Genomic DNA, 137,135 nt, shown 5'->3' with positions numbered 1-137,135 from the left:
ACATTTCTGGAAGCAGCTCAGAGAAGTGGGAGCGTCAAGTTCTTAGTGACTTCTCTGGGGGCTTTGGCTTCTGAGTCTTTGGGGAAAATGTATTCAGAACTTCCCACTTGTAGCAATAACATTTAGATCAATCCTTAGTAAAGCTAATTCAGGAGTGAGTTCCCTCCCTAACCTCAGTTATATATATATTTTTAAAGTGTTTAACATTTACTTTGAATTTAAGCATGTCTTTTGGTCAAATGGTAAATTAAATATCACATAAAACTCACCTGGGTACAAGGGTTATTGAGGGGGCAGGAAAGAGAGCTCAGGAATGTATATCTGCTATTTCCTCGAGGCTGTGAAAGGTATAACATCCATGCAAGTAATGCACATCGTCAGGCAGCTGAACTCTATCCTCCAAAAGGAGAACAAGGTTTTCTCGGCTGTTGCTATTCATCAGGGAGGAGGAGTGAAACCTGAGTTTGGGTCCTGAGGCCTATACCACCAGAGCCTGAGAATATGTTTAACGCAGGCCCCATCTAACAGTCTTTTTAATGGATTACTTCATTCACTTGGAGTGATGCCACCTGACTGAGGAATAAAGAAGTGATTATTGTGGTGCCAGTGCACCTGAGCTGGGGCTGTGGTGGGAGGCAACGCGGCCATATGCTAGGCCCCTTGCTTGCTGCAGCCCCACTGGCAGCATGCAGACGTGAGAAGCTGTGAGTGGAGTGAGGTCTGCCTTGCCGGGGGACCTTCTCTGCTGACACCACCAGAAACCCTGAGAGTTTTTATATAGCAGCTTTCTTCCACAAAGGGAAAATGTGTATCTGGATGAGTAGTCAGATCTTCCATGAAAGGAAATGTGTGTGTAATAAAATATTGAAAAATATACGATAGACATATGAACTGTTACAAGAGATTAATAATTGGTATGTTCCTTCGCCATGAGTTTAGATGGTGAAAAATTAAGTGCACGTGGCTTTTCCCTCATGTTTTCCTTCAGGGTGCTAACTAACAGCCCTGGTTTCTCAGAGTGTGAGAGACGATGAGACACACTGTGCTTGTAGGCCCTGTGAAATCCAGCAGCATACCTTGGCTGGCATATAAGCACTGTTAAATATAGTTAGAAATGCCTTATAAAAAAGCTGTGCTGCTTGCAGCCAGGATGGAAATAAACGCACCACAGCAGTGCACACCTCCCTGCTTCAGCCACCCTGCCTGTCAGCACTGCTTGTCGTGCTGCAACCTGGCCTCTGCACAGCACTGGGTTAGCATGCTCAGCTGGCCATGTTTCCATGTTATGGAGCACAGAAACTGCATAAGTGAGACCAGTAATTTAAACTGTATTGTTAGCAACATATTGAAATAATGATTAAGGGACACACACATTTTAATATGGAGTTATAACATTTTTCAATTTTAATAAAAGGCTTCATAATTGAGATATAACGTGAATAGTTTTATTCTAACTGGATACTGAAAATATTGCATTTCTCTTTTTTAATGGGAACTACGGTAGGAGTCTAAGCTTGCAATCAGTATGTAGATACCTGATTACTAGATAGTTAGCTAAAATAATTAATATTGTTCAGGCTGCTGTGTTTTCATCTGCAACATGTCTTCTCTATTTTGAATAATCCCTCTCTACCTAGCTTTTCCTGGTTGGGGGTTAGGAGAAAGTGATTTCAAAATTGTTGCACCCATTATTACTTAAAAAAAAAAAATTAAAAAAAGGGGCAACCTAATAAATTCAGTAAGTGGAGAGGACACAGCTAGTATCCAAGGGTCACAGCACTGGTCTCTAAGCCTTTCTCCAAAGGAGACACATCTTTCCATCTAGCTCTGAGGGCAGAAACAGGCCATCTATCACTTTAAGAAAATGGATAAAAGGAGGAAAGGTGAGAGCCACGTTTTTTAAAGCCAGTATGTTTCTTCTTAAACATTCAAAACATTATGATAGTGAACAAGAAAATAAAGGAAAATAAATAAAATACAATTAATCAGGCCCTCCACAAACAAATTTTAAGTGTTTAATTTAGTTGCTGAGGAAGGAACATTAATATGGGCATGGTCTTTACACACAACCTGTGTCTTTTTTCTTTCAAAGATATAAACAGTGAAGAAAAGGATTTCTTAAAAAGTGATGGGAAATATCTTGGGATTTTTTAGTTTTAGAGGGAAGAGAGTATATGACATTGAGTGTTAGAGAATGCATGATGGCTGTATAAGGGCTGCAGTAAGATGAGGTAGGCTGCTTTGAATTTACAGGGCACTTGCACCATAAATGAAACATGAATACAGGCTAATTAACCTGATTAGAGCTATTGCTTCTACACTGCAATGCAATTGTCTTTACATAACACATTCTGCTTGGGTAACAGTCTTATTATCTGCTGTTGTACTGCTGCCGATAGCTCTGCACTCTCCTTGTTCTGTATTCATGTTGCTGAATTATGGTGCAGTGATGCCATTTCCATCCTGTTAATATATAGCCTACCAACAAAGCAGGGATTAGCAAAACAGCTCCCAAGCAACCATAGCACGTTAAAATAGACATAATCAGTTGGCTAAGCTAAGTGATTTTTAGTGTTCAGTTTTCCTCATTCCTAAAGATGAAGAAGCCTTACTTAAAATATATATAAAAATTAAAAAAGAAGAAGAAAAAAAAATTCCCACCTGTTTCATATTTAACATTAACTCCTTGATTTTTTCTTTCTTTTTTTCAACATATTCAGCATTTGCTATTGTAGCATAGCCTCCAAGATAATGTTTGATATTCTCTCCAGAGACTCTGGACAGTGCCTAATGAATAAGAATGTGTTCTGGGTTGGGCTAAATTGCCATATGCTGATTCTAGTACATTCACAAAGGGATTCTGTTACACTAGCTTGCTTTAAAAGGTGCTTTTTTTATTATTATTTTTTCTCTTTTCTCCCCCACTTCCATTCCTTTAACTAGAAAGAAACCAACAGGCCTAATTCCCTGCTGTTACCCCAGTTTGATGCTGGCACACCACCAATGGAGTGATAGCTGTGGGAATCAGATACAATGTTTGCAAAATGAAAGAGGTAGAAATGCTATTTATATTTTGTATAGCTGTTGGAGTATGCATGGTTTGAAAGATGTTGTTGATCTAGAGTTATAGTATTGCTGTAAATTATTTTTTTAATAAGTTTGTTTTACTTTAATATATGCTGTTAGACCAAATACATGTTTTTGTGCATTTCAAAGAACTTGTCAGTGCGATTGTTCCTGATGTCTAGCCTGGATTTGCCTGTCATTTCCAGAGCAAAGAATGAACGTGAGAAAAAGAGAGGAGGTGTGGAATCAATCTCTGGCTGTCTCAATCTGAAAACCAATTGTTTTTATATAACTTAGCTCTACGAGATTGTTCAAAGGGTTTTAATTTCATTTAAATATAAAAAAACACATTCTGAAGTCTAGTGGTCCACTGTCATTGCTATCATCATTGGCTCATCAGCTGGCATACTGATTAAGCAGCCTCAGGATTTTTCCCCCCCTTTCCGTATATACTATTTCCCAAGTCATTTAGTAGGGTTAAATGTCAGACCACTTGTCATCTGAGATTTGAGTCACGTCATATCTGAGGACTGGTGTTTGCTATGTAATTCTATTGCATTAGAAGATAATTTCTCCAAGTTTATCTTAACCCTAACTTAGACTTCATGGTCACACAGTGATTAGATTCAGTGGCATTGGTCGTGACGGGAAATCAGGTAGCCCTGAAATTTAGCCCTATCATGTCTCCACCTCAGTCAATTGGGGGATGAAATGGTGACTGCATAAATTGGACACTGGATAGCTCTGTGTGCTGCGTTATACATTGTTCGCCTATAGGCTGAGGTACTGCTTGTAATTGCATGCTTGGTTGGAGCTACCACGGCTAATTCAGAAAGAAAAAATACTTGTAGAAAGTTTATTCCAATGTACTCTGACTGTATAAAACATCACAGGGAGGTGAGGAGGACCCAGGCCATCCTGTGTGCCTTAGGGTGGACTCCAGGAAGAAGTTTAACCTGGTTCAGCAAGGACTCAGCAGCAACCCTTTTACAGGAGGTGCTGGGAGCATATGAACTATAGACTTGTTGCCACCTCAGGAAAAAGCCCGTTGTCCTCTGTAATCCTTTGTGAGGATCCTTTTCTGTTCTCTGATGAACAAGACCTTAGTCATTTGTGGGAGAGCCTTAGGAAGAACAAGACTCTCAAGACATTCTGTTTCTTTAGACCAAGACAAATATGTTAGAGGTAGAGAACTTCAGACTCTCCTAAGAAAGGAACTGGGCTTATTATTATATTTTTTTAAAGTGTGGAGTCGTACAAATATATATGAGTCCTCAAAAATGTGACTTATTTTGTGGTTCCACCCAAAATGTGTATCATTCTTTATGAAAAACAAAGGATTTGTTTTCCCCAGAAGCCAATATTCTCAGGTATAACGATTATTTTTTTCTGGTTTTTAGACTTTCACCTTAGCGTTGTATTCCCTTATACTACAAAGCCACGGCAAGAGTATGGATATAGATCGTCACTTTCTAGTGTTAGATTGTCTGGTAAGTTTATGATATCAGGAGGAAGCTTAGTATGAACTTATTCTCAGTACAGAATATACGAGGAGTGTGATACCTCTAGTTTCACAGCACTGGGTCACTGTGACATTAGGTCACATGAGTCAGATAAGATAAGCAGTGTATTATTCCCGAGGAAGAAGCAGATAATGCTCTGCCAGTTCAAACAACAGACATTGACTTTACCCTCAAAAAAAAAAAAAAAGGCAAAATCATGTACCAGTATTTAATCAATGACTTTGACTTCCAAAGATTAAAGGGTCTAACCATATAAAAATAATAACACAGTTTGTTTTTTAAGTTAATGTGAAAGTTAGTTCAGGAATAAATTGAGCACTATATGTTTCATTACTTTGAAGGAAAGTTTCTAAGTTATTATTCACTGTATAGTATGTATTAATCATAATCCTGTTTTCTGTATAAGACAGTTGCAGTTTAAAATACTAAATGGAACACTGATGTTTGTATCTGCTTATTAAGCAAGTGTAGACCCTCAACAGTGCTATGTTTCCACATTGCCTGTGAACATCAGAGGATAAACTAACACTTGAACACACCTTTGGCTAAGACTATGAAGAATTAGTTTCTTTACCCCCAATATAAATAATGAAGGTTGACAAATTCCTACATCCAGGAGAGGTGTGATCTGGATGCAGATCCAGGTCTGCAATTTATAGGTGTCTGGTGCCTTATGCTCTTAAACAATTGCATTTTCACCCTTCTTGCAGAAAATTTCTTACCCATTTGACTGGGCACAATTTTAACTTCTTATGATAAAGACTGCCTTTTGCTGCAGGAAGCATTTAACACAGTCAGAATGCCATGAATGCTGTTCTCCAGCACTGTGTGTGCAGCCTTAATGGGTAACTGCTCAAATTCTATTTTCAAGGCTTTTTAGTCTGAATACAGGCAAAAGTTAAAGGCAGACTCTGGCTGACTACGCTCCCTACCCCACAATGAAGTTTTTCACTCAGTTTAACTGGAGCTCTATCTACTATATACTGACACTAATTTGCTCTTTGAGCAATCTCTGCAACTTTAGTGCAAATATTCAAGGAATTAAATAGTTCTTAATACAAGTAGAATTTGAAAAATCTGCTCTATCGTATGCACCTCTCAGACCATTTTTGAATAGTTCTTTAAGGTTTTATATCAGAAACTGATCAATTTATTAACTGTTTATTTATTTATTTGTGTATTTACTGTAATACCTAAATTCATTTCCTTTGATCATCTCACCATTTAAAGAAAACACTGAGAAGATAATTATTCTCTTGGTGTTTAATTTAATTTTCAAGAAATTCCTGTATGGATCACCAAACAATGTTGGTCTGAAAACTGAAATGGGACATAATTATCCAATTCTTTAATTCTTCAGGGAAGGCAATGGAATAAAGACAGGCAGCTAGATTCCATAGATGTTTCCTACACTTTTTTTCTTGTCGGCTTTTCTTTCTCTTCTGACAATTTATTTTGTGATTCATTCATTCACAGGTTGAGTTTCTTCTGTGATAAACTGATGTAGCTCAGTCAAATTACATGGAATTGGATCAGTTTACCCCAGCTGAGTATCCAACTCAATATTTTTAATTATTTAATGCAGGAATGTGTTGGTTGATGCTACCTTCTTATTTTTCTAGAAGTTTTCTAACAACAACTACATTTCTTTAAATTAGTTATTAGCACCCCATAATTGTTCCGGAGTGCTCATGCTAAAAAACATAGAGCAATGTAGTTGCTACCTCGTACATGCTTCCAACATTCATAATATTTATGCTTTTTTTTTCCCCCAGAATTTTTGGACACTGACACTAATAACAAGGAGTGAAAGAACTAAAAGCAAACAGAAACTAAGTGTCCTCTTTGTTTAAAGACTGATTTAAGACCTTTTCTAGAGATAATAAAACTATTTGGTTTCAGAGTTCTCCAGGTTTTCTGAAGTGAATTTTTCCTTTACCACTTGTAAAGGACTAGTTTACCACTAGTGCACCTAAAAATACATACAGAGTATAAACTTCTAATAAATATATGCATTAAAAATGCATATATATTTTAATTCCTAACGAGTTGTACAAATGTCCTGTACCACTTACACTCTTTGTCAGACCACCACTGGCAAATACTCTCCCGTGCAGATGCCTCTGGCTCCCATCTCACATGCAGTTAAAGCAGAACTGACTATTAACACAACTTAACACAGACTTTTCCATATGTTAAAAAGCTCAAATCTTTTTCTCAGTGAAACTATTACTCATAAATAACAAAAAAAAATAAATAAATAAACAAAAATCTGGTCATGTTTAGGTTCTACAGACAGCTCCTGGGCTTTCTGTAGTAGTAGTGTGCTCAAGCCATTGTTCTAATGGATGATAGTGGTGCCATTGTTGAACCTGGAGTCAAAAGATTGTATCATTTTAGGTAGAAGTGTTGATACTAAATAATTCAGTGTCTTTCTGGAAGGTAGCAGCCCTATAACCTTTCAGGTCTCCTCACCAAGCAATCTACAAAGAAATGTTGCTAGGAGAAGCTATGGAGGAGTGTGGGAACAGCTCATCTTCCAGGCATAAAAGTAACTGCTAGTAACAACAAAGGGAAATTAAAATATGAGATATACAGCCGTAAAAGAAAATATGCTCTACATGAAAGCACATCAGCAGCTCCATCCTTAAATTTCCACTCACCCAACATGTTGGGAAATGTATAGAAAAAGATAAAACAGAGTGACAGCAGTGCATGTACCAAGACTTAGGCAATGTCTGAAGAGAGAGTAACAAATGCTCTGTCTTAATGAAGCACGGAATAGAAACTGATCTTGGAGTACAGTTGAACAGCCAGACCAGTCACCTGGGAAACAAGAAAAAAGGGAAAACAAGCAAGTAGTCTCAAGCCTCACAAAACATTCACAAAATAAAACTACCACATACTTACAAGTTAGTGGCTAATAGTCTCCAAAATTATAGAACTGTCTATGCTAAATGTAGGCATACTACCACAGGTACATAAGCCAACCTTAACATCAAAGAAGATAATTACTGAAACATCACGCACAAAGTACATAGAAAGAATATTAAATAAAAAACATTAAAGGTATTTCTAGAGACATTTTTCCAACTGCAAGGAGCAGTTTAGTGATGGGTTTGAAACAATCTGCCTTTTCATCCTGAAGTTGCAGCAAATGGGAGTTTTTTTTGTCAATTAATGAGTAAATTGCCTCTTCCTCGCAGGAAGGGTGAACCCTGTGGACAGATTTTCAAAATGCACCTGGATTAAGCCCATGGACATCTAGCTGTGAGAAATAAGGTGCCAAAGACAACCACCAAAGGCAAATCAGGGCAGTGTAGGAAGGACAGTCACTGAAGTTGGCCTGAGCTGCCTGCAATGGCATGGTTGCACAAGGGGCAAGGAGAAGACATTCAGCAATGGTATGAAAGGGCAAGTTCTGTGAAGCAGCCACTTTTTCCAAGAGTACTCCCCTCCCCTACCCTGGAAGACAATGGGAGCACACATCACCGAAGAGCAGGAGACACACAGGAAGCTGACAACAGCTTCAGATTGATCTGGAGGGAGGGGGGGAATAGATGCCAGCCTTCCCAGGTAGGGATGCATTCGATTTCTTATCATAGCACTTTGCACACACTGACACTCATTTTGCCGTGGAGCTTTATAAGATCTTTGACCCAAGACAAGTGTTTTTGTCCCACTAATTATGCTTAATTGGAAGTCTATTGTTTTTACAGAGAGACTCTTTGGTCTTCTGAATAAGCAGATGGAAAAAAATATGAGGAAAAAGGGGATTTCAAATGAAACACACAGGTGTTATTTTGTCTGTTTTGTTACTTCAATATTAAGTAGTTTATTTTTGGCTCTCTGTCTTGGGGGAAAAATGTTTTGAATTTACCTTTGTAAACAAAAGAATAGGGAGATATTTTAGACAATTTTAATAAATACACACCAAAAACTGGAAACAAATGAGAATAATTTGAAGCTACACAATAAAAAGAAAAGATAGATATATATAGAAAATTCTATTTTTCCATTTTGAAACCCATTTAAAATTCTTCAGATGAGCAGGCTGGAAAAGGTGTCTACTCTAGTCTCTTATCTGAAGCCAGGAGCAACTGTACAATCAGAAAAAAAGGAACCAAGAATAAACTTTTCTCCCTTTGATCCTTCCCTGGGTCCTTCAGAACAATATAAGAGAGTTTCAGGTATTTTCTTTTTCTTAATCTTGCACTTCTGGAAGACCCCTGAATTTCATATATTCTGCTTTTCCCAGTTGGCTTTTCTCTCTTATCTGGAAAAGTTATTCTAATGTCTCTTACCGTTTTCAGCCTCTCTCTTGCTTTGTGGCATTACAGACACAGTTACTCTGTGTCCCAAACTCAAAGCTGAATGAGAAGCCCACTACAACAATACCCCTCAGATGGTTCCTTGATCTCTCAAACAGCCCATGCTGTAGTTCTCTAAACCTCTCAGTAATTTACATTGCTTCATGGGGACTTAGACTCTACTAACTACGAAGAAGACTGAATAAAACTGAGTACTCCTCTTAGCAGTGCAGAGAGTGGAAAGGGAGCTGCATTTAAGCCATCCTTTAGGTGCTGCTGCCTCCTCCTGTGGTGCCCTGACTATGCCACTGTCACAAAATTAGACTGCAACCTTGTCCTTTCCCACCCCTGCTTTACATACATAAAGGTGTGGGAGGCACTGTCTTCCCAAACCTCTCCCAAAACTGTTCTTGTGTTTATGGTGGGCATTTCTAATAAACAAATAAGATAAAAAAGCACAACAAAAATTGCAGAGTTATTTGTATAAAATGTTCTATCCCTTTGCGTGTATGCTATGCTGATTACCATGTATGTTAATGGCTCCATAGCAAAATGTAAATGTTCGTCACTAGAAATATGCTGTATTGTCCCACAGGGACTCTGAAAGGGAAAAAGCCCAGCTTCACCTCATCATTATAAAATAAGGGATTGAGAGAGAGGGAGAAACCACAAACACATGAGACAGCAGTCCAAGCACCTGATTCCCTTGCAGCAACATTGCTGGCAGCAATTCATGTGCTGTGGTGGGAGGAAGGAGCTCCAAGCAGGGATGTAAAGAAAGAGGAAAGAATGCTGACTTCTGTGCTCCAAGTGCTTCACTCTTACAAATAAATGTTGCTGTTTGTTTGTGAAGTACAAGAGACAACAACACTTAAGGTATATCTGCTTGAAGGAGGTTAACAGGGAAGCTATCTCTCCACATTTCTGTTTCATTCTCTATTTCATTAGGTAAGAACTCTCCAGCAACAGTTTACCTTAACCTCATTAACAGTCTCTGACAACTGCTTTCTCTCCAGCTTCACTTCCCCCAAATGCTCATGATCAAGAAAGACACAGTTCACAGTTTTCTCTTCCTCGATTTTTTTTCCCCTTATGAAAGCCTGCAGTATGTAATGAACGATTGCTGCCAGGAGCACACTGCAAAGTGTCTATGTGACGATTATGTGAGAGGTTCATAGTCTTTCACATTCCATAGTGTAGGAGTGAGCCTTTGGGGCACCTCAAAAAGTTTTAAAACACTTGATTTCATTCAGGGAAGAATCAAAGAGTTTCAGTAGAAGAAATTGTCTTTACACACATAAAAAATGAAGGTTTCTAAAGGGATCTTTTAGTTAGATGACAGAAAACCTGCATTTTGTAATACCGCAGGGGTTCTTTTAATAAGTCACTGAAAAGTTCCATTTGACAAGTTAAACCTTGAATTTTTTTTCATACTTATTATAGCCAAGGAGGTGCTAACCTAATACAATGGGCAAAGGAGTGTTATCACAATACAATAGACCAGACAGAGTTAGTACAATACTGGGCAATAAGGGATCTCACTATAATGAGTGAGAGAAGCAGTGTCTGCAACATAAGAAGCAAGTTTCATAAAAGAGAAAAGAAATGTGTTTGGTTTGTTATTGGTCATTTTATAGCTGCAATTGTAACCCAATGCAAAGACCTCAAGATGCTTAAGAGTCTTCTTTAAAAAGCAGAATGATCATTTCAAAGGTTCACAGGCCAAAAGAGACCATTACATTTTCTGAACCAGGGGCCTCAGTAACACAGGCTATAGATTATTGCAAAATGTTGCTTCAATCAAACCTGATATTGGAGTTATATCAGCAGTGTAAGGCTAGAGCTTAGTTTGGTCTTGTGTGTTGCTCACACTGATGCACTGTGAGGACTATGGAAGTCCTTAATTAACACCAGATCTGAAATCAGTTCTTTCTCTCTACACCTCTGATATCTATTTCCGTGATTTATATATATATATATATATATATATATATATATTCATGGCATTGAAATCATTTTCTCCCATTTATGCTCACTTCCCAGCTCATGTTCAAATTTCAAGGGGCTTTAGATTGGGCATCAAGATAGACCTATTGAAAGTATGAAAGGTGTTTTGCTAGAAGAACATTCTCATCCACCACATCATTCTAAAGCACAACATGGGCAAAGGATGCTCAAAAGAAATTCATACGTTGTGCTATATGTAAATCTGTGCAGTTATTCAGCAAACTAAACTCTGCAAATGTATGTGACCTACTTTTCAGATTGTTTAGCACTTAATAGTATCCCTGCTGCCAATCAAATGGCAACTGCAAATATAATATATGCCCTTGATCTGGGAAGAACAGATCTATGGATAACTTGAATAACACTTGGGAAAGGTATAGGAGAAAACGAGATGGGTACGAGGTTGATTTTACAGTATAGCTGTATGAAGGCTTGGCTGGGGAAAATGTGCTGCTCATTCACTTGATAAGTGGCCAGACTGAAGTATTTGGGGTAGAATGGTGATATGGAGCATAACTGTAACATACAGAGATACAATTTGACTCACTAAGTTATGCATATGATAGGCATCTGAAAGTCCAAGTAGCACCTTTCCTGATTACTAAGAAGGTCTAATACAAAGCTTCATACAAAACAGTGACATGCTTGAAAAATGCCTGTTAGCAGTCATAATATACAAAGCACTAATTTTTCTGATGTAGATATGAAAAAGAGGCAAGCAATGTGTTTTGGAGTTACCTGGTATAGTACAGTTTAAGGAGGAGTGAACTGACTTCCGGATTTGAATTTCTGAACATTTTTAATAGGTTGATATAGAGCAAAAAGTGCATTCTTATTTAACAGAAAAGCTGCTTAGAGGTGTGTAAGCTTGAATTCAAACATGACAAAACACAGCAAAGTTACAAATATCACTAGAATGGAACAAACCTTTTGGCTTCAGTAAGACCCGATTTATAGGTACTAAGAAAAAGAAACAGAAATACTTCAGAGTTCCAATTGCTAAATAGCCTGCAGGAGTCAGAAAACTTGGTTCTGTGGTTGAGGCAATGGATATACCCTGAGAAGAACCGGTTTCAATTTATGGTTCCATGTTGTTCTTGGAGCAAATCACTCAATACAAAATGTGGATAGTATGTCATGCCTATTGGACTATAAAAGTTTTAAGGCAGGGAAAATCTCTCACTAGGTGAAGACTCAGAATCTACTTCAAAGAAATATCTATTTTGACTGAGAGGCTGAGGTATCTCTATATTAGAAATATTGATCAATAACAAAAACAAATACTTCCCAGCCTCCCCTAGTTGCTGGTTCTTAACTCAGATGTAATTGGGAACACAGATCTGCACATAGCTTTTTTTTTGTAAGGTTCGGGGCAGACAACTCTTGCTTGCTGAAGAAGAGGAAGTCTGGAAAAAGAATAATAAAATGAAGCAGAGAGGTAAGAAAATGTAAGAAAAAGGAGGAAATGATGGAAGCAAATGAGCTGGTGAGGATATTCTACTGGTCTGCTGATGAAGAGCAGTTGCTCCTGAAGACCTCCAGTGAGACAAGGGAAGATATTTGGCCAAGTGATGGTTGGAAAAGTTCTGTTGAAGCAGAAGACAAAGTGCTGGCAAAATAGAGGCAGAGGCTCATGTGATTCACACATGCTGCCTGAAAGGCATTTCCTTGTCCACATTTGCAAGCCAGGAACAAAGACTTTTCAGGTCTTTTTTGCTTAGTGTCAGTAAGAACCAGTGCTTATCCCAAACAACTTCCACCTCATAGTCTAGCACTACCTAGAACAGAATTTTGTCAGGTGAAAAATGTTGTTTTCACCTCAAAAATATACCAAATATGGGGATAATGGTTAAGGGGAAAAAATATTATGGAGACAAATATCCACAAATATCCACAATTCATAAACAGGGTACAAAGCATAAGAAACAGCAAGGATGAGATCCTTTTTTTTTTCTTTTTTTTTTTTTTTCCTAGCCAGTACTCCATGCTAAAACTAACCCCTGCTCTGAGTTCTCTTCTTGTGCCTGTATTTGATGCTTCATGCAGCCCTCGCCATCCTACCTTTCTCATCTTTTTCTTTCACAAATCCCTGCATCTGCAACACTGCTGTTCTTTACAGCATCTCTGTCACACAGGATGGGTGCTAATGGTTTCAACAGATGTAGATGCTTTTTGCTTAGAATGGAAAGGGCATAGGTTACAGAAAGAACTGACCCCTCTCTATCAGCCTTGTTCTCTCCCTTCTCTAAGTGACTTTGGGGTGTAATGTGGTGGGAAGACACGTAACAGATGGATAAAGTATGGTGAGAAGTTGTTTTTATCTGCCTCTAATTAAACATGGAGATAGAGAGAGCAGTTTCTGGGCATTAGGAAGAAGGTTTGTTTGGCAGAGGTTTCGAAACTTGGTCACATACTTTTTGCTTAACAGCTTACAAGATAGTGTATTTTAAGACTGAGTAAGTGTTTATGATCTGTACTGAAAAAAAGACTATGGGATGAAGGTTGCTGGTGAAAGCGGTTTCAGATTATGCCTGAAAAGGCTGGCAAGGATGAAGGAGTCACTATTTAGCCTGGCCCTTAACCTTGGAGAGCTGCATGCTGACCACCCTGCTTCTGTTCAGTGGCTCCTCGCAGGACAGAACAATAGGTGCTACCATCTCAACACGGGAATTCAGCACACAGTGATCACTGCACCCCCATGCTTTTGGAGGAGGACAGCAACTTCCTTAAGTTGATACAGACATGCATTTATTGCTAGGGGAATCTAGCTTCCCATTAAGTGCCTCTCAACTCAAATAGCTCCGATTGTTCTGTCTTAAAGATGTGAGACTTTTTTTTTTTTTTGTGAAAGCATGTAGAAAAAGACCTGTACCACCAAAGACAACTTTTCTTGCTTCTTATCCTTTAAATACTTTGCAAAACATTCCTATTTAATAACAGTTATCTTTATGTAGTAGCTGAATCTTTTCATAAGCTAATAGTTGCAAAGCACTGTCTACTTTGCTTAATGATACTATTTTCCCAATATAAAACAGGGCTAATGGGTGTCAAATGTGAAAGCAATATTCCTGCAATTTATCACTTAAGCCTTCTTTCACTTTTTTTGGGGTAAATTGTTGTATTTTTAAAGAGGAATTGATTGCCTTGAGTGAATTCTTTTATTCTTCTACATTAACAATTCATGAATGAAGCCAATATCTGCAACACAGTCTTCAGTTCCTTGTCCCACCAATAACCTCGGCTGTGTCCTGGAGGGTAAACTCACACTGCATCAATCAGCAGTCTTCGTGGTCTGCAGAGTAGCCATATGAACTGTGGCTTACACTATGTTCTTGTTTGCTCCCTTGACTTCTGGCAGTTGGGAACTGCACAAAAATGAATTAACTGTTGTAAAGTTTTGTTTCTGGTATGCTGTGCTTTACATGATTGGAAAGTTACATTACTAGAAAGAACAAAGAATATATATATTTACTTTGTGGTTCAGAACCAAATGCCAATGGTCAAATGATCCTTGTGCACCTTTGGTCTCTGCATTTCCTTTCTCCCTGCCATTGTTAAATGTTGGTCGAGTCCAGTTAAGGTTGAAAAGATTCTGGATGAAGGAGATCTTAGTTAAGGGACATTTTGGACTGCTTAAAACAAAACAACAACACCAAGAAACCACTGAACACTATAAAATTGAACTGGAAAAGGCAAAAAAGCCAGCAGTTTAAGAATACATTTAGATTGCACCTGCAAAAGAGTTCATTCAGTTCTTTCCATGAGTAAAACCAGTGCTTCTATTCCCAAATGAGAAATAAGCACACAACACTAGGCAGGCAGACATCCAAATGCCCATACTTAGTGTAGCTGTGTGCCTACAAAACGCATGTAGAAAATGGAATCCATGTCTGCAGTCTTCAGTACACCTTGTGAAGTAAGAGCTCTTGTGGAGATAAACTAATCAAAATGCATTGTAATGGCTGCCTTTGGCTGGTGGTAAATCTCATGTCTGGCATGTCCCTCTCCTCACTGCTGCTGCCTCCTTTTTTGAAGGTGACCTGTCCTTAGGCACATTTTCCTCTTTTACCAACTTTTCTGGCTCAGTCTCCACAGAAACATGTGTGAAAATTTGTCTTTTTCTTCCCTCCAGCCAAGTTTGTAGTCTCTACGTTGCAGTCCATACCCACACACCCATGTCCTGATTCTGCCCTGGAACTTGGCTGGTTTGCACACCCCAGGCTGTGCTAGAGCAGGCATCATGTAGCAGTAACTCCTTTTGACTTTGTGAACATGTGCGCCTTTACATAAGCAGAAAAACATTACTAGTGTTACCACACAAGAGGACACTCCTAAGATCTGGGGCTGATTTTCCACTCATTTGTCTCAGATTTGTACTAGAACTGTGATTTACTGCAGGTCTTAAAAAAGAGAAACACAAATGTGCGCACACTACCTATACTTGTTCAGACTGTTCTATTTCCCTGTATATGATGCTAACTCTTTTCTTCGGACAATTTTTCTAGTTCAGTTTCATCATGCCACTTGATATGGCTGATTATATCCCTGTATAGCAACAAGAACACTCCTTCCCCCCAAAAAACCTACTGTTTTATGACAACAAAAACTTAATGCCTTTCATTAGAAATAACATTTTTTGTGTGTCTGATACCCAATACAACTAAATGAACTGTTACTTTATTTTCTCATGAAAACAACAAATGAAGAAGCAAATAAGTAGCTTCCCCACCCCCACCCCCATCATTGAAACTATATTTAAGAGAAGCTGCTGTGGCTTCAGTTCTGAAGCATTTGACCTCCTTGGGATAGAGGAGATATAAAAGATGCTTATTTGTTTGCAGACTGTAAGATAACAAGTAGCACAGCTGAAAATGTAAACCTGAGATGACTCTTCTTACAAATGATCTTGGGAGAAGAGGGGAAGGTACAGGAGAAGAACAAAAATGAAAGCGGCAGAGAAAGGAGTGACAGACATGCAGGGTATATGAATAAAGAGCTAAGAAAAGACCCATGGAAATAATTGATTTTTTCTGATTTACCACTGACATTTCTTAAAAATCCCCAAGTAATTTGACATTCACCTGAATCTGATCTTTTTTTTTAAATTATTATTATTTATTATTATTTTTTTTCTCAGAATTATCCACAACTGAAACAAAAATTGCTTAGGGTTAAATAAAAACATTTCATTTTTATATGAGCTGTTTTTTAACTTTGATTTGAGCCATTCTCTGAGACTTTGAAGAATAAAATAAGGACTTGAAAACAAAAGGCTTGATTCACAGTGACTTAGGAAGTCACTTACAAAACTGAGGAAGAAGAAGAACAAGTAATTATGGTGCCTTTCACAAAATGGAGCAGGACCAAAGCCTGACATTTGGAAAACCAATTTCACCTCCACTGAAGCTGTAGCACAGATATTAATTTAGCTCTCCTTTCTTATCCTCATGTCATTTATTCAGACAACCACTAAACAAGATTTTGATTACATGTTCATTATTTAACATGTTACAAAATAACGTCTATAGATCCCAGCTGAGATCAGGGTCTTATGTATGCTAGACAGCATTAAAGAGATGACCTTGCTCCATATGAAGGAGAGAGATCTGCATGCTGTTTATAAGCTGTAGCAAAGACATAGAAAGGCTAAAGGTTTCTCATTTGGCCAAAGCAATCCCTGGAAACCGAGGTCAGAAATCCCAAGTCCAGGTTCAGTTGCTTTTCTGACAAATATTCCACAAGACACTATAAAACTCTCTCCCCTGTCCTTCCATCCCTTTATTCCATAAACTGGTAGTGCTGAGACTCCAGGAAAGCTCTGACCAGATAACCTTGATTGACAAAACATTTTACATGGACAAGGGCAAGGTAAACTTCCCCAGACTAGTCTGTGGTGTCATAAACGTTTGCAGGATTGACTGTTCCCTCCAGAGGCAGCCCCATGCTTCACCGTCCTTGCTGCATACAAATGAAGTCACTCCACAGCACAAGCGAGTGCATATGCTGTGGTGTGACCTCCTGCTTTGTGACATCCATCAGTGAAATGTTCTGTGGTAGCAGCTGCCTGAAAATCATCTGGTACATGAATTTTTACTCTGATTTCACTAAAACCCAATCAATAAGGGCACAGAGCTTTAGTGTTCTCATATACCTGCTCTGCGAATAAGGTAAATGAAATATTTGCGCAGACTTTTGTGATTCGTTTTGAAGCGCCTGACCAGAAATTGGAATGTCAGGAGCTTGAAGGAGGGGGCTACTGACAAGCAGCATCGCATGTGCATGAACTGCAAAATCCTCCCTTCTTCTGTGTATTGCTAGAGCAATCCGAAAATCAATCAAAAAGCAAATGAATGCTAAAAAAAAAAAAAATCTTTAGAGATTCATTTGGCATAAGTTAATATTGTGCTTTGATGCTGGATTCCTAGTGAACATGCATTTCTGATTAAAATAAAGGAGCATTAAAGACAGGTGTTCAAGCATAAGTGTATCCCAGCTATACCCATATTTGCATAGGAACTTGTGAAAAAAATTCTTTGGACAAAATACTTGTAACTATATTATGGGGGAATTCTACTTTTCCTATAAACAGAAAAATGATAAACCAAACTGATTACTTTTTAATTATGGAAAGATTAGATCGAAAATAGAAACAATTTATAGTAACAATTGTTTGCTGTCTCCTCTAATAATAAAATGGGGAAATCAAATGAAAGTGCAAGTAGCAGTTTCAAAAGAAAAGGACACTTTACTGAACATGTCATTAAGCTCTGGGGATCCTTTTCCACCTGTGGGTGGCTATTGAAAATTTACATCACAACAAAAAGCAATTGGAAAGTTTCTGAAACAAATGGCCATTAAGGCTAATACAGAGGTACCACACCTGGATCACATAAGACCCGATGCCTCTGGTGGCAGCAATGTGAAAATATCATATAAGCTGCTTATTTTCTTAAGCTCATTCTTAGGTATTCTCTATTATTTATATTCACAGAAAGGACATGTGGCTTTGTGAGTAATAACAGTAGTGCCTACATTACGCAGAGGAGTTATTGTTCTTAAATATTTTGTTAGTGTTCTTGAAACATTCTTCTGCTAAAAAACAATGCAACAAGATGAAAAAAAATAGTGGTGTACTTAGAAGACAAAACAGTGGCTTGAAGAAAAATCTGGGAAGGGGAGAAGAGATTTTGCAAAAGAGCTCTTGTTCACTTTAAATATCAGTATTATGTTTTGCTTTGCCATGTTGTACATAGGACCAAACACATGAAACAACTAGAAGCAGAGACTAGAGCGTTTTAAATGAGATATTCAGATGTTTACTAAACAGAAACCTATCTAACAGTTGTTATTAACCATTTCCCTCCTCCCAGCTTTTGATTTTCACACAAGTGTGGGTAAAAGATAAAAACACCTGCTCATGGTGATTACTGTTTTAGGCAGGAATAGACATTTAATTAAAACAGTAATTTACTTTCCAGCAACAGAATTATGTGGTAGACTTTGGTGTTCAATAAGAACTTGTTATGTGATCTGAAGCCTTAAAACTGGTTGGTGCCCTGTCTTAAAGTCCTTCATCTTTCCTGCTTTCTTTATTTTTGCTCCTATCTTTTTTCCTAACTGTCCTTTTCCAGCTTTCCACAATTATAAAAGTAAATGATTTCAATATGATGCAAAAGAGTAAACAAACCCTTGCCCTGCAATTGTTCTAGGCACTGTGAAAGAACAAATAATCATTTTGACAGGTAGACAGGAGACAGGTCAAAGTGATCTGCTCAAAGTCTGCCTTCAAGGAAGATCAGCAATGTAAAGCTTTTTTCTCTTTTCTTTTATTCCTCTTTGTTTTCTTTCCTTTAGTTTCCCCCCTAATTTCAGGGTGACCCAACAGCTTTTGCAGATATTGAGCTAAATAATCAGTGTTTTTTTTCATAGCAAAGCCATTTCCTTCCTAAGACAGATATTGCAGAAATGTATTATCTTTGCAGTATTTTTTTAAACATAAAATCCCCCTGATATTGCATAATGATATAAAACACCATTGTCATTATGCATTATATATATAAGACCATAAACATGCTCTTAACAGTAACTTAGAGCAATGGCGTTAAGTACCTTTCTCCAAGACAGAAAGTTTGGACACTTGAGTGGGAGAAGCCCAGTTCACCAGCTATTAATTTATGCTTCTCATTATTTCATGGAGAGCTCCACAGCTTTTGAAACAAGACCCATGCTTTGAAATAATCCAGAGCCCTACAACAGGGAGGGTAGCTAAAAAAAATCATGCAAATATTGCAAAATATTTATATATACTACTAAATATATTGCATATACATCTTTATGCATATCTGTATACACATATGTATACAAATATTAATTTATACCTGTGTTTTTAACCACACATGTATACAGATATGTATACATACTAATTTATATAAAAGAGGTTTATATGTATATATTATGAATAATATATATATTTATTATTCTTCTCAAGTACCTCAGACCTCTTTTTCTGAAACTCCATTCATGTTCTTAATGTTTTCCCTCTCCCCCAGCTATGAAGATTAGGCTTTTCTCCCCTCTCATGGCACCTGGCCCCATGCTGCAATCCCTGCTTTCCGGTAACCAGCCTTTTTTAGCTGGTGTGTGAACTGTGTTATCCTGCTCTGGGGACAAGGGGCAGCTGGGATGCTTGTTCTGGCACTCACGGCCTTGTGTCATTCATGTGGGACTGCTGTAGGAGCCGTGGCCACAGTGTTCTGGAGGTGAGGTGGTGGCCAGAGGTCCTGCTGCTCCCCCAGCTAGGGCTGCCAAGAATGAACTGAGGTGTCAGGGCATACTTGTGGCCCAGTGCTGGCCACAGAAGTGACATGGACAAGGTCTGTTTCTGCCTGTGCAGAGGGGTTCCAGGAGGCATCACCAACCCACTTTAGAGAACCCTGTGTTCTGGTAGCGCCTGACTATACATTTGCTTGTGTTATTATTTCTCATGCTAGCTGGATTAAACTAACAAGGGTAATTCTAGGACAAGCTACAATTACACTTTCTTTATGCTGTGCTGACATGCCCTTTGACTGTTTGATTGCAACTGGCTTTGGATCAGGGCCTGAAGCCAAAGCTGCGTCACTAGCATAACATGCAACACTCTGTGCAGAGCCTCTAAGTATAAGCCATCACCTCTCTGATCTAAAATACACATAATTGCAATAAGCTGGCAGATCCTCCAACATTTCACAGCACATAGAAGAGATTTATTAACACAGATTTTCTGTTTGCAGATAGAGAAATACACAGAAGGCCAAATTCTTAGCTTGCATGAAGCATTGAAGCCCGATGCATGGAGAGGAGATGAACCTCTGGTGTGTGAGCGTGCGTGAGGACACACTGCTTCCATTACCACTTTCATTCTTTGAAGATAAATCTTGGAAGGTGCTGAAAAGCCTGACAAAACGGTTGTGGCTTTACAGTCCAGTCTAGACTGAAACACAGCTCCGAGAAAAAGTGATTTGGGCATTCCATAGTCTGGTGCCTGTAGATAAGTTTAGGTCCTGCCTTTTACATACAGCATGGTGGCAAATTCTTACTAGCAATCCATCCATATGACCGAATTGCAGTTTTGATGTTGTGGAAGAAGTGTAGCTAGGACTAGTTCAGCAGCCAGAGATGTTTGGGGGGTACCTTAGCAGCTCAGCTTTCCATGCAGCACAGGGCTGTCCTGGTCAGAGAGACTCTGCCCTTGGCTCTTCTATACTGTGCAAGCTGGGGACAAGCCAGCTCCAACTCTAACACAGTGGGTCTGTCAGAAGAGTACCACAGCTACCAGTACATCACATATCATCAAAGATACCAGCATCAAAAACAAAAACAAAACCACAAAATAAACAACAACCAAGCAACCCCCCAAATCCATCTCAAAAGCAACTGCTTTTTCAATCTACATAATCTCTTTATCTGTCACGTTTTGTTATGTATCAAGCCATTAATTTCAACAGGGTCAACTTCACTCTCGCAAAAAAAGGGAACTGGACACAATGAGTAGGTTTTGGTTAGGCATGGTACAAAATTTATGGCATTTTTTCCCCACTACCGTTATGCTACAAATGCATTTTATGTGAGTATATCTTGTTAGACAAGCAGGCATTTGCAAAACATTGCAAATGCAACAGAGTATAATGAGTACACTTCCAGTGAGGATATTCTAGTACCCTCCAGGTCTTGATTGGGCAGCTCATTTAAACATCAGGTTAAATCCTGTTTAAGTGAAGTGCCTTATAGAAGTTTTTCAGCAGTGCTCTTAATGGCTGCAAAAAAATGTCAGGAAATGGAACGAAGTCAGTTCTCATTTTCTTTCTCTTTTTCAGCTAACCATCCTAAGAAACACTACTCTCACATTTTTTTTCCTTTCCTTTTTTTTTTTTTTTTTGTTCTCCTGTCAGATGCTTAGATGAATTCTATGTGGACTCAGAGGGAAATATTTATTTCCTTCCCCCACCAAGCATTGCATCCCCCAATGTCACACCACCACCACCGTTTATTTATACGGCGGCACCGTGCTCCAGCCTCACGCTGCCCACTCCGCCTCCCCGTGCACCTCGGGCTCGGGTCTCCAGCCAGCCGCTGCCGCGTCCAGCTGTGTCCAGCTGTGCCCCCTCCAAGGGGTCGCTTCGGCAGCGATCCCACGGCCGGAGCCGCGTCCCCGGCAGGTGGCACTCGGGCTCTGCCGCCGGCCCCCGCAGGCTGCGGGGCACCGGGCTGTCAGGCAAAGGACGGGGCGTTTGCTTGCAAACACCGGTTTCAGCCCTGGGATAGACGTGGACGGGGGCTTTCCGTGCTTAAATCAGCGGCAGCAGCCGGTGTGAGCGCGGCCGTGCTGTCCCGAAATCACGCCTGCCGGGTGCGCAGCAGGGACGGCGGGGGCTGCGAGGTGCAGCCCCCCCTCCCCGGAAAGAACCGGGGCCGATGGCTGAGCATATGTAATATCACAGCAAACCGTCACGGAACCAGAATTTAAAACGTCTTTATTATCCTCACGGGGGAATCTCTGCAACAAGAGGGGAATATATGTGCATACTGTAACTCCTATTAGTGTTAAAGGGAATTATGTGTGTAAATCCCCAAATTCCAGTGTACAAAAGTGAGAGTGTCCCCGTAAGGGCCTGAAATATGCATTTGAATTAAGCCTGACTGTTGGGAAACTCATAATGCTGTGGCTGGTATTATAAATTTATACTTACTAGGACTAAGTTTCACCTGAAACAACAGAGCCTGAAGTGTTATTTGTTCCAGCAAATTATTTTGTTAGATGTGATAATCAGTTCACAGCAGGACTGCAAGAGACTACTCAGATTGTTGACAATTCTGGGTCCCATCCAGCTTCAAGTAGCTTCTGAAGCGGCTCCAAAGGCCGCAGAGGGGGCTCCCAAAGCCAGCACCGTGGGGAGCCGGAGCAGGGCTGCCTGCCTGCAGACACCCCCAGGGCAGCGCACCGCTTTCCTAGGGCAGTGTTACCTGTTCTGCCACGCAGCCCCCTGCCAGCATGGGGGGGGGGGGCGCGGGGGAGGGAGGGGGGAGGGGCTCAAGGGAGGTGCTGCTGTTCCCAGCCCCCTGTATTTTGCCAAGTGGAGGGGATTTTTTTCTTATGAACTATGCGCCAAAGAAAAGACACAGTCTGAGGTGGAGGAGCTGCCGCAAATCTGTTCTCCTTGACTTACTGGGCTACTTTGTAGTTTATTTCAGGAGTTATGTGACCTAAGGGTATGTCTTCCATTAACATCACTTTTCAATTAAGATGATGCTTTTCACAGAAGCTGTTGTCCTGGGTTTCTCATCTCAGTCTCAGATCAGATTCAATCTCAGGACACCCCATTGCCCTGGGGCTGGGAGAAAGGCAAGCCCTGCCCTGCCCCTGGGTGCCAGCAGCTCCACGGGGCAAGCAGTCATGGTGCTGCAGGGGGGATGCCCTCGGGCCTGGGGGCTCCTAATGGGGAAACATGCCCAAAGAAACCACATCTCTAGCCTCAGTCTGTCCTATGTCACCTTCAGCACATTATTATATGCCCCTATACCTTAAGGAACATGAAAGCATAGAAGACGTGGAGAATCAGTGCTACTGGTGCAGCAGCAAGAGTTTCAGGGCCACTGAGTACAGAGACTGCCACAGTGATGGTGGGAAACACCTGCCAAACAGCTCCTCACCCCCTCCCACAGCATCACATTTTCTTCTCCTTCTTGTCTCTTTTCATACCAGTGCCCAGGCTCTCCGTTCTCCTTGTCTAGACCCTTAGAGCAGCCGTGCGTGCCCCTTAATCCTGCACAGTCCCAAGGTTAGGCTGAAGCAGCACATAACACCAGCCTAGCTTCAAATACCATTCACAGAGACAGTGAGCTGCGTTATTCTGAATGAGTCCTTAATCTATTGAGTTCCTTGGAATCGTGCAGTTAATTATTTTAAATCCCTATCTCCTACTCTGAGCCTGGGTGTGACTCCAACAAATTCACTTTCGAGTCCTGTAATGGAACAGAAGTATTTCCAGTCCTCATTAAAAACACCACAAAAGCCACAGCAGCACCTCTGTGTTCTTGGTAATGATTTGTTTCACTGATAGATCAAACGGCCTGTTGACAATGGTTGACTGCAACCGACAACCTCTTCTAATAAGATAAAAAAGTTGAACATTTTATTGATTATAAAGCAAATTGGTTTTTTGTCCCTTTAAATTTTTTATTGGCTACAAAATGGAGGACTTATGCCTTTGAAATTGCAGCTTGCCATGACATTACAATGAATTATAATCCTAACCTATTCATGCTTCCTCAAAGGCCTAACCCATTTGCCTGCCTTGTAAGCATGTTGTAAAATGCCCCACATTTACATATATATTTTTGGGAGGTTTTTATTCAAGAGCTACAGCGGACATGAGAAAGGGAGAGGGATTGAATGCACAAGAGTTCTCAAGTCCCTGGAATTTTAAGAGACTTGCTATATCTCATTACTAGGTAGGAGCTCAAGACAGATGTTTTTGGATAAGGTTCTTATTTTTTCGCTACACAGGAGGTAAAGTTTTTAATCCCTTCTGGCTCCAAAGATCAACGTTCCCGAACATCCTGGGAAACATAGCTCATATTGCCAAAATAAATCTACCATTTTCCAGATCAGTATTTAGGGTCAGATCTTACAGAAGCCTGAGGCACAAAGAGCTCTTTAAATGCCCACGACAAAAATCTGGACCCCAAAATCTTCTCAACATCCTTCTCACAAGACTAGATATTTATCTCCCTGCCTGACCAAGAGCTCTGCTGGTGCCCCTGTGCAGAGCGCAGCCGTTATGTCAGGGTCTGCAGGGATGCAGAGCCCGAGTGATGCTCAAGGCCTCTGCAAAGAGGGAGGCCAGCAAACACCTATGGCCATCAGGTCAGATTGCCTCAAATGCCATTGTGTCAACCTTACTCTCCTAAAATAACTAGAGGGGGATAGAGGGGAGAAGAAAACAGTTGCAAAGAAGAAAGCCAGAGCACTTGACTCTGGCTGCAGAGCTGTGCAGCTGGGACAGGGGAAGGGAGGATTCCCAACTTCTTGTCTTTCATTTCAGTGCTATTTCTGTTCTCTTACTCTTCCTACTCGTCCCTAGTGGCTGGACAATATAAATGCAAACAACAGCAACAGAACCCAATCAACAACAAAAAAGAACCAAAAGGGAAAAACAGCCCTTGCTCTGATATTAAAAGAATGGATGTGGGGCACATCTCCTAGAAACACTGGATCCAGAAATACGATGGCAATTGCCTTTCTGGCAATCACCTCTGTGCTGAAAGGACAGACTATCCTCCTTTTTTGACCTTGCTCTTATGTATGGGAAATGGGTATAAAACATCAGATACCACATCACCCTGAAAAGCATTGCTCTGCACCGAGCATTCCATCCAAATGACCCTTTGTAAGTTCTCATTTTCATTCTCCTTCAGTAAGGGCAAAAGCACACACACACGCTCAGACACACACAGAGTCCACAGCAGGTGACAAAGGAACAACTGAAAACTCAGTTCCCAGCTGCTTTAGGGTGGGCAGTTCACGAGCAGCAGCCTGCAAAGCAGCAAGGGGCCACAAACTGATGCTCCTGGCCTGCAGCAGCCACAGGGCTGTCACCTTCTTGGCCCTGACTTGTGCAGATCTGGGCGCTGGTCACAGCACTTGCCTGGGCTGTCAGTGTGGCTCCAGCGGTATGCAAACTGGACCCGAAATATAGCCCTTCAATGTGGGAGCTGCTTAGTTCCAGTATTTCCAAGAGTTGTTACCAGTGGACTAAACCAGAGGCATTTATATACCTTATTCTTTTCTAAAATTAGTGGCTGAAGTGGTTTAGTAACTCTTGAATGTCAGGGCATTGATTTCAGTGCTAGTGTTTGAGCTTAGGTGTCTGAGGTTTGAAAATTTTGGCCCAAGTACATGGCTTATTAGCAGGTACCAGCCGTTCACTCACAAAGGATCAGCTGAGAGCAGCTTGCAGCGCAGCAGTTCATGCTGTCTGTCCTGCAGGGACTGGAAGCCCTTCAGCTTCCTGTTTGTCAATTGGGTGCTTTTGCCGGTGCTCAAGTCAGTCAAAGGGAAAAAAAAAAAAAAAAATGCAGAGCTTCATAGAAATATGGCATTCTTTCCTAGAGTGGAGGCAAAACAAACAAGTTTGAAGTAAACAGTCTCTACCAGCAGATCTTTTCCCCTTTTATTGCGTGCATTACAATGCCCTTCAGCCAGCAGAAGGCAGAGAAAGTTCTGCCAGGAAAAAGAGTTAGTTGAAAGAGTTTACTTTAAACTTTTGTTTGCTTTGACACACACACACACACACACACACAAACAACAGCCCCTTTCTTCTTTTTCAGTGCTTGATAGAAAGAAAGAAAATGGATTTCTCTTTATCGACTGGTATACGGCTGGCAGAAGTAAAGGTAAGTTTCCTTATGGTCATGCCTTTGTGCTCAAACATGGTTTGGGAGAACATTATAAGAGATAAAGCAGGCCTGTCCTGCTCACCTAGGACATGCAGAGCAGTGGAAAAACAAAACAAAACAATAGACCTACTCAATAAATATCTTTCTTCGAAGTCTCTGTCCTTTTTGTTATAAAGATGGAAGTTGCATTCAGTTTTCATTCACAATTCTGTAAATCTGGAGTTACTGTAAGTCTACTGGAAGAGAGTTCAAAAAGCTCTGTAGTTGGTTAGGACAGAAATTCTGCCTAAAAAGTAAAGCAGCCTCAAAACAAAAAACTATCACCTTTTCTGAAAAATGTTCCCAATTCCAGGCAGTTCTAATGTTTTCTTCTGAAACAGACTCCTTGATCAGAAGTTAATGAAACCATGTCACGTGAAATACACAGAGCACTTTATAAAGCATGTAAGAATAGGGTTGTGTCCTGAAGAGTTTGTAACAGGCAGAACAAGACACAGAAAAAAGAAAGGAAGACAAAAAGAGATTTCTAACAATGTATAAGTGGAGCAAGATAAAACTGAGCAGCAGTTGGATTAGCGCAGCATGAGTTTGTTTTTAAAGTACATCCCTTCTCTGCACTTCTACCCTCGCTGTCTGCCCCACTGCCCTGACCTTGTTCCCCCCCATTTCAGAAAAGCTGTCCCTCCTGGTTTCCCTCTGACCTGCATTCCTCATAGCTGGAATGCTCGATAAAGACATCTGTAAACCCAGCCAGCTTGCCTAAGATCAGGAGATAGGGAGGGTGATGTTAGCATATTAACTGATTGGTATAAAACAAAAGGGGGAAAAAAGTTGTCAGGAAGCTGAGAACTTTTGAACCCATTTAAACAAATAAGTGGTAACAGAGCAGGCTCCTCTGTCACAAGCGCCTACTTTGCAGGAGTCAAGCCAGGGCATGGGTGCTACAACAACCAGATGCAGGGAACATCTGTCAGAGAAACACGAGACCCTGCTGTTCAAAAGGAGGACACGATGGGACTCTGCTGCATGCAGGACATGCAAGGGACAACGCAGCCTCTTTGTGTGCTCCCCTAATGATTATACTTTGAAAGGCCCTGGGCTGGTAAAGAAACTGTGTTATACTAAAAATAATTGCAGTAAGACCTCAAGGTATGCACAGACATTTATCTAGTAATATTAGCTGGCATTCCTGCTTTTGCATCAGCACTGAGAGGGTTAATACCTTCTTCGGGTTGGCCTCCAGAGATTTTGCTCTCTGTGGCTCCAGATGGCTTTCAGAAATCTCTAAAGTTTTGCTGCCCTCATTAGTGACAGATGTGGGAGTTATAATTTGAAATTTAGGTTCACTAAAGTAAAGCATTGTGAAATCCCAGGAACCCGCGGAAGCACTCTTAAATGCACCAGTGGTACAGATCAGAGAAAACATGTTTTAATGTAATGCTGAACAAGAGACTTTATTACCAACAACATCACTTTTCTTTCCCCCCTCCACTTTATCTTGGACTTCCTGTGCAGTTTTCCTGAGAGCCTCCTGCTTTGCTTTTTGCTGCTCTCAAACAGCAACAGCCCCAGGTCCTCACAGCTGTTGGCTCACTGTGGTGGGCACGCTGGTAGCCAGCCTGCAGGGTTCTCTGCCAGGGCCGAGCCCTGCACACCTTCCACCAGCACAGCAGCAGCCTCCTCCTGCCTCCAGAGATGCTCACTTCCTTGCACAGCTGGAGCCAAGCACTAATTCCGTACTGCTATCAGCCAGTTTCAGTAAATTTACTTCAACAAGTACCTGAAATAACCCCAGCCATTGCTTTTGTCACAACGGTGGGCAGATTTTTTCATTGCTTGCATGCAGCACATTTGGGAACCACAGCTTGAGTGTGCTTCCGTTACAAACTCCTTCCCAGTCTTCCTGCTATAGAAAGGGGAGCTCTGAAATGCGGCCACTCTCCTGGAGAGGATGTTTGCTTTGGCAACCAGCCAGTAACACTCATCTGCAGCACCAGACAGGTAAAGCCTCCAAGGTCATCTTGTATTGACACTATACGAGCCCTGGAGAAGATACTATTGCTTCACTGTCATTACATAAAGCCCTTCACCAGCACCTCCTGTACGCAGAACGAGACGCAGTACAACTGTCACTTGCTACATCCTCCGTTAGTGTTGCTTGAACTTTGATCTGAGGGAGGAGGCCTAAAATAACCATGCAACTTGTAATCATTTCTGAATGGGCTAGTAGGTAGTACGTAGCTGAGAGATATAACTCTTTGGTCATTCGAGTAGTTAGGATGACACTGACCACTTGAAAGGACGGCTCACAAAAAAAAAAAAAAAAGGTTTTATATTATTATTGTAGACTATGAATTAGCACAAAGTATATTTCTGATCATCCTTCTCAGTGCACATAGATACATTCTCTGCATGTGCTGAGATGGATGCACCCTTAAGTTGTCAGATCCAGATGAAAGCTATTAATTTATGGCTTACAGAATATGTATTCTACATACACAACTTCTGTATGAAGAAAGTAATAGTTTTAAAAGAGACGAAAATAAAAAAGAATATCACATTCAGGCCGTGTGATAGGATAAGTAAATCCCATAGGCTTCCATGGTTTCATGGAAGCTGAGCAGAACCACAGGATCTTTCCCTCTTCCTCTCTTATTGTAAACTTTTTCCTGCAGTTTCTGCAGGATAATGCCATCCGATTCACTAGCCTGTAACATTTGTAGCCTGGAAGTGTTGCATACAAATAATTAATTAGAAAGGTAGTATATAGAATATCATTGAGGTTTTCTTTAAGATTCAGTTGATGACTTTTCAATTTTGTTTAGCTTCAGGGGAGACATCCTTGCAAACTGTTACCATTTGATGCTTCTCTCATTTTCTCAATAATCCACATTTTTTCCTCCCTCCTTTAAATTGACACTGCCTTCTCTTCCCCCTTATTATTTGCCTTTTATCAAGTTCAGTTGTTCAGACAGGGAAGTGTGTAGTCCTCTAGATGATCATTCTCTGGTATTTATTTTGTTCCAGAATTTACTCTTCCCCACCCCACCTTGGAAAATTTAAATTCTTGAGTTAGGTGACAAAACAAAGGAACGTCTATTTTCCATCAAGCATCACTGAGATTACTTCCTCACTGCAAAGTCAAATGTTCCACTCCAGCCTGCTCAGGTTCAGCTGGGGGCTGGAAACCAACTGCACATGAATTGTGCATCCTGGATTCCCTGTGGAGGTGAGGGGCTGTGGACAGGTATGTAGGTTCTCAGTGGTACCTGCCCCAACCATTTAGAGAGGGTCTGTAGGCACCACTACTTCTGAGAACAAGGAGTTGCACCCTGAGATGTTTTGGAGTTATAATATAAGAATTAAGTGCTGATAATAACAAAGACGAACCAGAGCTGAACATAAGAAGGAAGGTTATCTACCCTTCAGTAGGACATGCACTATAATTTCAGTGAGGATATACTTTGCGTTTCTCTGATTCCATGCAAGACACCTGCTTAAAAGCTATACAAGCTGCCTCCCTTAGCTGGCACATATTCTAAATGGGTTACAGCTGCTACTAATTTCATTTAGGGCCTAGCCCCTCAATGACAGAAGACACAACTTGTGCACAGGAGTTTGATGAGTCCTAGCTGGGTATTTGCACATGGTGTTTCTGCAGCTCTCATATACAGCAAAGAACATATTTGCAGCTTAAGAAGTGTGACCTGATCTTTCATCACTAGCATAAGTGAGCTGATAATAACGTGTGGAAGGTGGGCATTTATAAGCCCACAGAAGAGCTTATAAATGCGAAGAGGGAGAAAACCCCCCACATATATTAAGGAAAATAAGGATGAAATCAATAATGGCTCAGTAGCAAGAACACTAACTTTAAGTTAGTTTAACCATCTTTAAAAAAAATAAAGCTCATAACATCTGTGAATGAGAAACAGATAAACGAATATCACTATTGATAATGAGCAGGGAGCCCAGTGCCTGGGATCATGAGTTTATGCAAATTTGTTATTACTGCAAATTGGCATCCTAAGACCCTGATCATGCAACACTTGCACATATGCTTAACTTTATGCACATGAGCAGTCTCATTAACGCCAGAGACTTAGTCGTGCATAAAACCGAGCAAACGCATGAGCATTTGTAAGGCTGGGATTTAAACACAAGGGATGGAAAACAAATTTACTCTATCATCAACAATTATTTCTGAAACCCAACAGAAGCCAAGGTGGTGCCAGAAGCCTGCTCAGTGTAGAAACAGTCAAAGAGAGAGGAGAGGGATTTAAGGTTGCTACCTTTAACTCAATCCATGAGTCCCAATAATAGGGGGGTCAAACTCAGAAGGAATACATCCCTACCCTGGTTAAAATATACTTGCTTTAGAGGTATTAGCATCAAAGTATTTCCCACAACATTTTACAAGATAAGCTGAATTGCCTCCTGAAAACAACAACAAAAACCCTTTTGTATGAGATTTCTAACTTAGTTATTGTAAAGAAGAACTGGTTATAATCAACTTGGATTTGACTAAATTATTCAGCAGTGTCTCACAAAAATGTTCCAAAATTAATTTAAATAGTATTAGGTTTACATGGATTCAGAGCTGACTGCAGCATTTATATAAATAATTATGATAAATACAAAGGCTTACATTGGAGGCAAGTACCTATTGCACTGCAATGAAGACTAATGGCTAATCTTAGACCTAGTTTTAATTAGAATATCCAGCGATGCTTCAGAAAACAGAAGAACTCCCTTATGTTATGAAACCTGATGAAAATATTCAATTTCCCTGGGAATCCAAAAGAATAAACACAATAAAATTTGAGTACTTACCAGCAAGATGAGAAAAAAACAGAGAACTGTAAAAACAACTTCTATAAAAGCAAAGCTTCTGCCAGGTTTAAAGGGATAGCTCTGGAGAAGGAATGCTGGGAAAAGTGCAACCCTACATTGTGAAGATGTAAAAATAAGGCCTCCACAAAAAATTAAGGTCTTATTATGATAAATAGAATTATTCAGAAATCACATTTATGTTTCATGATAATTTCTGTGCATTTTTTTGGCTTTTCATTTGGTTTTAGATTGCAAAATAGTATATTCTCAGCAGCTTTTTTTATTGATACTTTTTTTTTTTTTCCTTTACTTTCTGTTCTTTTCAGCCAGTAAAATTGCTGCTGTCAATTTTGCTGTGTAAGAGTAAAGTTGACAGAATTACAGTGCTTTGAGTTAGTCACATCTTGTGGCTTGTTCTGAAGCAGCAGTTCCAGGACCTCGGGTACCACGTGTCGCCATGTATCTGACTCCTGGCAAAGTATGGATAGTGCAAGGGCTCTTGGTTCTCTGTATGGTTTTGTTCGGAGGGTTGTCATGGAGATGGAGAGTCTGAAAAAGGCAGCACGGTCTTTCGCTCTGCTGCAGTCTATGTGGACGGGCTGCCCACAGCAATGGCCATGAGAGCTGAGCTGGCACGGAGCCAGGCAACTTGTGAAAATGCTTTAGCACGTTTGCACTTGACATTTTGGTTGTGGTTAAATAGAGTATCGCTGCATTGATGACCAGCTGTTTTCAAGTCTGCATCCATCTTAAAGGCTTAATTTAATATAAAAATAGCTTTGGGGGATGACTTTGGTGAGGTAACATCTTCGCTTCTGTAATCTCACAGCATAGTCACGTTGCGTGTCCTGAATATAAGAAAATAGAGGGAAAAGAATAATACAGGCTGGAGACATATGTTGGCGAGGAGTCCTTCCTCCTCCTCCTGCTAGTTCTTTTACTAATGGAAAGAAAGTTTTAACTTTCATCATGAGTAAAGTTTTCACTTTTTTTTATCTCATCTGTGAAGTTCTAAAAGAACGAGGCAGGACTTCTGTGACTAACAGGCATCTGCCAAGAGTATGGTTCTGAATGGTGCTGTATGGGACTATCATGACAAAGATGCAAAAGTGGCATTATTGGTGAGAAAAGTAAAAGTGTGGAGGTGCAGCAACTGGTGGAACCAGCCCTGTGAATGTTTGCTCATTTTGTCTAATGTCACCATGTGCAACATGGCCTTTTAAGGCTACTCAAAAAGATGCATGAGTTTGCAAATTCCTGTCTTCAAGACACCACCATGTTCTGAGCTGAAGGACTGTGAAAGGAAAGTCTGAAACCAACTTGGACAGTGGTGGTGTTGATGCCTATCTATTTCATCCCAGCAGGTAAAGAGTGCTCCCAGTCTGTGATGACAATTAACTCTTAAATGTTGCAGTTTCTTTGAAATACACTTCTAATTCTTTGAGGAAATGATTATTTCAGAATAGTCATTTTTAATCCAGACATTATTTATTATATTCTGAAGTGCACCTTGAAATGCAACAGTGAGCACAAATTTCTCTTTGATTGGTTTAATGGAAACAATTTCTCTCTTCAGCAAGCACTTGCTTTCACAGTGAAACCTTTACATTTTACTTTTATCTGTCCTGTCAATCACTGGTATTTTTTTTCTTTTGCCCCAACTGGAGGTGTCATATACCTCTCAAAAGAATGCAATCTGAAAAGATGCTGAGCAAAGTCTTTATTTTTCAAACCAGACAACTAGTTACAAGTCAATCTGACAAATAGGTCACAGAAAAACAAACTGTTTTTCCATCAGCTGATGCATGGCACTTGAGCACAAGTTTCCTTAACTTGCCCATTACTAATGCCCAGATGTTATTTTTCCAATTTGATATTTCATATCCTAGACTCATGGAATAATTCAGGATGGAAGGGACCTCAGAAGGTCATCTCATCCACCTTCCAGCTCAAAGCAGAAATCAGGTTGCCTGAGGTTTTATCCAGTCCTAAAAACGTCCCAAGGTTTTAATACAACTGCGCAAGCTCTCCAGACAACTGTTTCCAATGCTTGACTATCCTCACAGTGAAAAAGATTTTCCTGATATCTTGTTGAAACCTCTTTTTTTTTTTTTTCCTTCAGTTTATGTCCATTGTGTCTCCTTTCTGCTAGGGGCTTGTGTTACTAAGGACTGTGACAAATAAACCTTTTTATTTCTCACCAGTATTTCTCTGTGCATTAGGAAGGACAATTACACTATCCTTCAGGCTCAAAGGTGATGAATCTAAACAGCGTTTCTTTGCTCCTTATGTACTGTATTAAAACATGAAAACTCATCTTTGCATGTAAGGAAAACAGAGTTTCAATGAAGATCTGACCCACAGACTGGAGAGCACAGTTTTCCTATAAAAGATGTTCTTTCATTAAAAAGACTATTGTAACCTAAACACTTCATGATATATTTTCTTTCCAAAGAACTTTTTCAATCTCACTGAGCACGCTGAAGTCATTATACTAGGGATGATTCTTTGTCCAGCCAGCTTTACTATAGGTTACTTTTCTGCAGGAGATTAAAAATGATGCATTAGTAGATATCATTCTAAAAATACTCTTTTAAGTAATATATAACTACATTTTTGCAAACCTGGAAGAACATATAGAGCATTGAAGGAAATATAACAAATAATTCAGGATGAATAATATATAACCATGAGAACTTTTCCATTGTATTTATTTAAATCAAAGGAAGTATGTTGAAATGTGAAAGTTAAGCACTTCGGTTTATTCACATATTTCATATTCAAAGGACCAACCAAAATATATATTTTTCTTTTCAGAAAAAGAATTCCTCTTGTGGTTTCCAAAATTTTGACAGAGATATGGAATATACCTAATGAAGCCTGTCATTGTAGTACATACAATGAAAACCTTGTGTATACATATAAAATCCAAACAAACTGACCATTACTAAAAAAAGTTCCCTTTAATATAAATAAAATTCAGAATAGTCCTTTATTTTAACAGATAAAGCAGTGGAATTTATTAACAACTACATATTTACAGTGTCTGACTGGTAAAAATACTGGGCTCCATCTGAGATCCTAGACACTTCCTGAGAAGGCCACATGGGCTAAGGATTGCTCGGCACTTCACATAAGTTATATGCTAAAAGGATGAAATTAAAGCATACTTTTAAAATGAACACAATGGCAAAATCAGAACTGCTGATGTAACATGGTCATGTCCTGATGCAGCAAAACTTGCATCACAAGAAGTTCTCTCTTTGATTTCAGCAGATTTGTGTGTGTTCCTAAGGTTAAACACAGGATAAGCGTTCCAAACTCAGGAGCCTTGGAGGAAGACAACTGTTTGAATCAAAGATGCTACAAATAGAGAAAACTGCTGTAATTACAATTTTACATAATATGGACATACGTGACCTCAAATTTAAATCTGTATTCTTCTCCATGGGTGATTTCTACCTCTTTACTTTTCATTTGATCCTACAAGGTCTGGATTCCAACTATCTCTATTGTGACAAACTTTTGAAAGCATCTCCTTCCCACAGCCTCCCAAATCATAGTGCCAGTTTAGCAGATCTCAGTCTTTTTGGCAATTAAATTAAATTAAAACAAGAACCAGATATTTTTCAAAGTATTCACAAAATAATCTTTCACTTACAGAATGGCTGTTCCACCATTCTTGTATCAGATCTGATCTCATCTCTTTAGATCTAAACACTTCTTTAACAGTTACAAAAATAAAGAAATGATTAATATACAAATATATATTTCAGAGTGATAAGAGAATAATATTTCAAAAAATCCTTTTTTTAATCTACTTTAAATTAAAAGAAATGTTTTCAAAAGTCTGGACTGTAGCAGATCTTTATCTATTGACTCTTCAGTGGAACTCATTCCCTGCCGATGGCCATATAGAACTTAATGTAAGAAGCTAATTACTATGAAAAGACAGTGAGCAAGATTCTGCTACCAAGCGATTCAAAAAATCTGCTGTGCCAGTTAGTTTCTGGTATCTCTTGTTCAAGAACCTCAGATATTTTTTATTATCAGAAACAAAATATAAGTCATGAAAAGTCCTGAGCTCCTTTAGAAATTTGCTTCTTTCCCTGGTCTTCATTAATACATGTTCTGCAATAATCCAGTTTGTTTTGTATACTCTTTGTATACAGCGCAAAATAAATGCTTTGCATGAATGCACATGTATGTACAAAACAAGTCAGTAATTCAGTTAAGTGATATGCCTGTTCACTGGGTCATTTCATACTTTCACAATACCATATTTTCCTGTAATATCTGTAACGACGTCGTCTAGGTTGCTCCCTTTTAACACCATGATGCTCATGCAGGTTTTCCTTCTGTTTATCTTAAGCAGCCAAAACAGCAAGGAACATTTTTGAACAACCTATAATACTCTTCCTGAATCTGAAATAAAAATATAGAATTGGAACATGAAACATTAATAGGTCTAATATATGTTTTAACTAATTGTGCACTGATCCCTTTGCTAGATGTTTTAAGGTGGAGCTATTTTTTTTTTTTTTCCTTCTTCTTCTTTAGGACAGGATACTGAAAAAGGATAATCTCAAAATTGTGTGGGTAATACGAATCCCGCTACTAGCTGCAAAGACTGGAATTGAGCTTTACTGAACCCATTACGTTACTTCATCTGGTTAATGATGAGTTCTACATTTTTAAAAAGCATTTTTCTGTATTTCATATTTAATAAAAAAAAAGGAGAAAATTTGTGTGAAGGCAAGAATCAGACAGTTGTTCTGCCTCTACCAAAGGCAACAGCAATATATTTCCCCTCTTCTCTTTCCACCCCCAACAAGGGCACAAGGAATTCCTGCCTTGCTCTTATAAAATGTTTGCACCACAACTTGGCTTCAAGACTGGACATGTGCCTGCATGGTTATACGTGACTTCTCCACAAGGAAGGGGACACTTACCTTTCTAGACAACACACAAAGAAATATGAAGATGAACATCCCCTGAAACGCATTGAAGATTGTAAACAGATATGCAGTCACCACAGATCCCTGTACGACATGGAGGACACCGAAGATCCAGGTAGCCCCAAGAAGGAACAGGAGAGCAAGAGCACCTCGGGCACAGGACCTGGGGGAACATTGCAGACAACATGCAGGCAAGTGCTGTTTCCCTTCCTTCACTGCTTGGAAAGGGGAATGCTGCCTAGGCGATTGGTTTCAGCTGCAACGGCCTGAGAAGTGCAAATGCATGGGCTGCTCTTTAGGGTGTGCTGTAGTACTGTGCCACGAATAAGCTCACACAATCGCTGCAGAAGAGTAAAAGAGTAAAACTGGAGGGCCTGAAAACACTGGCTTCTTTAATCTTCAGATATGTTTTCTCTGGTGTACTGCAGCACCATATGATTTGATTTAAATCTACTGTTAGTGTAATTCCCCAAGGAAAAACATATGTCTGTTATGAAGCATTCCCCCACTTCTCCTCCCCCCTCTTACCCTCCTCAAAAAATAACCCAGAAAAATGTACAGTATGCTCTTAGGTCAGTACATGTGCATGACATCAAAGGGTTCCCAGGCTGCCTCTCAGGTTCACTGCAGAAGACGGTGCAAGTTGTAAAACTAGACTTTCTTTCTTTCATTCTTTGTCTTTTTAAAAATATTTTTTTTTGTTTTTAGAGCATAAATACTCTCAAATATTTCCTGGGTCAGTGTATTGATACTTTAAAATTATAGGAGCTGATTGGCTATGATTTTTTTTCCAACATGCTGTAGAGCCCTGCTCACAGACTTGAGCAAATTGCAGCATGTTGTCTTGGAAATAAAACCACTGATTACTTTCTTATTCTTTCTCAGCCCAGTCATTGCAGGACTTCCTTTGAACAACAGACATTTTTAGCACTGTTCCTCTGAAAATGAATAATTTTCAACTTCATTAAAACCAGCTCACCACATGAAGCTATGAAGGGTGAGGAATAAGAGAAAGTAATCAATCAAACAATTGCTAAATCCTAACTATAAATCTAGTGCAATGCATTGAAACTGCAGGAGCGTTCCTAAGCAACACAAACACTAAGTTGTTTTCAATGTTCCCTGTAGTACACTTCAGCTTTTCCTGCACAAACGGTTTTCAAGGTCCCTATAAATCAGTTTTAAAGAGAGTGAGTTGATGGAAAAATCATAGCAGCATGCAAAGTAAAAATCCTGGAGAGAAACACCCCTCCACACCCCAACACCACAGAAGCACAATGTCCTACTGTAGATTTTTTTTTTTTTTTTACAAAAAATATGAATGGCCTGATTCTCTTATCACTGGATTTCTACATGCCTTCTTACTTCAAGGCAAATATTTTGGTCCCAATTCAGGCATAAGTTTTGAAATCTGTTTTGACTTTCATAGAGGCTGTAGAAAGTATTTAAGAAAAAAAAAAAAGGAAATTATTACTTTAACCTTTCCATCAGCCTTTACCCTTCAGTTGACATGGGCTACTCATTGTGTTCCTCTAACATCTCCCACAAGCCCAGTGTTACCGCACGAAGCACTGCTCAGAAGGAATAAAGATTGCAAAATCTACCTTTAAATCTATATGAGGGAATAACAGAAAGAGAAAAAAAGTCTCTCTCCCCCCCCCCCCCCCCCCCCCCAAATCTTCCAGAAAATTAAATTGTAATTTTTGAATCCTTACTTTTGTCTCCATCTGTATTTAAACTTACAGAAGGTAGAATTTGTATTAAATGACAAACTTACCTTATATTCTCGTAACAACTAACTTCTGGCTTTAACATTGCAGTGTGTCGAAATACTTTATAAATAATCACTCCGAAAGCCAGCAAATTAACCTGGGGGGAGGAAAGAAAATAACTTTTTTAGTTCAAACCAGGGTGCTTTTGAATTTCAGTAACTGTTACACATTTAAATGAAACAAGTCAGATATAGTTTCTGTGTATATGAAACCTAGAGAATCCAGTGCCAGAAGGGAAAAAAAATCCTTTTCTGATTCACGTCTATTAAAAAAATATGAGCCCTTTAATAAAGATTGATCAAACAGGGCTGTAACTCTATCTTATCTCAACAGTATCACTACCAACAGTCTGCAAATGTTTATTGATTTTATTGGTAAAGCTCTTTGATTTCCTGCTGAGATTTTTTTTTGTAAGTAGAGATGTTTAAGCAAAGAGAAGAAATGAGAAGAAATGAGAAAAAAAGAAAAGAGCCCCCCCCCCCTTCTATTATACTGTGTAGATTTGACAAAATGCATATCTTTTGTTTCTGAATCACATTAATAACATCATATGTTTGGAGGTCTTTTGGGTGTGAAAACTTTTAAGTGGCACAAAAAACTTTGAGGTTTACACACAAAAAAATTAAGAAACTAACTTTGGTTGAAATGTTCTTTGCTCAGTATTCTCTCCTCCATTTTATGTTCGTTTCATTCGTGAATAATATCCGCGTATGTATGTTTATTTTCTGCCTTTATAATGGCATTGTTTTATTTGAGTTTGAAACACAAAAAAGCAACTAAAAGAAGCAGTTTCATAAATGATGCTCAATTATGGTTCTGAACCTTTGCTTGGATAGGCTTCATTGATCATTCACTTAAATTTCTACTGCATTCCTTTAACAATGTGAATGGGTTTGCTCTCTCGCTTAAAAAAAAAAAAAAAAAAAAAAAGAAAACCCTTATTTTGGTTCACAGCATTTAACATGAAAATCTATTTACAATGTTAATAATTGAACCAAATTTTATCTGGATGTCATCCAGAAACTATTTGTAGATCCTTGGTTGTAATCCCTTGGTTGGTTCCTGGGGGTTTACAGCTGTAGACTGAATAGAATTAATACCTTCCCCAACTTGTTTCTTCAGAAAGACTGTGTTGTTTTCCTCCCTCCTTCTTTTTCTTAAAAAAAAAAAAAAAGCGCTTCCAAAATGAAAACAAAAGCCTACTATAGGAGCACAGCATCACTTTAAAAAGAATCACTTTCTTTTGTTAACACTTGTTATGTATGTCCTTAGAACATTTTTGTTATGTCGAGGGGGAGTATCTGATATTAAATTCAGGCTCTGCTTTAATTAGCTGCATGCTCATACTTTAATACGGCATAATGTATTTACAATTTGATAAGACAGGAGATAGAGCTGATTAGCAGTTTAGGGAATTAATCCTTTACTGAATACCTTGTACTTGCACTGATCGTGAGAGCTATTCTGAAGCTCCTTGTATTTAAAATTGTAATCTATAATATCTCCTAAACCAGCAATTTTTCAAAGTTAATTATAAGTCAGTCAGCAGTTGTGGATAATTATATACAGACTTACTTTTTATCTTATATTTGTTGGTGAACAATATATCAAATAACATGGTGCGCACACTATAATCTGTGTAACCCAACTAATGTACTTATTAAAATAATCTGGAAAAGGTAGGGTGAAATGTGATCAAAGTACCACAGGCACAGGGAATACACCCTGCTACTTCTTCAGAAGCTGTCAGCAAGACTGCAGCATGAACCGCACAGCCAGCCTTCCTCCCTGCCGGCCCATCACCGAGATCACTAATGTCAATGAGAGCCTTCCTATTGCTGTTAATAAGCTCTTTATGAAGCTTTGTGGGCCAAAGTCCATTATCCTTTGGCCACAGAAAACAGCTGCAGAACTGGAGAGGTTTTGCTGAGCAAGGATGGGGCTGGCAAGGGGCAGATGTGGGGCCTCGCAGTAGAGGACTCCATTTCTCTTCATCCCAGTGGGGCTCCTTTACACAAATACTATTTACACTGTCTGTTGCACAGGATAATAGGATTTTGCCCTCTGCATTGAAGTAATACCCATTAACTATGATCTTTTCATTCATCAATTCATTCTGATGGGAATAATCTGTACATTTCAGGGGAACGAGAGAGGTTAACACCGGTTCTCGGAGTCAGCTGCCAGAACGCAGTCATGGTGCAATAAGTCTCAGGTAGCCTCGCAGGAGGTAGTGTTACAGGGTAATGAAGGTGAGCTTAACTTCTGAAATACCCACTCATTTCCAAGATTTATTAAAGCCTTAAGTAGGTTTTTGCCCCATTTAGAAGCACTCCATTAATAACAAATATCTGTAGCAAAGTGCATAGGCTGCTTTATACAATGTTCAGTGTCTCAAAACGGTAGCTTTTAGACAACTTTTTTTCTTTTTCTTTGTCTTTTTTTTTTTTCTTTTCTTTTCAACCTAAGTTAGAGCCCGCTGGCACTGCATTTTGTCCTTTGGAGGACCTCAGTTAGGTAACAATAAAGTTGTTTTAACTGTCCTGAAGTGCAAAAAATCCAGCAACACTTATGGGAAAGAATAACATGAAATCATGGGTAAAGCTAGCAGAAAAAAAAAAAAAGTTAATGTTAATAATGTGTCAGCTCTAGTCTTTGGAGAAGACTGGTATTTTAACAGGTATCTGAAGTTCAACATGCTCTGCTTCAGCCTGAGACCCTGCATGCTCTTTACCATGAGCAAACCAGTAACCTCAAAAACTTCACATAGGATGGTTGGACTGAATAGTGCTAAAAGGGAAATGGCCTTCATATAACTGATATCCTCAAAGAGCCATTCAACAGCTGGGCCAGGAAGTCAAAGCACCCCAAATGTCTGACCCAAGATATGATCACTTAAGACATATTGCATTTATATTGAAAAGTGAGCTTCAAGTGAAAATAAATGGAAGTAGATGGCTACAAAGGACATCCAAAATACAAATAGGCCCAAGGAATCCTGGATCTCCAAATTTTCTAGCTGGAACAAAGTGACGACGAGAGACACTGACGCATCTAAAAAAGCCTCCAGCTGCTACTTTTAGCCAAATACCGTGCTTTTTGCTTACTTTGGTTGTAATTGTGCATGTTCACTTTTTGCAGTTAAAGCACAATCTTCAGGTGCCGTTGCCTAAGCCTTCGATGACGTTATAATTGAGGCTGCCTTGAGGTGACAGGCACGGTGAATGGGAATAAAATGGCAGGCCCAGAAGCAGCAAGCTGGAACGTAGCAAAGTGTGCAGGCAGCTGTGACACCAAACTAGGGCAGACATTGCACGGGCCTGGCAAGGGCCAGCCTGGGGACTGCTGCTGCCACAGGCTGGCTTTGGGGAGAAGTTACCTGTATAATGAGCAGAGCCACTCTGCAGCTTTGGGCAAACCCAAAGCATGAAGTGTTGCGGCACAGCCACAGTTTTATCAAGTGAATAACGATGTTACAGCGTGACAGGGCAAATTCTTGTGCCTTTGTTTTCAGAGTTATTACATGGCTGAGCAGTCAGAGAGACTGCTGCATGTCCTGAGAAGGGCTCCTGGGCAAGTGTAATAGGCTAAAAGGGGACTGCAGTGATTCCAAGCCCAGAACTGATTTATTTTTATTTATTTTTTTAACAAACAACCTCAAACTGCTATTGAGTAAACACTGCATCCAGTCCTTATTATTTCACAAACCTCAGACTTTGCCATTACAAGCCCAGTCCTGTGGGGTGCTGAGCATCCTCAGCCCTCCCCCTGCCCCCCTTCCCCCTGAGATATCAGTGGGAATCAGATTTCACTCAGTGCTCAGGTGCACTACAAGACTAATTTTAATAATTAATCTATTCCTTTTTTCTAAGTGGTTAATCAAAGACAAGGGTTGATATAGGAGCAGCCTCCATTCTAAACATCTTGAGGGAATCATTTCTCCTTAAAGACATTTGTAAAGTGTTTTTAGCTTTCTTAAATTCTAGAAATGTTGTGGTACATTTATGAGCAAATTGTAGGAAACTTAAAATATGTTTATGTGAAATAGACATTGAATGGGGCAATTCTTAGGATCCCATGGAATCAGGATTTTGTACATACGGGCAACAACATTTATGTATCTATTTCACCCAGAATAACTTCCAGAGACCCACACATCTGGACAAGCTAGGGCTTCTTGTACGCCTGTGACCATGTTTAAATGGAGGATGGTAAGTAGTCAGTACACCTCTTTTCAGATAACCTTTGTGAGGGATCGTGAAGATTTAAGACTTTGGAGGGACTTCTGGCCCCATTTCACAAATGATAGAACTGTTTAGTGGCAAAATTCTTATTGTCTCCCATGTTGTCAAGACTTTACAGTTCACGGAGAGTGGTAGTCCCAACAGATCTGTAGGCAACAGCGAGCACTGTCATGGGTTTTACTAGCATTCGCATGTACCACGGATGCACACCGTGGTGTAGAGCAGAACAGTTAAATCTTCATGCAGTAGCGTTTTGGGGTTCTGCATGGTTCTGTTCGCATATTCACTACTCTGGTGGTGGTGGGTACCACAAAGCAGGCATGTAAGGAAGAGTGCACAGCTGTCTGAAGTGGTAAAGGTCCTAAGATCTGATCTGACTCACAGCCACAAGTCAGACAGCATCAGTCTGGATAATTTCCTCTTGTAAATAAATTCACAGGACAGAAAAAACAATTGCAAATTCAAAGAAATTTCCCAGTGCTTTCCTAATCGCCTTGTCAACAACAAGGAGGTTTTGCCAAAGGAATTAGTCTGGGCAGCTTTGTTCAATCAATCAGTCACATATATTTTAGGATAGGATGAAAAAATCTGTGATGTTAGCTACCTCTACCCAGAGATAGGATAGCTCTGTACATTTCTTTGCTGATGCCTTCCTGCCTCTGTCTGGATATCACCACAGCTAATTAAACAGAGAACTTCTGCCTAAGCTTCTGTAATGAAGGAAAACTGCTCAACAGTGGGCACGGGTAGAGAAAGATGCTGCTGCTTTGGCTTCTACTCCTAGCAGTTCTGGGACCACCACACTAGAATTTCACCCATCTACAATTTGCAGAAGGAAATAATAGAGTTTTATAGATACCAAAACATAATATTTATTAGGCTCTCTTTCCAAAGATGAGGATCCAGAAAAGCACTGAGAAACAATCTTGTCTATTGTCTGAGCAAATTACAAACTTCCCCGTTGATTACAAACTGTATTTTGCAAACTAAGTAATAATATAAAAATGAGCACATAGGTCCTAAAATGTTAAATGTTCCAAGCTGTTGGAGTTCTGCTAATAGCACATTGCTTAGCAACTGCTATATTTAAAATAGATCCTTAATTCCACTGTTAAATGTACGTATTTTACATACTGGAAGAGTAGCATAATATTCTATCCTCAAATAAATATGATGTTAGTGCTTCACACTGCATGAAACACTTTCTGTGTAGGTACAGAATGATAGTTATTTTTAGTTGAGCACTGAATGATATGAAATACACAAAATTTAATAAAGCATGCAAAACATCTGCCTGCAAATAAAAATATTTGCACTCATGTTGAAGAGTTGTAGTTTCTTTCATAATTAATTACAATTAAATTGTAAGATACTGAGTGAAGTGATATATCATCATTTTGCCCCATCAAGGTAGCTGACAGCTGTCAAGTTTTGCAACAGAGAAATCTTTTTTTCTCTTCCTTCCTCTCTTCTTTTTTTTTTTTTTTTTTTTTTTTTTTTAAAGCAAATCAAAAGAGCACTTGAATGCTCAGAGGGAAATGGTCCATCTTTAATGGAGGTAGCTCACTTAGCACCTGGACATCTTGCAAACTGAGATAGATCTTGATGAGGTATTCAAGAAAATTTTGTCCAACAGTTTTTTGTTGAAAAATGTCAGTTCATCATCAGTAAGATATTTATTGGTTTAGATTACATTTTCACCAGAATAGGCTTTCTGACCAGCATAGCTTTTCTGATTAAAACCAGAAAGGACAGCCACTTCTGAACAATGAAAAATTCCTGTGGACAGGACATTTATCCAGGATGTAGGAGACATGGGCACAATTTTCTGTTGTACTTAATATTCAGACTATAATATGACCCTTCGTTCCTCTAGCCTCTGTACCAGCTATTCACCACTATCGCTCCGTTAGCCCTGCTGGATCCGTTCCATGCCATATAAATAATTAAATATTCACTGGAGCAGGGAGACCTGGATCTCCCTCACCCTGCAGTTTCTCAGCCAGGACTATCTAAAGACAATTCTTGTTTTAATAATGGAGTAATTGTTTAATATGAGACCAAAGAATTGGTAATTTCATGTACAATATTATTGTGTAAAAGATACACTCCAGCCTTTCAAAAGTTATTTAAACACTTTAAACACCAGCCTTTTAAGGCTCTCCAGTGTTACAAAGAAGAGCCAGTATAAGAAAGAGGCAGCTAATTCTAAAGATTCAGATATACTAGTTCTGATTCAGTCTGAGCACTTTACATTCAGACTTCAAAAATGAAGCCCCCAAATCATTCCCTTTTCCTTTCTTAGTCCCTGTCTCAATAATTGATGAAACCATCTATATGCTGATGTCAGATCTCACAAAAAAAAGGATGAGAAAATTTCTCCTGCTGCTCTCTTAGGCATATACTTGAATTTTTTACATATATCATATTGAATTTGTCTCTTTCAAAAAATGTCTGAAGTTCAGAGCAGCTGTATCTGTATCAGTCTTTACAATGACCCTCATTATGAGCGTTTGAATTAATGAGCTTGTGATGGTCTGAATTCTGCTGCAGAGAGCAATACATTTCTGTCTCTCTGTCTGTCTGGCTAATGGCTGGGTAAAATGACAACATTCAGTGGGTCATCGTTATTTCAGTCAGGGGAGAACAGAATTAAGCTATTAACAATACAACAGTTTAAGCTTCAAAATGAAAATGTATGCCATATTAATTGCATAAAATTGGACACAAGCTGGCAGTCAAACAGTCTGGGTTTGTCACCTGACTGATTTATCTCATTATCATGTCCCCAGTGAATATACCTTCTCGAATGCTTTAGGTATACAACAGCAGCCTTATTTGGGAGTAGAAAATGTAACAAAAACATTAATAAAACCCCTCCAGGCTGTATTTTGGGGAAATATTTTCAGCAATGCAGGATTAGATTTTTATGATTCTAAGATTTTAATACTTCCACTTGTTTAAAAGCAAAAACCCAGCTAACTTAGTTTATTTCAAACCCTGTCTCAGGAAATACATAATTTTCACACAGACTTTCTCTTTCTATATGAATACATGAATATTTCAAAATTGTTCTTTTACATACCTCAAGCTGTAGGTTTAGACTCAATTTAATAACTAAGTAGTTTTCCTTATATTTTTAGAACACTTATAGAAAGCTCTAAATAAATAAATAAGTAGATGGGAGTTTATATTTTTCATCAGAGTAAACAGCTTCTCACAGTCTTCTGGATTCAGTACTGTTTCTTATTGGATTGCAAAGCTAAACACATACTGACCTAAATATTTTAATTTAACCTCAGTTCTGCAGCCAAGGGCAGGAGGGATGAGCCAACATAGAACTGTGTCTGACCTTGGCCATAAATGTTAGCCCAAGTAGATCCAGTGGTAGGGCAGGGATCTGTCTTGCTCTCAGTATAATTGTAATTAGATATGCTCTTCTCCTTTTCCAAGAAGCTCTGAGAAGGCGTACTTACTTGGGAGTTGGTAATTACATAAATCAGGCTGTTTGATGCACTCATTACAGGTGCATCAAAGATTCAGACTACATCTTCGACCTCTCCCATGTGTTTTTCTTTTTTTTTTACAAATGTAAACCTGTCTTACACTGTATCTGAAGCCTTATGCAAGAGCACTGCAGAAGCATTTTTTAGAGTTGAAAAGGACTGAAATAGTTGTATTTTATCTTTTAGCACAAGCAGCTCCAGTGAATGGAAGAGCTACCAGAATGGATACAGCAAGAGGAGTGTGACTGAGATATCGGGTCTGACAACAGGCTACTTTTGCCATTTTGGAGCTATGAATAGTGGGCAGAAAGCTGTCCATGCCTTCCACAGCCAACCAGATCCTGCGAAGGAGTTGGCCCTTTGCCTTTTAGAAGTATTTATGATTCTGCTGTGGATATGGTCACAAAATTGCCTTCTGTGGCTTATGGTTGTACTCAAAGCCACAAAAAGCTCTTTCAATGAGCACTTCTCTTCCAAAATGAATATTCACATGAAATTACTACTGTGAATATGAATTTACTTTTCTAAATGTCTGCAAATGATGAACCAAAGGGGCAGTAGAAGAGTGAAAGAAAATGTGATTTGAGTGAGAAAATATGCAGTGTGGATATAGTCAGTATGTAATTATTAAGAAAGTACAGAAAACATCAGTCTGTTAATTATCTATAGCAAATTTTGAGTCCTCTCAATGAAAAATTTAGGGTAAGTGTATGTGTTTATGGTAATTGTACTTATATCAAGGCAACAAAGAATCACTGAAAGCATATTAAGGAACAAAATAATAATAATTAAAAAACAAACAAACGTATGACAGTTCAGACAATTGTGGCATTCTTGTAAAAATTCACTGAGGCTGAAGATACATGGATACATTAAAATAGTGTGATGAGTTTGTTCCTATGTAATGACATAAGAGAAAGCAATTTTCATTTTTTGGACTAATGGTCACAGACTCTTTTTTCAGGTATTTCCAGGGACCTTAGAACAGGGGTTTTAATGATGGTTTTGAAGGTCAAAGGGAAAGAAGGAAAAACCTCTTTCCCCTGAAGGTCCTGGCCTTGCTGAGAAACTGCATCCATTGGTATGGCAGTGTGGAAACTGTGGTTTGGAGACTAAAGCTGATCCTGTCAACAGAACAGGACCAGTACTTTCAGACTCAGTGACTATTTAGCACAGCAGGTATTGCTGTTTGCTGAACAGCATTGCGGTTTGAAATAATTTGTTTCAAGCAAAGTTGCAGACTCAGTCTCTAATGCCACTGTGTAATTAATTATTTCCACTTTATCCACAATGGCATAAGAAATGCAATGGAGACACCTTTAACTGAAGCCACAGAGGGGCTAATGAAAAGGGACTATTATTTTTTCATAAAGAATAATAAAGCCATTGCTAGTCCCAGTAGGAAATTTATTTCCACTAAAAAGGCAGACTGAGGAACAAGAGTAGATATAAAAAGTGTTTAAAATAGCTATTTTCTAAAACTCATACACTAAACAGTACAGAGTATATTTCCTCATCTAGCTAAGAAACATAATGAGGCATTTGTTACAAATAACCCTTAGGAAAAACAAAAAACAAAAAACAGACTATACAGAATTTTCCAAATCATAAATATTCAGTAAAAAGTGTGAGATGGTGGTATGATTTGTTATGATGGAGGCCAGAGGTCAAACAACTTTTTCAATAGTACTCCTTAGAATATCAAGGGTAGTGAACATGACCTGCTTCACTGAGAACAGGAATAATAATGTGAAGAAGCCTAAGGAGACAGTGTATCTGATTACATTTGTGTGGGATGATTGGCTTTGGGGGGCTGTTTTTTTATTTAAAAGGGAGCAATGGACTGTCAGATCATGCTCAACATTGAAGTGTGGGAAAACGTAAAACTTAAACTCTTTGAATATTTACTTCTCTACAAGAAAGATGTTCATTTTGAATGGCCTAGATTAGAGTATTAAGTACATGAAATTTGTGAGTATATGAGAAAATAGCAGAGTAATGGATTTGCCAGGAAATTTTTCTGCATTGATTGCAGCAGTATTACTAATCCTGAATCAACCTAAATGTACAGAACTGAATAAGTATTAGAGCTGTCCAATAAGATTTGATGAATGCACTATTACATTAATTTTACTTTTTTTGTTGTTGTTGAATAAATTATTTGACAAATAATGGTAAAATTAATCAAATAAATTATCTGATGAATATATTTTTTAAGTAATCGACTAGCTCTAATGAATATGCAGGCAGTTCCTTAATGAAAAGCATTACTCTACTGTTAACCTGCTTTCATCACTCATATGTCACTTTTTTATATTTTGCAACTGCAATGTGTATATTTTATTCATTTACCCATTCATTTATACGTGGGAAGTTCAAAACAGTCTGGTTAATCAATCACTGCAATTCTTAGAGTATTTTTGCTTGAAAGTTGATTATTCATTACATTTATTGCATACAGGAATGCTTAATAAAAGGAACCTGGCTTTTCTGAGGACACCTCTCCCAACAAATACTCTTGGCTTGTAAGTTCCAAGTCAAGTTAACAAGAATGCTCTGCAAATTGCAGAGTCCATTTATAAGCCAATTTTGTAGTTTCAAACACTACAATTACCAATTGTTTCAAGAAACTGGAGTTTGAAGTTGAGCCAGACAACTTCAAGGTCCCTGAAAACACACATTAGAGGAGTAAAACAAGGAAGAGCATACAAGAGCAACCCCTTAACTGCACAGTGCTAGGATGTTTAGATAAAAGCCACATACAGGATTATTTGGATGGTGTGCAATTTTGAATGTTCCACCCTCAAAGAACAAGTCTGTATTTTGTCATTACAGAGGTGGTCTCAACAAAAAATACTGATAGATTTGTACTGTTAAATGGCAAATTATACCTGTTAATGTTACATGTCAAACTTCTGAGTCATGGTTCCTCACAAGGGTATGCCAATTTATTGTGGCAGTGATAGTGGGTGGAACAGTCAAGCCTGCACATCTCTGTCAGTACTGCAAAGGTGCAAATCAAGATATCATGTGTCCCTTTGAACTTTTTGCACAAAGCTCAACTAAACAGATTTTGAGAGAATGTTGTCAGAAAGAGGCATATTAAAAGGGTCCTCTACCATTACACACAGAGTAGCAGTGATTCTCTTCCAAATTTTCCTGTTAATGGCTCATAGACTTTGGGTAAGTACAGCATTAATAGTCTTTGTCCAGCCTTTCCAAACAGCATAATTTCTGCCACTGGTTGGACATCTACCATATAGCTGTTCCTCACAGTAGGTATGAATGGAGGTACATATCCAAGGTGTTTGAAAGACAAAGTTCCCACAAATGTCAGCGATGTGGAAGAAAGCCCTTACATGTGTCTGCTCCCACTCAATACAGAGTATGCAGTCATGAGAGGTGGGAAAAGCCTTGCAGAAGGCCTGTACAATGGGAAGGAGTCTGTTTTTGGCTGACATTACACGCTCATCAAAACTGCAGCTGCATTACCCTGCAGAAAAATGGTTATTTCAATTCTAGACACTTCCTATTACAGGGAGATTATTATTGTAAGAGTGTATTACAAAAGAAAAGAAAATGTTCTAGGGATTTTTTTTTCTCTTTCCTACCTTTTATCTCTGGAGCTTATATTTATATTTGCCTCAATCAGGCATAGGTTGTGGTGTGTGTGAGTGTTTGTCCCTTAAAGCTTGTGATAAATTCACTTTTCTATTAAAAAGTTTAAATACTTGTTATAAATAATTTCACCACACTTGTATGCTTTGATCTAATCTACTGCATAGTTTTAGCTAAAATGGTTGTGGTTCTAAAGATTACAAGCATTAGGAGAAAGAAATAAGTTGTGGAAATTATCTTCAGCTTGCAGCTTGCTTTACAAAGGTTTAAGATACCCTTTCTTTGCTAAAGAGCTTCTGACCCACTCTTTTTCATGTACGGTCACCAATCTAATAATAATAATAATTTTTAGATGGGATCAATAAGGCCATTGCTTTACACTTAAGAATTCTAATAGGACCATAATATTAATAAGCAAACACCTTCAGAAGTAGTCTTACTGCTTAGGCAATCAGAGGAGAACTTAGTTTGTACTCCTGATAAACACTTGAGCTCCTTGTGCTTTGCTATTATTACTGCAGATTTAAAGCCCAAGCATGTATTTGAAACAACATGCCTGGAGACAGAAAATCCACTGGTACAGAACCAGTTCTGTTCTTCATCATTTACATGCTGTTTCAACAGCATATTCCAGTATAATCCAAACCACAAATCTCCTGGGGCCCCATTCACAGAAACTAAAAGCACCGTTTGAGTACGTGGGCTTTTGTGCTGACAATGAGTTTAATGTTTTTGTGCAAGAAACAGCTTTGCAGTGAGTGGCTCTCCAGAGTTTTTCTGTCCAAACTCTCCAGGCTATCTTGGAAAACCTGTAGAATCAATGCCATTAGCAGATGAATCTCAGAAATAAAGGTGAGCTTGAAGCTGCCGGAGTTTGTGGTTTTCTACTTGAGGTCCTCTACCTGGTTATCACAGAACAAAAATAACATTCCTTTTCAGAGGAATTAGTCTTAATTAGTCTTTTTTTTTTCTATTTTTTTTTTCTTTTTCCCCTTTAATTAGCTATGGGCAAGTTGGGAATCTTAGAAAGATAGGTATATATAATTAAAAGGACTTCCTGATTGGCACTACCTTGGAAAGAGTTTAGTCTTTGTCACAGTGCCCATGCAGTGCAGTCAACAGGAAGGCTGGACAATGGAAACAGAAATAATGTCACCAGTGCGCATTCCACAGAGCAGACATTTAACACCAACTTTATCATCTAAAGTTAATACCTATTTTCACAAGGTTTTCCATATTTTCCACAGAGAATAACTTGGATTAGCTAGCTCTCTGCCCGATTTGAAAACCTCTCTCTTGCAGATCAGGCTTCTATTTGCAATTGCCCCTTAAAAACAAGTAGTCTAAGCTCCCCCCAGAAAAAACAACCACACAGCAGGCTAAGCAGCTCACTGAAAATGGGGTGTGTTTCCTCCCCAGTGTAGTAGTGCACATGTACATGGTTATGAAGAGAAATAATACTATGAAAACAAGTATTCACAAAATGTTTCCATAACATAGCCAAACATAGAAAAACAATTGAAGGGCTGTTTCCAGTCCAGCTACAGCCCCTTTATGTGGCTTAACTTAGGCAAGGGAACAGGAAAAAAAAGACACCAGTTGTCTGCTATTCTCTTCCATAGGAAGAGTTCATCTGTACATAGGACCTGTATCTACTTCTGTTGCTTCATAAGAGTTGTCTGTAGCCTCAGCGGAAGGCTATGGACTTCAAAGTCCAGCTTGCAGGATGTGCCTCTGCAGCCAGCTAGACTTACCTCAGAGCCAACACAGACCTGCTCTGCCTCTGTACTGTGTACCTAGGGTCCCGTATCAGGCACAGCTCATCTGGAGCTGAAAACAAGGTTGCAGATGTATACATTTTGGCCATTTTTAATGATTTGATAGCATAGCTTTCTTGTACTAACAGTGCAGTTATATGTCAGTGATCATAAATCTTCACCTGAAGGCAGATGAGGTATAGGAAGGAAAGCAACAAGAAAAAATCTCAACAATGCAAGCTGACTTCATGGAAGAAAGAGATAAGGTCCAAAGATGTAAAAGGAAATTGCCAACTTAAACTTAAGAACTGTAAGAATTTTCAGAAAATGCTGGTTTTTCCCCTTATTAAACTGTCAGTGCCATCTGACCCCAGAAGCACAAAGCAGAGGGAGTTTTGCAGCACCTTGCCTCTCTGGAATTCTGCTGTGCTAACCAGCAGGGTGAAGTGGGGAGGCATCACCTTGTGGTTGCATCTGGCAGGTTGCTCCCAGTCTACCCCCAGTCTACAGTAGGAGCTTGGGATGGAATTGGACCAGAGTTATACTTGATACTTTATTCATCTTTGAAACATCTAACGCCCTGAAATAAAACTGTTTTACTATTATCTTGTGTGTGTCGAGCCCTGCCACTTCTTCCTTATACAAATCCTCACATTTATCACCATCAGCTTAAAAAGCAAGGAAGGGTTATTATTGACTTGACCATAGATGCTATAAGGCTTCACCATTGTACCTTCTCCTTCTGTTAGCTCCAGCTATTGCCCAATCACTGTCAACCTAGTCATACAAAATAATGCCCCATTACAGCTGGAATGGTTTGTTAAACTTTATAGCACTTAGAAATGCTCTTGAGGCACCAAAAATGTCTTGATTCAGAATGGAACATATAATACCTGCCAAATTTGCAGGTTTGAAACCACTTCCAATAAGAATTAAAAAAGCCTTCTTCACAGCTGAAATAGGGCTATCAATACTTGACTTGTCTGCCCATGTGAAATAGCGGGTTCTTTTCTCTGACGTCGCAATTTAGTTTAAAATAGCTTTGATGATGACAGGGTACATGCGAGTGATAAAACCATAAAGATGACAGTCTAATCTTACAAAGATGACCGATCACTGATAAGAGATTAAGTCATACAACGTTTGAAAAACCAGATTATCTGTCTGCTAGTACAGTGTCTGTGTATACCTCCTGCCGAGCCATGCTGAGATGCCAATGACATACAAAGATACTACTACTTAAAAATGCTTTTCTCAAACCATTGGATTGAAAAATAAGAAAACAAGTGAGGAAAAAAAAGCTCTGATCTTATATTGAGCTTTTTTTGTCAAACATTTTTTCAGGCTAGTGAAGTATTTAGATGTACAGCATATAAATAATTTAGAGACACTGTAAAAGGGTCTAAATTAGCCAATTCTGCCCTATAATTAGCACTCACAGCTATGCTGGCAATGGGTGGGTGATTATTAAACACCTTTTATTATTGGTTTTATGTACTACAATAAAAAATGAAAATTATACTTACAAGAATTATTAGACATGCTGGTCCTATAAAACTCCATATAAAGTTATTCTTTGTGCTGAGCCAACATCTGAAAAATAAACAGCACAAAACATCTTGAAATGTGCAAGGCTGTTGTGACTATTGCATTCTCATGTATGTTGATTTGAAATCAAAAACAGCAACTTACACTTCTGTGGTGCCATAGTACTTGTATCCCAGTGCAGCAGAGATCCCAACAACCACGGCCGGACTAACGTAGCCAAAGACATAAAAATTCTTGTGCAAGAAACCCTTGTTGTAGATGACTCCCACAACTATAAGGTAGAGGTGAATACCTTCAATGCACATCCATGCAAAAGCAGCTAGAAGGAAATAATGGAGTAATCCAGCAGTAATTGAACAGAAGAGCTAGAAATTCAATCAGAAAAAGCAAGAATCATAATTCTATTAGTATGTCTTTCTTAATACTACAGCATAAGCACAGCAACCTAGCAATGCTCAAGTGGTGGCCCAGCAACACAGATGTAAGGCTGATTGACAAGAACTTGACCTGTACCCTCAAGAACACTTGTTCATTAGTGTTTTCTGTAGCAAATAGTAAAATAAGAGGATAACATTCAACTTTTAAAATGGAAGCATGCCTTCCCAGAAAAACTGTGTAAATAAACTGACAAGGTTGATTCCACGGTTACACCTGAGTAGTCTACATGCTTTGCTGATCTAGATAAAGCTTATTTTTATGATTTTGATAACAACACAAATAGGCTTCACAAGTTTTTTATTTATTTTTATTTTTATTTTTTAATTATTTTTATTTTTATTTTTATTTTTATTTATTTTTTGATAACATGTATAATTAAATTTCTTAAAACTAATCTGAGATGGAAGAATTAACAATTCTACTTGTATGAAAAGTGACAAGGATTCAAGACCTTACATTTAGAAAGCAAAAGTTCCTCAGCCAACAGTGCAATGTTGCAAAGTCTACCTTGGGACTGTAGCTCTGGCCTGGCTTTTAGGGAAAATTATCATCCAGACAGCCACCATCATTGGTTTATACAGCATTTAAACAGATGGGAAAATACCAAATGCATTGAGTCCACAGTCTCGGTTAAAGTGACAAAGTTTAAATGAAACCCATGGAGCAAAGTCAATTTACATCAGCTCAGATGACAGCTCTGCTCCAGATAACAGCAAGCTCAGGTGACTGTTTTATGTTTCCTGTTACTAGACTAAGAAGCCAGTGTCACTAGAATATTCATACTGATACTAGAAGGAACTGGAAGTAGGTGGAAGATGGTATCTCATACTGTATATTTACTTTACAGCACAAAGTCAAGCCACAACAAGTGAAAAATACCCACCTTATTATTGTTCATATTAATTCCAATCAGAAAAATAAGTTCCGCCAGGAAAAGGCTGCAGCAGAGGTTTTTGTGAATTGTAGTTCTAGTGCTTTGAATTTCACTGAAGAACCAGAATGTAAAAATGCACATGGAGAGGCAAATCAGCGAAATAATTATTCCTAGCTGAGTGATTCTTGTAAGAATGTTATAATTTGTAACACCCTGGGGGAAAATTATAATATAATATTTAAAAGAATAGCTTTGTACATTCTTAAGTAAAACCACATTCTATAATACAGATTTTTTTCTTCTTTTTGCACAAAATATTAATCAAAAATATTTGTAGAGCTTCAGTCTAAATGTACACTTTGGATAATCTAATTTTTTTTTTTTTTTTTTTTTTTTGTGAGGCAGATATAACTGTAGGGGAAATTAGTAATAAACTATATATGTTACTGTTCTTGCATTTTCTGATATTTTCTACCAAAACTTTATTAATATCAGTATCTCCTAATATGATTTTAAAATCAGATCATTTTAGTGAACGACAAACACACTGGCAGTAGGACATATATTAATATGACATGAACATTTTCTAATATAAAAGGACTTATCACAACAGTGACTTAGATAAGCAAAATTGAATAACCGTCTTACTGAATTTACAACATGATCAAAACAAGACTCTGAAATAACAATCACTTCAAACAAATGCTATTCCAGATATGTAACATGAATGTTCTCTAAACAAACACAGGCTATTTTAATATTGGATGTGAGTATTTTCTGTACAGAAACACAGTTACATTTATTGCTTGGTATTCGCACAAAAAATCTCTGAAATACATGACTGCTCATCAGCATAAGGATAGCATTCAGCCATCCCGAAATACATCTAAGTATTTTTTTTTTCCTAAATAAAGGACCAGAGATTATCCTCCTCCCATATAAGTACCTGCAAAGGTCTTAAATTTGAACTGAAGACTTAGGATGCTATTTAGCAAGCAGGAAACAGCCTCTATCAGCATGAAATTCACAGCGTGAGAGAACTGTCTCAATACAGTATATTCATGCTAATATTCTGCTTGCAGTCAGTTCTGATAACTTATAAAGCTGCCTCCTGAGGCAGGACCCAAGCTCCTGCAGATCCCCACATACACCTTGGAAATCTATGGGGCCTCTTAATGTAAGACGGTCAGAAACTGAGTAGTCATTCTCACAATTTGTGTTAGTTATGAGTGTCCATGTTTAATGGTCATAAAATTAATTCCTTTTACTGTTGATTATGCTCTTCTGATAATGCTATTGCAAATTCTCAGGAGAGCATTTAAAGGAGTTTATAGATGCCAAGGTTAGACAAATGGGTGGCAAAGTTTTGTGCAAGAGAAACTGTGGACCATATGGTTACTGACCACCAATGAATGCCAGTTAAATCCCAAGGTAGTCTTAAAGTGGGATTTAAAATTAAAAGCAATGCACCAAAAATAAGCACAACAGACTGTGTATTTGGAACAAGATCCTTTGCTGCATCACTGCTCTGTAATACTGCAGAGAGGACATACGGAAATTCAAACACATATGGGAGAATTTTGTTTGCCTTGTGCACAATTGTGTGTTTGTTGAACAACAACAAAAAAATCTAAAGGGGGAAAAGTACATAAATTGCACTGCAATAAAAAATAACAAATGAAGATGGAAGAAAGTATGGGGTAAAACACTAAATTAAAATAGCACTTACAACAGAGCCACCTGAGGACATCAAAACAGCAAAATGAGTCAGATGATTACATTTGCATGAGATATGAGTGGAGTTGGAATGTGTCAGCTCACAGCCTTCTGTAGCCCAGTTGCCATTCATTGTGTCTGCTGAGTAGTTCCAAAATGCACATTTAATATCTTTATCTGCAGTCTGGAACAGAAACAAGATGTTTTACTGACGGCAAAAGGCAGGATATTTCCCATCAAGAGACCTTTCTTACATTACCCAGCACAATTCATTAAAAATTGCATGTTACTATTGGAAGGTTGGGAAACAAAAAGCACATTCAGTAAGGCCTATTCCAAGCAATTAAAATATGGCTCAGAAAGGAAGCATTTTATTCACACAGCTAACATCCCACCAAACATGCAGGCTAATCAGATTACTGAACTCTTCTGGCACTTGCCAAGGTGCTGGAATTTTTACCTACTGAAAACTGTATATATACTACTGCACCTGCTGAACATGGACTAAACCCCAAGGTTACAGCCACATTGCTTGTCCTGTTTGTAGCCCCTTCCAAATGAGCAGTTCAAAAATTGAGACTTATTCTGTGCATTTTACAAAGTAATCTGGGAGCAAGCCAGGGTCATATCACACCTGGTGTATCAGGTGTGATGACAGGGGTGAATAAGATCATTAATATTATTTATTACTGATAGTGCATTCTAACATTAGTCAAAGATCAGGTCCCCACTGTAATAGATGCCGTATAAATATATGCACATTTATAGAAATGTGATCACTGTCTCAAATATTACAAGGGAAGTAACTCATTTAAAAGCTAGGCAATCAAGGTTAACACTTCGTCCTTCTGTCCACCTCCCCGCATAGAGTCACTTTCTCGTTATGTTTGAGATAGGTCTTCATTCCATGTAAGAATATTCTTCACATACAAGTAAAGCAAGCAAAATCTGTGTATACTGGAAGTAAAAATTTCAGTTTTAGAATAATGTATTCAGATTTCAGAAATAGTAAGGGTGCTATACTATTGGTTTTGCCATTACCTCCTAGGTGTAAGATAACCTTTTGAATTATTTTTGAAGCATTTCTTCTTTTTTTTTTTTTTTTTTTTTTCCCAGTATGTATGTTTAATTATCTGATAAAATTTCAGAAAAAAAAAAAAGACCTAAATACTAAATAGTGAGGAACCTGTAATATTCTCTGCTTCAGGCAACTGCATTTTATTCATACTGCAGTCCAGCAAAGATGGTATTGTTCTCCTTGCTTTAGTCTAGTAGAACCTTCCAGCAGTATAGTATTTCATATATTGCACTTCGAATGCCACATTTGAGATTGTCATTTATTTCTCTAATATGATTAAACTCACAAAAGCAAATAACAGAATTATGTCTCAATATATCATACACTGCAGGTATGGTTACATAACACACAACAATTAGCTACTGTTTTGTTTTGAAGTTGATAATAAAAAAAACAAACTTACCTTGGCATACTTTAAGGTAAACGTTATTTTCTCGAGCTCATAGAGCATAGGTGGATTTGAGCTAATTGCAACAGCTATAACTGATGAGCTTACTGTCTGCCTCTGCTCTGAACTATCTTTCGAGGAGCGGTTTTTAGGCGATGAAAGCAAAGAACCAATATTGCTATACCGCAGAAAGACAACTGCAACAGTGCCTATCAATCAAACAGACCATGTTTAGTAGTTTGTGGTTTTTTTTATAGAAGAACAAAATTGAAGACATTAAGGAAACAATAAACAATAGACATTATTACTGCTATTGCATAAAATATGCAAAACAGATGGAATCTTTGTGGAATACTTATAAAAATGTTTTAGAGAATGAAATATAGCTTTCTTTAAAACAATGCAACTGCCATTAGAATTAAAAATGTGTGTTCACGCTGGAAATTCTAATTAGATATATATGCATATATATTTTTTTCTAGAGTAATATATATGCTTGCTGCTGTACAGCAATTGGATGCACACGTGGTATCAGGTCTCATGAACCAAAATGGCTCAGACCTGGGCCCCTCTGAAGCACATGGCTTGCTTTGACTTCCATTACAGTCAAGCTAGAAGATGACACAAGAAAAAAGAAAGCAAAATTATTTTAGGGTGCAATACTGGTCAGAAAAAAAGGCATGCTTCTCTTCCCTGTACCAAGATAAACTTAATTGTAGGTGCTGATAGGTAGTGAGGCTTGGATTATCTGGAAGATTAAGAGTTAAAATATATATATGTGTATATATGTGTATATATATATATTTGGTGTTTATTGGTTTAGGTGCATTCATTCTGAAACTTTTTAAACACGTTCATTTTATTTTAGTGATAGACTATCACGAGCTATAAGCCATTTCTGTAGCACTTTGAGGTCCAAGCCAAGATCTGAGCCTGTTGGTTTTGATACTGGGGAACACATTCTTGTATTAATGAGCTGCTCTCTACATAAAAAAGATGGTCCAATTTTTGGAGTGACACAGGGAGCTGAAGGGGCTGGTCCAAAGTCAGACAGCAGATCCCTGGGTAAGAAAAGGGTAAAATTCAGATCCCTGGTATCAGTATCCAGTTATAAAACTAATGGGTCCTCCCTGTGAGATACTCATTGTGTCACTGGAAATAACAGTAGAAATATCAATATTGAGATAAAAAAGGGGTAGGTGAGATGGTGATAAAAATGCCTTGACTCTGTAATTAACAGGGCTGCATCTCAGTTTTGGTAAACTGCACATTTGGGTATTTACTAGTGGTACAATCTACCCAAGGCATTTATTAACCCCCCAGCTCTCTAATCTTTGTTTCTTACCATTGGGATGAGAGTCCTCTCTCTTTTTTGGGGAGATTTTTACATAATCTCCCCCTGTGTATACATGAGGGTGAATGTGTTTCATGTGGTGTGAATCAAAAGCGAAAACCTTGAGTGCTGCAAAAGAAGAAAAATACTGTACAAATCACAGCTACATTATGGTCTAAGATAATTTACAGTTGGGTTAATAAATGTGCTATTGCGTTGTATAATTACTGTGAATTTTAAGAATATATCACGGTGCCAAACTTTTCAAGAAAAATGCTATTAATATAGCATGTTTGCTTAAACCTCTAGATTTTGTTATTTCCATGCATACATTTTGGTCTCATACTTTTTACTCTTTCCATGAAAAATATAGTCTTTTATTTACCTTGCATTAAATTAGGCACTGGAAAGAATAATGTAGGTTACTTTAGGAAGAACTATTGCTTTATTAAAAATGCATTTCTGAAAGGGACCACAAATCACAATTATAAAAAGCAAAGCATAAAATTCTCTACTGAATAGTAACTTTTGATAAAAGCCAATTTTTGAAACTTATATATTTTATAGTTATCTATCCATGCTACCAAATGCACATTGCACCATGAAATAATGATGTGTCTTGTCAAAAAGCAAGGAAACAAGCATCACCCCTCAGGACAAAGACTACATTAGAGGACATCTAGCTATTTACTTGGTTCATTATAGTGCTGAGTTTCAATCACCCAGGATGGGAACAAAAAAAAGTCAATCAGCTCTTTTTTAAAAAACAAAATTAAATAACAACAAACAAATCTAAAACTTGACTGATGGAGGACTATCACTAAGTTAGACCATCTGCATTGCTTATAGCACAGCACACAAAAGTAATATGAGCTATTCGATAGACCAGCTGTCAGAAAATGTTTGAGAGGACATAAGAAATAATTTTTTGCAGCTAGAGTTTTGAAAAGCTTGTAGTTCAAGAGCTTGCACCATAAAAAGTAATGGAGAGAGAGAGAGAGGTAACATTGTAGTCTTGTTCCAAAATAGATATGTGGGGCATATATGAGCCCCACAGAAAATATATTAATGCTGAGAAACAATAGCAAACAATTTCAGTGTTTGGGACTAATTTGGAAAAGAGCTTATAGAATTTCTTACCTTGGAACAAGATAAGCCAGAAAATGATCAAGAATTTGACATGGAGATTCTTTCCTGTCCTCATCATTATTATTTTTTCTTTTTTTCTTCCTTATGTATTTATTTATTTTTGTCACCTTGGTCTAAGTGCCATCTACGCTACCACCAGAAGTGGCACCTGACTCCTCTCTCCTCTCCACCTTCATGAAACTCAGCTCCATGGTCATGAGAGCCTGTGCCTCCAGCCAGGGTGGAGGAGGAAGAGAAAAGCTCCTGGCACCATTCTGGATCTGCTGCAGTGCAGACCCAGAACTATTCCAAACTTAAGTAATTCTGTTTCTACAGAGTTTATTCCACAGAACAAATCACTCCCTATTTTTTTTTTTTCTGGATCATTGTTGCTAATTTAATTTCAGAAAGGTGAGAGAAGAACAGTTGGCTTGATCTGCCTTAGAACAAAAGGCAGATCTTTCCCTTCAAGTGATTTTATCATATGGCAAACCAGTAAGAGACAGTGAAAGACTGTACTGAATCTAAAATCTGAAATCAGGTCAGATCCAGTTTGGGCACATTCAGAAAAACAAAATTGAATGAGTAACCGTAGGCAAAGAAATTGACAATGTTTTATTAGAGTATGGTTTTCAAAAGTGGATGGTATTAGCCTTACTCTGGATCCTAGGAAAACTGGTAAGATTTGGTGTGAAGAAATTAGCATACAGGGAGAAGGTAGAGAGCAAATTGGTGCAGTTAAGATACTGTAGATATAATATACCCAGTAGATATAATATACCCAAGATATATATATTAAGATATAATATACCCAATTCTTGTCCTCTGAAATTTCTCTTAAAATTAGAAATTTCTTTGAAAACAAGGCCACAAAAGATCTGACTCACATTCTTATTCCAAGTTTATTTACAATACTTTCAATGAACCAAAAAGAGCCAAAAAGCTTTAAAAGAGCAAATCCAGCTTCTGCTGCAGTTTCTCTGAATATAATGTTCAGGATATTTTTGTGCACATAAGATTAATCCATACTTATTACAACAGTGTGACTATAATGAGAGATTGAAAGAGAATCTGAAAGGACAACTTCCCACAGCCTCTCAAGGTTTTTTTCTGGGCTTAAATGTTCAATCTTTGAAAATTATGATACCTATACTGAAAGTCAGGTGTTAGTTATGAAATTCATACAAATTAACACCTGTGTGTTTCACATAACACCATTTCTAATCTTTATAATTGTGCTGAAAAACTCCTCAGTGTAATTCACATCTAAAGTATACCTTAGATTAATTTTCTTTATCTTACCTATGTCACTTGCATTAGCATCTAGCTGTGTTGTCTTTTTGAAGTTTTGTGACATGAGAAGTGTTGCTTGTTCTGCAGTATGCAGCAGCTTAGTCAGGCTCTGTCTTTGGTTGTCTACAGGAAGGGCTTCCCAGACTGTGATTTTGTCTTTTTGTAAAAAATTATTCACAATGTTAATCAAAACCTGTAAATAAAATAATATTTTTAAGTGTAAGAGTCATACACTACTTGTAGAGGAAAGAAAAACACATCTTTAAGGCTTGATCCACTCACATTAATGGTTGTATTACGAAGTGCTTCACTGTCAGGAACTGAGTAATGCATGGTATTCAGCGATGAATAAGATAATGCTTCAACATATGAAATCACATCTACAGGTAACAGTGGTCCCAAAGTATTCTTATTAATTTCTTGCAGCATTTCCAGCGGTGTTTTTAAATGACTAATCTGAAAAATACAGGAACCTACATGTTAATGAAACAGGTAAAGCCTCTGTGTGTGAAAGTAAGCCCTGTGCAAATAACTGATTTCTGCAAATTAAAAATAACAGAAGGCATATAAGATGCTTGTGCATAAAAAGCATCACTATTTAAAGCAAGAGTTTAACAAATTAAAAAAAAAAAGCGAAAAAAAAGAGACATATCTGGTATAACCCTAACAAGCAACTATGGTAAAAAAAGAATTTGTGCTATCATTACACTTTTTTTTTTCTTTTTATCACTACTGCAGCTCAGTTTTATTTAGCATAATGCTCCAAAATGGACTAGTAAATGTTCTGCAAAAATAATTAAATGTCAATGATATGGTAACTCAGTTGACTATTTTCTATTAAAATTTAGCTGAAGAGGTGGGAGCAGATGGGCAGTGTTTGTATGGTTTTTTGGTGTTTTTTTTTTTTTTTTTTTTTCAAATGCAGATCATAAAGCATGGAGTTCAGTGGAACTCTACCGCCTGTTTCACCCTCACCATTTAAAATTTATGAGCTACTAAATGTACTTACATAAAACGGTTAGTTTAAAAAGTAATAGGCTAAAGAGGGTGAGATGTAGATTGAGACTGCAGTTTCCAGTGTCATGGATGAACAAGAAAAGAATTCATACTTCCTGATACTGAAATCTAATGAGAAATTATTGATCCAAAAACACTCTCAACATAGGATTTGCTAAGACCTAGTCTCTGCTACTGAGTAGCTTTTGTGGGTTTTCCTTTGTCTCTGGTTGCATCTGAGTAGAACTAGAACACAGGCTAAAAAATAGGGTAAAATCTGGAACAGTTATTTACATAAAACTGAGGTATTTTGACTTATTGCTTTGATTTGACTTTAGTTGGACCACACATTAAAAAAAGTCTCACTCTAATGATGTGATGTTGGCATTCACCATGTCTTTGCAAGTAAATATTGTACGCATATTAATATGATGTACTATATTGTTGGTTAACACACAAAGCACCTTATGATAACATAGGCAAATAGAAGCTTTTAATTTAATATCTTTCTGAATCTGGTAACTTGGGCAAACAGACTAATATAAAATGCAAACATATACAATTGGTTTTAATTTATTTATGCTTATGTTTCATTTATCATTTTAAATTAGACATTACTATAGTTGTAGACTAATAAATACTACTTTATTTATTTATTTATTTTATTTGCATCAGGAAATCTCAGTTTCTGTTGAAAGAATCTAGAATCCTGAGTCTTTGAGTCTATAAAGTCTGTGCCACTTTACATACTATGCTTTGAGAAGCAAATATACTAGCATACCAGGATGTTATTGTTCTATTTTGTCACTTGTTGACATTGCTTTTGTAACCTATCTTGCTGCCTTTCACTCTGAACAAGCAAATAATTGCACATCAGTACCTGCAGCAATGTGTAACTTCAGAAATTACAGAAAGAGTTGAGTGATTACCACACTTCTGAATTTTTCATGCATCATGACTCACTTTGTTTGAAACTGAACACACAGATTCCCAGCAAGTTATTACCATGATTTGAACATGGAACCCAGTTCAAATAATTTGAAATTATTAAAAAGACTTCTGTAAACATGCTTAAGTTCAATTGTATTCTTCAAGCATTCGTTAAATGTTCCTTAAGAACTATTATAATTGAAATAACAGTTTCAAACAGAAACAATTAAAGGATTTGCAAATTAATCTATAAACCAATGCTACTTACTCCAGCTAAGGTTCTATTAATATGTTCAGATATACAGTCTTTGTATAACTCACACTTGGCCTTTGGATTTTCTGTAAGTTAAAAAGAAATTAATTATATATTGCAGTTTAATTAATATTCAATATATACTCATCGTAAGAACTCGTCTCAGCAACTCCCCAAACCACCAGCATTCTGAATCCATGCACATGCTCTTCTGTCTCAAAATTCAACCACTAAGACTTGGCCTTGGCCACATTTGCTGCTTGTTCAACACTGAAGCAGCACTGGGTTGGAACCTGAGCTTTTGCTTTGCTCTGGTAGAAAGTTTGGCCCCATTCTTTGGGACTTCCACAAATGAGAGAGAGCTCAGTTTTACAGAGGAATACAGGTCTGATGGCTGTGAGGAGATATCCATTATTCCAAATGGATTTCACCACTCTGTTTAGCAAAAATACATTTATAAAATTATTCTATTCTCAGGAAATGTAGATGTGACTGCCTTGCCTCTTTTTTATGTCTCGCTGATTAATCTAACAGAAGATAAAGAGACACTGGTGGGTTTCTCAGAAGATGTAGCTCTATAATAACACATAAACCTTTATAATATCATGTACCTTGGCAGGAAGTGCCATCATTTGGCTTAAACTGCAATTTTCCTGTGGATGGTTGATAACCTTCCTTACAGGAGCAGTTAAACCCTCCATCCACGTTTTCACATTTTGCATGAGCTCCACAGGCAACAGTTCCTTCATTGCTGCACTCATCTACATCTGCAAATATCGTAAGAAATTGAATTTTTTATTAAGTATTTACAGACTAACACCTTGCTGTTTTGTTGATAATAGCCCTGCATACTGCAAGTGGTTTCATAATAAAATTTCATGGAAGAAAAAAAAAAGCAAAAACTAAAAAGGAAAACGTAATGGCAAAACACCTGCCAATTATAATACTTACGGATTAGAAGGATAAATCATAATTGATCATATTTTTATACCACCACATTTATTACTATATAATACTGTATTGTTCATATTTTAAAACCATAAGTTTAAATGTTAATTCTATCATAACAAAATACACGGCATGATGCAAATTATCTGAAATCCATTTTCCAGAGATTAGACTAAATAGATTTGCTCAGCCTTACTATTCAGTTAGTAAAGAGAAAGAAAACAGCAGTCTTTTCTTTTAAGTCACGGCTTTAAAAAGATGCTACAAAAGATCACTCCATACATCTCATTAATCTAAGATTTAAGCTCTGTGCCCTTTAAAGCACTTGCCATTTTTTTTTTTTTTAATTTAATCCACAGTTAAATTGCATATGCCTAAAATGGCTTTTGCCCTTCTAAATAATTTGCTGCTAGGTAGACAGGTTCAGTAACCGTGTGGGGCACTGTCCAAGAGCAAACCTCATGATTTCTGGTAAGGGAATCCACAAATTGATCAGTTTAGGAGGGCTGGGCACTGACTCTCTGGCTGCAGTAGGGATTATTTTGCATTATTTGGTTGGCTGATGACAGAGATCAAATAACTCAATGGATTCACTGGAGAAAGTAAACTGGGAACAACACTATATAATTCTGACGAGTGAAGTAATGGGCTGTGAAATGCTGTGCTGGAAAGGAGAAAAAAGTGAACAGTGTTGGGACAGGTATATCTGACAAAAAGAGTTGAAAAATGAAGTGACAGATGAACAGATTTTAAGGAGCAGACCGGGAGGAAAATAGGCTGAGAACTGAACCAAGGCAAGGTAGAAGTAGAGAGGGGAACAGATGAACCGGAGAAGAAGACAAACCACGTTAAGATCTGGGTTGACAATCAGCTTGGGTAAGACATTGGTGAAAAAAAAAAGGAGAACTGATGAGCTGATTATTGGAGGATAACGGCTACATGAATTGATAGCAGGCCTTTATGCAGCCAGACGGCTTTTAAGATCAAACAAACAGAAGATACAGGGGGCTGGAAATGCACCATTCGCATACAGGAACTATTTTCATACTCTTTTGATACAAGATTGCTAGTGGTTTTCAAAATGGAATAAAACAAAAAGAGCAATAATGTATGTGAAATAAAGTTGCTAGAGAAACAGAAATTTTGGGAGACTAGAAAAATATACTGCATGCCTGTGGATGTATCCAGGGAATGCAGAAAGATGTCTGAAAGGTACCTGGGGGCCATCTGCTTTTTTGGACAACATTTTTGGTAAGTTTGTAAAACATTTCTTACTAATGGCAAGAGAGCCTCCAGAAACAATCAGATTAATTTTTCCCCCCCCTAATATGAGGTAACTGCAAACTATGTTTGAATTTTTAGTGGAATATCCCAACAACTTGTAAGTTCCTGCAACCACACACTTTTTGTTGTTTTGTGCTTAATTTTCCAGCTCCCTGTCTTCTGCTTTTAACCATAAATGTCTCCCTGGGGTTCAAGGAGATGGCCTGAGGTCCCACCTCACTTTCACATCCCTATTTTTCTCACTTAACAGTAGCTCCCCTTTGCACCTGAAACGCTGCATTTTCAACCAGGGGTTCAGAAGCTTCCCTTGAAAAGCCATTGAGATGCCAGCATGGTGCAGCTGGAAGGGCACTGATGATTGAAGCATGGTAGGGCTGGAAGAGCATTTCCCTCCCCAGCAAACCACCTCTGCTCTTCTGGGAGAGTCATGAAGGAATCTGTGCTTGAGTGGGTGGGCATAAGCATGAAGCTTAGAGAATGAGGCTAAATTATTATTATCTGCACTAGGATGATAAGTTGTTTCCATAGTTAATGCCCCCAGCTGCTTATGTTTCTCTTTAAGGAGCTGAGTTTTTTATTATACGAATCTGGACAGTTCCTGTGGCCTCAGTACTCATCATCACAGGGCTAATCATATTATACCTCAATGAATCTGGCAAAAGTGAAGAAAAGGGGGGAAAAATTATGATACAGGCTACCTCATAATTAAATGCTGTCATTTAAAGATAAAGGCTACAGTTCTTGCTCCTGGCATTTAAATAATCTCTCACATCAGTAAATTATAAAGCTCCTTTTGAAACAATTGCCTCTCAGTGCCTTGTTGTATGACTCAGTGTGAAGCAGACAAACTTTGAGTGAAATGAAGTGCCAAGGGTGAAAAACATGACGATACCAGTTTGCATAACAAGAAAACACATCAGCTTTATGTTAAGATTTCTCTGGACTTGTCAGCTACATGAAGGAGGACCAGTTTGTCTTAACAGAATATTCAGTATGTATGTAACACAGTTCTAAAACACCAGCAAATGAAAACAAGCTTTGCTAAAACTTAAAATGACTTCCAAATATACAAATATTTGAATACTTTCCAGATTGCCATTGCTAGGTATCAGGTTTCCATGTGATTTAATATTCCAAGTATTTCAAAATTATAATGATAATTTGCTTTTCATGAGCTTAGTTTGATAAATCATTTATTTGTCATTATTGGGCATTCATACAAATTACCCTTCTTTTTGTAATTGTCACATATTAAGTGTAATGGAGATTTTAATGAGAAAGCAGGATTATCCAAAATAACAGCAGAAACTCAAGCACCAAGGCACATCTCTGGCAACAGGATGGCTATTTAAAGTCGGATAGAGACACCCTGTCGAGTATATGCAAATAGACTTTCTGCAGTTGAGTTGCCCATATGGAATGAGTCCATATCATGCCTATCTAATTTACTATTTCCCAGAGAAAAAATCTTCTGGATGAAAAAATTAAAAGGCAATATGCCTGATCTTGCAAGGTACTAATCAGCTTCATATTCCTTCTAAATCAATGAGATTTTCAGGGGCAGCCAATGATTTGTGACAGTTGCAAGAATGCTGCTTTTAAGTTCCTGCTTTGAAATATTCCGTGCAGTAGCTGTAGGTTTTTGTTTCTTTATATTTTGTAGCTATGCCTTTTTAAACAAATATGCAATTGTTGGATCACACATGGACAACAGCTTGTCAGTGCTTTCAGCAATTCAATTTCACTGGAGCTTTCAGGCTAGGATCTGAAACCATCCTCCTTGATCTACTATGGGAGCAGGACTGGACTGCCAAGGCTTGTGTGAGCAGTCTTCACAGACAACATTCCTGAGCAAAGGTTGAAGAACAGCAGCTTTTTAAACAGAAGAGCATTTGCCATAGCTCTGCAAAAAAACCTGGCCTTTTAGTAAATATTCAAAACAAATCCTGGAGCTGAACTTTGAAGCTTTTATAATAGCTCCGATCAGAAAATATCACCAACACCACTTAGGCTAGGGTGAAAATAGATTTATAACCTTTTATTTTATTTCTGTGCTTTGTCACTCCTCATTTCCTGCAGCAGGCAAGGAAATTCCAATTAAATTAAAAGTACTGAGAACAGTTATTATGTTCAGTCTTGCCAATTACTGGATTGTACCTACATCACTTTGATTCTTCACCAGTCAGTCAAGACAGCTTGATGTCTACATTATACCTTCTGCTTATTAGTAGCTTGCAAGTGACTGAAAAGTCCAATTGCAAAGCACTAGATGTCCCTCCCCATGTCTCCATACTGTGGACGGTAGCAGCATACACAAAGTAGAAATGAAAAAGCCTAAGAACAGCACAGGTAAAAGAAAACTTGGCAGTGTGGCGTAATACCATATCCTATCCGCTGCACAACTCCCCTGTCAAAGAAAAAGATGTGATGGAGAATGGCTGCCTTCCCAGTACTCTCAGAAGAAGCTGATAAAAAGCTGAAGAAAACTAATAGCATGTTCCTGGAAAAGGCAGAGTGGCATGGATGTCACTTTCATTTTAAAGATGGCCATTTTCACATTTTTACTCTGATGACTGAGGTGAAAAAAGTAGGTTTATATTTCACCTTTTTAACTGCAGCTGAACATTCAATAAAATGTGAAGTCTAAGAAAAAACATGGCTTTTACACAGTAAGTAGATTTTAATAGCTCATATTTAGGACAGCAGAAAAATGTCATCTTCAGCAATACCACATATCTGCATTTCTCCCCACCCCTCCCCCACCCCTTCATTTCCTTTCTCCTCTTTTTCCTCTCACTCCTTTCCTACTCTCCAGTTCCTCCTCTATCTACGTCTTTCATTGTCATCTCTTTACCAGTTCTGCCTGATAACATATTGAAATACTGGCTGATGCTCAATGCAAAACCTAATGTTCTGGTGAACTGACACTTCCCAAAATTCTCTTTTGATCCACTACCTTGAGATTATTGTCACTTTGTAGTTGGAAGATTAGTAATAATGACCAAAGAGGAGAGGAATGAACATGTGTATGCACGCAGATTTTGAAATGGACTCACGTAGTGATATACCACAGTTGTACCACTGGGAATTCCAGACAGGTTTGATGTCATTTGTTTATAAACAAATAGATTGTGTAATGGTGTTTTCTCCAAAATTCAACCGCTGTATTTTTAAAGTTACTGCCATATACATTCTATATCACTGTGTGTATATATACATACACACACACATAAATATTAAAAAGAAAACTTAAAGCTTTGCAGAATCTAAAAATACTTGAGTGGGATGGATACCTGGTAGCTTTGTCTTTTTCTTTGTACTGTGTAACTTGTACTGCGGTCAGAATGACAACCTTGGTTTCTGCTTCAGCTGTGTACAGAACAGCCTGAATATGCTACTGTCAGCTGCAAGTCATATCTACTACGTGTAGCAGCAGATCCATTGGGTACAAAATATCTTATTACAGTTTTCCTGACTGATAAAGTGGAAAATTAATTGTAAATCAAAAGGTTGTCTTTAGGACTTACTGCTTGGTAAAGTAATTGGTACACTCTTAATGAGAAAAAGTGCCCACAGGTAATTTTTTATTTCAGTGTGAATTTTGGAAGCTCTCACCTCCTCCCATATGGATTTGCAAAAAACAGAAGAATTGTGGTAAACTAACCCTCAGCAGAGGATAAAAAAAGATCAGCCTGTCCAGTAAAGGAAAAAGGGGGGAAAAAGAAGGAAAAAGCAAGCTAATGGTAAAAAGCTAAAGTGACACAAGAACAGTCAGAGAAATAACTTTGAAGAGAAAACTTCTGAAGCTGAGGAAATGTCATAACTGGTAAAAATCAAAGCGTGGGCCAGAAACCATGAGAATATTTACAGCTCAATGTGCTAACAGTCTCAATCTCAGCTAATTTATGAACGATTCATAGATAGTGGGTAAAGCAGAGCTCTTTTAGATGGATGTGAGCAATGGGCCAGAAATGTTGATTAGATCACTTTCTGGCTTAATATGCAGCCATTCTGCTGATATTAAGAACAGTAAGAAGAAGAGAGGTTGTCAGCACTCCCAGGCTCACAGAAGACATATCTAGAATGAGAGACAGTCAGTATAAAGGTGTAAAGGGCAATAGATTTATTTCCCATTTTCCCATTCCTTGAGGACTGTTGCAACATACAGAGAAAATTACCAGGAGTTTGAAAAAAAAAAAAAAAAAGAGAAATAGTTACAGTTCTTCCATTCAAAGGAAATCCTAAAGAATTGCATAGATGTTCACAAATAACATTTTTCCAGAGAACTTTTCTTCCCCTTTAATCTTGAACATGATCCATCCAACTGCTATAGAAACAGAAGCTGATGGATGGATGGGACAGGAGGTAGGAGTACTACTGACTTTTTTTTACTGCTTTTGGTCAGACTTGAAAAATTACTGAAAATATCCAAACAAATGACCCAAACAAAAAATATTTGGAGCAAGCAGGTCACATGTATAGGGAGTTTTGTTGCTTCAGAATGACTTGAACAGAGAATACTTTGTCACTCTGCTTTGTTTTAAGAATATGACCACCAATCAGTGAAACTATGGCTTAAATGGGTGGGGATTGGGGATTTCTGTGTTACGTTAACTATATATCCATTCTCTAAAACTATGACAAGTGTATTAAAAATATTTCACGTGGAGTCAAGACTGAAGTGTTATTGAAAACAGCGACACCTGTTGTGTTATCAGCGTGCCTGAAAACTGGAATGTTAAATTTGTACCAGTCTAAATTGTGGGAATTTTACATTCAGACTCCAAACTTCATAAATCTGAATGCATTTTGCTAGTTTTCTATAATTAACAGAAGCAATAAGAGAAGAGTGACAATGTAAAGCTAGCTGGTAGACGTTAATAACTTACCCACACAGGAGGTTCCATCATTAGGTACAAAAGTTTGTTGACCATTGCTAGATTTGAAACCAGGTGCACACATGCAGAAATAACTTCCCACAGTGTTTGTGCAATTGGCATGCTCTCCACAAGGCTGAGTAGCATTTTCACATTCATTATCATCTGTCAAGACACAAATTACAGAGAAATATATTTGCATTTACCGATTGAAGAAAACAGCAAAGTAAAAGCTTAATTTGGCCTCCAGTATTTTATTTATATAAGTTTTGAATGCTGAGCTGGCAGTCTTGGTGTTTGTCTGTACAGGTTTCCCGTTGCCAAGGATGTATGCAGGTGTTCAGCAGGTCTTCTCTGCCCTCATCCTGCATGAGCCAACAAATGAGAAAACCGATGGGATACTGAAATGAATGTCTTAATTGGATATTCAGTTGGAATAAAGGATTATTGCAAATGCATATTCTGCCATGGTTGATTTTGATAACATTTTTGGTACCCACATGGTCTTCACAAATCTAGAGGTAGAAAATCACCCTGAGGATGCATCTGGGAATTCAGAATCATAGAAAACAGTTATCAAAAGGATAACAAGAAGTGACCCACTTCACTCCCTAACACTAAAGCAGGATCAATGTAGCTTACTTGACAGTTCATGAAGACCTTCTGTGGTATTTCTCAGCAATCCCAGACAATAAACTTATAAAATTTGTCTTACTGACTTGAGTCTTCAAATATATTGTTTTTTCTTAGTTATCGCAAAGATCTTAACAAATGGATGAGCATGATTCATGGCTTGATCTTTACATCTTCGTGAGTACTGTGTAAATCATCAATTTTGTACATACAGAATTACATGATTTATTTTACAGGGCTAGTCCCAGGTCTGTAATGATACATGAAAAAAGGAGCCATATGCCTGAGTTTTAAGACTACTTACCCTCTGCAGAGTCTCTGCATATACCATCTTTGTGAACATGGGGATCCACTAGCTTGATCAAAGGTCAAATGAAATCATAAAAACATATTTTATACCGTACAGTTGATCTTCTGCAATGACGCAATAAAACTTTTTCCTCTCCAGAATTTTCCAAGGTCTATTAAATAATTTTCAGACGAAACTTGAGAAAATTTCAAAAGCTTTCTCCAGAAACGCTATCTATCAAACTAGGAATAATACTGAAGAGCAATAATGTCATCATTCCAAATAGCCTGCTTCTCCCAAAACACCCCAAAACTCTGAGGCAAGCAAACAAACCAAACTCTCCTAAACAAAAAGACACTGAGTTCTCTATTTTCTGCATCCTGAAAAAGGAAGAGTTAAAGGCTTGCTGAACTCTGCTGGGATTTTGTTCCTGTTCTCAAGCAAAAGGTACTCGTAACATGATGAATGACAGGAAAGAATTCTAACAGGGAGAGAAATAACAATTTACTGCAGAAGAAGAAGGATTAAGGAGCATGACAGGGAGAAGAAATATGACTTCAGAAAAGACACCCAAGGATGAGTTTCAGGAAGGTGCTTCTGCTTCCTGATGGCCAGTGTTCTTATAAGGTGTTTGCAAAGATAGGATACAGATAAGTACAGTGTCATGTAAGTTAGGGAAGTGGTAAGATTAAAGTACATCAAACACTGTAAAGCATTACAGGAATACACTCCTGCAATGTAACTTAGTCTCAACTCCCAGAGTAACCCTGGCACAAGACATTTTTCAGACCCGAAGTCTGACATGATTTTGAATATTATACAGTTGACTCAAATATCAGTTCAGAATGTCAGCATTCCTCAGGAGAATTTGAGTCAACAATATTAAGTGGATTATGTTCATTATAACTAAAATTGAATATAATTTAATGAGAAATCCAAGTATAAAAACACTCTGCCAACACATGCCAACAATATTTATTTTACAGCTTTGATATTCATGAGAATACAGCAGAGAAGGTGTATAATTTGGATCTTAGAGAATGCCAAGGTAAATCCGAATTAGTTTAAGTGAAAGTAAGACAGGGAGAAAAAAAGTGGTACTAATCTAAGTTCAGAAACTGAGCATGGGAATACGACAAGTCCAGTCTGGCATATGATGTTGGGAAGGCATTATAGTTCATTGAGAGCAATATGTGCTGGCTTTGGAAAGCTCTTCGGACAGGAGTCATGGAAGACAAGAAGTGGAAGAACAGTGATCAGTGGCTTCATTCAAAGTAGGGGAACTATAGAGCTGAGGAGATAAAAGCTACAGGATACATGCAAGAACTCTTCTTTTGGATTTGTTTCCTAGGAACTCAAATATAAGAATTAAGGTCCTCAACCCATCACTATTACCTTTTCAGGTGTCCCAAAGAACTTACAGACATCATCAAATGACTCATGCAGTCATCATCAATAAAATCTTTACAATTCTGCCTAATTAACTACTGGATTATTGGTGTTTTTTTTTCCTCCATTATTAATAATATCTGTAAGAATTTTAATGGTGACTAAATTGTCTTAGAAGGCTTACTGAGAGAACCTTAAGGAAAGGTTTCTCTTACTTTCCTAGGAGAAGATGTCTCTTCTACAGCTAACTTAGAAGACTAGCTTGTCTACATGCATGTTATCAGTGCCAAATAGCAGGATACTTGATTAGTCTGTTCCACAAAACAATAATTTGGGGCATTTTATAAATGGTCTTTTTATCCTAAATAGTATATATATAAGAGGTGGGATAGCAAAGGAAATACCAGTCCTACATGTGTACCAGATAAAACAGGATGGATGGAGTCTGCACAAGGTAAAATTTCAGCACCTGTTTACCTGCTTCAGTGGCTTTAAACCATAGAATTGGCAGGATTTAGATTTGAGGAGGAGCTTGATAGTTTATTCTGTAGTACTCTTATTAATGACCGTGGATCACTGTTTCTTGTCATGCTAAGGGATTTATCCGATTTTCATACTAAATATACTCATTGTGGAAGAACAACAATTAGAAATCATACCATGAACTGTCACATTTAGAATATGTAGACAAATGCAATAAGGTATAATTAAGAAATATGGGGATATATCAAGTGACTGAAAATTCTGTCACAGTCAGAAACAGCAGCAATTTTATTCCATTTGCAGAAGTGGAAAACAAGATGCTTAAATAATAGAAAATGAAGTCCAGCACATCTTTACTACGGTATGATTCCCAGACGCCAGCTGTACATACTGTCAAAGATGTGTGGTCTTGTTTATTATCAGATAATTTAAGAAACCTCAAAAACATCTGAGAAGAATAATAATAACTTAAACTTCAAACACAAGAATGGATATTTTAAGGAGTTAAACTCATAAGGAACTTTCTTTTCACTGTTCCAATGGTCTAATGTTATATTGAGCAGACTGTACTGGGGGATAATTTACTGGACCACATCCTGCTTCCATCAAAATTAATGATATAAAAGTCACTGACGTAGGTTGGCCCAGAGTGGTGTTCACTGTGGAAAACTACTGGGTTAATGAGAAAGGCAAGTAAGGGAAAGGTTCTCAAGAGAAACAAGTTTCATATGCAGTTTGACTAGATGTGTTTAAATAATCCGCCTGACTTCACACAAAATATATTACAATGGCAATGATGACCAAATATCTTCCAGTTCTCTATATAGACAAATAGATAGTATCTGTATAGTATCTGTGCCAGCATTCATGGCAGGCAGCTTTGGAGCCCATCACATTGGAAAGCCAGCTCTGCAGCTGCACAATCCTTGACATCAATGCTCCTGGCTCTCCTGCAGGAGCTGGAATTCTCAGAAATCTTAGATCAAAGTTAGACCTACATCTCCCAAGGCATTCTACTAGGGCCTCGGCTACAGGCTGAGCTCTCAGGGCTCTCACTGCACTACTTCTCTGGCAGAGGCCATATTTCTGGTTCCCAATGCAGGGTAATTGGTGCTGGGGCCAAGGTGCTTTGCAGGCTCTAACGTGGATAGCAAGGCCAGAAAGGGAACGTTTCCTGAGGCAGCAGAAGCCTGGCTGTTCCAGGTGAACTCTTGTCATCTTGACATTTCAAATAAATATTTAAATGAATTAAAGACTCCTGACCAGAGCTTGAGTTTGTTTGGCAGCCTGAGTTTTCCTAAAGCCACACCTGAACAAGCATAGGGGTGATTTTCAGAAGTTTAATGAACACTTGATGCTACTAAGGACCATAAACAGCTCATACCAAGGCCATTACAGTATACTATAATACATTCACAACCTGCTCTATTCTGTGCATTCCCCAGGTGACGTAAAAAGAAGCAATTAAAACATCTGCTAATTTTACTCCAATCCAGACCTTTTAGAAACAGGGTCAGAGGCCTTTCGGGGATACCTGTCCATCAAGCATGGGAGTGGCAGCACAGGGCTGGGGACCAGTACTGCACATAGTAGTCTGAAAAGTGGACAGCCCTGGGTAGGAAGGAAACGCAGCTGGAGCAGCTGGGGAATACATTGATTCATTGCATTTGGCTGTTCTCTTTTGACAGCAGCCTCTGCTGCCAAAGCTGCTATGGAGCCCCTGGGGGAAACTAAAACTACCCTTCCCTAGTGTAACCCTCATGGGAAAACAGTACTTGAAGTGCCTCACTTAACCCCTCAAAAGCAAGGAAATGAAAGGCTTCCTGTAAAACAAATTCCAGTGCTACTCACCCTGCTGTGCTTAGCTTGTCTGGAGGTCTCAGAACAGTGGGTGATCTTACATACATTACTTCTGTGCTGCAGGACTGTGTGTCTACAGCCATCACAGCCTGAGTTAAGAACAGTAATACCATTAACAGCCTTGCCTTGCCTTCCTTGTGATGTGTTTCCATTAATGGTAATTTAACACAATTTGTTTATGATTCTCCAAAGATTCAGCATTCAAGTTTGGTCTAAATCAGCATGAAAGAGCAGATGCTTAGAAAAACCACTTGAGACTGCAGAACGGGGCTGGAAATCTCATTTAAATATGAATTGCTTTCATAATGGGCCCGATTCATCTTTGTCCTACACTGGGGCAGGGGACCATGCAGTTACTGAACAGGAAATCTTGCCACTGAAAGCTCCATCTTGCTTGAATTTCGTAGCTCTCTACCTCCTTGTAAGAGCCCTTCACAATGCCTTCTTGGGACATTTGAATAGCTTGCTAGGAGTTTTTGACTGGTTTGAACTTGATGGCTCTGCAGCTAGCTGGACTCCTAGAAGTCCTTGGATCAGCAAACACATTTTCTTTCACATTCTTCACAGGCTATGTGTATGTGCAGAGGTGATTTCAGATAAACAGTTTTTGTGTGTCTGGCTGAACTACAAGTCCTCACAAAAAAATAAAAATAAAAATCCTATGGCCCCATTTTGAGGAATGGGGCAAAACAGTCTAAAAGAAGGAGCAAAGACATGTTCCTACATATCCAAAATACACTTGGGTTGAGTTTTAAAGAAGGGACAAGGTTTGGAAAGGTTAATATATTATTTAAGCTGCTTCCTTCATCTCTTGCTAGTATTTTCAGACATTACAAATTAAACATGAAAAACATTTATTATTGGGTAAGTGCCAGTGATGAGATTGTCACTTGTTTAGCCACACAGAACAACCTGCCTTTTCAATGCTTGTGAAGTATCAAAAAAGAGAAAAAAAAAATAAAAAAAAAGAAAAAGAAAATCTGTAATTTGTGATCACTCATATGTGAAGAACAAGAGGAGGAAAAAAAGTCCTTAGAAGTGCTAGTCATTGACTGGAAACAAAACATATATCCATACAAGCATCTGTAGGATTTTGAGAAAAAAAGGAACAGGGTGCTCAGATTAGTGAAACAGAGGGAAAAGGGGGATAAATAGCTGTTGAGAGGCCCTGTCAAACCTCCTTCCTAGCACTGTCTCCCCTCCTCCTTTGGAGAGCAGGAGTCTCCAGGCATGTGCCTTGCAGACAGCAACAACGTGACCCACCACTCCTCCCATAGGAGACCTCAGAGCTGCAGCGACCAATGGAGATTCAGAGCTGTACTGCTGCAAGTGGGGAGCTTCAGGTTGGGTGTGAAAACCCCAGATTTGTTATTTGGTGTCTGGATGACACCCCTTTCCTGACAAGATCAAGAAGGGAAGGGCTGTGAGTCCTATGAAGATGCACAATTTCTATTACAGGTACACTTTGGAGCTGATCTGGGTCCCCCTGCTGACGTGGTGAGCAGGGTGCTAGGGCACCTGTCAGGGGTATGGGTGCAGAGCACAACCCACGACATCACGGCACAGGCACGAGGTACAAGGAGCAGCCACTCACTCTTCAAGGAAGCACACCATGACCTCCTTGCACATGCAGCACTCCGGTTCGCCTCCTGCCTTCCCTGTGACATCAATTCACCAGCTCAACACTGGGGCTGATGAGCTGATAAAATGCACAGCTAAAGACGAGAAGAGACTGTAGTGAGGGAATGTCAGAGACTGCAAGGAGTCACAGGTAAATGGGACAGCATCCACAATAGGGATGAAGTGCTGGAGTTCTCAGCCTAGTCTGGGATATAAGGAGTGACAACCAGATGAATTCACTGGAAAACAGGATTATAGACACCGAGTAGGATAAAACAATAATCCCATCATCAGTACCAGTCATATGCAGCTCCTTGTTAGCTATACTGTGAACTCAAACAACCCAAGGCTTTCATCCAACAGGATGTGTACAAGTGAGATGTCACTACACAAATCTAAACATTTTGGTCCCAAGCAAAAGATAAGCATGAGGAAAAACAGCTTAGCAAACAGTTTGATAAAGGGGAAATGTTTCCAGGCAGCACTTTTCCAAATTCCAGAGCAAAAAGGGAAGATAATTATCCAGATTCTGAACAACACAGCCAGGAAATGCATCACCACATTACAGCTTACATATGCAAACCACTGTCGTGCCTTTATGGTATGGGTAAAGCAACATGTGAAAAAGGAGGTAAGTTAGAGAGAACACAGCTTGAATGAGGCAGAGGAACATTAAGCACTATCTGATGAGCTTTATCAAACACCCTACAAGCAAGCAGCAAAGGCTTTGATCAGAATCATAGAATCATAGGATATCCTGAGTTGGAAGGGACCCACAAGGATCATTGAGTCCAACTCCTGGCACCGCACAGGTCTACCCAAAAGTTTAGACCATGTGACTAAGTGCACAGTCCAATCGCTTCTTAAGTTCAGACAGGCTTGATGCAGTGACTACTTCACTGGGGAGCCTGTTCCAGTGTGCGACCACCCTCTCGGTGAAGAACCTCTTCCTGACGTCCAGCCTAAACTTCCCCTGCCTCAGCTTAACACCGTTCCTGCAGGTCCTATCACTGGTGATTACAGAGAATAGGTCACCTGCCACTCCACTCCCCCTCGCGAGGAAGCTGTAGACTGCGATAAGGTCCCCCCTCAGCCTCCTCTTCTCCAGGCTGAACAGGCCCAGTGACCTCAGCCGCTCCTCATGTCTTCCCTTCTAGGCCCTTCACCATCTTCGTCGCCCTCCTCTGGACACTCTCCAACAGTTTAATGTCCTTTTTGTACTGTGGTGCCCAGAACTGCACAAAGTACTCGAGGTGAGGCTGCACCAGCGCAGAGTAGAGCGGGACAATCACTTCCCTTGACGGACTAGCAATGCCGTGCTTGATACATCCCAGAATACGGTTGGCCCTCCTAGCTGCCAGGGCACATTGCTGGCTCATATTCAACTTGCTGTCAACCACAACCCCCAGATCCCTCTCGGCGGGGCTGCTCTCCAGCATCTCGTCGCCCAGTCTGTACGTATAGCCAGGGTTGCCCCGTCCCAGGTGCAGGACCTGGCACTTGTTTTTGTTAAACTTCATGTGGTTGGTGATCGCCCGGCTCTCCAATCTGTCCAGATCTCTCTGCAAGGCCTTTCCACCCTCATCTGAGTCCACAACTCCTCCAATTTTGGTGTTGTCGGCAAATTTGCTCAGAACACCTTCTAGTCCTACATCCAAATCATTTATACAAACATTGAAGAGGACTGGCTCTAAAATGGAGCCTTGAGGGACCCCAGTAGTGACCATCCGTCAGCCAGATGTGGCCCCATTTACCACAACCCTTTGAGCCCTGCCCGTCAGCCAATTGCTCACCCATCATATGATGTTTTTGTTAAGTTGTATGCTGGACATTTTGTCCAGTAGGATCCTATGGGAAACCGTGTCAAAAGCTTTGCTAAAGTCCAAAAAGATCACATCAGCTGGTTTCCCTTGATCGACTAGATAGGTGATCTTATCATAAAAGGAAATCAAATTTGTTAGGCAGGACCAAACCCTCATGAACCCATGTTGGCTGGGACCAATGAAATAACACTGTTTTTTGTCAGGACATAGACTTATCCATTACTCACACAGAACTAAAGCCTGGAGTATTTCTGAGGTCTTCCAAAACACCACATGGCAGCAGCAACACTGGGTTTCTGCTGTGCAGGGCTGGAAGTGCCCAGATGTCCACAGAGGGCTGTCACCACTCTGCTCAGGGAGCCCTCCACAGAGCACAAAGTGTAGTTTCAAATACTTAATACCAGTGATACAGTGAGGCATGCAAGTTCACTACCCAGACAGGATGTGGTGGCAGACATGGAAGGGAAAGTATATGGAGCTCTGTAAAGATTTATAGAGGAAATATCCAGATAGGTATGTGCTTAAGGGTACTTTTAATTGGAAATGATGCAAATCACTGATGGTCATTTCATATGGGGGTGGTTTGTATTATAGAGTTGGGAGCCAGAAACTAAAATCCAGTTGCTGAATTCCTCCCTGGAGTGGAGAGATGGCTATTTGAATTAAAGGGTGAGTTCAGGTTCATCTCCACCCAATTCTGAAGAAAGCTGTTTGCCAGCTCACCTGCTCCATCACTCATTCTTGTGGCGGACTTTGAAACAGCAGGGTGGTTTCTGTGCTTATTTGTGAGTGAACAGAACACCACACCCATGTTTTGTTGAAGTGTGAGAGCTCTTTCCATAACCGGGCTTGACCTCAAGCTACCTGATGTCAGAGGAGTGGCTCCCATTAACCTACATCTTTGCTTTTATAGAAGCAGACTCTTGGAGCGAAAACCTGTAAAGAGCAGAAGTAAAGAATGAAAACCACATTGCTCTTCCTATCCTCACCCCACACAGATCTAATTACCAGGACCCAACCTCAACACCCTGGAAGGCATCCTGTGTCAAACCTACTTCTGAAGGATTACACAGAATGTAACTGAGACACATGATCAGTTTCTTGATTTGCCTCCATCAGAAACACTGAATTAAAAAAAGGTGAAGTACAGCTGAATGGGAATATGCTGGATATGCAGTGTGCAGTCAATGTTTTTCCTTGGTGCTACCAACAGAAGGGTTTTAGAAACTTCCCAGTTACTATATTATGTCATTCTCTCTCTCTCTTTTATTTTTTTTTTCTAACTCACTTGTTTTCACTAAAACTCATATTTTAACTGGAAAGTAAAACAGCATATGTACAATCAGAGAATAGTTTTGCTTAAAATAGAGTGAGCAGAACAGCAGTTGCCTACTGACAGGGATTAATCGGTAGATAACTGTGCCCCTGTAGAACTGAATATGCAGCCCAAGAAAAAGTTCTGTTTCAGCACTGAAAATGGAATCAGATTTTATTAAAAATAATAATATCAAACCTATAGCCAGACACTACCTGCATTGTAATTTCTTACAGACTTCCTGTTGCATTTTCCATGGTGTTGATTCTGTGCCAGTATTATGAAAGTAGATGCATCAGAACGTGAGGCTGAAATCTTGATTACGTTGTTTAATACTTTCCATAGTTTATATAAATAAATGCTAAGTTCTGCTGCATACTCATATCCTCACCTATACCACTCTACTGCAGTAGCCACTGCCTAATTACATTCAGGAAAACAAGACTCAAATTTGTTGTTCACTTTGTAATGCAGCTGGCTCTTGATATTTCTAACACTCACTTCTGAAAACTCCAAATGCAGAACTTTTTGAACCAAAATACATAAACTCCCTATGACACATTCTGGTATTGGTCTAAATTCAAACTTTCTTTTGCATTTCACAACAGAAACTTTAAACTGGCATCTTTTGGAAGAAAAAGTTCCCCATTAGCTGCAAAGCAGTTGAACACTATCACGCACCAAATCTTGGCATCCATTGAATTGTATCTAACAGATGCTAAATGCATCTAAAAAGGCAGTATAACCATATTAGCATTACTCTTTCCATATCTAATCCCCAATGACTCTGTGATGGATGTTCCCTGTTGCCAGTTACACACAGGCCATCACTCAGAGGTCTTGATCTCTGGCTTCTTCAACAGCACCCCATCTAAAAAAAATCCAAGTGAAACATAAGGCTGGAAGTCAGGATGAACGCAAGTTCTCATGACTCACGTGGCCAGACTACCTTCCTGGCCTTGGGGAGATAAACTCTGTCAGCTTACATTCACCACTTCAGTAGTATTTTTGGAATGGAAAAGAAAATGTGAACTCTACCAAAAAGGTTTTGCTAAGTCATGGAGTAGCATGATTTAAGAGCTTTAGTAGGAAGTCTTTATTTGGGCAACAAGAACAGATCCATATGTAGAAAGGAAAACTGGGTTCATTGGTGTTTACCTGGAAATCCCACATGCTTTTGAATCTGCCACTTAAAAAAATAGGTGACGTGTGATAAAGTGCAGGTGTGATTCTACCCCGTTATCTTCAGCAAATTTTGTCCTTTGAAAATTATTTTGCTGTAACATATTGGAAACAGTATTAAAAATGCTTCTTGCTTTTAGATCCCTATCACTGTCCACTTTGGATTTAAAAAGCAAAATATAATAAAAGATGTGGTAAAATTGCTTTGAAAGAAAGAAGTAATAGCTCAAATGGTAAGGAAGGTAATAAAACAGTGACTACAAGAAAAGCTATTTTTTTTTCCATTGTGGAACAGTATTCATTGATTTCTGAAACCACAGGCTAATTATGCTCTGAGTGGACAAAGTACTTTACAGAGTCTAGTCTGGGCATCAGAGACATTGAGTTCATGATGTACTTTTGTCAAACCTAAGTTACAGTACTCAAGACAAGAGTAGCTTGATGAAATTTGATTGCTGGTACTATTCAGGAGGTTAGATGACGTGACCTAACATTAGTCTATGAGATGCACAGACCTATATTGCTTTAAGTTAATACCAGTGGTGTATAATTAAAAGAAAATAACCCCTATAGCAGACAATGGCCTCCCTCTTCCTTCCTCTCCACCCTGTATTTTAATAGCCTGTTAAATCTTGTCAAAATTTACATGTGAACTAAGCATCTTCTAAAATGACTCACATACCTTTCATGTGATCTGGTGAAGCTTTTTTTTTTTTTTTTTTTTTTTTTTAATATTATCTCTGTAATTTATCCCATTTAAATGCTCTGCAATTCAATAGCTTCACTACTGGATAATAGACTAATCCATGAGAGGAAATCATTTTAATCTATAACTGAGAAAAAACATTAATTACTGGAAAACATCTAGTCTCCAAACTTGAAGATATCAAATATGGTCTGGCAAGGAGGAGACAATTAGACTGAGGAATTCTACCCAAAGGGAAAACATGCCAACATTACTTCAGCTCGACTAATGACTTCAACAATAACCACTGAAGTATTTCCAGCTACTGTCAATGCTTTAAGCATTTAACTCCATAGTGAAAATGTCTTAACTACTGTCAGTCATATTGTGACAGACTGACCCCAGCAGTTCGTTGTGGATAACAAAAGTCTCTATAAAAACATATAGCTTTCATTTCTTGTCTTCTGATGTCAAATAGAGCTAAATATAATGATGCAAATGGAATTACAGGTTATAAAATGCAGCAGTCAGGTCTGTTGTACTGCTCAGTCTCAAGGGTTTCAGATTTTTGTATACTCACAATCAATTTCCCATCTAATAATCAAATATCTTAGTGAAATTTATTTGAAAAGTATAACACTTCCTTTGCGGAGCAACATCTTCCTAAACTGACTGTTGTAAAGCTTGAATTTCTTCTTTCAGACCTCCTTACCGAACCTTACAGCTTTAGAGTGATGGAGCCTGTGGTCTTCTCATGCCACATAGTCTTAATAGCTCTTTTTGGAGCTTTCTTTCTAATGCTCACAATCCAGAAAATTCAAATGGCATAACGAGTTAATGCACTGAGATCCCTTAATGAGTTTTGACTGTGAGAGGACTATAGGATCCTGACTCAAACTAAAGTGACTTTCCCTTGCTGATTACACCAACAGCTCTGTTTTTCAACAGTTATTATGTACTAGTTTGAAATATTTTATTTATGGTTGACATTGTCTACATAACCTTATTTTCTCTTGAATATATATATACACACAGCAAATAAGGACATTCTTAGACCAAAGATGTGAAACATTTGGCAGGCAAAAATATAGGAGTTCCTTCCATTAAAAGAAAAAGTAAAGAAAAAAGTCCTCAGGTTGGACAGAAGTGGTACTTTTAACAGGCAATAACGTTGAAATGAGGCACAAGACAGAAGTGAAAACACTTCAAGTTTGCCTATCATAATAACACTTCATATGGCAGGTTGTATTATGTGCATTTGCCTGGGAGTATTGGCAGCTGGGAGCGTGTATATGTATCATATAAAAGCTGTGTATCTTTGGTTAACTGGATCCTGTGTACCACACTGGTGAACTAGCAAGTCTTTTGGCTTATGCACCACACAGGAGAGCTGCATGGAGCTCAGAAGTAGGCTGGGTTGCAAGCAGAGATACTGCATTAGTGCTGCTCCCTGTTTAAACACAGTTTTTCATAGCCTGGATGTAGCACTGTGCTGCACAGCAACACGACTTGCTGCTACTTGACCTGGCTTAGCCAGTACTGCGTTGTGTCATTTCAGCAGACTCTGGGAGACAACGTCCCAATTACAAAACACAGAGAAAACACTGCTGCCACTAATTAAAATGAGGGGTATAATTTACATACTAAGAAGACAGAAGCCACAGGAAAAGAGGATTACTGTAACATAGTGAATACAGCAGTGTAAAGCACACAGATCTCTATAGACTACCGCGCTGGGGACCTGTCAGAGAGGGAGGCACCACAGAAAGCCTCACTACCAGTATACTAAAGTGCTACTCATGAGCAAAGTTCTCAGTTGGAAATGGTAATAACTTGCTCCCCCTGCAAATCACTCAAGAATAAAGTACTTATTCTTCATTTATTAAAATAAAGCTTGCAAAGTAAACACCTATATTTAAGTTCAAACACTGATAAACATGTTCATTATCAAATACACTAAGCTTCCAGAAACATTGGGTTAGATGTATGTAGCATGTTCAGTACAGCCTGATAACTGGGCGATTTATTAAATATGCAGAAAAGTACTGTAAATTTCTCTTCCAAGATATGTTGAATAAGAAACTGGTTCAGCAAAAGCAGTAGTAAAGATTGTTTATTTTTAATTCAGGGAAACTATTACATCATGTATCAAATGTTTTGTTCATTAAAAATGTCATTGCCTTTTGTCCTCTGCTTCTGTGTCTGTATGTACCAGCACAGAGAGTTCTATGGGATATCCTTAGTTTTGCTCCAAAAGTCCCAGTTCAGTCAGGATACTGGAGAGCCCAGAACAGTTTGATGGGAAAGATTTTTCTGTGCTCAGATTTGTTGTGAACTTCATATTATAGTAAGCATTAAACATTTCTCTAATTTATTCTGTCAAGTGGGGTAGGTTTACATTCCAAGTGTAAATGCATACTATACACAGAGAAAAGTAGTGTTTAAATGATTTATTTTCACATGGTCAAGCTGTTAAATATCATAATACTGGATTAGAGTTAAATTCTTACTCCAGCTGCCTTGGCTCCAAATCAGGCACTGTAAAGTCAACCTCCAGGACATCCTCTGGAGACCCGCTGAAAGATCTGGGATAGGGGACAGCTGGAGCCAGGGAAAAAAGGCATGTTGGGTATAAGACAGCAGCATACAGCATCAAGGAAAGGATAATATCGTGGTTTGGAAAAGCTATTTTACAGGCTATTGCTCAGAGGAATGCTTTACCAGTCTTCATATGCACCCAGGAATTCAAATAAGGAGAGGGCAACCCTTCCCTCCTGACTGAGGAGGCCTATGTTACATCTGTTAGAGGCAAGTGGCAAAATTACCCTGTGAGTTAAGGCCCAGGGAAGAAGAAAATCATTTTTAAAGCTGGCCCACTTTTAGGCCGAACTGCAAGATAATAATGGTTTTCTTGAGGAGCAATGAACTTTAGAACTTCATTTGGTGCCTGTTTTAGTCAAAGAGTGCACTGTTGTGTTATTTTCTGTTTAAACATACCCTACTCTGACAGGCCACTGAAGCCTTTAAAGACTTCTCATCTTTATTGCAGAAAGTACTTTGATCTTAATACCAGAAAAGGTCAACGCAAGAAATTCAGAATTAGAGCTGTTTACATCCAATATACAATACAAATAAGTGAATGTGGCAAGGACATCCCTGGCAGATTAAACAAGGCCATGTTTTCCTAGTTCTGCTTAAAACATTTATGTTTTTGCCAACCATTGTGCAAGGAATGTCATCATGAAATCTAGTGAAATTCACTTATTGAAGCTCTTTCCCCCTCAAAACTCTTCATCAATCATATCCCAGAAAGGCTCTGTCGTAGGATAATTGCGACTTGGCGTGCCAACAAAGAGCATCCAAACATCCTCAGCTTCCTTATCTATACAATGGGCAGGGATGACAGCCATTTTATTAGCTGAGATATTGTTACCCCCATCAGATAAAATACTGTGTTTTGTTGCTTTGATGTTTTCTGTCACCATAGCAGAGCTGTCTGTTTCAACTGCATGTTTAAAAACGGCTGCAGTGGCAGCTTGTGTTCCTTCACAATAACACTGCCTACAAACATCTTGCAGAAAGAAGCAAACAATGTACTAATTGCACTTTCTCGGAAAGAGATTGGGAAAAGCAAACAGACTTTCTGATGCAGTTATTTCTAGTCAAGACATAATTGTGAAGCCATCTCTCTTGTCTACATTTGCTTCCTCAAGGATAAGAAGATCAGACAGTGAATACCCTGATTGGACAGCCAATTGAGAAGCCACCCCAAAATGATTTCGGCCATCCCAGTTCTCCTGCCTCCACATACAGTATTATTATTTTAATCTACTAAATATTCTGTGGATTAAAATGACATTTTAGCATAACTGCTTATATTTAACACTTCTCTACAATAACTACAACTATTACAGCACTCAGAAATATGTATCTTACTTCCACATGCTTGGCTAGATCATACAGACCTTGAAGACTAACAAAAAACCTGTCATGCAGAGCAATATGCAAACCCATTTAATTTTCTATTTAAATCCTTCCTGACAGAGTAGACTTTTCTTGAATTCCAAAACAGCAAGTCTGTTAACCAAACTCTGAAGGTGGATAAGTCTGCTTGTCGACATCAAGCTTATCTCACTGTTCTATCATTTGGACAATAATTATATAAAGTGCTGTAGACACGATTTAATAATTCAACATTTGCCAGCTGCTACTGAACACTTCCCATCTATACTAAGCACAGGGAAGGGCTGTGGACTCTCCAGTAGACTGCATGATGAATACTGTCCACAACTTTTATCTCAGCAGTGCTCTAGCACACTGATTTCTTCTGAGAGACAATGTTGAGATGGTAATGGAAACAGCACAATTAGAGGTCATCAGCCTAGCAGGACGTCTCATCTCTGGTGGCTGATCAGCAAGAGGTTGCCCCAATGATAAAGGGCAAAATAGGCAAGTATACATTGTGCTGGCAAATACAGGCCTCTCTGATTGTTGAGCTTTGTAATTGTACACATTTTGAAAAACCACAAGGCATTTTGATGGGTGATAAATCCAATAGCTCTGGAAAATGAACAACCCCAACTCCCTCAGCCTGTCTTCACAGGAGAGGTGCTTCAGCCCTTTGATGATCTTTGCGGCCCTCCCCTGGACTCATTCCAACACGTCCATGTCCTTGTTGTGCTGGGGGCCCCAGAGAAAGCAGTACTCCACGTGGAGTCTCATAAGAGCAGAGCAGATGGGGAGAATCACCTCCCACAGTCTGCTGGCCATGCTTCTTTTGATGCAGCCCAGGACACAGCTGACTTTCTGGGCTGCAAGCACACATTGCTGGCTCATGTCGAACTTCTCATCAACCAACACCCCAAGGTCCTTCTCCTCAGGGATGCTCTCAATCCAGTCTTCACCCAGCCTGTATTTCTGCCTGGGATTGCCCTGGCCCAGATACAGGACCTTGTACTTGGCCTTGTTGAACTTCGCAAAGCTCACTGGGCTCATGGGCCCACCTCTCAAGCCTGCCAAGGTCCCTCTGGATAATGTCCCTTCCCTCTACCTCATTGACAGCACCACACAGCTTGGTGCCATCAGCAAACTTGCTGAGCCTGCACTTGGTCTGTCTATGTCGCTGACAAAGATGTTAAACAGTGCCAGTCCTGATACCGACCCCTGAGGAACACCACTCGTTACTGATCTCCACTTGGACATGGAGCTGTTGACCACAACTCAGAGTGTGACCATCCAGCCAATGGAATGTTTTTCCTTTGAGCAAAGGCTCATGTAAATTGTGTAGTTAGGAAGGCACCTGGTTTCTACTATCAAGTAGAACTAGAAGTGAAATTCAAGTCATTGGAAATTTAACCTTGACTACCCTTTAATACCCTGGAAAAATGACACATTGCATGCACTCATTTCTAAGCCCTGTGCTGCTGTTCCCATTATTAAGCACTGGTGATCACCTGGTGGCACCCCAGCCCACAGTCAACAGCCCTTGTTGAAGTGAGTAGTGCACTTCTAAGACCACCAAGACCTTCCCTAAATATATATATATATTTTTCCGCTTTGGAAAAAACTGTCTAATGTAGAACTTAAGGTAAAAATTGTGGTGGTTCAAAGGCTGTAATAGTATATTTTGAGCATAATTGTTATTTTTAAGCATAAATGAGTACCTCAAGGCTACAGTGCTCAGTGCTTTAAAAAAGCCTTCAGTATATGAAGTGAACACTTCTACAATGCTTCTGTTTTCTTCTTGAGGCTTTAACTCCTGAAGTCACATTAACTACATTAATACTCAAACCTCATACAAGAAGAATAAAAGCAAAAGAGAAAACATCTATTAAACTCCTAGCAACAGAGAAAGTCTGTTTTCTTTACCAAAAAAAAAAAAAAAAGTGTTATTTTTGTTTGTTTGTTTCCAGTTCCTTAGTTTTCAGGGTACATGCATATGAGAGAACTGATTCACAGAGACAACACTTGGCAGCAAAGACTCTGCAAATCCAGAGGTACTACAATTTCTCACATAAAGTTCTTTGGCTTTCTAATTTGCTTACGCATCCTGGATACACCACATATCAGACTCTTGAAAGTTAATAAAATATCAAGAATTACATAGCTCAGCTACCTCATTTTGTTAATGTATTTTTAAATCCTTCTCATAAGAATCTAACACGTAATAAACTAATGAAAAGGAGAATAGAGACTGGCAAATACTAACTGTGAAAGTCAAGGGCACAGAATTACTCATTTCATTATCTGTGTATGTTCCCTCAAACTACAGCTGCTGCAACACCTCAGACTTACAGCTCTGACTAACACCTATTGGCAGGCTGAGCTTATTTCTGCCTACCTGCTTGACAGGAAGAAAGTAACTATGTATGGGTCTAGCTTGCTGGCTGAGTTTAGAAATATGGAAGCACTTGCCCTAGTCTATATATATATTTTTTTTTTCTCCTTAAGCCTTCCACTCTTCATTCTGCCTACATCCCAAAGCAGGCTGTCAGTGGAAAACTCAGCTCTGTTTCCACTTCCTTCTCTTTTAATAGCTAGTTCAAGAAAGAGGTAGTAAATTAGCATTTGGAGTATCGGGGCCCAGGAAAATACTGAACTGCAATTGAAATCTGGTGTGTGTCAGGTGTGACGAGTTTGGGGGAAAAAGCAGAAACTTCCACAAACAAACTGTGACTGCCAGAATCACAGCACAGTGATGAAAGGTGCTCTTCAATGAACAGAGTGCTCCTTGGTCATTTCTAAAGGATTATTCAATTATCTAATAATTAAACCTTTCGGTAATGAAATATGTTTTAAAAAGAGGAGGGGAAAAACCAGCAACAAGGACTCTGCTTCAGCAGATGTAAAACTGACACATCTGCCTCCCTTGATACTAGCAAATTGGCTCTTTCAATATGTTTCATTTGTTCTCCTGCCAATTGCTGATCTCTTGTCAATTTACTCTCAAACTTGGAAGAAAGTTAAATGGTTTGATGACATACTGGTTTCTGTATTTTATCTTTGAAATGCAAAATATATATGGCAATGATCTTAGAAATGTTTCACGTCTTTGAAATCTTTGCAATTGTAAGATGTTGGGCTTGATCCCCATCTGGAATATAAGGGCATAACTATAACTAAATTAGGCAGTTTATCCCAGCTGGTGATCTTTTCCATAGTTTTTCTACAGATTAACATGAAACATATTATGTACTTATTTCTAAATATGTAGTGCAAAAGGGATTGACTCCCTATATGCTTTAGGCATGCTTGAAAATACCTATACAAGATGATTGTCTAAAAATGCTTCCTAATAGCTTTAAATACTCAAAATGAAATGATGGAACTGTCATCACAGCAAATCACATGAGGAAAGAAAAATGATAGCAGCATTAACTGCAACAGCCACCTGCTCCGTAAAGGTTATTAAAATGATAGAAACAGTATGTTGGCTATGCCATAGTATGCAGGCTAAAAACCACAGCAGGTCCAATATTCCATGCTACAAGTTATAATTTATATACCTATAATTTAGACTATACTATGATTTATACAACATTGATCAAAATGCAGGCTAGAAAGGACTGGCTACTGACAGGGATACTCATTTAATGCCTTGCTCTGCAGCCACTTCCTTAGTCTCAACTTGACAAAAGGATTTTTGCAAAAGCCTGTGTCAGAGCCTGTGACTCTGACAGCGATAAACTGGGACAGGGTCCTATAAACATAATATACCTAACACACTGATGGGAACCTGCTCTGTACTCAGCACAGCTGCAGCCACTTTTATTCAAAGACAGGAGGAAGAAAAGGAGAAAGAGAAGGAGGCAGTGGCAATGTCTTCTTCATAAGCAGTTTTAGCATGCTGGAGTTTGAAGTAGTTCTAAATAATTCTGCTCTCCCCTTGTCATGAAAAGCACCCCAGTTGCCTATCTACAGGCAGTACCTGAGCAGAAATGCAACCCGTCTTTCCTGATGAAGTTATGCCACTTGGCAAAAGGCAATTCAATCATCCTGAGCCCACGAGCACATTTCTCCAGCCAGGCAGGAAGGATCTTCATGTGGGAGTCTTGATTTCAGGTTCCTGCCCTAGGGAAGCCTAATGTATTTTATCCAAGAATTGTTTAAAGTAAAATAATCTGTCATAGAAATGAATGGAAAGAGGCTCATTTCCAGAGCCAGTACCACTACGGATGGCCAATACAGATGAAAATGCTTACGTTTAGGCATTCTTGACCGAAAACAATGGCTTCCCACTCTTTATGCTAAGTTTACCCATCTGTAAAGCAGACACATTACAGTTTACCTAACTCAGAGAAATGGGATAATACAACTTTGGCAAAAGAAAGGCTCCATCACATTGCTATACTAGACATAAAAAGGTAATATGAATATATGATTTTAAATCAACATTAAGATAGTGTAGACTCTGAGACGTTTCTGATATTGCTTTGGCTGGATAATATAATTCATTTTCTAACAGGTCTCTTGCCGTGCTTGATATTCCACAGAGCCAGCCTGTGTTACAGGAGGTACGTAGCTAATCTGCTGAGAAAAGAAATCATAAACAACACTTTATCCTGCATTATTTTATTCATGAGAGCATTATTCCAGTCGGTGCAATCTTGAAGTATGGGTGATCCTGGGATCATATAGCCATGATGATATAGCCCAAGTTAGTCTATTTTAAACATTCTTTAATTACAGAGGAGGAAGGTGGTTACAAAGTCTTTAGGCTGTCTTACCTGGTTTAAAACTTACTTATCATGTTTGTTCTTTTTTTTTTTTTTTTTTCCCCCCCCACTTCTTTTGCTTTTACAAAGTCGTATAAGGAGAAATCCAATTACGTTATTACCCATACTTTCCTAAGTGAGCAGTCTGAGAAGGATATTAACTTCGTTGGCAGTTAGTTTCCAGGGTGGAAGTGACAACATTTGTCTCTCTGATTGTCCCCAGCACAGGAAGTTAGGCTTTTTGGAGCTCTCAGAGCATATGGCATTCAGCACAGCAAGAAACAGGAATCTCCTGAGTGAGTTCATGTTGTTTGTTTCCAGGAGCTGGACCGAAAATTTCAAAATATGTACAAAGTGTCCGCACACTCCTTACAAGTCAGCCATCACATGTTTTCAGTAGCATTGTTTTCATGGGATAATCGTTAGCCATATATAAAATGAAGCCTGTTATCTCTTTGATGAATGCATTTTAAAATCCAAGGATAAGCATGGGTAAGAGACACAAAGAAGATAGGGAAGATTTGCAGAGCAGTGACAAGATCTGGAAGAACGGAAAACCAGTTTCTTTAAAAGTGGCTTCCTAGGTGTTATCTCCCCATATAATTTAGCTTTACTAATCCATACTAGTGCAGTATATATAAATTTGTACTAAAACTTCATTAGACATCATCCGTACATTTTTTTTTTTTTTAATGTGGGTGGATCCCACGTTGACCTTACTAGATCTTACTAGATCAGATACTGAGAGCTGTCTCCCATGACAGTCCTGGATACTAAGCCACTATTAAATGTCTGTCTTGTCACAGATTTATTCTGTATGTGCTTGAAACTGAACCATGTCACATATTTAGCAGAAAATGTAATCCTTCCACAAAGAGGATTTGATCCTCGGTGTGATCCCACCATTTGCAGGCAAGAACAGCTCTCCGTAAAGCCAGTGCAAAGTCTGCCCATGTATTTCAGACCCCAAACATAGGGTTACAAAAGCAAAGTTCCTGTCCCTAATATTCCACATGGCCTAGATGTCATGAGAAGAGATAGGCTGCAGATACAAAATGCAGAGTGCACAAACAAAATGCCTTCATCTGAATTCATATGGAAGAACTGGGTTATTTTTTAATTGTTTTTCAGAACACCAAGTGGTATGCAATCAAGAAAACAGCATCACAAGAATTACTAGGGAACAGAGCAAGGCATAGCTCTCAGTTTGAAGAGGAACAGACAAAATCACTGAACTAATGACTGATTAGGGATCCTCTGCTAGAGCTGATAGCTCTGGAATTCCCCCATCAACTCAACTCCCAGTTTTGAGAGTCCTTCCGCCTTCCCCTGCTCCTTTCTTCTCTTCAGATCTTCATGGCAATCCCCTCCTCCCTCCTTGCAGCCTTTCTGTCCCTCCTCACTGATGTCTCATCTACAGAGAAGGGAGCAGCTGTAATCTGCTCTCAGACACCCCTCTGGCAATACTCCTCATGTGTGACTCCCCGTTGCTGAAGGGTATGCATTTGGGATATATTGCCCCTTTTCCCTTAAAGTCCTAGCTGTGAATCTCAGCAGTTCCTGAAAGGTTTTAAAGAAAAGGAGAAAGGGAGGTAGTGTGAACCCGCTGATATCTTCTGGTACAATTGTTATCAATCTCCTTTAAAATAATGGAATAAATATTATGAACGTAAAAATCATCTGGAACAACAGGGGAACCATGACCAATAAGTATTTTATATTTTCAAAGAACAGATCATGCCAGACAAATGTAATTGCTTCTCCACCATTTTCTGGGTTAGTATATGGAAGGAACAGAGTGGCTGCAATATATCTGGGCTGTAGCATTTGATACGGTGGCTCACGAAATCTTATTAGAAAAATAATTTATAATGTCTTGGATAAGAGTGCTGTCATGTGCATTGAAAACTGGCTGAAGGAATGTAAACAAAGGATAATGAGTCATGACAAACAGCACTGCACTGAGCTGTGAAGAGGTATCCAGTTGGGTTGCCACAGGAATTGGTGTTAAGCCCAGTTTTATTTTACATATTTATTAATGCTCTGGAAAAAGGGATGAACAGCCTGAGAATTAAATTCACAGACGATGCTAAATTACTAGATGTTGTTAACACCAATCAGGACAGAGATATTATATAGAGGGAAGGCAGAGAGGATGGGAATGGGAAGAGTCAGTGACCAGATTTACTTATACAAATATGCGAGGGAGGGTTTTACATTGCAACTCATAATAACAGGAGACCACAGACAAACCAGACAAAAGTAATTTACATCTGGTCTATCAAAGGCTGGACCAGAGAAATAACAATAAAAACAGCAAACATATAATTATTAGCAAACAAAATTTTTTCACAGGACCTGAAAATGTTGAGACCTGGCTTCCTACCATTTTACATCTTAAGTTTGTTGACTTTGATGGCTAGTGAAATGCAAGCTCAAGGTCACATTTTCTCATTATTCAATCCAAAGAAAAATTATACTGTCATGTGGATTCCTTAGTAAATGTGAATTCACAGTGTAACTTTTCAAATGAGGTTATTTAAAGAAAACTTGTTTGTTTGTTTGTTTGTTTGTCTGATTCAGTGGAAGACAGCAAAGTTCAAGAGTACTGAGGAGAACCACACTTCAATGTCACTCCTGCAGAAAACCTCATCATATCGTCTAAAATAAAGCCTCCAATTAAAGATTTCATTACTCTCTACCTTCCTCCCTGGCTGGTAAGGATTGATGTGGAAAACTGGAGAACCAGCAACCTTTGAGAGTGTTTGTGATTCACACAAGGATGTCTTCAGGTTGTTCCAAGTTATGACATAGGATGACTTCAGCTAGGCACTGAAAACCAAGGCTGGATCCAAGTATGAATCCTGAATGCTTGAAGATCTGATTTCAGGCACTTAGCATGGTACTGTGCAGAGTCTGTCAATGACTGCTGTGAAAGATGAAATGATTCAGTCTTTTGGAACATCTATCACTGCCAGTGGCCACTATGTTTTCATAAAAGTATTTCCAAAGAGACTACTAAGGGAGCAAGGTTAAAAATATCCAGGAGAATTTTAGTTGTAGCAGTATCCAAGTAAATATAAATTTTGGGTTTATACAATGTTATCATTTGCATGACATAAACAGTACTGTGTGGATCCGTTATTTTTGAAGGGGTTGTTACATCTCATAAAATTCTTATGACTGGCAAGGGAATAATCCCTGTGCCTGAATCTTATTTGATGATAACAGGTATAGTTACTTTGAATTTAAAGAATGCCTATCAAAGATACTGAATTATACTAAATTCTATTGAATTATATTTTTCTCTTTTGTCTCACGACTTCAGCACATGTTATCTGTGGAATATTTGTAGAGGCTTTTCCTTCCACCAAAATTTGTACAGAAGATAAACCCAAATTTGCCTAGAAAAGTTATGTTGATTTTGTTTCTGGCAGTGATCTGGCAGCTTCTTTATATCTGTACAGCATTGTGATTATCTAACAAATTCACAATACTTTAATTCTGTACCTACTATTTTCCATAGAGGCAATATCCTCAGTGCTAGTCTGAATGCTCTGAATGTTAAGTGTCTGGCTCTGGCTGAATTCTCCACATTTTCTGTCCATGAACACGTAGCACATGGGCCTTGATTACTACTTTTAAATTGATCTGTGTCTGCTATGAAAATATATTGCTTCATAAAAGTCTTTCAGAGTATCAGCTTCCAAATTAATGATTTTTCTCTCAAGCTCTGACTTTGAGAGCTTACAGTACAGCATTGTGCAGTCCGGCTACTTGAATCAAATTGAAATCCATCCATCTGCAATTCAGATCCAAATTCTTTCAGTGTTGTTGGCACATCTCTAGGTAAAGAGCAGCTGTTGTCCTGTTAAAGTGACTGTAAATAATTCCAACTTCAAGCTCAGAGAGTGAAACTCACCTTACTTCACCGGGGACCACTTAATCCCTGGGATGTTCCTGGGTTCAGTCTTCAGGTGGTGGGAGCTGCTTAACTCTGCTGTCATCAGTAGAGCTGTGCTGCTATATGCCAGGTGAAGACCTGGCCCTAGGAGAGCCAGTGCACAGAAGTGCCTACAAGTACTGGGGCTGCATGCCAGCTCAGCGGCAGAAATGTGTTATTTGCAGAGGGATGCAAGGTCATTGCACTGAGCCAGAAACTCTGACTTATGCTAACGGCACAAGGCATTTGCACCCAGATCCTCCTGGTAAGAAGGTAAAAAAGGTTAGTGTTTCTTTCTTGTTTTCTCGTGCCATGACTAATGGCCATCTCAATTTTTTTTTTTTTGGGGGGTGGGGGGTGGGTTACATGTGTTCTGTAGCCCAAACAGTGCAATACCAGAGAAAGACATGTTTACAGCAGCAATTCAATAAGTGTCTAAAGGAAGAATTTTCAAATGAAAAGAGATGGGCCCTAACCATGAAGGAAGGTGCTTGTTAAAGCAACTATATCAGAACAGTGGATGAATCATGATGTGATAGCACTATTTGAAAGAATGTTTTGAATGGAGCTGTCAGCAAGTATTTTAATAGCAAGTCTTCAATTTCTGCTTTATGGGGTTTTTAACCACCAAAAAAAAACCAACGTAAGTAACAAGGAGGGATTTAGGAATTGTTTAGTGTTTGGCTGTTCAAAGAAAGAAAAAGAGCCCTCCACATGCATTGCAGTTAATGAAAATTGCCATTATGTTTCCCACCCCCCCCCTCCATTTGCTGATGTCATCAACATCACCCTTTCTGCGGGCAACTATAATAAAGTATATCATTGTACTCATCTGTGCTCTTGCCATTGCTTGCTGCAATGAGAACAGAGGCAGCAGGTATTTCAAGAGACTATTTTTACTACAGTGCCAGCAGAAGCAGCAATAGTCCAGCACTTGGGTTTCTGTTGCGGTACACAAAACCAGATATCCGTATTACAGCACAGCCCCATCACTAGTTTGAATACTGAGCTCCAATGTGAATGCTGCTGTCTGCATGGAATTGCCTGGGGGTAATGTGTCATCCTTAGTTTAAAACTTTTTAGAATTTAGATCCTTCTAAGGCCAAATCTTAAGCAATAATTCAAGAGCACTTTACAGCTAATAAAAGCTGCAATAACTTTCTCTGAGAACAGAGAACACAGCCCAGAGACCTTTTAGCACATCCCTCCTCAGCATTTGGTGGTATTAGCATACTACCTGTTTATTCAAGACGATGTACAAAAAGTTCAGTTAACAGTTCTTTTCTTTGCAGCCCACAGCTGTGTAAATATTGTCTCAGCCTCCCCTTTGACATTCATCTAATTCTTAGACCTCACGTGCAAAATGATACAAACTGAGCTCAACAGTGGGTAGCCCACTACTCTGTCCTAGCACAGCTAGGCCATAATATCTAGCTTCTCTCGTGACAGCCGTGGTACTGTGTGATGCATGCCTAAAGTGACCTCATCTTCTAAAGAGAGTTTCACGTAGAAGCTCCTAGATTTTAACCACAGAGCTGAGTATGGTGGAATCAATGTACCACAACTTGCATCACAACTCTAAAAAAGCAGCCAAACTGCAGCTCTGCATCATTTACATTTGTTACCCAGTGTCATTTCTATTTTGATTACCCCAGCTCAAAAGCTGTGTTAAGTTTTAGAAACTTCTACCTACCCCTGCTTTCAAGTCAATACTCTTCTGAAGGCTATTTGCCTTTCCTATTTTCTCTGTGGTTGTTAAAGAGATGAAATTCTTTCTGTATGCACCAGGCATCCCTTGCACAATGGGACAGAAGTATTGACATTTTTACATTGCACAGTGGGTCATATTTATGAATTGATGCATGCTTCATCATATCTCTGAATAATGAAACATTTTGGATAGGTACAAAGGGCCCGAACTGTTCACCTGAGTACTTCCAGCTTCCACTGATCTCCCTTCTGAACTTTCTCCAAGCTGATTTTAAAAAGGCAGAGGTTCCTCAGGATCAATGCTACCCACCAAAATGATTTATTCAAGACAAAAAGTAAGGCAAAGCCTCCACTGTAATATGACTTTCCACCTACCCTTTTTCCATCATCACAAAGAACTAATGCAAGGCTTGAGCAGCTCAGAGCTCCTATTTAGGTCCACAGAGCTTAACTGAACTTCTTTCAGTTCACACCAATATACCTGGTAGCTGAACTGTAGTGGGAAATTTCTCTGGTGTTTTTTAGGACCTCCGAAGTTACAGAGATCAGTGATGAAGATCTTCATGCAATGCAGATATCACTGTGGCACTAGCTCCTGGCTCCCCTGACATTCCCGATGCAAGTGGTGAACCAGGACTGTGCTTCCCTCAGCCCATTTGAACTTTAGGTATACACAAAAATTGTCATTATGTTAGGAGAGCAGTGAGGATCACAGTATAATAAACCTCAGAGCCCATGGACTTTCTCCTAAACTGGGATTGAATAGGAGAAGATAAGGTCAGGGGAATGGACCTGCAGATCCTCTGCAGTGATGGGGCAGGAGAGAAGGAGAAGCAGCAGTCTCCAGGTGGGTGATAAATTCACCTTTTCTCTTAGTCTTCATTTGGTAGCTTTCTGGGAATGAAAACTGAAGTACCTCAGCCTGATTTCACATTCTTTAAAATTGAGATCCAGACGCTCTGCCACAAATAAATACTAAATATATAAACACGCAAGTCACCATCTATGCTTATGTTCTCCCTCAATGTAACTTACGTAGATTGCTGCCTATGTACATAGCTTTCATTACAAATAAAACATAAAAGCCAATGCATATCCTGAAGAGCTATTTTTCTTTATTGCAACACCGTTACATGAAGCCAACTAACATAAACAAAGATTGGACTCGGCTGTTTTTGAACAAATAACCATTTATTGTCAAGGCTTTTCAGGAGCTTTCATTTTCCTTTTTGAAAAACATGATCCTGTGCCAACCTAACAAATATGTAACATTAAGTACTAAGCAAAATAATGGGGCACCCTGCCACACTGCTTTATAGAAAACTCTAGACTGTCACAGTTGTACAAATCTAAGCTAAGACAGAAACCCAGCTAAATAAAGCAGACCTATTAATGCTAGAACTGGCCTTTCGAGCAGGAGGATGCCCAGGAATACCAGTCCAAGGCCAGAGCAGTTCATGTACTGTTCTCACCTCCCCAGTGCTGATACAGCTTGGGGAAGCTTTTCTCTGGACCACCTCATGCACACTGGCAGAGAGCACAGGACAGAGCTGTCTTAGCCCCAGCAAACAGCCACAAGAGTGGTGGTGGGCAGATCCACGGAGCTGTGAATACCTGTCTGCTCGCGCCATCCTCTGCCCCGCACTGGGTGAAGCTCTGTGCCTGGGTGCTCACTGAATGGTTAATGCCACCAGAAGTCTCCATTTTGAAGTTATCTGAATCTCTTAAACCTAGCCTGAAGTAATCACACAACAACCTATATCCATTAGACAATGAACAGAGATTATTCAGCTTCCTTGTAGAACAGCTAAACAGCAGCTTCCTTCCTGCCAGTGCTTATGGTTGTGATTAACTGCACAGTTCAAGGTGAAAGAAGAATACAGTTCCAGGCATATATGGCTTCCTTTAACCTCAGCAAAACACAGTGCCAGATATTTCAATTAGTGTGTACCAAGGTCACAAAATCAATTTCTTATCACCCCAAAACACACATACTGTAAATTTCATTTTCAAGCCATAATCTCTAAATTAAATCTGTACCTAAAAAATATACAGTGCAAAATCACAGTCCTTCAGCACCCTCCTCCTCCTGCAGCCGAGCAACATTTTCACAAACATCACCTGGCTTTGTGCTCTATATTTAGAGCACAATGTTTGGTTAGATTCCAATCTTCTTGGAGAACGTCATTATCTCTTTCTTTGGCAAATAGAGACCCAAAGTGTCAATTACCTTCTTAAACTCTTTTATACATACAGGGTTGAGCAAGGTTTGATATTCTGTCTGCCAACAGCTCAGTCGGCAATTTTTCACAGTCATACACAGAAAAATTGTGCACCAGCATATCATCCTAGATAAATTATACATTTCAAATGAGGTTACAGACAACTTCACCACTCCTGGCCAGTTTATGTTGGAAGGGGGGAAAGCAACAACAATCCTATGGAGAACACTTTTCCATTATTAAACTCTATGATTTATTGAACAGAGACAAATGAGTATGCCAGATTGGTGGGATATTATATGAAATCAATGTAGCTACACAAAGATGACATCATTCTCTCTGAGGTGTGTAATTCTTTATGATACTTTGTTAGGTGACTTACACTAAATTCATAGCCTCAAAGGCAGATGCAGAATCCGATAGGTGTAGTGAGCTCTACCATGTGTTTTTTATTCACATATACATAGATTGGTGTGTATACATTTGTGTACATGTCATATACATGTATGTATATCCAAAAGTTCTGGAAATATCTACCATCCCTTTACTTTGGACCAGCAAGTTAGAAGAATGTATTGTTATTGCTGGTTATTTTTGGATTGTAGCATTGTAGGTGCTAGAGATACAGAAAGTCAGTTATGTCTCTGGTAGGCACAAAGTGAGCAGACTTTGAGATTATAAGTTTTAAGTTCTTTAAATGAATTTTTCCCACATCCTCTAAACATGGCCCATATTGATTGATTCCTTGGACCATAAATCAGGATGAAAAAACTATTTTCTCAAGAAAGGAAGTCACCATTATTTGGCAAGAGTTAAAATGCATTTTGAATTAACAAATAAGAAACTATCCATGTGCAGCTGATCAGCTTGAAAGTTTGGGTACATTTTTGAGAGAGACAACTAACTCTTTTTCTACTACCACATCATGTACACACATTTAAAAAACTTTTTAGATGCAAACAGGACTAATTTAAAAGAGAGACTGGATATGATTAAAGATATAACAAGAGGAAGTTTAGTTTAGTAATCCATTACTATGTTTTAGTCATGCTCAAAGTAGCATTTCAAAAAAAATGTAAACAAAAAACATGGAAAGCTTTTTTTTTTTTTTTTTTTTCTGATCTGTGAATGTTACAAGTCTAACATGGGCTTGGTCCAAGCCTTATTAAAGTCAGGGTCAATTTTAAAAGTGATTATAGTGGGCTCTATCTCTGGCCCAGGAAAACAGTATTTTCTGCCAGTAGGAAGCAGGGCTATCCCTCTGAAGATTTCTCTCTATCTCATAGATCTCCCTCTCTTCATAGATCTCACTCTCTTCAAGTGAAAAACTGTAAGATATTTTTTCATACAAGTGAGCTAACTGGATTTGGCACTTTGAATGCATAAAATGTTTACGGACGTTTTATGGACTCAACCATTTAAAGAGGTAAGACAATTGGAGTAGGACAGCCTCCACTGTGTCTTATTCAGCATGAACATTTTGTTACTTCAAATATCCTGCATTGCTTTCCATCTGACTGATGTTCTTATGCATAGCCAGCCACTGTTGTAACGCCCCCTTCCCTTTCAAACTCCTGATCTACTCTTAAAAGCTTCATATAAAATATACTTTCAATAGTAGCTTGTTACAATAAGCAATTTCAGTTAGTTATAAAAAGTAAAGTCAACTGTACAAATACTGTTTTGATTAACATTTTTAGCAAAGAGTATGGTTATTTTAAGGAAGATAAACATATCTCAGTCCTTTGCAACTGGAAGGCAATCATGCAACTGCTGGTTAGTCCCCAGCAACCTACACACACCATAGCTATCAAACCCTTCCCAAAATCACACAAAAGTGTAACTTCTTGTGCATGAACAGCCAAAAGTCTTACACAAAGAAAGGATCCACAAGACAAGAAGTGCCACCAAAGCTGTAGGTCCCCAAATGGCCAGGAACCTGCTATGCTAACTTAGAGTCACAGAATGACTTAGGTTGGAAAAGACCTCCAAGATCATCAAGTCCAACCATTAACCTAGCAAGTCCAACTGTTCCCAGGCAAGTAGACCATTATGCACAGGGTAGAGAATACAAAATCCTCCAGGCTAATTTGCCCAGGTTTTCCTATTTCATAATCTGCCTACAGGTTTAATAATGAATGTTGAGCAAGATGCCTCAGCTGGGTAACATCGTACAGCCCAGCAGTCAGTCTGTGTGTTTCAGGAAAAGGTGAAAAACATTCAGCTGTGTTATGACCAATGCAGATGTAGATAAGAAGAAAACTTATTGTTTCCCAAAGAGAAACACTGAATGCATGGACTTAATTAAAAATATAATAACTACATATACGACAAACAGGATGTGGCCTCGTAACAGTTCTTGGGACCACCAAAAAAGTCAGACACCTAAACACAGAGTATGAATTCTGAATATGAAGATGACTTCTGCCCTTTCATACAGCCCAAACTCTGGTTTTACCAGGCACCACCCTGAAACTGGAAAAGATATGGCAGAATTTGGATGTAGAACAGCAGAGACTAGAAGACAGAGGGGCAAAAAGGAGAAAGGGTAATGAAAAGTGAGAGACAAGCCCAGAGGCTATGAGGAATGTATAAAAAAGGCTTGGAATCAGAGGTCTGCTTTGCCTTCCGGTGTAGCATATCCCAAGTTTTCCAAGCTGTCACCCACTGTGTTGAGCCCCATTATTTGTGTTTGGCTAAGGCATATTTCTCTCCTGCTGTGTTATGCTAGAGCAGCTGCAATTTGCCTTTTTATAGCTTGTGGTAACTGATAGCAGTGAAATGAATTTAGGAAGTGTGTGGGTTGGATCTTCCGTATCAGTGATTTCAGACTATTTGGTAAACACAGAAGTGACATCCAGTGATGTATGCCTGCTGGTAACAACAGAAAAATCTCTGGTGGACCAGCATTTGGATCAGATCATCAGCTACCGAAAGACGCTTCTGAATATAATGAAATGATTGTATACAGTGTTTTTTACAGGGTCAAATTAATTTGAAAGGTAAAATTTCCAAACTCTATATAGTTTCCATAAAACTATAGACCTATTGAGTGCTATAGAACGGCAATGGTGACACTGGTGAATCAAAACAAATTCAGTGAATACAATAGAAGTTGATTGTGGGACACATTAACATCACCTTAGAGCAAGAAGATAGGAGTCTCACAGGAAAGCTCCTTCTAAGAGCTGGCAAAAGCCAGAGAGTTGGTAGTATGACCCTCACTAAAACAAGAAAATATGTTTATGTTCAGATTTTGAGTAGGATTTCATTTTGATTCAGCTGAGTTTACATAAATTGCTCTGTGTCCTCAGAGGGATTCCATATTTTGATATAAAATACCACTTTTCACTGATGTATTTTTTGCCTCTGGAAAATGATAAATCCTACTGCATTGCACTTCAGAAAGAAAGTCAGCGTCCTGTTACAGTGCAAAGTCGCCCTGATAGCCTAAGTCCCTGCTCACTATTTCCGGAAGAACTGTAACTATTTTACAAGGAAGACTGATTAATTTTTGCAGTATAATTTGCAAGTGACATTTATAAGGGAATATTGTGCAGGGATATCTGGGAGGGATATTTTGTTCAGGCTTTTCCTGCTTGCCTGCCTACCCTCCTGGAACAAACAACACTGCTTCATTTTCCTTCCGTATTTTACAAAGTTAAAGTAAACACTGTGATCACACTGTTTACTTTAATTTCCTGCAGTGTGCCAGCAAAGCAGCAAATTGGCAGTCAGCAATCAAGAAGCAGCCAGTATTGAAACAGCAATGCTGCTTGGGAAAGCATCAGTGATGCCAACCCATTTTCCCCTCTGTTTTAAAAATAAAATATTAGCTTCTTTGAAGTCTTACTTCCACCCCAATCTTCTCTAAAGGATCTGAAATTTTGTTTTTTTCCTTTTTTTTTTTTTTTTTTGAGAAGAAAGCTGGGATTATGAGCAACACGTAATTTATATGGCTGATTTTTCACATAGAGAAATAGATTACAAAAGTGGAAAATATATGCTGTTTGTCTGTACAAAATCCATGGCCTTTTTTTTTTTTTTTTTCCACAAAAAGAAGTTAACTATAAATCAGTCTTATTTGTATATATACATATATATACTTTTTTTTTTTTTTTTTTTTTGCCAAGAGCTTTAGCTATGAAACTTCATTTACATGTATGATAGTGCGAAGCTAAAGCCTCATACATTACATTCAGAGTACACATCTGCCCAAAAAGAGTCCTAAAAAGAAAACAGTTTTCAGAGGCCATTCTCTCTCATTTTATATTACATAAAACAAGAAATATAAATACAAAAGAAGAATGGGATATTATTTCATACCTCAGAGGTGTAAAGCTTGACAAGGTGACTCATTTATCTTTTTCTAGAAGATATTCTACAGAAGGAATTTATGGCTATGCAAGTTATAATTCCAATATATAAAAGAGCCCAGATCCTACAATCAGTTATTCTCCTTACTATGTGCATTCCTGCACATATTCTTAGTGAAGACAATGAGATTATGAAAAGGATTAGCTTTTTGTTAGATTGGCCAAAGCATGCCTTTGGAAAGTCCAAAACATGACCTAATTTAAAGTGGTTAAAATCTTGTGGGAAAGATTGTAAGAGGATAATTATTTTAAAAGCCATGACTTTGACACCAGGAAATTAAATTCATATCTATATGTCTTTATCTATACACAGCAAATCCAATAATCTTGAGCTCTCTACAGTCACTTAGCCAGCTGGCAAAGGGAGCAAAGTAAAAACTAACAAACCCCATTCCTAAGGTATGCTGACATCAGTGATTCATGATTCATCAACAATGGTGCTAGAAAATAAATGTAACAGGGCATTATTGCGTTTTGCAGCACAGTAAACACAAGGGAAAATGTCTAAGTGTATCACATTGAAAAGACAGAGCTAGCAAAGAAATAACTTTTACAAGTATTTAAGAGGTGTTACAAGCAAGTGAAAGTAGAGAAAAAATTGTGAATCCTTTAAATACATTGAGAATGTCTCAATAAATAAAAAGGGACACTTTTCCAGCTATATAAGCTTAATAGAACTAAACTGAAAACAAGTATGTTTTTCTTGTTCAACATTTTTACAAGTAGAAAGAATTTGAGTTGCTGGTTTTAGAAGAAAACCTCAGAACAACCACTGCTGCAGTTTAACTGCCTACCAGGTAAATGCACTGAAGATGGTTCTGCACTATGCAGAATTATTAATGTTGATGACAGTAATTATGATTCTCACAACTCATCTAAATAACAAAAAGGGCAAACACGCAAACATAACGTACCATATATACTCTTTAGAAAATGCCTGTGTTAGCACATAATTGATGATCTCCTTTGAAGGTGAATGGACTATCATTGTAAAAGCCTAAGATTATTAACTGAAGAAAAATGGGTAGCTATCTGTAGAATAGCAGATACACCTGCAGCATTCCCCATACAGAACAGCAAGATCTAATACATCATTAAATGACTGAGGCTTTGCTTTACATTTTCATAGCTTTAAACTGTTTATGATAGGGTTTAGTCTATATTTCTAATCCTTTTTAGAGCCTACCCAATTAAAATTCAGCTTACTTGTTTATGCTATTAGAGGACTACTGCACAATATTAATAACGCACTGTATAATATGCTGCCCTAGAGAAATGTAGGCTCTCTTTCAGGGACAACAGCCATACTTTTCTGATACAAACTTTGCTACTTAGCTTGAGGGTAAGTGACTTTGGTGGTTGTTGAGCTATTTTACCAAAGAAAATGTTGGTCTCCTGACCTGAGGCTTGCTTCAAACCATTGCCACTTAACTGCAAAGCAGCACATACAAATCTAGTAGCCGGTTTGCCTGGACTGATATTGGAAATTTTGATCAAAAGATTAAGTTTCCAAACATTTAGTACTATTTTTAATAAACAATTAGATGATTTACAAGTTTTGTGAGTGACTGACACTTCTATTTCACTGTACTGAATTTTGTTTAAACGACCAATAAGTGTCCTTCTGATTTTTAATGTATATTTCCCCGAGAAAATAAAAGAGAAAATGAAAGTAAGAAAAAGATACTGCATGAGAACAAATAACATGGAAGGCAAGATAAATACATCCTTACATGTGTAGATTTAAGAATGCCATACCTGACATATATAATTTATGGATTTAATAACATCAATGAGGGATAACAGTTATGTTTATTGTAAATTTAGTTAATGATTCATAATCACAACTTTCTAGAAAATTACTGACAATGTGGTGTATACAAGACTGACCTATATTTATGGCAAGTTTAGCGTTATATTAAAGAAATATATTTATTGACTACATGGCACTTGATGCAAAGAAGCAGCTAGGAAAACAGAGTTTGTTCAGACTTAAGAACAGGCAAAGGGGAAATCTTATTGCCATCTACATGTACCTAATGGGGGAGGTCACGGGGTTCATAGAGAAGATGAAGCTAGGCTATTCTTGGAAATTTAGTAAGGGATGAATGCACTTGAGAGCATAAGTTACAACAAGAAAAACTCCAGCTAGATATCGGTAAAAAGTTTTCAAAGTTATGGTAGTCAGCCAGTAGAATAGCCAGCCCAGAGACGTGTGCAATCTTCGTCCTTGGAGACGCTCAAAACTTGTCTGAAGCCCCAAGAAACCCCAAATTGGTCCTGTTCTGAGTGGGAGCTGGACCAGATGACTTCCAGAGGTCTCTTTCAGACTAAATTATTCTACAATTTTTGTGATTCCTTATTGTTTATTATTTTAGACTGCAAAACTTCTGTCTAAGCATTCCAAGCTTATAAAAGGATAGTCAGCTTTCTTATGAGGATGTCTTTGCATTCTAAATTTTCCAATAAGCATGCTTCCAAATATACCATAGTGAATGATCCATAAAAAAACAAACTAAAGGTGGGCAGCTTGTCTCTGCTTATACTAAACTGAAGTGCCCGTTACTGCTTAATTTCCCAAGATGCATGAAACACAAAAACTGACTAAATGGCTGGTTAATATTCATAACTGTTTCTCAGGACACTAAAAACTGACAATATTCATTTAGCAGTGGAAATAAGTATTAGAGCTACACATAATAGAGGACAACTCAAAAATGAAGGAGGGGAAAATATAATTTTCTTTGGATGGAAGACAAACACATCCAGAAGCAGACCCCTCTGCAGGATTTCTGGCACTTTTCCCTTGCTAGCAGCTGAAGTGGAAAAATGAATATTGGCTTCACATGTGGGCATTTCCCCATGGTGCACACACCTCCTCAGTCTTCTAGCATAGCTCAGGAATGGTAGTTTTTTTATCATGATTAGCGGCTGGGAAGAGTGAGCTACCACTGTGTGTGTATGGATGAAATGTGAGGGTTATAAAGTAGCAGTTGTGTCAACCCCAAGCTTTAGAAGTCTGAAGTCACAAGGGCAATTGCTGAAGCTAAATCAGAGAAGATACATCAGCATCTCTATGGAACTGTAATGCACCAAGAATTAAGCTGGAAAACAGGTCATATACAACTGAGATGCATGGTATGCTATATTAAAATAGTAGCTTGAGGCTGAGCTGTAGAATTTCTCAGAAACTGCCAAGACCTTAATTTTTGGCATTGACAGCATGCTAGCATAAGGTGTTGTACCATGAAGTTTAATCCTTGAGTTAATGGGCTCTTGAGTATTCTTTTCAAGCAAGCACATCACAGAAATACATATAGGTAAAATCTGTTTACCATAACAGAAGGTTATGCCATTTCCTGTATATCCTTGGGCACAATAGCAGCCTTGTGTCCCACCCTGAACTTCACAACGTGCATCTTTGTGGCATGTCATGTTGCAGCTTGCAGTAGTGTAGCCATAGTCCAGCAGACTGGAAACCAGAACTGGAACAAAGGAAAACCATATTTGTTTCTTTATTTAAAAGCTTCATACTGACCTCTAAAATCAAATCTGGGCAAAAGGTTTCCATGAGATTCGGATATTTCTATAAACTTAATATCATCACAGAGTCAGCTGTATTTCAGGATGGGGCTGTGGCCATCAACAGCAGTGGACTCTAGTGAAACTACTCAGGAGCTAGCAACAGCAGACGTTGGAGAATAAGAACCTGTGTATATGTTCAACTAGTATAAAATTGGTAAACAATGTAGAAGTTACTCAGTGATTTGAGGAAAATGTTTGAAAGGCTTTCAAATCTCTCTAGTACTTTCCAGTAAAGCACAGACATTTATTTGCACTCTGAATTATGTATGGAGTGTAAGACAAACTGCCCTACACATATCAAGTGAAAATTATCACAGAGGGTTCCCAAGATCATTTTATTTTTACTTTTATAAGCACTTCCATACATACGTAGCTAACACACATGCATGGTCTGAGAGATTAAATTGACATGTCATAGTGTTTAAAACATTGTGGCATTAGGGTTTAAAAACATCTCCAAATTATTTAAAAGTAATCTCTTAAAATACCATTTCCATGTTATAAAAGTACTGCCTTCTTTTTTCTATCCACTGAACAATTCCCACATGATATAACTACTTTCCCATTGTATGAATGCATGTAGTTTCCAACACAAAGAAAAGAAAGGAACCTCTCCCTGTCAGAAAACTAACAGCTCACTGAATAATTATACACACCCCATAATGGGTTAGAAATGAGGCAGTTAACTCAGAAGGGAAAGTAAGTTTCTGAATTTGCTCTTTATAAATGGTTAGCTAGACATAACGAAAGTTGCAGAACATGAAGCACCTTTTAGATGCTGTCTTCCCCTGCAGTTCTGCTTTTCCCTACCCAAATGTTATTTTGGATATTTGCTAGCCTAGTGTTACAATTATAGGTTTCATTGCTTCAGGAAATCTCATTGAGGTGTTGTTTTCTTGAACAAATTAAAATTTCATGAAAAATTCAAAAGATTAAAAGTCACACACAATTTTTTAACAACTATATATAATCCAAATCAATTTATGTATCACCAAGTTTCATCTTCTCTGTTTTTGAGAGAGGAGACCATCTATCAGAGATTAAAACAGAAACCTGTAGGATTCTGTTGCCATTTTAGTGTTCATAACAAGTGAAATCTAAAAATCTCACAAGCAGAGAGAGAGAGAAGGATTTAAGACAAAACCAAAACCAACAAACCAGCCAAACAAAAAACACTGAAACCCACAATATTTCTGTTTTTACAGGATAAAACCAACAATGAGACAAAGACTGGCATTTGTGGGATTTGGTTTTGGGACAACCATAACAGTGGGATTGCTGAAGCCTGTAGCAACCAGCACAAGTCACAGCTCTGCGGACCTTGAGTCCTTGTACAAGCAGCCTTCCATTACCTCCAACACACTCGTTTCTCTCCAGCCCCAGCACAGTTGTTCCCATAGGTTGTCCTGCCAGACCCCACTCCCTTCCCACTTGCCACTCGCTCCCCTGGGAAGGAGATTTCACCTACCTAGGAATGGAAGCAGTTTCATTGGTGATGCTGTTGCTGCGTGGTGCCTGGTGCAGAGCCCCTGTGTCACAGAAAAAAACTCCCTGCCTTAAAATGTACGACCATGTGCAAAATATGCACACATGCCTATTAGGAAAATGATGTCCTGGTGCAGGTGCTGACCTGACACTGCCCTTTATCCCGAGCTTCACGTTCCCAAAAGATCCTAAGACTCACAAGCAGGACATGGAGGGCTGGGAGGGGCTGAGGACCTCGTGTTCTGACCAGTAGGGAATAAATGAGAAGGGAGTAAATGAGAAAGTAAAAGAAGCAGCAGCCTGGGTCTCACAGGAGGTGTCAGAAAAGATGCAGGAGTGAGTGGGTTAGATGAGCACGGGTTAGAGGAAGTGCTTGGGAGAGTGCTCAGGATAGAGGGAGGAAGAGGAAGGAAGGGGTGAGCGGCAGCCTCCTGGCAGAAGGAGTGAAGGAGCAGTAGAAGGATGGTGAAACAAATCAGGGAGGGTGAGGAAGATGTGGAAGAGATTAGTAACTAGCCGGGGTTTACGAGCTCGGAGGTAATGGGCTACATGCTTCCTTCCACCTTTTCCTGGTGAGCTGAGTATACGTGAGCCCCAAGACCCGTTTTTTTTTTTTTTTTGAGGCAATCCTGCCTGACTGTGATTTTCCTAGAGCTTTCTTCAGTTCTGAGATAGATCCTTTCTGCAGCCAAGAAATGTTGCTTTAAGGGTAATGGCCTGTAAGGAGGTACAGGAAATCCACTGAACTCTGCTTTGTGAGGAAAACAAAGACATATAGGCAGGGAGGAAAGAGGCAGGAAAGCAACTGTATGGCTGGGAATCTCAGGAGCCGAGGGAGACAAAGTTTCTGCAGATTTGTGGGACTGGAGCGGGGTGTTGTATAAAAATATAACAAATTTGGTAAAGCATTTTGGCATGTCTTTTTGCTAAACATGAAAGCAATTGTTTCCTCATTATAGCATCCTAATCAATGATACTTTAGCATATGCTTATATTATCCACGGACATGGCAATATTTAATGTAGTTTTGGATGATGTGCATGCCATCATTTCCCAGCTTCCTGGGGATGATAACTCATGCACTGAAACACTGTTAAACTTTAGAATTGATGTATGTCAGTCTTCATAGATGAAAGCAAAGGGAGACGAACAAACAGGCATGCTCCTGGAAGACTGGAGAATCTCTCTAAGTAAACAAAATGGATGAGACTGTACAACATCATTGTGGCTAAAATACCTCACGTCTGACTATGAATTTTTCAAGTTGAGATTTTCGTAGGGAGCAGATGGGGAGGCATCAGCTTGCTTATAAAAAATATTCATGGATGTGGATGTGGCAACATTTTTTTCCAGCTCTGTTATGAATTGTTTGCTCACTATTATTTTCCCGCGTCCTCATTATTGTTGCTGGCTAGAGTTGAATGGGTTAACATCTGCTCAGGCCAGGGAGAAGTGAGGCATGTAGAAACAGCACGTAGGTGTCTGGCTGGCACAAAGTACTTATGCAGCACCTTGGCAAAAGAGAGGAAGCTCCAGTATCCGGATGTTAATTTTCGATGAACCACAGAATAATGAACAAAGGGTTCAGGTGTAGGAAGGCTGTTTTTCTCTTGTTTGACTTTGTGTGTAGGGGGGAGGACTTAAAGAGGAAGAAAGGAAGGAGCTTGTTAAGCTTTCCCATAATCTAATGCGCAGAGACACAGAGGAACAGAAAGTCAGATGAACCGACAGGAGCTTTGATCTGCATGTCCTGTCCTTCATGCTGACATGCGCTGTATCGAGAGCTTGGCTTGTCTGCACTAACTTGCAGATCCTGGTGCCAAATTGCAGTTGACTCATAAAGGCTTGGTGTGGAAAGCCTGTAATACAGAAATTACATCTATTTGCCCTGTGTCTTTTTACTCCCCCAAATCAAGCTAATAGATGTTTAAGAGTAAGACAGACAGCAATAAGTTACAACCTAAAATTCAGATCTTAAGCGTTGAAAACACATTTTTGGAAAGTCAGAGATGAATGTTTCAGTTTCACCTGGACAGCAGCTTTCTGCAAGGGGTGTTCAGAGAGACAGGTTGGGAAGCAGTTTCTTGAATCATAGTGTTGGTAAATTTATAGTAAGAATTTTAATCCATATTCTGATTCAAGGCCTAGGCATATGGGAGAAATTGTGGATGACAGACAAAACCAAAACCTCACTATAAGAAGGCAAACGTCTTTAATTTTTACAAGAAAAGTATATGCTAACTTGCTTTTTTGATAGTCCAAGGCATAAACCTTTTGTCAGGACCCTTTCCACGTGCAACAGCATTGCTGAATAACTCTACTGTCAGATACAGTGGACAAAGTGAAAGAAGGTGCACAGGTCTAATTGGCAAACAGTTTACATTAAAACTGGCAATGGGTGAGGAGGAAGCAAGTAAAGAAGAAAGATGAGGAAGAACAGCATAAGAAGGACACAACAAAGAAGGTTAGGTCAAGAGGAACTCTGGGTGATAAAAGGAGCTTTGATCAGATTTGGAAGGCAATAGGGAGACAGTAAAGAAGGGGGATTTAGGAATATCTTAATGAGATCTCAATACTGGGAGCAGTGGATTACTTTTGCATGAGACTACTTTAAAAACTGGCTAATGTGAGTGTCAGTTAGAGGCTGAAGACAGCAAGGTCGCAGTAGGCATGGATGTGGAGAAGGATGGACTTGACAAAGATTTTATGAGGAGAATGAAGAGGAAAGGGGAGATTTCTGAGACATTTTGGAGATTAAACCAGGAGGATTTACTGATATCTATTGGCATATAGGGATAAGGAGTTAAACAAGCAGGTGAACACATAAGAAAGCAGACACTTTCAAATTTGTGCTGTCAAACTTTTCAAAATATGCTGAGAAAAAAATATTGAGGTGTCACAGAACTGAACTATTGATGGGTGTCTGTCTTTACAGGCAAGGAGGAGGAACATGCACAAACATGCATATTCCTGGAAGACTGAAGAATATGTCAAAACTAAATGAAATGTGTACAAGAATGTTGAACATCAGTACAGAAGAATCCATCCCTGTTTGCTTTAAAATAAAGAAGCATTAAAAAGAAATGGTTTGTGGAAACACTCGAAAAAAAAAATGCCTTTCCATTATTACAGAGTGGAAACAGACCCCCGATCCTATACTTAAATGTGCAGTTCGTTTTATAAATGGGCCCATTGGTCTTTGCAAGACTGAGTTAGGAGGGCATAAATAAGTGAATATACACACGTTAACATGCTTGACTTCAAATCACACGTTTTTGGTTACTGATCATTTTGATTACAATATCTTATGTCTGATTGTAGATTTCTCAATTTGGAACTGGTAGGAAGACATCAGCCTACTCATAGAAATTACTGGATATTTTGCTAGCTTTGTATCCTGAAGAAACGTATTCTCAATGATTTTAAAGGTAACTGGGATGCTGATTGTGCAGACAATGCTATGGAACTAACACCCACAGCTGATGAGGAAGGGAAGTTAACACTTCCAAGAACTTAGTCCTAGGAGCTTTCAAAAGATAAAGATAGAGCAATTGCTTTTATTACTGAAGCTGCCTATAGTATCAACAAAAGAGCAAAAACTGAACAAAGCTAGTATTGTATTATTTCCTTCAAATGAACATAAGCACAATCTACTGCATTAAAGACAGATTTATGCCTTTGGTGTGATCAAATTTGGACTGCTTAGCTGGGCATATACCTTAGAGTCTCACCACATTTACAGTTTTATATTATAATGGGGATAAACAAGTGTGTTATATCAGGAAGTATATTTCTTTCTCAAATTACATGTTAAGTATGTATGCCACTGGATACCTAGCAAGAGCCAAAAGCTGTCATCTGATGGGCATCTTACAAATGTATCTGCCGTAGGTTGCTGACCCCACTTTCAGACCACTATGAATCATTTTGAGAGGGGTTGGTGAGAGTGTGTATCACACTGAGAGATCCTGAAAGCTCTAGGTAAGGTTCATACATCTTCAGCCTCCTTGCTGTTCAGCTCCGCATATACTCAGCACCCTCAGCCTCTGGTACCTAACCCATCAGCAGTATGCTTCTATTAATCCACTCAGTATGTGCAGAACAGCCACAAGCACTTGTACGCACACACCCACACATTTATCTGTATCACATAAGCACATATACATGTCTGTTACTGAACTGGGCTGATGAATACTTAATACCAATAATAAAAAGATGATCCTGATCTTTGCTTTTGGTCTTTGCATTATTTTTGGCAAATGACTGTTCACTTGAATATCCTAGTTTTCTGCCGAATAGAAAATGAGATGTAAAACAGATTGAGGATGCCCAAATATCTTGGATAAATCTTTATCTCTGATACTTGCTGTTTTTTCTTGCTGTTTTTCTTTTTTTTTTTTTCTTTTTCTTTTTTATATTATATATATATATCAAATTAATTTATTGTTTCCAAACCAAATCCTATCACTTCAAGAATTTAGATGGTTTTAAAGCTACTTCAGATATGTTTCATTTATCCTAGTCACTAGACCAATTATAGTTTGTTCCTAGTCAATAAAAACTGGATACAGTTGAAAATGCACTTAATGTCAGTTCCAAATAATATATTTCTGTGGTTGGTTAAAATTATTTTCAAATAAAAAATAATCCAGGGAAAACATTTTTAGAACACAGACTAGCCTATTACAGAGCATCCTACCTCAGGTAGGACTCTGCCAAAAAAGCAGTTTTAGCATCTGCTTTATAACTGCTTCACCTCACCTTCCTGTCAGAGTGCCTCACGAATCCTTATTGTTTTGTGTGCAAACATCATATTCCATCCATGCATACAGGTCTGAATATATCTCTTGGGAAGATGCAACTCTAGGCAACTCTGAAGCTATAAACACAAACACACATAAACATATGCGTGCACACATCCTCCTAAAGCTGCGCAGCTATGTCCATCTGAAAGAAATTGAATATTTCAGTGTTCAGACCCAGTTTCTTTCTGCTCTTTGTTTTACCTTGGGTGAAGTCATGAAATGAGGGAATTTAAAGTGAATGCAATGTTTCTAAAAGCCATATCAACTACCCTGAAACTGGGCTCCATTTCCACATCTGCTATAATACAGAAGAGATGTACAGACTGGGCAAAAATATCTTCACAGCTAAAAGGGATAAAGTAATTTGGTTTTCTTGTCTATTTATGTTCTCCTGGGACTGGTCATTCTATGGTAGTGATAATGATAGTCACATCTCTTCAGGAGCAATAGGGAAAACCCCATGAATACTTACACAAGTGAAATGCCAGATTACCAGTTGCTTTTAATCCACACTCATTTTATAACAGAAGTGAAGGGCTCGTACAGTGCAGTGTTAATATGTTAACCACCAGATAACCAGAGTAGCTCCTAGAAGACAAGTGCCTCTTCTTTGTTTCATTACATGGGATAAGAGTTTTGACTCTTTTTGTTATTCTAACATGCAGTCTTAGACATGAAGTAATGACAGTCACTGTCAACCTGTCCAGGTGTATACCCCCACAACACTTGGATCAATATTCCACACAGGCCAATATCCTATAAATACACCAAGTCTTTTTACTCCTCAGGCAACAGACTGCCAAACAAGGTTAAATTATAAACTTTATTATAAATTTCAGTCCTTCTTGAATTAACTTCTGTGTCTCTTGAGGAGTGAATAGATCCTAAGCAAGGATATTGGGATTTGGTCCTATACTTCCCAGGAACCTCCATCTGCCCTGTGGCTGTACCTTGCAGAGATGCAGGCCCACAAGGAGCAGAGGAGGAGGTGTGGCCAGCTTGATATGGCCACAGGGACTCAGAAGGCTGTGGTCAGATGAGGTATGCACAATTCTGGGATAGAAGATGCTCTTTTTCATCCCCTGAGCCCCTCACAGTTACAAATGTCTCGGTTAACATCTCCTGGTAGCCCTACCTGTCTGCTGCTTTTGTGCTCTGTGTGTTCTTTCTGTGTGGCCAGAGCCCTCTTCCCCTTGCCCCCATTCCTGCCTCACCCACCTCCCCCCAGCTTCTTCCTTCCTCTCAGTCACTCCTCAGGAATTTGTGCACTTCCTATCTGAGAACCCTTACAGAAGGAAAAATGCATGAGGACTGTATCTGGGGAACAAAATAATACTCAGAGGAGGAAAATATTGGATGACCATTTAGGACTTAGAGTACATCCTATGAACTACCAAGAGCGCTATAAGTCAAAACAAAACATGCTAAAAACAATTACCATCGCTGACTTTTTCTGTAGGCAGAAAGTTCTCTGTGATGCGTGGGCCAAGATACCACTTATTTTGTAATATTTTTTGTCTATGATATCATCCCTTTCATTCCAGGTTTCGGGAACATTGTAGCTCACTGGGAAGCTGCAAGGTTAGAAGGAAAGTTGGCACCACCCCATAGAACACAAGTCACTGCACTCAAAGATGATGTCGAAGATGGTCTGGTGGAGAGAAGAGCAGAAGGAATGGAAGGGACAGGTCCTCAAGTATCCCTGTAATTACTTGTGTGATTACTTTTCTAGCATCCAGGTCACCTGGCAAGCCATGATGTTCATGTGGACTGGCTCCAGAAAGGGTCTCTTGACCCCAGTACTATGTAGCAGTATTAGGTAGCAGTTGCAGAAAAGTTCACACTTTGTTGCTGCCCGGGGACAGTGATGTAAAACCATTTTCTCATACAATTCTTCCGGCTACAGGCTCATGTTCCTGCAGTGTTACTGCACTGATGGTGGAGCTCTGGCAAGTCCTGCTGAAGCAGTTGAAAATTAAAGCCTGCAATATGCTGGTTTGACCCTCTGCTAGAGACCACCACTACAACAATTTGTTTCAGTTGCTTCAATGAAAAGCTTAGCATTTTAATTTAAACCTAATTATTCATTGCTAAACCTTTCTGTTTGTTCTCTAATCCTAGCTGCTGGACTGTGGCATGTCTTGAAGAAACTCAAATTATGCCCATCACAGATTTGCATATTATTTTGCATGTCACTGATGCTCTTTTGACTTCGAAAGTAAACTGTTTGCTTAACTTGTATCCTTCAGGCCACTTTTCACGTTTGCCTTTTCTCTGGGCATTTTTATTTGTACTGTGTCTTTTCAAAGCTGCCTTTTAGATTAACTGGGTGTAATTCAGTCCGCAATAAGAGAGAGCAATTATAAATAAATAAATCCAGTGATTTTTCTTCTCAGTTACACCCCTGCATAGAGGTCTAGAGGTCTCTACTTCTATGTGAAATTAGGCCTGCTGAAGTAGGACCGAAAGGATCCTTCTGACGTGGACTCACCCTTCCCCAAGAGAGGATTGCAGCCTTTTTTCCTTCCTTGCTGCTGCTGGACAGTTCGTCTGTCCTAACCCCTGGATCTCTCTCGGAGAGGTTAGAGCTAATTCATGCCCCATCAATACGTACAAGTAGTTCAAATGATTTCTTCCAATGTTCATTGTCTTGTACTTGTCTGCACTGAGCTTAATCTGGTATCTTGTTACTCAGTCACTCAGGTTTTATTAGTTCCTCCTGAAATTCCTTACTTTGCGCCTTGGTTTATATTAACTTAAATAATCGTGTATTGTCAGCAAATTTCAGCACCTTGTTATTCATCTCATTTCCCATATCATTAAATATGAGTGGTGAGCAAATAGTGGAGGAAATTATTCATGAATATTCATTTGAAGTTAAAAGCAAATTCAATTTTGACAGCATTCGTGACTACTCCTTGTTCACTTTCTGTGAATGGTTGAGTGCTAAAGATTTACTAGTGCAAATGCATGCAAGAAATTCACATTTTACATCCGTATACAAATAATCCCTCCAAACAGAATTCAATGTATATGTTTATGGGCAAATCTCACATTTCAGGGACAGAAGGGATTTCACTAGATAGGGAGTAGAGTCTCAGAAACTAAGAGTATGTTTTGGAAGACCCCTCCCCTTCTCGTGCAGAGGCAGTCTGACACAAGACACATAAGCAGAGAACTGCATTTCTGACACTTCACATTCACCATTTGTATCACCCACCCAGTGCCAAGTCAAGACCTATAGTTCTGACCAGCCCTTTGTTGCTGTCTGTACTGGCTCCTGACCAGTCCCATATTTCCAACTGTTTTCACTTATAGCTTGACTATTCCATGCATCCTGGCATTCTGGTTCAGTCCCATCTGGTAAAAGATTATGGGGTCTCAGCAGGTTTGGTTGTATGGATGCTACCTGGTACAGGTTGCCAGTTGCTGCATCTCTGCTGTCTCCTGCAGTTGCACAGCCAGACAAAGCCCCAGGGAGGTAACTGGGCTTTGTGGGGCCCTGCTGATCTTACCCAAATAGTAGAGATCACGCTGCTTGCATGAAGCACAGCAGCCTTTTAAATGTGACCCTGTGTACTTCTAAAACATCATCAGATGTGTCATAAATCAAGGTCATAAATGAACGAGATATTTTACAATAGCAGTTAAGAATGTGTGCCGCCTGTTACTGGTTCTGTTATGCATTGTACAGCAGCAGTAACCTAGATCAAGGTTATCTTTGAAACCCATGTAGATACCAGAAAGGGAAAACAGAAGCAAAGCCCGTGAATAAGGAAGGGAATACGCAACACTACACGGTGCACGGGAAACATTGCTATAGCAGAGGGATTAAATTGATTTGACTTCTGTAAACCAAGAAGAGGTTAAATGGAGGTAGCTGGTGAGAAGTTTTGATTCTCCTCATCTTTTATTCCTTATTATTTTTAAGTAGAATTGATACTGTGTTAAGTGCACATATAAGGACAAGAAGACTCTTCAGTCTCTTCAGCAAATTCATATCCATGCTCCACATTAAGCTCTGCTTGAAGATGGTGCCAAAGTCCTCATCCACCCACCCACACTCACAGAGGACCATTTGGCCTTTCGGGTGATTAGCCTAAATTGTTTTAAAGTCTGTTCTTCACATTAGTATAATGATGAAAACAGAATGGAATATAGTCTGCAATGCTCAAAAAGCAGCAAGAAGTATGATTTGTTTCAGTCATATATGGTTCAGTATGTAAATGCCCAGGTATACCAGGGCAGTTACTGAATAAATTCCTGCCTGCAAGCTAGAGCTAGCAGAAATTTTGCTTATGCCTGGCTATAGGGCTTGTTCTTTAAAAGAACTGGAACACAATGAAGCTATTTATGTACTGCTTGAGCTTGTACACTGGAGTCTTTACTTAGTAATTTGAATGTTTTTGGATGAACTATTTTAAATAAATATTATTTCCAAAAACCACTGCTGTATGCATGTGGCATAGTCAGTGCTGATTATACCATATGACACAGCTTTTTCATAAGGTTTCAGGAAAGCAGACGTGCAGATATTCATATGCAACTTCCTTCACAGAAATGCTTGTATTTAAAGCAAAAGGAAATTAAAATGGGATTCCATTGTTTAGATGAGAAAGTGCAAGGGTTCATGACTAAATTAATGTAATTCTGCATTTGACCTTTAGACAAAGCAGTTAAGAGCTCTCCAATAATGACATCATATTTACTCTGTTCCTATGTCTTAGTATGCATTGTTTAAATTACTTAATGAAAAAAGCAACTATAGGTTTATAGTATATGCATGATATACTATATATGTTACAACCTAAACCCTCATCACAGTTGTTTTAATTCAAATGATGACATGCTGGATTTCAGATCACAAATCCCTTCCTGACAGCATTACAGCCGTGATCCTGGAAACATCTGGGCACACAAACAGATGTGTGCGTTCCAGTGTGTTTTGGGGAACTACAGGGATGTAGAAGATGCACATGTAAATTTGCTTTTCTATATTTCACATTGTTTGCCAGTCTCCATCCTTTAAAATTCTCCCCTAGGTATCTGAATTTATCTTTTATTTCAGTATTTTCAAAGCCTCACTATCAAGAGGAGAGTTTCCTTGGAGATTTTAAGAAGATTTTGAGCTCACTCAAACTCAGCGCAGGGAACTGTGCTGCTTATGCAAGCTGAGGATCTAGTCTGATAGTGTCATCTTTGTGAATACAGAGCAGAATGAATTTATTCAAACTTATGAAAGCCACATGAACAACTTTGTTTGAACAATTCTGTTGTATCCTCTCTGCGTTTACAGTGTAATTTAGCAGACTGAAATTAATTTTTCTTCCCTGATTATGTTTTCTGCAGACACAGGAAAGGTTGATGAGTACAATATAGTTTTAAATGATGTGCCTTGTTTATGCTTTTTCTTTATGGTCTATTACTGTAGGATTTGAGTGGAACCATATGATTATAGTCTTAGGTTGTCATGCAAATCGACTCATTTTGTTCCATTTCCCATTCCCCTTACTGTCCTTGTCAACGCGGTGGATAAATCTTGCTCTGTGTTCTGTTCCTCATAGACTTGTAAGGCTGTCATCAGAGTGGATTAATCTTCTGCCTGTGTTATCACAAAATTCTCTGTCCTAACAATGACTTATCACTGAACTTAAAGCCTGATATACTTTACACTCAATCTGTAGACTTAGTCTTGCAAAAAAAATTGTAATGAGAGCTAAAAATGCTACAAAACTAATCCATTCTTATCACAGTCTTTGAATTGTAATTTCATGGATTTCCTTGAATACAGCATTTTACTGAACAATACCAAGAGAGAACATGGTAGAATAATGCACTTGAAATTTCAGTTTTAAATGTCACTTAAAGTAAACTTCCAAATTGTTTAATTAAGTGACCACAACTGTAGTAGAGATTATTGCCAGCAGAATTGCTGCACAAGCAGTTCCTTCGATAAAAGCCAGGATGTGGACAAACTATTACTCAACAGCATATAAAAACTCCATTAAAAATAATGATAATGTTGGGACTTAAACCTAGAATAATAGAGATTTTAGAGTTACTGCTTCCACATACAATCCCTTAACTCTCCCCTTCATGCTTAGCCATTGTACATTTTTTAAACTGATGTGTGATTGTTATGCATGCTTGTAACTTACTCTTTTCTCAGGGTTCTCACATGGGCCTATGTTACGAGAAAAAGATGTTTTAAGAACTTCTTTAAAATATATTATTTGTGTGTGTGCTCAAGATGCTAGATGAAATATGAAACACTAAATATTTCTTGCTCTCTGATGTAATATATAAAAGGCCAAAAGAAACTGATTTAAGCTACTCTGGATTAGAATAAAGTCTTTTAAACTTTAAGTTATCTTGATATATTATAACCATATTAGGCTTGTCTACATGGGGGTTTTAAAGTGAGGAAAAGAAGTTAATGTTAGACTACGTTAAATGGAAGTAAGTGCTTCCACACTGCTTCCTTATGCTGATGTACAGAAATTCCCATGTTAACCATTTCAGTTGCAGATTCCGTTTGACCTCATAATTGGCAACTTTGGCCTGGAAACCAGTGCAAACTTTTGCATGCTGGCTCTGTGATTTTTCTCACAGTGCTTTATGAGATGCCTCCTACAACTGGCAGGAGGCCTGAGACTTGCCGTATTAAGCTGCCACAATTCTTCTCCTATAACTCAGCTGTGTTTTGCCAGCTTCATTTCTAAACTACCATGAGAGCAGCCTGGAAGACACACTGCTCACTTACAGCAGTCTTTAATATAAACAGGATAATGTTTTGTATTGGCATTCACACAGTCAGATGGATTTGGCTTTGTAGCTTTGGAGGAGTAGCATTATGGTTTCAGGAGAAGGAAATCTGGAGGATGAAGTAAAAAGATTTTTTTTTCTTTTTTCCTTGGAGGCATTTCTCTACAAATGTTTTCACAAAGTGCATCATTGCTTCTTAACTTGGCGAGCAGTGAGAGTGCCTGGTAGGAGACAATCCTGGGAGAAAAGTCAGTGCTGAAGATTTTAATGCTGGAGAAGGTGACAATCCTGCTAAGCCATTTGGTACTCATTTGAAGTGACAGAACATCCATGTGAAAACCCTTTTTCTCCCCAGAACCTAAAGCAGTGGGATATCCTTTTTGCCTACAATACTGAAAAATGAAACTCTTGAAAGGCAAAGGCAGCAAGCAGGAAATGTACTGGGTAGTTTGAATATTCCCTATAGGCATTAAGAAAATTCAGCCTGCCACCAGGTGAGAAATAACTCCCTCAGGAATGGAAGAAAACCTGGTTAGAAGGACAAGTCTAAGGATAAACCCTGTCTTGAAATGAGCATTCTAGGACAAATCATTGGCTTTGCCATAAGCTCTCCTTCACAACATCCACAACTACAGGTCTCTCTTTGCACCCACAGTACAATCTATGTTTAAAAATTATTAAAATTTGTTGAAATTGTTCCTAAATTAAACATTAACCTACCAACATCCACATTTACACACTCTGATTTCTCTTTCTTTATCTAAGGTTAAAAAGATTTTGTTCAAATCAGAGCAGAGGTGCTGGAGGATTGTGATGCTGGAGGACAGCCTGCCCCATGGAACGTGGTGCTGCAGGGAAATGGGAGCCTTGCTGTAAGTGTGTGATGTGCCCCATCTCAGACACGTTGGGAAGAGCAGGAGAGGTCTTCTGAGTGAGAATAGGGACACTCCTATAGCACCAACCAGGATGGCAGGCTGGCAGTGGATACCAAGCAGTGTTTCTATCCCAGTGCTCTCCCTGCCCCACTGTGCTGATGTGCAGCTCAATATCAAGACACAGATCCCAGATCCTGTTCCTTGCTTTTACATTCTCTGTGGCACAGGCTCAGGAAAGCCTGTGCACAACGAGCTTCTGCCTGCCTCCTAGGTCACATAATTTTGATTGCTGTTAGAAGTCTCCTCCTGCCCAGACATCAGCATGTACACAGAAAGGGTGTATTTTTATTCTTTATGGTCCCTTGGGAGCCTGACACGTTTTAATGGGTGCCTGTCAGGTCAGAGCAATTTGTGAAAAACTTTCCAACACACTGCATGCATGTGTTGGTGGAACAGCTTACCAAAGTACTCCGTTTCCCATGAAGGTGGGGAGGTGTTGGGAGCATTGACTGAGGATCTGTCCTGCCCTACCTTCAGTCACTATCACAGAGCATTTTTCTTTTGACATGGCACCGTGAGTAGGAGAGGGAATTACCGTCTCAGTTTTATTTAATTCAATGCCATCTTGTAGACGTTTGCATTTGTGACAGTCTTCCAGATGGGACTGAGCATCCAGCTCTTTGAGTCCCAGAGCTCTGCAGATGTCCAGATGGAAGACTAGGGAGAGCAGCAATCAGTGTGTAATTGGGTAAGTGATAGACCTGCTGCAAAGCAGCATTACCTCAGCCTTAAGGAGGATTAATTACAAAAGACCTATGATGCCAATTAATTCTCTTTAAAAAGTTGTATGTGGATTCAAGACACTTTAAGTCAAAGAAGCTGGAGTTAATTCAACATAATGTGCCTACATAAATAAGCAAGTGTTGCAAGATATTAAGCACTTCATATATTACACAAATGGAAATATCTGAGCTATTTCTTTGTAAGCATGTATTATTTAAACTGTAAGAAACTGATCCCTTTCCACCAGAGATGGTCCTCCTAAAGCAAACTGTAACCTCCAGTTTTGTCTCACAAACAGCACCCAGTGCGGAATACTGAATGTGAAGTTTGATCCCAAAGTGCTGATAAAATACAGCTGATTTCTCAGCTTAGGCTGACAAGATTTGTTCATGCTTAAAAAAATAACATCTCAAGTGACAAGCCCTCAAGATTTCAAAGGAAGCCTAAGAGAGTTTTGTTCAATCAGAAGGTAACAGAGATGCTCTTCCTGACACATTGTTGCTGTCTCAATGGAATAAGATAGACACCAAGAAGGGGGAAATACTACTGATCAGGTTAACATGAAAACTGTCTATGTGAGTGCTAATTGGAATGCAAATCTCTGTACCATAAAAAACCTGAGCTATGAATAGAGCATAGGAGTTTAATTGATTAAATCTGTCAAATGCTAAAAAAGCAAGAGATAGATGCTCTGATATACATGACTCTCAACAGTTTTATTAATAGGTATAGGGTGCTTTGGCTTCCTGAGAGACGCAAGTAGAACACACTGTCTATTTTTACACTTAAGTGGATTTCCTATGAAAGGCACACAAGTAAGACAGAGGTCCACAAGCTGAGCTGGTACGTGCCTGGCAATGGCACACTGGCGTTGAAACCATCAGCCCAGCTGCTGGGGCAACAAAAGCATGCAACTACAAGAGGTGGGACTGGCAGCAGCTTAGTGTCATTGAAGTACAGAGGCTTGACATTGTTCCACACAAAAAAAAATTACAATAAAACATATCTTTCAATTAAACTATAAGCTTGTGCAATACAAGGAAATCAAAGAGAAAGATAGAAAAAATACATTAAGATAATTGTTGTTTTAATTTCATTGCCAAATAAGTTTGAGCATTAATATAATGATATTTTTCCCAGCTTTGGGAAACTAACAAACTTACGAATCATGTCCTGAGTTATGCACTCACCTTTGGATGATATGACAGAGTGTATGTGTGTATGTGTGCAGGGAGAACATTGGCCCATCTGTACAATGCTTATCAGTATGCAACATGACAGATTCCCCCACAGCTGTTTTCTCATTATAACCCAAGTGGATTATTTTCAAAAATCATATCCAGTAAGTCACTCTACAGATGTTCACTTTCACCCTATGAATCCTTTCCCTGCTTTCCTCCAAATAGATTATATTTTTCTCAAATCCTGGACCAACATTTATCAGAGCATGAATTGGAACTTTTCAAAATTACTATAATTAATGGAAAGCCTGTAAAATCCGTAACTATCCAAGGGCAAGTATAAAATCCTGTAATGAAGTGACATTAAAAATTATGGTATAAATTAAAGCTGAACTAGAATGTGAATCTTCCCTCTACCTCCACTAAAAAGATAAAGAAGAAAAAAAAGGAAAAGAAAAGGAAAAAAAAAAGTTCACAATCCCATAATCCAATATAACAAAACTCAGGTATGTGGCATGATACCTGGTATCATGCAGATTCATTAATATGACTGCAATATGACTTGTGTTTTATTACTGGAATAATATTAAATAGATTATCCTTGAATTTTTTGTTGCATACCTGGTCTCACATTATAGCTCAGAGATTTATTTTTTAAAGAAGAGAATATGAAAAGAGGAAATAAAAAAAGGTAAATCAATAGGCTTATGTTTGTACTTTGTGTATAACCACATGAAGCTTTTCTGGTTTTCCAGTAATTCCAAAAAGCCTGAAACAGTTCCAAAAACCTGAGTCAAAATGAGAAAGCACAAACTGACTGAAAACAGAATGTATCATTTTCAAAATAAAAATAATAAGGAAAAAAAATTTTCAAATAGAAAAATCCTTTCAATTTCAAATACTGAAATGTCCAGATATTGCATCAGAGCAAAGCATTTTGACTTCTGTTTCAGATTTTACTTTAATTTTCATCCATCCATTCTTGTCACAAACAATTCAGAGAAATTGAAAGGGAACCAATGAAAAATTCTTGCCACCAAATCTGTGTTTTCCAACAAAAATTGACCTACCCGTAGCTTTTTTTTTCTTCTGATTCTTGGTGAGGAGATTAATTTCTTCATTCATTTTTCAAGTGCATTTTTTTTTTTTTCTGGAAAAAAAAAAAGATTTGTGAAGAAGTGCCAGGATAAGTCTATTTGAAACTCGTGGAGAGCTAACTTGCTGCTATTAATCCTCCTGGCTAATAACAGTGTAAATCTGCCCTGTACTGAGTCTTTCTTCTGAGAGTATGAACACTTAAGTTTGGAGAGAATAAGTAAAAAGTGACTTGTTACCATGCTGGTGCATTGAGGTTCTGTGGGTGTGGGGAAGGTGCTGGTGATGCCTGGGGGGACTGAAACTCAAAGCCTTCATGGGAAACCTTCATGGGAAAGGGCTGGTCCTAGCCAGAGTTTCATGGCCAAAGCTACCACAGCAAGATTAAATTACCAAATAGCCACGCCGCCCATCCCTGACCTCACCTAGAAGAACCCTCTACAGCCGGGGAGGAGGGTGGGTGTGAATCCCGTGGGAAGGCCGTGGCAGCAGAGCTGGCTGCGCCCTTTCTGGCAGGGCAGCATGCTCCTGGAGGGGATGAACAAGACAGAAACGTGACACACGAACTGTGCCTCCCTGCTTAGGGAAAATCATCCTGAAGCTTGCATTGTGTGACTTTGTTCAAAATGTCAGAGCAATCAGTTTCAGGGCTCAGAGCATTTCAGCACAGGAGCAGAGGGTATAAATATTGCCATTTAATTAACATTGTACAATATGTTTCCTATACAAGCTGACATAACTGTCTATATTTCAAGTGATAGGTTTATACAGTGATGGTTGGAAACTAGCAGATTTACTGCAAATACTACCATAAATAAACTTTCCCAAACCAACATTGGCAACACAAACAAATGATTACGTCTGTTGTCTGAAACACAGCAAAAAGCAAAGTTGTGGCAGGTGTGACACCTGATAGCTAAATTGAAATTTATAGAATGCATATGGCAGAATTTCATTTTTCTTTTTCATTTAGTGATCAAGAACTAGATGACAGACAGTGTAAAATGAAAACAGATGAAATGAATTTCCACACGGATCCTGCCAAGTTTCATTTTCTCTGCAAGTTCTTGGAAAGCCCAGAACCTATTCCCACGTGCAGGGCCAGAATTTGCAGATTCTGCGCTTTACCTCTTCATCCTGCTGTCTGACAGTTTGCCAAGTCCTGTGTGTTGCAGAGTGATTGTGAAGACAAGTCTGTTTATTATGGTACAGAGATCTTTCTGTCAGACTTGATAGCCTAATTTTTATATGGAGTATAAATAAAATATAATAATGTATAAATATATATATACACACACACACATACACTAGTTATAAAACTTTTCAAAGTCACAGTCATTATAATGTTTTCTCTGATGAAAGTAGAAAGACTGGATAATAAATGATGTGTAATGGAAATTTGATACGAGTTTTTAGATGTGTGCTGAGGTAAAAGGTGAACCTAGTTAACTAAGCAACAGATCCTTTTACTCATCTGATATAAAACAAGATTCTCTGTGAAATAAGTTTCAGCCAGGCATGGAGAATTTATTTTTAATCAGCTTCAAAATACAGTCTATAATAAGCATGCCCTCAGGCAGTTATACTGTGCATGCCATCATAAAAAGAAGAAAAATAAGCTTACAATGAGGCTTAAGAAAAGTGGTCAACTAGATGCCTTTTTTTTTTTTTTTTTTTTTAATCTGTGGTTGTCTTTGTCCCCAGTGGGATTCCTATGTCATCTTTTCATCAAGAGTGTACAGCAAAGCCACTTGGTGATACTGTATGTTGGGATCCACAAGAATCAGTATAGGGGATGTGAAGGCAATTTTTAAATGCTAATGTGTGAAACATTAAATATCTGTGCAGTATTAACTATGTATAAGATTACCAGCTCCACAGCTCAAATGGATCAAATGCAGCAGAAATTGTGGTATATAATGCAATAAAGTGAAATAACCTTTAAGACTGAAGATTGACTGTTTTGGGAAGGTTTTAACAGTGTGGTATATTAAGCACTTCAGATAAAAATAACGTCTTCTCATAACACGGAAATATACTTTTGAAAGAAAACAACTGGGAAGTGATCTTAGGGGCTAAATGAAAGGGATTGAGCTTATAGGGGAAAATTTCAAATTTTATGTCCTTGGTACAGAGTAGAAGAAAATTATCAAATTGTTTTCTTTTCAGAGCATAATTTCATTTAATTCCAGCTTTGTGACTATGACATACTAGTTAAAACATGCGTAACATCTTCTTGAAGACAACACAATTCAAATAGCATTAAAATTATTTTGTTTAAAGCCTCATATTCATCTTAAACAACTGATGAGTTCTATTGCTAGAAAAAAAATGTCTTTGATAGAGTTTTCATGCACTGAAATTATCCCACTGAAGTCAAGGTGGCCATTTTGGGGAAAAATCAAGTGAAATACATAGCATGTTATAATCTCCCCAGAAAGAAGAAAGATGGGGAGCATTTCTGTCTTGGTAGGGTTAGCTGGAAACCTGAAGAACAGAGAGATAAGGGGACTGGCTACGACTACATAGGAAGCCTTTGGCAAGGCAGGATCTAAATATACGTCTTGGGAGTACTAGAAGGCATGATACTGTGTCATTTTGAATCTAAGTACTCTAATTCAGTGAAATCTTCCAAAACAATTATAGCCTACAGCATATTCACAGTATCCCTTGGAAAACAACAACAAAACAAAAACAAACAAACAAACAAAAAACCTCACAACACACAACAAAAACCCTATGCATTTTGCATGCAATTCCTAGCACAATTATCCTCCTAGTACTTGTATAAATCAATAATGAATAAGGAGGTAGGTAAAAGGAATCATGTAGGAAGCATTAAAAAAAAGGAAAATATCCACCAAAAAACCCACAATCAGACAATGAAAGCAGCCATTCCTACACTCATCCCTACTGGATTGTCCCTGTACTGGCCTACTAGATCAATGATGCAAAAGATTCAAAATATAAGCCTAATTGGAAATTATCTCAGTTCCTGTACCTACATATATACTATGCCTCAAAAGAGATATACTTTGTAAGTTTGTTTTAGGAATAATATATTTCATGGTTCCTTTTTCAGTTATTTCCTAGAAAACTGTGGAAGGCCCCTGTTAAATCTTTTGCTCTAATGTGAAGTCACAAACACTTTTAATTTTAACATTTTAATATTGTGGGTTTTGTATTTGAAGAATTTCAACTAAAACAATAAAATTCTTCTTCAGAACAGAAGTGTATTAAGTACAGAAGAGATTTGCAGAAGAAATTTAAAGAAAGAGAGAGTGTGATTAAAAATATCCCTAACACCTGAAATACATGCTAGCAGTGAAGAACTGAGGGAAGAAAATGAGATTTTTTAAAACATAATGAGCTCCTGTGTGTTGTAGTAGTAAAGAAGTAAAATAAATAAATAAACAAAAATAAGAGAATCTTCAAAAATAACTAGGGGAAAAGAAAAACAAAAGACTAAGTAAGATTTCTGAATAACAGAGAAGGGGAAAAAATCAACAAGGAATTAGACACGGCAAAATTCTTGTGTAAATTCATCCCCTCATTTTTCTAACAGGAAAGAATCATCGGCAGAGATGTACTGGGAGCAAAATCCAAAAAGACAAAGTGAAAATGTAAAACTTGTCTTCAGTAAAGAGAATGTACATATATACTTAAGAAAAGTTAGCGAAAGAAGACTTCAGAATCTGAAGGGATGTGATCCTTGTGAAAAGGATCTAGCATAGATATTAGCAGGATCATCTAGCAAATTTTACAGACAAAGATCCACTGCCCAAATGTTGAAAAAAATGTAGTGCTCCAGTTCAAACAATGAGGAAAGGATGAGTGACCTGGAGACAAAAACTTTTAACCTGGTATTTGTTCCAGGTGAAGAACTGGAAAGGATCACAGACGAATTAATTTATGAGAACTGATGGAGTGTAAAGCATCTCACTGGAGCTGGCTTGAGTTTGCTGAGTTCAGGCTAACATTACTGATTGACTTTTTCCACATACTAAATTGGGAAAAAAAGGATGAAGTAAAATTAATCTGGACTTCAGCAAGATGTTTTGATCTAGTTGCAATCAGGAAAACCACTGAGATAATGGAGATGAATTGCTGGCTCAAGATGATGATATGCTGGATGGTGATTAGTTTTCAGATAGAGTATTATCAGGTTGAGTCATGGCTCAGCTCAGCCAGCACTGTACTACATAATCTCTAATGATTTTAAGGCAGTGATTAATTTGGCCTTGATCAAATCTGCCATTGGAATTAGAAGCAGCAATAAATAATTATTTACTTAGAGTTGATGTTATATACATTAAATGCTTCTGAGGAGAACTCTGGATCTGAACTGAGCAGCCGTTATAAGCTCTTTTGTCAAGGAATGGAAGAAAAGGGTGGTGAGTAACAATTTATAAATCCGTTTTTAAGTGTTATTTAGAAAATAATTGCAAAGATAGTGATGGAGGGAAAAGCAGTGGATAAAGTAGGGGAAGATTACACATAAAAAGGCCATTGAAAAGTCAGTTTTCTCCTGGGAAGAATACATGGGGACATATCTTATGTTTATAGCATAGCAATCCGTACCTGTGTGAGCTGAGTACAAAATGCTACCAAGCAGGAGCAGCTGCAGTTTCTAAACACTTTCTGGAGTGTGACAGACTGCTAGTGATATGGAGTGGGAGAATCAGATCAGCAGCATTCCTGATCAAGAGAGAAGCTTCAAAGCAGTTCTGAATTGCCTCAATTATGTTTAGAATACCACAGACTATGCATTTTGTCCAAGTGGAATTCTTTGTAAATGACATCACAAGAGGAGAAGCATTTCATGAGATGCAAATTTAACATGAAATGCAGATTTCCCTAGTCTAGATGGAATTGAGCCTTCCTTCTCCACAGCAGCTCTACAAAAGCTCTACTGTGCCTGCCAACAACACCATTCCACATAGTCCTATCCTTTATCCTCCATTGCAATGCCCAGGCTAGGATTTCATGATGACCAAAGTGTATAACTACTTGGAGAATCAAATAATTAATTTACACTTGTATAGCGGGAAGGTTCAACATTGCCTTTTGCAATTCCCTGCTGCTGTCTCTGCTTCTGTGGATTCCAAATGCTTCTCCCTAGGTAAAGAACAGCCTTCTGGCCTGTTGGTCTCATCCTTTCCCATACTGGCCACTGTTCTGGTGTGCCGGGTACCCCCAGAGGAGCAGATAGCAGCTCACAGGAGTCACTGATTATTATATGAATATTCAGAACTGGCCCTGCTGCCTTACAATTGGATCAGTCTGGTGGGGGAAGAACCTTTCAAAACCAGAAATGCTGTCAGGAGCAAAATCATGCTGATGTGCCTCAATATGGTCATACAGATCTCAATCATTCTAGTTCCAGTGCAGATCTGCTGGAACTAGAATACTAATTTTTGTTTTATGTTACCTTGATTTTTTTTCTTTGTATATACAGATTTTTATATTCCTATCCCTCTAACAGGATATGGTTTTACTTTTTTTCCAGTCTCCTCTGCATGGCAGGAAACCACAACAACCCCTGTGTATTTAGTGTAGAAAGAGATTAAAGGGTAAACACTGTGGCTTTGGCCAATATCTTGGCATGACTTATATTCTCAGAGGTTGCTACTCAACTGTAGGTACCATTTCCAGAGTATTTCTCCCTGTTCTCTTTAGTGTCTTTTCTCCAGGAAAATGAAAAGGAATAACAACATTTCCTTTTGGAGTATCTGCCATCCTGACAACAAAAGAGAAAGAAACCAAGCTGGCTTTATTTTAGAAAATTAACCATATGTCTGACATCAGTGGGAGATGTACCCCGTTGAGAGAAAAGAATAGCCCCTGATTTTATGGAGATTTTTGCCAGGCTACAGGCTTGGCTTCTGATTTGCTCATGGAAATTTTATCGACACTTACAGATTTGTCTGAACATTTCCTCTATGCTTATGCTCATAAATACCATGACAGCTGAGAAGAGGAAGAAACATTAGGTTATCCATACCTACACAGAAGGGACCTATAGTATAATACACTGTTAAAAATCGAGTAGCATTATAAACATGAAGTTACAAGAGAATAGATTATGTCACGGTTAATAAGTTCCAAAATATGGTAATGTTCCACATTTCTTGACACAGCTGAAAGACAGAAACATCTCCTTCTCCTACCCTTGAGGACAGATAGTCCAAAGATTTTGACCCCAAAAGCACTTGTGCATGTATTCAACTCCTTCTACTAATAGTGATCACTCCTTTCCATTGGTCTCATCACATATTTAAAGTTGAGTATATGTCCAAAGAATTCACAAGGCCAGAAATATGAGTCAGGGTTTACACAGAGAGAACTGAGGTCCAGAGGGATTAAGTGAGTTGCCAGGAAGTGACTATATATCAGAAGTAAAATTGAATTCAGACTGCTGAGACCCAGTCATCCAACTAAATCACAAGAGCACATTTCCTCTATTTAATCATTAGATTAAAAGTGAGAATGGAGAAAAACTTAACTGCAATTTGTTTGGAAAGATTTTTTTTGCCTCCAATTTTTGGGCCAACTTTCAAAAGTACTTTCAAATTTTTTTCTGTACCTAGACCTATCAAATTCAGAAGGGTAAATGTGCATGGAAAGTGTCAGTGGAAGACTGTAATTTTCTTTCTTTCTTATTTCTTCTTCCCTTAAAAAAAATCATAAAACAAACAAAAATTTCTGTTGTTTATATCTGAAGTAGACAATGGTTTGAAATATGCATACCTGTTTCTAGCTAGTTGGTATCACAATGTAGCTATGATTTTATTACCATATCTTTTGTTCTCTGTGTTTCTATTTCAAGGGGTTGATCAAAATTAATGTGGTCTCTCTACCCAATGGCATTTATTTTGGTTATAAGATTAGAAATGTAAATTTGCAATAAAAGAAGAAAATAGGAAGCTGTTTTTAATGAATATTTTACACATGACTAATTAACAGAATCCCCTACAGGAATTTGGAAGTAATAAGGAATTGACTGAAATAAATTAAAAATTAATAAAGGGGTCTCCAAACAACTTTGTTTATGAGCATTACCAGTTGCATTCTTAGTTATGAATATTTCAAGCTGCTTTGCTATTCAGGATGTTTTATTCTTGGAGTATTCATAATTTTAGAGGTGATTAGACAAAAAAAGAACAACACAAAACAAAATGTCTTGAAATGATAAAACCCACCTGGGGAAAACTTGCTAATGCACAAATAATGGCTTAATATCCATTGTTTTTGTCTAATAATACCTGCAGTATGATGCTCCTCTTAATCTTCAGCTTCTAAAGGGAGTGAACAGAAATGCTCACTAATTCATTGAGAAAAATGAAAAACTTTTCCAAGATACTATCTTAAGAACTGCAGACACTCAGCTTAGCATAGCCATTAATACTTGTTAGCTGAGCCTAGAAAGGGGCTTTGGGGCATGTATGGATGGCTGCAGCCATCAGAGCTTTTCCAACAGCAGGTTGTGGATGGGGTGCAGAATCAGAGCTGAGATGCCAGGCAGCCATGGATGAAACCTGCATGAATATGCTTTGCTAATGGCAGAAATTGTGGCTACCACGTAATTAGCTATTCTGTTCCCATTTTTTTTTTTTGGTAAGTCAGTACATCAAAGTACCTTCAAAAGGCAATGAGACTAAAAAAGTATAAATATATATATATCTTCTCTTGTTTAGAGCATATCTTCAATTATATCAGTGTAGCAGAAATGCTACACAGGGGAAAAAACACATGAATTCCAGTTGTTTTCATATGTCTATAAAATTTTATCTTGCTAAAAATCTGAAGTAAAAGTGAGGTGAGTAGAATTCACAGGTATTGCCTCTGATATAAAAAATGATATAACATTTTCTTGGAGAACTTAAGCTAAACCAATACTATGCCAACATTAGTTGTGGAAGATCAGAACATGAAGAATAGAAGAGGAAATAAATGACCACTTCAAACTAACTAAAGGTCCACTTACCCATTAGACGATCTGAGTGCAGAGAATTGAGTTTCAAAAAAGCAACACAGAGGATATTGTTTTTCCTAAAGTAATGATACTTCCTGAAGTTATCACATGTTTATAGTAAAAATAGTTGGGGACATATCTTTAGAAGTAAAAAGCCAATACATTTTAGGGTGATCTGTGAAGACCACACGTATTAAGTACCCTTAATGACAACTTGAAGCTCACTGCCTAGAATAAAATGGTTGGCATAGTATTTGTGTGAACTTATATCTCCAGAGTAAGTATTAGTAAAAACTGTAGTAGTAGTGGTAATGATAGTACGGATACAGATGTAGTCCCATATGAAAAAGAAAAAAGTCACTCATCTTAAAATAAGAAAATTTAACTCCTCATATCAGTGGCACGGTTCCTCTGTAAAACAGAACTAAAATATCTTTCCCAGCTAAACCTCTGTAAAGTATTTGGGCATGTACCAGTCCAATTCCACTTCAGAATTCTAGGCAACTTCAGCTGCCAGAAGGTGCATGTCACTAATGTTTGATGGCTCTCTTCGAAAGATGTATCAGACAAGATGTATATGTCATCTCAGCTTTTTCTGCCCACCCAGGTATATAGATGAATAGCAAGAGGATGCTGCTACCTCCCATGAGAAAATTATTTTGATAGAAAACAGGATTAAAATATATATGTACAGGAAAAAGCAATTCCACCTTCTTTCAATTCACTAATTGCTTTTACACTTTCACTGCCACCTGAGAAGTTTAAGGTAGCTTAAAATCATGAATTAAAATAAAGGGTATGAGTTCTTTTCTTAAAGAAATCTGCAGATCTCTTGAGAATAAAGAAAATGATGACTCCATTGTGGCTGAATGCAAAACTTCCATAAAAGTCAATAAGACCCCATTACATTTCAGGCACGGCAGTACTCATCAAATTGCAAGTTTCTGGTCCAATGCACGGAGGCACTAGAACTTCTCTGTCACATAGAGGAAGACCATATATTTCCCTGATCAACAGCACAGACTAATTAATTTTGCTTAAGCTTTCTAAAATAGACCTAGAACTTGCCTGTGCCTTTCAGGATGAAGCATACAATAATCATGGACATTTTACAACAAGATTTAGCTTTAGGTGAAACCTAGAAAAGCTCCTTAGACTCTGAATTCCTACCTGAGCATCATGATCTTTGGATATCATGTATTAGTAGTTGGAAATAACACTATGTATACTTGAAAAAGCCAAGGAATTCTCTCCACATGTGAGGACACAGATTAATCTCTGGTCTCTTTTTCCACTGACCTCATCTAACAAAGAACCAACTAGGAAGTAAGTGTTTGACCAGTTTTCACCAATCTAGAAATGCGATAAGGCTGATAAGGTCTTTTATTAAGGACTTCTGAGTTGATTTGCTCTTTTCTTTTAAAAATAAGCTCCAGAACAATACTTTTGGATATTCATTATATTTTCCACAGCCTCTAAATCATTTTTGCCCTTCCTAATGCAAATACTCCCTTTTTTATTATCATGATTTATTTTATTAAAGGTAGGAAATCACCTTGAGTGTTTCTGACTGCTTTGCAAAGACAAAAAAAAATGGTTGACATATAAACATGGATGCTTGCCAGTGAAACATTGGCAGGAATTCCAATCATTGGCAAGTTTTTATTGAAGAAATAATACTCATCTCCTTGTTGGGAATTAAGGCCTGTAGCTGTAGTAAGACAGGAGTGGTGTGGCAGGAGCACACCAGGAGCACAGTGTAACCATCAGCGTTAATAGGGATGCGGCGCTAGAGGAGACGGCAGGTAGTGAATGAACAGCTGGGGAACAGTTTGATTCACAGATGCTTCAATATTGCTAGAAAGGCCTGCGGTGAAATTCATGGATGCTTTACAAACAACAAACCCATAGCTATTCCAGCTGTGAATAGTCAAGTTGCAAATAATAATTTGAGGGTCTAGGCCAATTTTCCCCAGAGCTACAAGATATTGGAGTGGATCACCATGGGGCTCTACAGTATATTTTCCTCAACAGGAGAGGTGGAAATAGGGAGGTGCAGTCTCTCCTCCTCTCCAGTTAGCACCCCAGACCATGAACAGTCCCCGTTGCATGGCAGGTAAGTGCTGAAATCAACTATATGTATACACAGCTAAATGTCAAACAATAAACATGTTGAACATCAAACATTTCAAGCCATTTTACTAAAGAAATAATTTTTCTTTTAACTAAAGGAAAAGCCAAATGAAAAGATCAAATACAGTTCCTGATTTACACTTTGTGAATGGCCATTTTTCAAAACAAAAGAGCAAATTGTGTATATTTTCTTAGGTTTTGATGTATAAATTCTTGAGAAAACTCTGGCAAAACTTTCTCAGAAGAAAGGTGTAACAGAGAAGTGAACACAAACTAGACTTCCCAGGCAAAATTGCTTAACCCAAGAAGACAGGACATAAACAGAATAAACACTGAAAAGTAAATGACATTTTTGAAATCTCCTAGGTATTATTTCCACAGGTTCTCATCTTACAATAAGTCTGCATAGCAGATATTATGGAGTCAGCCTCCATAATTTGTATGTATAAAACAGGAGCAAGTAGGTGATTAGTAGAGGTAGTAGTAATTTCCACTAGCCATTGTGGTAATGTTTACAAAACGTAACTGTGATGTTCTTTTGAACAAAATATTAGATGCTGGAAAATGGCAAAACGGGCTTATAAGAACATGCTAACCATATATACACCAAGTCATGCTCTATAGAAACAACATAATTCTTTGCCTAAAAAAATAAAAATAAGGAGTAGCAGTGATTTGAAAAGCAGAAGCCTGCCTGTGTATAAAGAGCTAGAGAGTATCAAAAACAGATTGAAAAATGTGTTTAATTGACATTTCTAGCATCTGTTTTATTTTTGTCTTCATTTAGGAGCCAAATCCAAAGAAAAGAAGTGTTTGGCTTTGAGTTAAATTAGATTTTTCTTGCTTTAGTTCATTTTTATCAAATGTAAGTTTACTGATTTCTATTTATTTATTTATTTTTATAGCCCACTGTTTTAGTAGCACATTTTTATCTTCCATATGTGGGTGAATTTTTTATACGTATTATGCATTAATATTTCCAGCTATAGAAATGACATGAAACCCTGACATTCCTTTCACCCGTTCCTCCTCAAACCCCAAAGAGCAGTAATTTATTGCAATTATTTGGATCTGTTCTCTCTCCAAAGCATAAAAAGTCTTCAGTGCCAGCAAGAGTGACAATAAGAAATAATTAAGTAGCCCTTTACTTTAGTTGCCCAGCAGAGCTCTCCCTACAACAAAATGAACATGATTTCCTTCCATATTATGAATCTAGCCCATAATAAGCTGATATCTCTGCAAACACAATCCATCCTATCTTCCGTTCTTTCCCCAGAAGTCAAGATCAACCATTCAGGCTATTTCTGACCCAGGGGTGATTTAATCTTCTAGCTAGTTTTCTTAAGGTTTGGTCCACTCACAGACTTCTCTCCCTAAAGTTTTGGGGATTCAGGTGGTGAACTGCCACTGATCAGGGTGGTGGCTGTGATGGAGAAGGGAGCCTGACAGCTCTCATTTCAAAACTCTCTGGAACTCTACAGATCAAAATTCAAACCTTGAATGAATTGAGGAGCCAGTAAGAAGCCAGCAGCTATTATCTCATTAGTACCTGGAAACCTTGCTAGATAGGCAGCCTCCTGTACACAGCAGCTTGTATATGAGTTAACTAAGGCAGATGTATGATGGTTCCTTGCAGAAACTAAGGTTGGGATCTCAGAAACAGGATCTTTATTTGAAAAGAAAAGGTCATAAGTTATGAGCAGGTGCCAAGCAATTTTTGTCTTTAATCACAGTACAGTGACAAGGACAGAGCTCTTAAACCAAAACCAACCATTCACTGTAGCAGTGAGTTCAAACAAGCTGTATTTACTGAATATTTTCCTTGTTGCATTACTGCAATGTAATTTGCTAGTGCCACCCGCCCTATTCAAATACATTAAAACAAGGATTCTTTGCTGTTTTACAAAGAACATAGCCACTTTGTCCTTTGATCTCAAACTTTTATTAAAAATCATGTTTGGATGTTAGAATTGTTTTTACAATGAGTAGGCAGGCAGTGTTTTGCAGTGGGTTTCCATAATCAGATATTCACTTCTATCATTCACTTTTAAATAAAGTATAAAGTGTTGGCATGGAGGAAAAGTATAAAGCTATTTTAAAATGAAACACTCTGATTAAAAATGAATAAATATGTTCAAATAATGAATCTGACTACAAAAGAAGCTGAAATCTACATTCCAGTGCAGGAACAGAAACGTTCACCTTAAGTTTCTATTTAACTCTACTAACAGCTTTTCTCAGTACTATTGAAATAATGATAAACCCCTTTAATTCTTTTTCCCTTATACATGTGCATATCTATATATACACATACATACATACTTATATATATATATAATGGAGAGATAGATACAAGTAGTGGTATCTCTTATAAAAACTTAACTGAGATTCAAACCTCAACCCAGTAGCCTGGGAAACTGAATTACCTCATATCAGTGTTTCCAATGAACATTACTTGTGCACTCACAGGAGCTGAATCCCAGGAATTAAACTGAGCATGAGGTTAAGTGCTTACACCTGTCTTGCCTGGGACCATACCTCTTTGGTACTATATTTAGCTCCTTATAAGAGAGAATTAAGACCCAAAGGTATTTTCATGGGAGACCTTCAAGCATTCATGTACATCAGATCAGGTCTGGAATATCTGGCTGGCTGATTGAGTCTCTTCCTTCCTCTCATAACATTATTATGATTATTTTTTTTCATGAGCAGTTCTTGAAACTGTTCCTCTATTGCCTAAAAACTATAGCAGAGTCCATTAGATTGTCATATGAAATTGATTAGGCATTAAACTGAAAAATATACTTTTAAAGTCTTCAATTTGTGCTAGTTAGCTTTACACCTGGACTGACCTATAGCAATAGTCAAGACCCTAAGAAATGGTATAATGGACCATTGTATAAATAGAAACTTGCAATCAATCAGAAGAATTTGCACTTCATTGATCAGCTAAGATGAGAAAAAAGATCTGTAAGTGCAGTGATGAAAGTCAGGGGAATGCTCCCATGTCTTGTTTACCTGAAGTAGAACTTAAAATGCCTGGATCCCTCAACACTGTGGAGCTGAATTTAAACATTCAGCTAACCAATGAAATACTGCCCTAAAGCAATCTGTAGCAAAAAAAAACTCAGACAAAAGAAATAGTTAAGCATCTGACTGTCCTGAGCATTTCTAAACTGTTATGTGTTGAAAACACAGCTTGCATTTCACACCAAAAACTGAATTACTTTTTGCATAAATATTGGCAATTCTAAAACTCTAGAATAGATACAACTGCTATATACTTGCCAGCATGAATTATGCTTTCAAACATATATAGCAGTTAAAATATATCTACCAGAGGAAACAGGAGAATTTGTTAGAAATCCTGTATAAATGATAAGACTGGGGTTTGGCCAGTAGCATCTCTTATCCAGCACCTTATCAAGTAGAAAGCTCTCCTTCCTGGTGACTGACACATTCTGGGAGGAAGGATGGTAGGAAAACTGAGCCCTGTAAATACACCGAATGGTTTATTTTATAATGGTGTGTTGCTAATGTTTCCTGAATTAAGATTGGGTTGAGATTTGCATTTAAATCAAGGCTGAAATCCCCTCGTTTCATACTTTAATAGTTGAGTAGTCTCTAAATTTGACACAGCAAACTGCAGAGGAGAATTTTCCTTGTTACTTTCTTTAGTAAATATTTAGTACACAGTTATTAAATATTTGCAAAGGAAAGTCGCAAAGGAAACAGCTTTTCTTTTGTGTCTTGTTTTCTTGGCCTTACAGTCTTCAAGCCCAGCAAACTACAAAAATACATGGGTGCATTTATGCATACATCCCTTCATGTCTCTTTTACCTTGTAGCTTACCGTCTATATAGACCATTCTGAATATGAACAGCTGTTTTGCTAAACCAAGCAACCTACTGGAGCTGTACTTACAGGAGACCCTTCATCCTGCTCTTGTTCTGGTAAAAATAACTCCTATATCCTCTGGGTTTGCTATTTTTGTTTTGCCTTTTTTTTTTTCATTCTTTTTTTTTTTTTTCTCTGTGTGGAGCTGAGCAGCTCATCACATTTATAATATTATTTTTGCATTAAAGTTTGCTGTTATAATCATGCATTTTTACGATTGCTTACTTTGATCTATAAAAATGGAGCAATCCTAACTGTCACAGGAAAAAAACAATGTTTTCTTATACAGATGCATATCAGGGTGACAGAATTAAAAGAACTGACCCACAGCTGATCACAAGGACTGTAAAAGTTGGTTCTAAAATTGGATAAAATCTGAATCAATTATGTAGTTCTTTCATTCCTGTTCTGAAGTTGTTTTTGCAGACCTGCTGTTAACCTCATAACTCCTTAACTTATTTTTCTTCTTTATTCTAATGGGCAGATTCCCCACTGCAGGACAGTTCCTGCCCAATGGGTTTCGTCACTGTGATGTGAGTTGAGTTTCCTTTGTACTAAGCTGGAAGAGATTCTCTAGGCTCAAGCCAGGCAAGAGGTGAGGAGAAGAGTTAGGCTAGGTTAAGAAAGGTGGGGAGGGTTAAGGATGAGGCCAGGAAGAGAAATAATGAATAAAATGCCAGCAGAATATTAGGTAACT

At 38.5% G+C, this 137,135-nt stretch overlaps 1 protein-coding gene across 4 annotated transcripts; it reads right to left on the bottom strand.

The window, feature by feature from the left end:
• Positions 1 to 33,417: 33,417 nt before the first annotated feature.
• Positions 33,418 to 107,481, bottom strand: ADGRL4 (adhesion G protein-coupled receptor L4). 4 transcript variants are annotated; one of them, XM_040565673.1, is made up of 17 exons: positions 107,129 to 107,480; positions 106,913 to 106,973; positions 105,195 to 105,344; positions 69,628 to 69,780; positions 63,118 to 63,273; positions 62,522 to 62,592; positions 60,610 to 60,783; positions 60,337 to 60,520; positions 57,919 to 58,035; positions 56,589 to 56,782; positions 55,121 to 55,291; positions 53,401 to 53,604; positions 52,224 to 52,444; positions 52,058 to 52,124; positions 37,412 to 37,503; positions 35,629 to 35,797; positions 33,418 to 35,101 (listed from the first exon to the last, which is right to left on the bottom strand). In XM_040565673.1, exons 2-17 carry the CDS (start codon positions 106,932 to 106,934, stop codon positions 35,039 to 35,041), a joined length of 2,208 nt encoding a protein of 735 aa, XP_040421607.1. In that variant the 5' UTR covers positions 106,935 to 106,973; positions 107,129 to 107,480; the 3' UTR covers positions 33,418 to 35,038. The 4 variants fall into 4 exon arrangements, with proteins under 4 accessions (XP_040421607.1, XP_040421606.1, XP_040421608.1 ...); XM_040565672.1 differs by having other exon boundaries at positions 106,913 to 107,480; XM_040565674.1 differs by lacking the exon at positions 57,919 to 58,035 and having other exon boundaries at positions 106,913 to 107,481.
• Between the last annotated feature and the right edge of the window lie 29,654 nt (positions 107,482 to 137,135).

This window comes from Cygnus olor, chromosome 8 (assembly GCF_009769625.2).
Source record: "Cygnus olor isolate bCygOlo1 chromosome 8, bCygOlo1.pri.v2, whole genome shotgun sequence".
NCBI classification, from domain to species: domain Eukaryota; kingdom Metazoa; phylum Chordata; class Aves; order Anseriformes; family Anatidae; genus Cygnus; species Cygnus olor.
The sequence above is the reverse complement of the archived record's forward strand: the minus strand, read 5'-3'. Positions and strand labels throughout refer to the sequence as shown.

Coding starts and splice junctions, on each gene's coding strand:
- ADGRL4 (XM_040565672.1), bottom strand. CDS start 106,934: ATGAAACTGCTTCCATTCCTAG. Junction 52,125..52,223: donor TACTATGGCACCACAGAAGT/GTAAGTTGCTGT, acceptor TTTATTTTTCAG/ATGTTGGCTCAGCACAAAGA. Junction 37,504..52,057: donor CAGCATGTCTAATAATTCTT/GTAAGTATAATT, acceptor TCCTCCCCCCAG/GTTAATTTGCTGGCTTTCGG.